The 121896-nt window shown below is 42.9% G+C and overlaps 4 protein-coding genes and 1 long non-coding RNA gene across 9 annotated transcripts; 4 read left to right on the plus strand and 1 right to left on the minus strand.

Annotated features, from left to right (window-relative positions):
• Nucleotides 1–23925: 23925 nt before the first annotated feature.
• Nucleotides 23926–35513, plus strand: ehf (ets homologous factor). Of its 2 annotated transcripts, XM_052060126.1 has the most exons (9): nucleotides 23926–24069; nucleotides 25992–26074; nucleotides 26177–26437; nucleotides 28358–28399; nucleotides 28488–28532; nucleotides 28651–28716; nucleotides 29586–29630; nucleotides 32615–32810; nucleotides 35001–35513. In XM_052060126.1, exons 2-9 carry the CDS (start codon nucleotides 25996–25998, stop codon nucleotides 35098–35100), a joined length of 834 nt encoding a protein of 277 aa, XP_051916086.1. In that variant the 5' UTR covers nucleotides 23926–24069; nucleotides 25992–25995; the 3' UTR covers nucleotides 35101–35513. The 2 variants fall into 2 exon arrangements, with proteins under 2 accessions (XP_051916086.1, XP_051916087.1); XM_052060127.1 differs by lacking the exon at nucleotides 28358–28399.
• Nucleotides 35514–43558: 8045 nt separating this feature from the next.
• On the plus strand, nucleotides 43559–60858 carry pdhx (pyruvate dehydrogenase complex component X). The gene is made up of 11 exons (XM_052060096.1): nucleotides 43559–43734; nucleotides 46086–46169; nucleotides 47461–47561; nucleotides 50212–50405; nucleotides 51099–51197; nucleotides 52161–52323; nucleotides 53131–53278; nucleotides 54127–54185; nucleotides 57238–57396; nucleotides 58686–58750; nucleotides 60061–60858. The coding sequence occupies exons 1-11, from the start codon at nucleotides 43599–43601 to the stop codon at nucleotides 60314–60316; spliced, it is 1464 nt and encodes a 487-aa protein (XP_051916056.1). The 5' UTR covers nucleotides 43559–43598; the 3' UTR covers nucleotides 60317–60858.
• Nucleotides 60859–67483: 6625 nt separating this feature from the next.
• Nucleotides 67484–79739, plus strand: cd44b (CD44 molecule (Indian blood group) b). Its single transcript, XM_052060109.1, has 8 exons — nucleotides 67484–67941; nucleotides 72926–73091; nucleotides 74262–74404; nucleotides 74532–74579; nucleotides 76965–77297; nucleotides 78455–78535; nucleotides 78617–78695; nucleotides 78757–79739. The coding sequence occupies exons 1-8, from the start codon at nucleotides 67875–67877 to the stop codon at nucleotides 78956–78958; spliced, it is 1119 nt and encodes a 372-aa protein (XP_051916069.1). The 5' UTR covers nucleotides 67484–67874; the 3' UTR covers nucleotides 78959–79739.
• Nucleotides 79740–81143: 1404 nt separating this feature from the next.
• Nucleotides 81144–117258, minus strand: LOC127597199 (excitatory amino acid transporter 2-like). Of its 4 annotated transcripts, XR_007961608.1 has the most exons (12): nucleotides 102907–103178; nucleotides 97157–97296; nucleotides 91564–91716; nucleotides 90742–90992; nucleotides 90036–90183; nucleotides 89794–89920; nucleotides 89410–89643; nucleotides 89125–89319; nucleotides 87259–87393; nucleotides 85868–86111; nucleotides 83122–83927; nucleotides 81144–83067 (listed from the first exon to the last, which is right to left on the minus strand). XR_007961608.1 is itself a non-coding variant. In XM_052060086.1 (11 exons), exons 2-11 carry the CDS (start codon nucleotides 97284–97286, stop codon nucleotides 83856–83858), a joined length of 1689 nt encoding a protein of 562 aa, XP_051916046.1. In that variant the 5' UTR covers nucleotides 97287–97296; nucleotides 117039–117258; the 3' UTR covers nucleotides 81144–83855. The 4 variants fall into 4 exon arrangements, 3 of the variants coding, with proteins under 3 accessions (XP_051916046.1, XP_051916045.1, XP_051916047.1); XM_052060086.1 differs by lacking the exon at nucleotides 102907–103178 and adding an exon at nucleotides 117039–117258 and having other exon boundaries at nucleotides 81144–83927; XM_052060085.1 differs by having other exon boundaries at nucleotides 81144–83927.
• On the plus strand, nucleotides 92406–97134 carry LOC127597237 (uncharacterized). Its single transcript, XR_007961612.1, has 2 exons — nucleotides 92406–95573; nucleotides 95622–97134. It is a non-coding gene; the product is annotated as an uncharacterized LOC127597237 (long non-coding RNA).
• Nucleotides 117259–121896: the final 4638 nt, after the last annotated feature.

Raw genomic sequence — 121896 nt, forward strand, 5'->3', positions numbered from 1 at the left:
CCGAACCAAAGCCTAAATTTTGTTTTGGGTTTTTTGAGTCATTCAGAGGTAGACTTGCTGGTGTGTTTCGGATCATTGTCCTGCTGCGTGATCCAAGAGCGCTTGAGTTAGAGGGCACAAATTGATTGTCGGACAATCTCCTACAGGATTTTCGAGCAGACAGCAGAATTCATTGTCCCATCAGTCACGGCAAGTTGTCCTGGTCCTGAAGGAGCAAAGCGGCCACAGACCATCACACCGCCACCACCATGCTTCACTGTTGGCATAATGTTCTTACCCCAAACGTAACGAGCATCTTCTATAAAGTTCCATTTTCTACTCATCAGTCCACACAATCTTTTTCCCACAAACTCTTGAGGATCATCAAAATGTCTTTTGGCAAAAGTGAGATGAGCCTTGGTGTTCTTTTTGGACAGCAGTGGTTTTCTCCTGGGAGCTCTCCCATGGACGCCATTTTTGGCCAGTGCCAGGTTCAAATGAAATTATACAAGAGCTCCTTTTACACTGACATCTGGGATACAGGTAGTGCAGTCTTATTGCTATTTGTTGCTCATATTGTGGGAAGCTGTTGTTCATTGAGAGAGTGGAGCACCACTATCGATTACGAACAAACTGAAGTAATCGATCGTACATCCATACGTATCTCGATGGAACCCTGAAATTGAAATTCCACACTCATAGCCCATGTTTGGAGCCGAGTTTGATCGTAAACACACAACTGTCGTCACAGGTTGTATTCAAGGTGAGATGATCAGTTCACGCAAATGTGGTTTTTTTTTATGCATTCACGTCTCTTGTTTGCTTCTCGTCTCGACAGACTTTACAGCCTCGGTCCAAATATATTATTCTGGATGATTATTCCTGATTATTAATTCATCAAGTTTTAAACTTTGCCAATGCCTTGGAATGACAAGAGCCATCAGTCTGTCTCCAGTCACGTTGCTCCCAGCCGGTTATGACGAGTTTGAGCAACCGGCAGGGTGCCTCAGCACACCAGTAGCAGAGGGGGGGGGGGGGGGGGGGGGTAGAGGGAAAAACAATACAGGAGCAGCAATGTTTAAACATCCATCCATGATCTGATCCGCTTATTTTCACAAGGGTCGCGGTCTCATTGGAACCAATCCCAGCTGTCTTCGGGCAGGAGGTGGCGAACACCCTCAACAGGTTGCCAGCCAATCGCAGGACACACGTAGGCTAAAAACAAGTCGCGGTCACAGTGGCACCGAGGGACAATTTAGAGTGATCTCTTCAGTTACCTATCCGGCATGTTTTTGGAATCTGGGAGTGAACCAGAGTAAAACCTACTCAGCCCTGGGGAGAACTCCACACGGGAAGGCTATGGGCCGGAATCGAAACCATGACCCCTGCAGTGTGACGACAACGTGCTATAGTCGACCACCATGCCGCCCTACTGTGTGTGTGTGTGTGTGTTTGTGTGTGTGTGCGTGTGCGTGTGCGTGTGTGAGTGCGTGTGCGTGCGTGCGTGCGTGCGTGCGCGCGCCGGTAAGGGTAGATCCCGGGAGGTTAGTTGATCGAAAAGTAGATCTTCGATTCAAAAAGTTTGAGCACCCCTGATTTAGAGTGTTCCATTCACCTGCCATGTGGGAGGAAACTAGAGTACCCGAAAAAAAATCCCCGCAGGCACGGAGAGAACGTGCAAACTCCACACAGGAAGGCCGTAGCTGGAATCGAACCCTGTACTTCTGCAATGTGAGGCCGACGCGCTAATCAGTCGACCACCATGCCCCCTGGGCAATTTTATGCAGAAGAAAATCATGTTTTTGGTTATTTTATTCATCTCATAAGGTCATACCTCTAAAGTGAACATTAAAGCCATTAATATGCCGCGTGAGTCAACGTGCTGTATCCATAAGTATTCTTTACCTCATGCAATTCTAAAAGCAAAAAAAAAAAGGAACTGCTCTAAAAACAGACACACACTTGCACGTCTCCAGCCCGTGGCGCAGCGCCTCCTCCACGTTGGCGAGGGTGGCCACGTTGGCATGACCCGAGTGGCAGGCGGCAGACGCGGCGGTAAAGTTGAAGGTGTAAGCTCCTCCTTCGATAAACAGGAAGACCCCGGCGGCGCTCTGACCTTGGGAGGCTACGGACAGAACGCATAAATGTTATGTCCAGGATTGGATTCATATTTGACACATCACAAAATTGTGTGTGGACGCCAGTTTCGATTGGCCGCTTCTTTTGGGTATTTTCAGATATCCAATAAATACCGTCTTTACATTCGACTACTCAACTGAATTATTTATAGAGCACTTAAAAAAGACACACACACACACCGCTGTATACAAAGTGCTGACATGGACCCCAATTCAGTCTTATTTTCTCATTTGAAAAGGTTTGACATACACGATCATAACATAATTCGTGTGTTCCGAATGAATTGTCCAAAAGCATTCGCATTCAAAGGGTCTCTTCATATTCATGCACCCATGACAGAATCATAACCGGGCTCAAAGCGTAGCCTCCATTTATTCGGGTACCTGTGAGGAGCGTGGAGGTGAGCGTCAGCGTCAACAAGCAGGTCAACATGTTGGAAGCGGTCAAGTCCACTGCCTCCGCGATGTTCTACCAAGCCAGGAGACAAAGCCAAAATGCTCAAATGGCTTGCCATATGAGGCAGACAAACAAAAAAGCAGAGCGAACGCGACGGTTGACGGGAGGAAACAGGAAGTGGAGGTCAAATCTGCAGCGTGGCCCACTGACCAGATAACCACCAAGACCTGCAGTGCTATCTTGTTGCTGTTGTGTTGTCAAATAAAACTCTCTTTAAAGTCGTTTCCTGCTATGGGACATCATCACAATATGATAATTTCGAGGTTTTTATGCCTCTGATTATGACCGCAAATCGATTCTCGACCAAACTGAGCGGACTTGAATGCGCCACTTGACTCCTCTCGCCTTCTAACACGAGGAAGTGAGGCTTCATCGGGGAGACGAGGAAGTGACGCTTCACGTGTTGCGTTCCATTGTGAGCAGACATTTTCAATCAAGAAAAAAAGAGCATGGTTTCGGTTTTTGAACAGCCCTCTGGAACGGATTAGGGTCGAAAACCGAGGTCTGACTGTATATAAAACACTTGCCTATTATGAATTTCAGAAATATAATTCACATGAGTCCTTAAAAGAGAGAAGATGCCACTCACCAGCTGTGATCAGCACAGCGGCGCACAAAGCCACAAGCAACCACTTTATATTCTTGTTTACCACAAGTAGTCTGTCATCGACTTGTCAGTTTAGGCGTCTTCCGATAAATGATGTCCTCTCTTATATATTACTTGCTCTTATTGACTCAACATTTTTCCGGACTTTCCAGGCTTTGGCATGTTTGGTATGTGAACAAACGAAGAGTTATGGAATTGGTTGCCAACTCCTAGGATGATTAAAACACCATCAAATGAATCGTGTCATCGGCATCAAGATTTGCAGGGCAATTACCATGAGCGTGGCAAATACTGTTGCTAAAGCTATGGATGTGCTGGATTGACCAAGTGCCGAGTACATCTTTGAAAATGGGTCACGGGTCTGAGAGAAGACCCTCCACCTTCATTGACCACGTACCCAACAGAGTTAAACCAGAGAAGCCAATTTTCTTTCACAAGTACAACGGAATGAAGAACACAATCATAGACTTATCCGGATGCGCAATATTGTTTGTAGTCTCGGGCAACGGTCTTCAACCTTTTTTTTTTTTGCTCCAGGGAGCAGTTTCAAAAAAAGACTTGTTTTGACGGAGCAAGAGTTTTCTCCGCAGGGTGTCCGGGCTCTCCCTTAGAGATAAGGTGAGAAGCTCGGTCATCCGGGAGGGGCTCAGAGTAGAGCCGCTTCTCCTCCACATCGAGAGGAGCCGGATGAGTTCACATGTGGCACTTCATCAAATGTGATGAACAGGTTCTGCCTTTAAGCCACTCCTCTGCCCTCTTCGCAAATATGTACACATCATCCAACCAAATAATCATGATGGAAATGTATGCTTCAGAAGTTGAAGATGCTTCCACTTTGTGTGTTCCTGGTGGGGTTGGGTTGGTGTCTTTGCCGCATTAGACTAAACAGTGGTGACGCGACAGTTGGTTCAACTCCCCTTTCGCATTGAGTCGTTTGTGTTGACGGCATGGTTCGTGGCCCGGTTTTGATCATGAGCAAAGTCGAGGTGGCGCCGTGTGTCTGGAAACGCCTTCTCGATGTGTGTCCTAACTATGTTCTCAAAGCACTTAAACATGACAAAAACCCGAATCTCACCGAGCGACGAAGGTTTGACGAGTGCTCGAAAGTTGATTTTTCATCAGCTTGCATTTCAGGACGGAAACGGTCGCAAAGAGGTTTACTAAACATTCGCCCAAGAGTTTGAATGGTCACAACAACATTTTTATGTTTCAACTTTTTTGCGACAAGAAAAGCTGTTTGCAGCTGAAGTGTAATTTGGAATTCCCTCTCTATTCCTGTAGGTGGCCTTAGAATGTCCACCTGGCGTCAGTGACACGATTCTATTCTATATTTGCTGGTCAGGGAGAATTCAGTTTCAGCAATGTGTGCAATCCTATAATAAGGTATTGTGGCTGTTGTCATCCATCACCAACAGCACTGGTCAAGATCTCCTTTTTAGGACTGAAGTAAGCTAGTAGATTGAAAACCGCAGCTGGTGCACAAAGCCATGACATCAGCTCCTTGCCAGGTATAAAAGATACGGGCCTGACAGGGGTAGGGGGGCTTTTTTACATCCATGCCTTGGGCCACTCAACTTTTTGGAAAGACTTCACTCTGACATTGGTAGAATAAAATCTTTTCCCAATCAGCCGTGGTCCCTGAAGTGCTCATTCGTCGGGAAACAGCCACCGATCACCGAGTGTTTTTTGAAGACCAGCGAAGCAGCAAACACCATATACCACATTTTTGGCGTCACGAACAGGATTCGTGTTCTCCAGGGGACCGTCCCGTCCGCTCTCTCCGCGAGCATCCAGCGGCCAGCCGACGACCTGTTTTGAGGTGAGTTGCTTACACGCAAAGTCGCCGCAACATGCTCGCTCTTGGAAAGGGGGGGAGGGAGCGTTGTCCCCCGCACGGAGGTCAGTTAAACGGATCTGATGGGGCCACGGCGGGCTCCAGGGAAAGTTGTCTCTCCTAGTCAAAAGCCGTCATAATGCGACTTTTGAAGGGGGAGTGGCCCCAAATAGAGACAGCGAAAGAAAAGTAAAATAAAAACAGGAAAAATAAATAAAAAACAATAAATAAAAAGGGAACAGTAACAAAACGTTTTGGGAATTGTATGCATGACATGTCTGGTGAGAATGATAAACGAGAAGAAATAAACGCTCCAGGGAGGGCGAATGTGAAACAGGACAGGTTGTCGAGAACAACGCTGGTCGGCTGTCACGAGAAGAAAATAGTAAGAAGTCCCATAAAACGTGGACGTGGAAATTAGTCGTTTCAGTGGTCCCGCGGAGGATCGAAATTTTAGCTGTGTGATTGTGGCGGAAACATGGGTACGATTGAACTATGCTGCGACAAGATACGGGTGAATCCACACGGGCCAGGGGCTATAGCCGAGATGTCCGGTGGGAGCCTAGTCTCTGCCAAAGTCCAGCGCAAAAGGGAGGTTGCGTCGACCGCGTTTGGCTAATAGGAACGAGCGCAACTTTGGCATCCGTACCGTGCAGTGTGAGAGTGGATGAAGGAAATATCCGGCCAGGTCACGGACCTGTGGGCCGAAGAGAATGATGCGCGCGAAGCCACGTCGTTTGGGCACTGATCGAATTAGAGGTGTATGTGAGTTATAAGGCTTGTCAATTTAAATGCTGGTGTAAGAGGCCCCCAGGTAAAACGAAGGACTGGCGGTTTTTGAATATTGATTAAGCTGATACGATCTGCTTGCGGTTCGATTCCTCTATGGGGACGTGTCATAATAGCATACACATCTGTCAAAGTTTGATAAATTTGAGCCTGTACAGACCGCGTTTGCGAAATAGGTGCTGGACGGCATTGTGTGTGTAGAGAAAATCCCTCTGTGTGAAAAAGGGAAAACGTGGCAATGAGGCCTCTGGAGTGCAAGGATTGGTATACCTTGGGAAAAAAGTATTTTGTGTGCACACTTAAGTTAAATTCTGCAGAAAATAAAGGGGAAAATATAAAGCGCTATTAGAAACGAAACGAAACGAAAGTTAAGTAAGACGTGCGTATTTGTCAGTGCATATCTGCACTGTTAAACACCAAACTGCATAGCCGCAGTTGGAAAACAGCAAAACGTGGAATGGATTCGAATCCTGCTCTGTCTTCTTTGTGAGTGTTTGCGCGTGCAGAGACGTGTGGGATCCGTGTGTGCGTGTGTGTGTGTGTGTGTGTGTGTGTGTGTGTGTGTGTGAGTGTACCCATGGGTGTGTGCAGGTGAGCGTGCGTGTGTGCGCGTGTGCGCGATCGTGAGTAAGTGTGTGTGTGCTCTTGAGTGCGAGTGAGTGAGCGTGCTTGTAGAAGAAACGAATGGAATGGATAGGATAGTGTGCTTCTCGGTGCTCTGGGGCGCGTGCCCGCCTGCGGTGCCCGCTCGGGGAGGGGAATCTGGCTTCGGGGGCGGGACAGGGAGTGGCCAACCTGTACCTGCCCACCGTGTTTCAAGGCTAGGCACTCCCCGTGTGGGTGACGTAGGGGCGGGGCGTGGGGCCGGAGTTGTGCCCATTTTGGGGCCTACCTTGCTGGTTGCGAGAAAATGTGACAGGATGATGGGGGACGGCATGCTGAAGGAGCAAAAGAATGCATGACCAACTGTGGAGGTCCTGAGGTAACTGAAACCCAGGAGAATTAATGTGCCACAGCTGTCTAACAAGAAACAAGAAGCACGGGAATGCTACCTAACGACACTAATATAGATGTGCATGTATGCATCTCAAGAAAGAGTGTGGCCCCTCATAAATAATACGAGGGTCAGCTGGCGCCCCCTAGACCCTCTGGGAGCAATGAGAAATTGGAGTTGCAGAAAAGCCCGACTTGTTAATTTAAATTAAAGACATCCATCCATCCATCCATTTTCCGAACCGCTTAATCCTCACTAGGGTCGCGGGGGGTGCTGGAGCATGTATGCAAATTAAACAGGATAATGAAAGCATGAGTGTTTGGGATGCGACCACTTTTGTAACTAAGGAGACGGAATTGACGAGGCAAATATTGCTGGATTTGCCTAAAATTGACTATGACATACAGTTGTGGGCAATAGACTGGCTTAAGAGTAAGTATTTACCCAAAGAGATTATGGACCTATTAGAAGGAATAGCCTCTTGCAAATTGACTAGGTTGAATGATAGAAAATCAGACGCGCTGAGTTCCATTTATCCAACAACATTGGGTCCTTCACAACAATTGGCGTTTGAATTGCTATCTGAGGTACACCCAATGACTTATTTGGTTAATTGTATGGATGCTTGGGTGACTGTCACAGGACAGGACCCCCATAGTCATCCATTGAATCAGGCTTTGTTCAGGCAAGCAGTGCTGGGGGGTTGTCCGTCTGATGTGCAGAAAATGATGACTAACTCTCCCACTCTCCCCACTTCAGATGACGTGAATTGGCGAACTCATTTCCTATATTATGTGCAACAATCTCGAATGAGAGCCGAGGAAGAGACTGAGAAAACATCCAAGCTACAGAACAACTTTTTGAATTCACAAGTACAAGAGGCTAAGAGAGCCTCCAGTAATGCATGCAAAAAAGAGAAACTTGGGAGATCTAATCAAATGTCAATCAGTGTCTCTCAACAGGCTCCACCACGGCTGATCACACCCACACCGCAGCTCCAAGCCACACCTCAACATTACGGCCTGCCTTGTGGGCAGGCCGTAATGTTGAGACGCATGGCTGGGGGGAGGTCTGAGACGGGAAGGTGGGCGTGGACGAGGAAGTCACGGGAGCCAAGCTGGCTGTTTCATTTGTGGTGATGTGAATCATTGGACAAGGAAATGCCCGCACCGCCGGCACCCACCTGTTCATCAATCAGGCTATGATCAACAAGCTCTGACTCCTCCTCCGCAAAACCAACAACAATGACAGGATACGGCACCCCCACATGGACAATACCCATCTGCTCCATGGGTACCTGAATCCCCAACAATAGGGATCACTGCTGGCCTCACTGAAAGACTGTCATGAACTTGGACATGCTGGACCACACTTGCTCCCAATGCCTGCTGATACAAGGCTGACTGTTGCTAAAGTCAGCCGATGACCCACCACTGAACTCTGTCTTCCAACAGTATCGGCTTTGGTCTCCTTAGACTTCCTCCATATGACCTTACCATCCGCTGATCGGTCCTTCCCACTGCACAATGCTTTTGACAAACTAGAGATTGAAATTTATCGCATGGCCTGGTTGGGTGAAACACAAGGCAATTTGTTTAATGTTCCCTCCTCCTCAATTATTGTAGGTCCTGAAGGGTGTGGCAGCCAGAGTGGACCTGTCAGAGGATCTCATCTCATTGACTGGTATCTAGGCCTGACATGGCCGCGCCGCTCATACTTTTTTGCCGTCTACTCAAATATCCAAAAATTCTCATTCGTACACCTTTTTTGTAATCAATTTAGCTAAGGTTTTTTCCATATACCACTTTCAGAATCGTATAGGGAATTTTCTCATTCTCTCACCTTGGAGTTAAAATTTACCACACTCGGTTGCCCCACGTATTCGATTTTGTCTTCTGGAATTTTTATCCAAGTGCTTAAACAGCTACTCTACTCTTTCCGACATACGGATGGCGTTGTGCTTATTCGGTATAGTAATGCATCATCTAAGATTTGTTGTTTGGATGCCACGTGGTGGCTCCTTTGACGTTTGGCTTTTTGCGGTTTCAAACTATCGCATGTGAAAATTACAATGCGCACTGCCTTTATATTTTTGGGGAGACTGAACACATCAGAAGGTACAGCGATGCCGGTTTCTTTTGTGCAGCCTGGTCTAGCTGATTTACTTAGATGTTTCTGAAAAAGAAGGTTCTGTTTCTGTAGTTCTTTTTCAGAAAAGAGAGGGGAACGTGAATGGCAGGAACGTGAACAACAGGGAAGTAAAAGACTAATTTTGATGAATTTTGACATACGTCAGCATGCAATTGGACCCAATTGAACAAAAACATTCAGCATGCATCAGATATGCGGCAGCATGAGGCAAATGTTTACAATAAAAAATTTAAAAACTGCCACAGGAACATCGATTCAACATAGTGAAGAAAAAACAAAGAAACAAAAACTTAGAGAGTCTCTGCTAAAACCAAAAGAAGTAGTTATTAAATGCAGGACACATATTAGAAGGACTTTTCCCACGTAAAACTAGGGAATGACAAAGCAGACTAGATGACTAAAGAGACTGCAGAAGACGACTTGATCTTTGGTGATGGAAGTGGAATCAAAAATGGGAAGTTGTATGTTTTCCAAACTAACAACCTTATTTCAGACCAAGAGAGGGTATCCCGGAGGAGAAGAACTAACCGGGTGGCCAGGGATGAGACTGGTTTGTATCGGCATGAAATTGATGGACGCCCAGTCCTGTCGGCAACTAAATTGAGGACTCCAATTCGGGAGGCATGGGTTTTTTCATCTGCAATTCAAGGTAAGCTCGAGCCAACGTATCAGAGGCTTATATCAAAAACTCAGATGGTGATGACCTGAGGGAAATCGGATTGGGATGAGGCGCTACCACTTGCGCTTTCACCATGAGGTCCACCGTTAAGTCCACCACGGGTTATATCCCGACACCTAATGCCCCCATGAGAGAACTAGTGGTGGATTTTGTCGACATGATACAACCTGTCGAAGGGAAAAGATATATGTTGGTGGTCGTAGACCGGTTTTCAAGATGGCCGGAGGCCTGTCCAACTAAACGGAAAGAGTTTGTGGATAAAACGGTCAAAATCATAATGCAAAAATTGGGAATTAAACAGCGGCTCGGAGCAGTGTATCATCCACAAAGCCAAGGCATTTGTGAAAAAATGAACGGCGTCATAAAAAATCGAATTTCCAAAATTTGTCAACATACAGGCTTGAATTGGATAGCTGCCTTACCACTGGCACTGATGGTTTGCCGGTCGAGTGAACTACGCGATTTGCATTTGACCCCACATCAATTGGTAACCGGTAGACGCATGCCTTTGCCGTGTTTGCGTACCAGTGGGAAAGGCCCAAGCCTGTCAATTTTGGAGGACGAAATGAAAGCCTATGTCAAACATTTAACCAAGATACATAGGAATGTGATCCACCGTATGTTGTTGCCCGGCCCGCGACCAGTTTACCATCGTTATTGTGTCAAAGTTGCATGTGTTTTGCGTTGAGTGCCATTGTCATCACGCGATACTGGCAGGAGTTCTTATTCGTTCCAGAACCTCTGGATGCTGACCGGGGCCGTGCAAGGGACTCTATGGACAGTGACCTGGACATAAGGACTTTGTATGGACAGCAGGCCCTGGGCAGTGATACCCAGCACGTTCCATCGCTGAAGATTCGGGGAATGGACTCTGCCTCGGCACGCACTTACACATGAAGAAGGGGGGCGACCGGGGGCTTGTTTTGATAGCATGTTTTGATACCTCATTACTATATACCTCATTGTTTATTCCAATATTTTTACCTCATTTTGTTACCTGCTGGCCGGCTGATCATGTGACAGTACAATTTCACTGTTTGGTGATAGGGGGACATGTCATTCCATTTTCACACTGTTTGGTGAGCTCATACTGTTTTGTGGATTGTAATGTGCCAGGGCTCCTTACACCTGGTTGACACCAGGTGAAGGGAACCACTGGGGATGGTAGAAAGGGCCTTCCTCTTTTTCCTTGTCATTAGACTGGCGAGGTTTTTTCTTGAGGAGGGGCCGGCAGCTTTTTGGGGCTTCTAACGGGCCACACCAAATTCATTACTTCGCAATTTGTCACCGTTGTAAGGGTATTACCTAAGGGGGGTGGTATCGTCGTTTGAATTATGCGGACTTCAATTTTCTTTGCTTGTGGTTCCTGAGAGGCCTCAGATTGTTGTCAGGGAGCAATTGGCTAACTAAATAGTTTGAGTTTCCTAGTTAAAATAACCTTAAGTAGCATGCCTTGAGCGTGATTTAGGCTGAAGATTTTAGGCCAAATTGTAGTCGTGAGCATATATAAAATTTGATTGGGGAAAGATGTTTGGACCTTTACCGATGGTATCTTTTGTTAGACCGTTTCCAGGACTACTACTTTGTCCCGGAAGGGGGGAATGAAGTGTAATTTGGAATTCCCTCTCTATTCCTGTAGGTGGCCTTAGAATGTCCACCTGGCGTCAGTGACACGATTCTATTCTATATTTGTGGGTCAGGGAGAATTCAGCTTCTGCTTGTACTTAAACCAAAGAATGTAGTGTGAAGTCTGGACCCTATTTCACTTGGTTGATTAGCAGCCCCCGAGGGTTTTCCTGGCCCCACCAAGTCTGGGGCCCCCTCCACGGGACATGTTTTTGCAGTTGGTCCTCATAACCTTTGGTCCCCTCCGGCCACACCGGGTCAGATGACATGTTACTTTCTTCGTTTCTGGATTTGCATGAGAGGCGTACCTCCCCGCCTCTCATTATCATATTGTCTCTATACAATCTCATGAATGTGTTTCTTCGGGGCGGCCTGATAAAAATCGGAGACTCACAGGAGCCCGGATCGATTCCACTCTGACATCGGTAGAATAAAATCTTTTCCCAATCAGCTGTGGTCCCTGAAGTGCTCATTCGTCGGGAAACAGCCACCGATCACCGAGTGTTTTTTGAAGACCAGCGAAGCAGCAAACACCATATACCACAAAAGCCAGAAAACAAAACAAACAAGACTCCATGAGTCGCGCCAAGAGTCACGCTTATCTACACACCCACACGCAAAGACTAATCCAACACATATTCGCAGACACAACCCTACAGACAATCCAAAATATTCACCTTACTACCGCTCACAACCAAGTTAAGCACATCCAAACTTTTAATTTTGTCATCCGTGAGAAGACTTCACTCCATCCAAATATCGATACAGTATACACCATCAATTTACTGTCAAACAAGCCGCCATCCAAACTTGTTGCTCCTCAGCTGATGATATGATTTTCGCAGATCCTCCATTTCCTGGACAAATTGTACCACGTCAATTTTATGTGATTTAATGCCGTCTACGGCTTTTTTTACATCTTCTTGTGTCCATGTTCTATAAACAAGAATGACAGGCGACTCATCTTTTATGTCTGGATTTGCAACTTCAATCATGGGAAAAGCGTCTCGTACCTCACTCCCGGATGAGTCAACCGTCGTCGCAACAGGGGAAAAAACACTACTCCAATTTTTTGAAAATTCCACTCCCAAATCTCCTTTTCCCCTGGTGGCCATCGGATGGCCCCCTCTGTAAGAGGGTGGAGGGGATGGAGGAAAAGGAGGAGCTGTCCAGCGAATTTGTATTTTTCTATCCACATATCTAAATGTTTTATCTTCGAAGGACATTGGCTCTCTACGAATCTCCAGTCCTTACATGTTAACTTCTTTTTGGGATCACCTCTCTCCACGGTCTTACTATTATGAACCCCCATTTGCGAATTAGCGGGTGGAACTTTGAGAATTTGAGAATTTTTTGTTAGAGTCAGCGATTTACCTAGGGTAACTAGGCTGACTATTCCCTTGAACAGGGTGGCAATTTCTCCGACTGAGGTAATTTCCAACCTTCTACCACCAAGGTGGCGGGAAATTCTTGCATCTGCTTCCTCAGACAGTTGCCACAACAAATGTCCTGTTCAGATGAGGTAGCGAACCTCCACTCACACAGTTACACAGTCATTCATTTATGCGCATTTAATTTGGTTTTATCCTATTACCTTGACCAGAGGTAACGCACTATATAGACATTATTATTGTAAATGTCCCCATTGTGGGACGAATAAAGGATATCTTATCTTATTTATACCCGGGGTTTAACACACATTATTTACACACGGAGTTTAAGCACGTGCAGGACACCGTCGCCCTCACCAGTTTATGAGACTTGCCGGTCTGTATGCCTGATAGGGACTAGTATGGCTCAGGGCTTTGCGGCTTAAAAAGACCTCGTCTTTTTGCCGGCACGCAAACACTCAATCACCGTTGAAAGAGTTCCTTCTCAACAAACCCCTCTCAGGCTCACACAGGGTCTCGAACCAGGCGTTCGAACCAAACTACAACACCTGTCCTGAGAGTGTTTCAATTAAAAACAGGTTTAAAGACCCCGACCTGCGTCTTTACAAACCCGGCGCGCAAACACTCCTCGAGTGTCGATGCGGAGTTTAAGTACGTACAGGACACCGCCGCCCTACTTACCACCAAGAGTAGTCCTCTCTCCTCTGGGATTTGCTTCAACCCTCAGCCCCCAGACGAGGAGCCGAAACCCAGTCCCAGAAAGGGTGTCTTTGCCGTGGCCACGGTCTTCCTGGCCGTCGACTCAGCGTCTGGAGGCGTCAGGTATGTTGCGATCCCGGACGAGCCCCCAAAAATGTCAGGTCGGTCCAAATTGACACTCAAGAATAACCAAAAGGAGGAGACAGGAGACTCGATTCTGGTACCAGGAGGGAACGAGGAGAAGCGTTCGGTTTCAGTTCTCCACACGTAACCCTAACGATCTCCCCCTTCACCTCCTCATTTATTGGGAAAAGCTACTACATAGGTGTGTCCAACCTAAAGGGTGGGGGCTGTTGAACACACACTGAACTTGTTTGACTATGTGTGTGTATGTGAGTGCAATTTACGTACATGTGTGCAAATAGACATAAACATCCCGTTGCAGCTGGTGTTGATGTCTCCATTCACGGTTCAGCCTTGCTCGCTGTTTAGTCTTAACAGTTATCTCTTCCCAGCCACGTCCTCGAAAAGGTGGTTGCGACCCTAACTTCTCCCACAGTACAGCAAGCAAAAGTGAGCACATAATGAAGAATATATAATGATTATAGATGTGAGTAAATAATAAAGGATATATCTTTATTGAGAGCATAAGCGTTCTTCATTGCAGGCAAACTAATGATTGCAAGCATAAGCGTTCTTCTTTGCAAGCAAAATCAAACTATACTGACAGGCAGAAGCATTCTTCATTGCGAGCATAAAATGACGACACGAGAATCAACCGAATAATACGTGAATGTATGATTACTAAACAATAATAAATCCAACATACAGCTTACCAGGGAGGCATTCAGGAGGCATCCTACCTAATCAGATGCCCAAGCCACCTCATTTGGCTCCTCTCGATGTGTAGGAGAAGCGGCTCAACTCTGAACCCTGCCCGGATGACCTAGCTTCTCACTTTATCTCTCAGGGAGAGCCCGGACACCCTGCGGAGAAAACTCATTTCGGCTGCTTGTATGAATATAGAACTCACAAGTGTTATTCATTTCTTGCATAGTAAACAAGTCGATCATTCATCTGGGCAAACCTGTCAATAACCTGCCTGTCAGAGTCCAGAATCAATTCATTTTCAATGAACAACATTTAATTTCTGCTGCCACAGTCATGGGGCTTCCCTATTGTGTTTATTGATGTCTTGATCAACTTCAGCATTGAAAAGTTTCTCTCAGACTCAGCTGTGGTCATTGGTTTTGTGATAATTATTTTGAGCAGTGACACAGTTGTGGATAAGGCATCCCGTAGGTTGTGGAACTAAATCAACTGCAAAAGAGACAGTGTTGGCAGCATGCAACTCGGAGTGTCTGGAGAGGGACTTTAGATCAGTGTCCATCTTAAATGCATTTCCAATTGACCCGATTTTATTGGCTGCTTCAAATTCATCACAGGCAGCCTGGTAGTCCAGTGGTTAGCACGTTAACTTCACAGTGCAGAGGTACCGAGTTATTTGCTTAACACAAGCTATGCTGCTATAAGGTGATCACTCTTGCAAAATTTCTCCTCCACTTGACCCACCACGGGTGTCACAAGCTATCTTCAAAACTGCTGCAATGTTTTGTTTTGTTTTTCTCTCCGTTTCTTCAGTGCTTCCTCTCTCTCTTGAGCAATGACATCCACTTTTTTTCTCAGTCAGCTCACACTGTGTTTGAGGCTATCCATAGCATGGTTGGCACTTCATTTTTGCAGTGTGCTGTGCAAAATATCCATGTTGTGGCAAAAGCTGGCAGAAAAAACTGCAAAAACTGTGAAAATGTCTCATCCTCCAGGTACATGGCATGAACACACACTTCAAAAATCGTAATGCTGTCTCATTCAGGTACTGTAATGATATTATCCAGACACTCGTTGATATCTGCAAGGTTCTTTCAAAGAGCATTCACTATTCTCCTTTTGAAATTTGACAGTTTGGCTGCTGGCCTCAGGCTGCCCCGAGCAGATGTGTCAGAGAAAGCGGTGGTTCTTTCTTTCGTGAGAATTTTATTTTAGCAAACGTGGACACATCAGCAAAGAATATTTTTAGATTTTAGATTTCTTGTTGCACATTTCTGTTACAAAGTCAGATTTACCTGGTGTGCATAGCAAAGCAAGAATTCCGTGTTTCAGTACTTTACGTTTTGGAACACCATGGATGCGCCCACTCATGACTGTTGCAATGTTGTAAATTCGTGCAAATAATTTCTTTTGAATTCAACGGCTCGATAGCTACTTGTATTGCACGAGCAAGACCTGGTGCTGTTTTGTGCATCAATTCAATGAATCCCCAGAACTTCTCTTTCACCACGTGGTTCATGAAATTCCGTACAATTACTACCTGGAATATACATGAGACATCTGTTGTTTCATCTGCTTGTACAGCCACAAAGGGGGCATCAGACACCTACTTTACAAATTCTTCCTTATATACAGTATGTTAAAGATACACTATAGAAGTTTATTTTGAATAGTTGCTGAAGTGCGATTCATAATGTCTTTTGAGTCTGGAATTACCTTAACACATTGTCTCAGAAATGCTTTGGATAATGCCTGGATTCATTGAATCACACCCACATAAAGCAATTTTGCATTCACCACAGAGTTTTAGGCATATAATAATTCTTCCAAAGCACCGACCTGTTTTCCTCAGTTTGTCGATAGTGTCGTTCAGTGGCATGTTTATGAGTGGTCTTCAACAATGCAGCAATTTTAGTCGTGCCAAGTAAACCCAGTTTTAGGGGAATGTGAGCCACTGTTTTATCAGACGTTTTGAATGATGCTTCAAATCTTTTAATCCAACTGTCGACCATTTAATCTCTCTTCCAAACAGCAGGCAAGGAAAGCAAAGCAACGATTTTCTGATCGCATAAGCAGTTAGTCAGTTTTTTCTTTCGAACCATTCGGGGTGAAAGAGCGGTTTTATATATATACAGTATATATATATATCCATCCACCCATCCATCCATCTTCTACCGCTTATCCGGGGCCGGGTCGCGGGGGCAACAGCTTTAGCAGGGAAGCCCAGACTTCCCTCTCCCTAGCTACTTCTTCCAGCTCTCCCCGGGGGATCCCGAGGCGTTCCCAGGCCAGCTGGTCTTAACAGTTATCTCTTCCCAGCCACGTCCTCGAAAAGGTGGTTGCGACCCTAACTTCTCCCACAGTACAGCAAGCAAAAGTGAGCACATAATGAAGAATATATAATGATTATAGATGTGAGTAAATAATAAAGGATATATCTTTATTGAGAGCATAAGCGTTCTTCATTGCAGGCAAACTAATGATTGCAAGCATAAGCGTTCTTCTTTGCAAGCAAAATCAAACTATACTGACAGGCAGAAGCATTCTTCATTGCGAGCATAAAATGACGACACGAGAATCAACCGAATAATACGTGAATGTATGATTACTAAACAATAATAAATCCAACATACAGCTTACCAGGGAGGCATTCAGGAGGCATCCTACCTAATCAGATGCCCAAGCCACCTCATTTGGCTCCTCTCGATGTGTAGGAGAAGCGGCTCAACTCTGAACCCTGCCCGGATGACCTAGCTTCTCACTTTATCTCTCAGGGAGAGCCCGGACACCCTGCGGAGAAAACTCATTTCGGCTGCTTGTATGAATATAGAACTCACAAGTGTTATTCATTTCTTGCATAGTAAACAAGTCGATCATTCATCTGGGCAAACCTGTCAATAACCTGCCTGTCAGAGTCCAGAATCAATTCATTTTCAATGAACAACATTTAATTTCTGCTGCCACAGTCATGGGGCTTCCCTATTGTGTTTATTGATGTCTTGATCAACTTCAGCATTGAAAAGTTTCTCTCAGACTCAGCTGTGGTCATTGGTTTTGTGATAATTATTTTGAGCAGTGACACAGTTGTGGATAAGGCATCCCGTAGGTTGTGGAACTAAATCAACTGCAAAAGAGACAGTGTTGGCAGCATGCAACTCGGAGTGTCTGGAGAGGGACTTTAGATCAGTGTCCATCTTAAATGCATTTCCAATTGACCCGATTTTATTGGCTGCTTCAAATTCATCACAGGCAGCCTGGTAGTCCAGTGGTTAGCACGTTGACTTCACAGTGCAGAGGTACCGAGTTATTTGCTTAACACAAGCTATGCTGCTATAAGGTGATCACTCTTGCAAAATTTCTCCTCCACTTGACCCACCACGGGTGTCACAAGCTATCTTCAAAACTGCTGCAATGTTTTGTTTTGTTTTTCTCTCCGTTTCTTCAGTGCTTCCTCTCTCTCTTGAGCAATGACATCCACTTTTTTTCTCAGTCAGCTCACACTGTGTTTGAGGCTATCCATAGCATGGTTGGCACTTCATTTTTGCAGTGTGCTGTGCAAAATATCCATGTTGTGGCAAAAGCTGGCAGAAAAAACTGCAAAAACTGTGAAAATGTCTCATCCTCCAGGTACATGGCATGAACACACACTTCAAAAATCGTAATGCTGTCTCATTCAGGTACTGTAATGATATTATCCAGACACTCGTTGATATCTGCAAGGTTCTTTCAAAGAGCATTCACTATTCTCCTTTTGAAATTTGACAGTTTGGCTGCTGGCCTCAGGCTGCCCCGAGCAGATGTGTCAGAGAAAGCGGTGGTTCTTTCTTTCGTGAGAATTTTATTTTAGCAAACGTGGACACATCAGCAAAGAATATTTTTAGATTTTAGATTTCTTGTTGCACATTTCTGTTACAAAGTCAGATTTACCTGGTGTGCATAGCAAAGCAAGAATTCCGTGTTTCAGTACTTTACATTTTGGAACACCATGGATGCGCCCACTCATGACTGTTGCAATGTTGTAAATTCGTGCAAATAATTTCTTTTGAATTCAACGGCTCGATAGCTACTTGTATTGCACGAGCAAGACCTGGTGCTGTTTTGTGCATCAATTCAATGAATCCCCAGAACTTCTCTTTCACCACGTGGTTCATGAAATTCCGTACAATTACTACCTGGAATATACATGAGACATCTGTTGTTTCATCTGCTTGTACAGCCACAAAGGGGGCATCAGACACCTACTTTACAAATTCTTCCTTATATACAGTATGTTAAAGATACACTATAGAAGTTTATTTTGAATAGTTGCTGAAGTGCGATTCATAATGTCTTTTGAGTCTGGAATTACCTTAACACATTGTCTCAGAAATGCTTTGGATAATGCCTGGATTCATTGAATCACACCCACATAAAGCAATTTTGCATTCACCACAGAGTTTTAGGCATATAATAATTCTTCCAAAGCACCGACCTGTTTTCCTCAGTTTGTCGATAGTGTCGTTCAGTGGCATGTTTATGAGTGGTCTTCAACAATGCAGCAATTTTAGTCGTGCCAAGTAAACCCAGTTTTAGGGGAATGTGAGCCACTGTTTTATCAGACGTTTTGAATGATGCTTCAAATCTTTTAATCCAACTGTCGACCATTTAATCTCTCTTCCAAACAGCAGGCAAGGAAAGCAAAGCAACGATTTTCTGATCGCATAAGCAGTTAGTCAGTTTTTTCTTTCGAACCATTCGGGGTGAAAGAGCGGTTTTATATATATATATATATATCCATCCACCCATCCATCCATCTTCTACCGCTTATCCGGGGCCGGGTCGCGGGGGCAACAGCTTTAGCAGGGAAGCCCAGACTTCCCTCTCCCTAGCTACTTCTTCCAGCTCTCCCCGGGGGATCCCGAGGCGTTCCCAGGCCAGCTGGGTGACATAGTCTCTCCAGCGTGTCCTGGGTCTTCCTCGGGGTCTCCTCCCGGTGGGACATGCCCGGAACACCTCACCAGGGAGGCGTTCAGGAGGCATCCGAATCAGATGCCCAAGCCACCTCATCTGGCTCCTCTCGATGTGGAGGAGAAGCGGCTCGACTCGGAGCCCCTCCCGGATGACCGAGCTTCTCACCTTATCTCTAAGGGAGAGCCCGGACACCCTGCTGAGAAAACTCATTTCGGCCGCTTGTATCCGGGATCTCGTTCTTTCGGTCACGACCCATAGCTCGTGACCATAGATGAGGGTTGGAACGTAGATCGACCGGTAAATTGAGAGCTTCGCCCTTTGGCTCAGCTCCTTCTTCACCACGACAGACCGATACAACGTCCGCATCACAGCAGACGCTGCACCGATCCGCCTGTCGATCTCTCGCTCCCTCCTGCCCTCACTCGTGAACAAGACCCCAAGATACTTAAACTCCTCCACTTGGGGCAAGATCTCCCCCCCGACCTGGAGGGGGCACTCCACCCTTTTCCGACTGAGGACCATGGTTTCAGATTTGGAGGTGCTGATTTTCATCCCAACCGCTTCACACTCGGCTGCGAAACGCTCCAGTGAGAGTTGGAGAGCCCCGTTTGAAGGAGCCAACAGCACCACATCATCTGCAAAAAGCAGGGATGCAATACTGAGGCCACCAAAACGGACCCCCTCAACGCTTCGGCTGCGCCTAGAGATTCTGTCCATGAAGGTTATGAACAGAATCGGTGACAAAGGGCAGCCTTGGCGGAGTCCTACCCTCACTGGAAACGATTCCGACTTACTGCCGGCAATGCGGACCAAACTCTGACATCGGTGGTATAGTGACCGAACAGCCCGTATCAGGGGGTTCGGTACTCCATACCCACGAAGCACCCCCCACAGAACTCCCCGAGGGACACGGTCAAACGCCTTCTCCAAGTCCACAAAACACATGTAGACTGGTTGGGCGAATTCCCACATACCCTCGAGAACGCTGCTAAGGGTGTAGAGCTGGTCCACTGTTCCACGGCCGGGACGAAAACCACACTGCTCCTCCTCAATCTGAGGCTCGACTTCCTGACGGACCCTCCTCTCCAGCACCCCTGAATAGACCTTACCAGGCAGGCTGAGGAGTGTGATCCCTCTGTAGTTGGAACACACCCTCCGGTCCCCCTTTTTAAAAAGAGGGACTACCACCCCGGTCTGCCAATCCAGAGGCACTCTCCCCGTTGACCACGCGATGTTGCAGAGGCGTGTCAACCAGGACAGCCCCACAACATCCAGAACCTTGAGGAACTCCGGGCGGATCTCATCCACCCCTGGGGCCTTGCCACCGAGGAGCTTTTTAACCACATCGGTGACTTCAACCAGAGATAGGAGAGCCCACCTCAGAGTCCCCAGGCTCTGCTTCCTCCAAGGAAGGCATGTTGGTGGAGTTGAGGAGGTCTTCGAAGTACTCTGCCCACCGGTTCACAACGTCCCGAGTCGAAGTCAGCAGCGCCCCATCCCCACTGTACACAGTGTTCATGGTGCACTGCTTCCCCCTCCTGAGACGTCGGATGGTGGACCAGAATTTCCTCGAAGCCGTCCGGAAGTCGGCTTCCATGGCCTCACCGAACTCTTCCCATGCTCTGGTTTTTGCCTCGGCGACCACCGAAGCTGCGTTCCGCTTGGCCAGTCGGTACCCGTCAGCTGCCTCTGGGGTCCCACAGGCCATAAAGGCTCGATATGACTCCTTCTTCAGCTTGACGGCATCCCTTACTGCTGGTGTCCACCAGCGAGTACGAGGGTTGCCGCCACGACAGGCACCAACCACCTTCCGGCCACAACTCAGATTGGCCGCCTCGACAATAGAGGCACGGAACATGGTCCACTCGGACTGAATGTCCCCCGTCTCCCCCGGAACATGGGAAAAGCTCTGTCGGAGGTGGGAGTTGAAACTCCTTCTGACAGGGGATTCCGCCAGACGCTCCCAACAAACCCTCACAATACGTTTGGGTCTGCCAGGACGGACCGGCATCTTCCCCCACCATTGGAGCCTACTCACCACCAGGTGGTGATCAGTTGACAGCTCCGCCCCTCTCTTCACCCGAGTGTCCAGAACATGCGGCCGCAAATCCGATGATACAACTACAAAGTCGATCATTGAACTACGGCCTAGGGTGTCCTGGTGCCAAGTGCACATGTGGACACCCTTATGCTTGAACAAAGTGTTCGTTATGGACAGTCCGTGACGAGCACAGAAGTCCAATAAAAAAACACCACTCGAGTTCTGATCGGGGGGCCGTTCCTCCCAATCACGCCCCTCCAGGTCTCACTGTCATTGCCCACGTGAGCATTGAAGTCCCCCAGTAGAACAAGGGAGTCCCCAGCAGGAGTACTCTCCAGCACACCCTCCAAGGACTCCAAAAAGGGTGGGTATGCTGAGCTGCTGTTTGGTGCATATGCACAAACAACAGTCAGGACCCGTCCCCCCACCCGCAGGCGGAGGGACGCAACCCTCTCGTCCACCGGTGTGAACCCCAATGTACAGGCACTGAGCCGGGGGGCAATAAGTATGCCCACACCTGCTCTGCGCCTCTCACCGTGAGCAACTCCAGAGTGAAAGAGAGTCCAACCCCTCTCGAGAGGACTGGTACCAGAACCTAGGCTGTGTGTGGAGGCAAGTCCGACTATATCCAGTCGGAACTTCTCTGCCTCACACACCAGTTCGGGCTCCTTCCCTGCCAGAGAGGTGACATTCCATGTCCCAAGAGCTAGCTTCTGCAGCCGAGGATCGGACCGCCAGGGTCCCCGCCTTTGGCTGACGCCCAGCTCGCATTGCACCCGACCCCTTTGACCCCTCCCACGGGTGGTGAGACCATGAGAAGGGGGACCCACGTTGCCTCTTCGGGCTGAGCCCGGCCGGGCCCCATGGGTGTAGGCCCGGCCACCAGGCGCTCGCCAACGAGCCCCACCTCCAGGCCTGGCTCCAGAGGGGGGCCCCGGTGACCCGAGTCCGGGCAAGGGAAACTGGGTACCATCGATTTTATTTGTCATAAGGGGCTTTGTGAGCCGTGCTTTGTCTGGTCCCTCACCTAGGACCTGTTTGCCATGGGTGACCCTGCCAGGGGCATAAAGCCCCAGACAACTTAGCTCCTAGGATCATTGGGACACACAAACCCCTCCACCACGGTAAGGTGACGGCTCACGGAGGGGTATATATATATATATATATATATATATATATATATATATATATATATATGCACCTCTCGGGTATCGGCCTTTTCATCACACCTCCGTCAATTGACTCACATCTTTCCGGGCCGCCTTGATCTTAGCCTCCAACCGTCTTTTCCATGGTGGGTGCCTATGCCATATGCCTTTCCAGTACCTTTCAGTTTATATATATATATATATATATATATATATATATATATATATATATATATATATATATAAAATGATGGTGGCCCGGTGTCCAGTGGTTAGTGCTTCGAACTCACAGCGCAGAGGTGCAGTGTTCAATTCCAGTTCCGGCCTCCCTGTGTGGAGTTTGCATGTTGAATTGAATACAACTTTATTGTCAATATTTTCGTTTCTCCCCGCCTGCGTGGGTATTCTCTGGGCACTCCAGATTCCTACCACATTCCAAAAACATGCATGACAGGTTAATAGAACACTCTGAATTGTCCCTAGGTGTGAGTGCGAGAGCTTGTGATTGGCGAGTACCCGGTTCAGGGTGTCCCCCGCCTACTGCCCGCAGACAGCTGGGATAGGTTCCAGCACCCCCCGCGACCCTTGTGAGGATAAGCAGATCGGAAAAAGGATGGATAGATGGCTCGATTATATATATATATATATATATATATATATATATATATATATATATATATATAAGAGAGAGAGAGAGAGAGAGAGAGAGAGAGAGAGAGAGAGAGAGAGAGATGATGACAATATGATTATATTTGTTGAGTAAATATTATTACTGTCACGCCATAACTTTAGGAACTCTATCTTCTAGCAATTGAAATTCATCACGGCAGCATGCCTTCTGTACAGAGCCCACAACGTTTTAATGATTAATGATGAGGTTTAATGATTAGTCCTTTGATTGAATGATTTCTTCCTCTGCCAATGTTACAACCCGCAACATTACTAATACACATAAACGTGTTGCAGAAAATACTTCCTTAACGGTGTTGAGTCTGTTGTTGGCTTTAGCTTTTCTTTCACTCACACGCCTGCAGCGGTGTGTCTTCAAGTTATTTTAAGATTTGACAAGTCGGATTGAAATGTAGTGAGCTCATTCATTGCGCTGGAGAAGATTAACTTGTCATTAAGAGCTACCGCATTGTAGTAGCTTCACATTAATAATTAATTAGCAGGTTTATTGTGCAAATCCAGAGCTCTAATAACACATGAAAAAATTCCACATTCAAAGCTCACGTAATATTTTTCACCCCATTTGTTGTACAGGTGAAGTGACTTTTAAAAAGGAACTGAAAGCACCCGATTTCTAAAGATGAAAAATAAACAGTCAAGTAAAATATTTCAAGCGGTTATTTGAGCAACTGAATTTTCCCTCTGTGGAGCTGGATCCAAGTGAATGAGATTCAGCGAGTCTCTTGACGAGACTTTTCTCTTCTGTGAGCGACAGAAAAGAAAGTGGGAGCTGAGTCAAAAGGGAAAATAAAAGTAGGAAAGTGTGCCAGGTCTGTGCATGTGTGTGTCTATGCAAATATCTCCCTGTGTGGAGCAAGCAAGAACAGCCAATTGGAGTGTATAAGGAAGTTAGAGGTATTAAATATCCATTGCAGTGGGAAGCACTTACGGTTAGCAATTCAAATTCTGTGCTTATCTTTCTGTCAACTGTAAAAGTAGTTGTAAACTGTGAGATTTTAAATGATCTTTATTCAACGCAGGTGGGAGTGAGACCTCTTGCAGACCTGGTTGGATCAATCTACTGCACTGGTAGGACAGAATTATGACCCAAAATTATCCAAATCAAAACGGTCTTGTCTCATTCATGTCAAAAATGTTATATTATTTGATTGTATATGTCATTGTCTTGATGGATGGTAAATGTAAAGGACACTGAAAAAATACTGTTCGCCCTCCAGATGCCAACCAAAACGAAGTCCGATATATTCAGATTACAGCACTTTTTTTTTCTTTGTATATATATCTACTGTAGCCACTAAAATTGACCAGGCTTGTGTAGCAGCGTGTGTTAAGTTCCCATTCAGCGACACTGTGAATTTGAGTGCAAATGGTTGCACCGGCAGCTGACTGGTGACAGTGTAATCTCACTTTCGCCCAAATTTAGCTGGGATAGTTTCTCGCACCCATGGCCCAGCTCAGGAAAATCAGTACTGCAAATAGATGGATATATCTATGGGAATATATATAGTTATAGTTTATATATAGTTATAGTTTATATATATATAAAAAAGAGAGGGAGAGAGTGTGTCGTATTGTTCAGTATAGTTCTCTGTACTGACAGAAATTGTAGCTACAGACAAGACATTAGTACACTGTATTTACAAATGCAATATTCCGATCAGTGTCACATCCAGCAATTAGATCAATAAAGTAATGAAACCCCGTCTGGAACTAAATTTAGAAACCAAACAAAGTAACTTTAATGCGGATTCTGAGACATGTGTTTGTCAATGTCAATGCGAGGCCGATGTCTACTCATACAGTACATACAGGATGCTAAAAGTCCCACTGGCGGGGGAATTTTATAAACAGCTGTGGTTTCGGTGTACACTCACGCTTTTGTTTGTTTGGCTTGAAGTTCCTTTTGGTAAAACTACAATCAGTGTGATCTGTGCAGGAACCAGATTTGCCAGATCTGTCTGTTTATTTTCGTGACGCAGATTTTGAAGGGAGAAGGGAAGACAAAAGAATCCAACGCATTGTAGTTCCCATTAGATTCTGTAATTGAATTATATCGTAGTCAAGCTGCATCCATTTCAAACATTGTACTGTTGGTTAACTTTTGGAAAAACTGAAATATATGCAAGAATGGCAGTTATTAAAAATAACAGAAATGTTATTTACTACCAGCTTGTTGCATTTAAAATAATAACTGTCTCGTTAACATCGTCAGTGAAGACTTGCACATTTTGTATGTGCAATCTGTGCCCAGTCATTAAATGTGAAGCAAATTGAGATTGAATGAAACATTTCATTATTTCTCCTATATTTTGTTCTTCTACTTCTTCCTTTCAAAATTTTGATGCTGTGAATTGGGAATTTCTTCCATTGCGAGACTAATGAAGGTTTTCTTATCAGGTCATTTAACAAGAACTTTAGTGAAAAAGCAGTACAGTATAAATATAGGACTGCTACTGCAGCATTAGTTGCAAGAAAGAAAGAAAGAACATAAATCATCACTTTAAAAACGAATATGCACTGAATACAAACCAGTAGTTGTGTTGAACGATTTAAACTGTTCTTAGTTTTCATTTAAAACTACTGCAAACCCGCAACTTTTGCATATGTACTGTACATATTGTAAATCTAATTTGCAGTGGGTGTTCAAATCCTTCTGAGTGTTTTATGTTGCTTTCTTACTTTTAGAGTAATAATTTCACAGCCTAATTTGCTTTTGTTTTTAATTCTGAAAGTTGAAATAACACCATGTAGCAAACAGCCAAATGGGATACTGTGCTGTGATAAGGCAAATAGTTTGGCGCTCATTGCTGAACCAGCAATGACACTTCTCATATTATCTTGTCTCCTGTACAAGAAATATTTAAAGCATAATCAAAATTCAAGACGCTGTATTGCTGACATGCTTTGCTACCGTATACCGATTGATTTGACTTCTTCAGTTTTGAATGTCTCTTCTACTGCATTCTGGCTATGTTGAACGTGTGTTGCAGCACTATGAGCCTAATTTCAAACGCCACTCCAGACAGTCAGCTCACCAGTCACCACTGGGCTTCGACCAACTTCTATGCTGACAGTGAGTCATATGACACACGCCATCCTGAGCATGGGATGTGATGTTGTTATGAAGGAATAAGAAATAAATAATCATACATTCATATTGTGTGCCTGTTCCCAGTTCCAATGGTGATGACTGGCTATGCAAGTAGTCGCCTGTGGCCTCATGAGTCCCAGCCACAATTCTGGAGTAAATATCAAGTGTGGGAGTGGTTGCAACAGGTCATGGACATAAACCAGATTGATGCCTCCAACGTTCCCTTCCAAAACTTTGATATGGATGGTCACCAGCTCTGTAACCTGACCTACCAGGACTTTGTCCATGCGGCGGGAGACCTTGGGCCTATTCTCTTCCACCGCATAACACAGCTCAAGTGGGCCGGTGCGTGTGGGTTTGATTAAAAATCTAGCGAATTTTACATTGAGTAATACTGTAATAAATCCCCACGGGCTTTTCATTTAAGCTTTAGCAGCATACTGTATAAGCATATGCCAATGTGAAAATGATTTACGTGATGATAAATTACAGGTAGGGGCGGCCAGAGCCTATGTGACGCCCAGGGCGAGATTTTATACATCACCACCTTCCATCAACAATTTACATATGCTTACAAAAGAAGTATTTTTGTTTTTTTAACATTGCCTATCATTTATAAAATAATGCCACATCATTTCAAATATAAAATACAAAATTTTCATAACTTCATGATTGTTTCATTACTGTCAAACAAGTAATGCGAGTGACTCGTTGTTCATTGGACACACCAAACGGGGCAACAACTTGCCCTCTCTTTCTCCCATTTACATTCTTCATTTACTTGCCTCATCTATTTTTTCTCCCTTTTGATCTGGATGGTTTTGGTAATTTTGATTCTTTTACGAAGTGGTCAGTCAGTAAATTTGCCTCTCCTCCCACCGAGAACGAACAGTCTGATCATTTGTAGGAATTTCAATTGGGCATTACGTTCATTTTAATCGACGTTAGTTGTTCTGTGTTGAGGGTTGGTTGTCAAGTAATTGTAAATATGCTCACCTTACCCACCTGAGATTCATTCAACCACTGACGATTATAACTTGAATTTATTCAAATGACCTAGCATTTTTTTCTCCTGAGACTTTAAAGTTCAGTAGTTTTACAGTTGATCAAGGAATGTCATTACTTACATTCATTTGAATTGGATTTGAGATTTTGAGAAAAATCACCAAAAATAACATGAGAAAATGTTATTCTAAATAAGCGCAAGTAATCACAATATTTTAATTCATAACAGCCTTAGACACTTTTCGACCCAAAAATGGTATCACTGTTATTTGACCTTTTGTAGTTTAACTGTATATAATGAATGTACCGGTAGTTAAATGTTCTAATTGCCCTTTTATATGAAATAGTTTTCCGAAACTTTAATTATTTCAAAAGTTGCTCAATCCAGCTATATATTTTTTTAACGCCACGGAATCACTTTAGTTTCAGATATAATTTATTTAATCTGCAATCACCATGATAAACTCAGAAATATTCAACAGCTAACAGAGGCATTCAAGAAGGAGGTGACGCACAGTGCGTCAGATGCCGCTATTGCTGGACAGGAATGCTGATTTGAAAGTTCTGTAATTAACCTTGCTCCTCTACGCTCTTTTCATTGTTTATATTAACATTGACTCTTCTTTCTTTTTTACTTGAAATGAAGAGTTATTAGGACTAATGTATTTGAATATAATAATAGTGAAGGTGAATTTTCACCTGACCGCCACCATCACCGCTCTCCACAGTCACCAAAGCCCTTCGCATCTGCCTAGCTACTCTAATGAGCGAGCCGGCCCTGATTACACCTGTTATGAGAGGCATTCCGAAATGCGTGCCATGACGTAAATAGTCATACAACAGGTTTAAAGGCCATGCTGGGACATTATGCTCTGATGTTTTTCTTTTGGCAGTGAGGAAGCAGCTTAGTTTCATTTTGGACTACCGTATGACATTTTTTATAATAAAATACAGAATATTCATGTAAACAACCATAGTATACTGCAACAGTATTAAGGCTAATTATATGTCTCATATTGCTATTGAGAAGAAAAACAAATGCTGTCGTAGATGGTGGATCAATTCCAATTTTGCTTAGTCATTTCATGTTTTCATACTTGTACGATCAGTGTCATATGCATACAAATAGCTGGGATCAATGTGTAAAATATCAAATATGTTTTCTGACATAGTTAACAATGTACAAGGGGTGATTAATTAGTTTCACACTAATTAAAGCGTTTGCACAAATTTTCTTTTGACCCTCTCATTTGTATGCAGAATATCATATGGAAATCAGTCACCTGGAACAAAAGCCAGAATGTAAGAAATTAAATTTTGCCAAGTTGGAATTCATTATTTTCGTCATTTAAAGTAAAAATTTAATTGTCCTATCGTTGTTTGTTTGCAGTAGAAATTTCCTGTAACTTTTCAGAGGTCAGCTATCCGCAAACAGGTATAGTAAATGCATGAATTAGATTTTTTTATTTGATTCAATTTAAAACACATTGTTATTAATTCAAATGTTTTCCAAAGCATATTTCAATCAATTACCTTATCCTATGTTGACCTAGATGGCTATGACTCTTCGATTCAACCTCGTGTCCCCGCTGTCTCACCTCCCCCTTCCTGCAGTCATGGTTAAGATTTTAAAATATATCTGAAAATGCTGTGATGATATAGGCTTTTTGCAATACAGTGCACTCCGCTTAATAGAACACCATTGGGCCGAAGCGCTTCTGTTCTACTAAGCGGGGTTTCTATTAACCGGAGACACTTTATTAGGTACACCTTCAGACACGTCGACGACCAAGTTATGCACGCAGAAAAACCCCTGCTGACGAGTTAGAAGAGATATTTCGACTGTGGACGTCCATATCTTTAATCAAACAACAAAACAACTTTAATCAACTTCAGTCAAACATCTCAAATCACGAGAAAAATGTCGTTACTTTTGTCTGGAAACAGGAGTCCGTAACTTTGCGGTTGACTTCCCTCTCAATGCGCTGGATAAGAGGGAAGTCCTGGAAACCGCGGGCGTACCTTCTGAGAATCCGGCAATGCATCGTATCGTCTGAGTATGTCCTTCTTATCCGCAGGTGATAGCCCTCGTCTCTTGAATGAAGTTGAAGCCATTGTGACGTGCGTGTGTCTATGTGTGGAGTGAGCGTGCTACCTGTTACTGTATACGGCTAGAACTACCGCGTTTTCTCGCGATAGCGGTACAGTATCGCGATAGCTACACTTCTCGCGATAGCTACACTTCGAAAACCACTAGTTTACAATGTTCATTGCTTACGGCCTGTTCTATTAAGCGGAGATCTGTTCTACTAAGCGGAGTATCTTTATAGGAAATTGCATTAGGCAAATCGGTTCCAGAGCCTTTTGCTCTATTAAGCGGATTACTCTATTAACCGGTGTTCTATTAAGCGGAGTGCACTGTACATGTATATTCACACCTATAATAAAAGTGCATGACAGAAAAATTCACCTCATCTCTCTTTCTCAGAAATGAAAATGTCCTACCATCGCCAACATCAGGTCAAAAAACACAGTAAGAAGAATACAAACTCAAATTCATGTACAGACAAATGAATTGGGACAATTCTTAAACAGTTAATTCATCTTTGATTGGGCCCCTTAGATCACATACGGTATGTCAAACTTAAGGCACATGGACCAAGACCAGCCCGACACACTATTTTATATGGCCCACCAGTCCTTAACACACATACTGTATGTTGTCTTAAATGTCTATTTTCTAGACTTTTATTCGAATAGACCAGGGTTGTCAAACTCATTTCAGACTGTGGGCCGCATACGGCCTCGGTAGATGTAAAGTTGAATGAACATACAGAAATCTTTTACATTCATACATTCATTACATTCATATATTTTACATTCATGAAATCTTTTACAAAATATTTCATGAAGCACCTTAAATTTCCTTGGACAAATGTGCAATTTACTTTTATCATTCACATATATGCATTGGAACTGAAATAAAACATAAATGAAAGGGAGACCAATGGAACTGTGACATTACAGGGAGCAGAGGTGGCGAAGGTACAGGAATTTAAGTACCTAGGATCAACAGTGCAGAGCAGCGGAGACTGTGGAAGAGAAGTGAAGAATAGAGTGCAGGCAGGATGGAACAGCTGGAGAAAAGTGTCAGGAGGGATTTGTGATAGAAGAGTGTCAGCTAAGGTGAAGGGAAAAGTGGACAGAACAGTTGTGAGACCAGTCTAGAGCAGGGGTGCCCAAACGTTTTGGATGGAAGATCTCATTTTCGATCAACTAACTTCCCGGGATCTACCCGGACCCGCACGCCATGATGAGAAACAGCTTGAAACGGAGGCATGCGACACACTTTTGCAGCCTGTTATCTATCGTAGCTCACACGTACCGTTTTAAAGTGCTTCCCTGGGCCCTCCTAGATTCCTATTCTTTGCTCGTGCCCTCAGTGAATTGTACACGAAGCAAACTCTGAATGAGAATCATGACGATAAAAGATCACAAGCTGCAATTGCAAACTGCTGAGTGCAAACAACTTCCTGTGACATAATCACGCCACCGTAAATTTAAGATTTACCTGCTTTATTTTATGTTTTAAATATTTTTTTTGTGAAAATGAGACTGGTAAGATGATTAGGGTGCAGTGTATATTAACACAAAAAATATATTACTAACATATACAAAGACACACAGATGGTTGTTTTGTTTTTTTTTTCTCCTCGACACTCCTCGCATCTTCTTGGGACCTGTCTTAGATCTATTGGTAGATCAGGATCGACCTAATGGGCACCCCTGGTCTAGAGACACTAGCAATAGGCAAAAGACAGGAGGCAGAGTTAGAGGTGGCTGAGTTAAAGATGCTGAGATTCTCCTTCGGAGTGACAAGGATGGACAGGATCAGAAATGAGGTAATCAGAGGGACAACTCAGTCAGGAAAGTTTGGAGAAAAAGTTAGCGAGGCCAGACTGAGATGGTTTGGACATGTACAGAGGAGGGACAGTGGATACATTGGTAGGAGAATGTTAGAGATGGAGCTACCAGGTAGGAGACAGAGAGGAAGGCCAAAAAGGAGATTCATGGATGCCGTGAGGGAAGACATGCAGGTAGTTGGAGTCAGAGTATAGGATGCAGAGAACAGGGAAAGATGGAAATTAATGACTCGCTGCGGCAACCCCTGAAAAGGGACAAGCTGAAAGGAGAAGAGGAAGAAGAAATGCATTGCAACTGATCCCGTTGATTGTACAAAGGCACAAAACATTCACAATTGGTATTGAAAAATATTGTAATGCATTTTAAGATTAAACAAGATTTATGAAGAAAGGAATTTGTAAACCATTTACACATGTGCATATAAAATCTAAATTTAATCCCTGCTTACACTTTACAAACTAAAGAGAAAACAGTGGATAATGTATGGATAGCATGTTATTAAAAATATTCATTCCATGTCTTTTATGCATTTGGTCACTTTTGAATTATCCTGCGGGCCTGATCGAGCGTCCTCAGGAGCCAGTTCCGGCCCGCGGGCCGTATGTTTGACACACCTTTTGTAGATTCAATAATATGCACCACCATTTTAGTCATTGTCCAAATTGCAAACCATTTGGAGTATTTTTATTTCTATATGTAGGCTACCATTGTCTTCAAATATCTGCCTCTGTTTTACCTTCGCTTCTGATCTGACTTCAAAACCATTTACTGGTAAAGGTTGCTAAATCAATGCAGGGCTCTTTGTGTAACGACGTACATGAACACATGTATGTTTATTTCCAGGGTTTGACAGTTTATGGGTTGGGAATGAGATTCTGCCACAAATAGATGAGTTCAATAATTTTGGGGTTTGAAGTAGAAGAAAGCAGGTGATAAAAACAAGGAGATTGTTTCATTCTCTGCAGTGACTGAGACTCTATAGCTGTCTGTGGTTGTGAAGAGGGAGCTAAGATGAAAGGAGAAGCCTTCAACACACTGGATGATCTACTATTCCAACCCTCATTAAAAGTCACCAGCTGCGGGTCGTGACCAAAACAACAATATCATGGATGCTAGTGTCCAAAATGAGTTTCCTCTACAGGGTGTCCAGGTTCTCCGTGAGAGATTGAGTGAGAACCCTATGGAGCCCGACAAGGTGGCTGCAGCGACTAGTTAATATGCTCCTGAACGTCTCCCTGGTGAGGTGGGGGGAGTAGGAAGTCTTGGCTTCCTTGCTTAGGCTGACACAAACCGACCGAGAAAAAGCGGAAGAAATTTGATGGATGATTTCAGATTTACAGCCAGCCCTTTGAGAGCCACTTTAACTCTAATGTCAAATGCTTTGTGTTGAATACCCTTTGACTCTTTAATTAACCCTCATTGTTTTATTTTAAGTCTTCTTCCATTTCAGTTCATTTTCTTTGTTTTGATAGTCCACTGTCCCAATACCTTTGTCTGTTTAGTTGTTTGATTTTTTTTGTTTATTTTGACCTTTTTCAAATTTAATTCATGCAAATTCACCTGTACTATTGAATCTTGATTTTTCCAAAACAGATCCAAGAGGGTCCCATTTGTGGGAATTTATCAGAGACATTTTACTGCATCCCGAACGCAATCCAGGACTGATCAAATGGGAAGATCGGACAGAAGGGGTATTTCGTTTTCTTAAATCAGAGGAAGTGGCACAGTTGTGGGGCAAGAAGAAAAACAACAGCAGCATGACCTATGAGAAGTTGAGTCGGGCAATGAGGTACAACCACACAGCCGACACGCACTGGCCAAGAATGACTTACAGTGTATAGGTTTTCGTACGTTGTCAATACTTGGCTGACTAAATTATTTTATCTACAGTAAAATCAATTCCTGTGCCTGGCTAAACACATCTAACACTGCTCAACACTACTTTCCTTAAATCAGAAGAGAACTCCAAAAAAAAATGTTCCTATTTAATCATCAATAATTCAGTTCTTTAGTTGAGGAGTAATTTTATTTTCCCTGGTAATAGGCTTGATTTTAGCAATACAGTTATAGATTTATATTCAAATGATCTGAACTAGTGGCCTTAATGTACTAAATAACAAAGAGGTAAAAACTGCCTGTAATTCTCACATGCATTTTGTGTATGCCACATCACACCTGTCTCATGAACAAAACTAACAATACAAAAATTATTGACTTCATCATTTAAAAATTCCCTCCGATCCATTACAGAATGTTGCCTCTGTTCATGAACAACCCATTTCACAAAAAACTGTTGTGATATTGCAACGTTTAAACAGTCTCCGTATCCACGCAGGATGGTCCATATTTTCTCCTATAGATAGATATCTTTTAGTTTTCCTTGCTCCAAATTAACTTAATATTTTTTAAGTAGGAGGTTGCATTGATGATTTCCTCATCTTAGACAATTCATTGAAAGAAAGTTAACAACAATGGCGGGTACACCACAACAGCCAATCGCAGGGCATGCAGAGACAAACAATCATTCATGCTTACAATCACACCGAGGGACAATTTAGAGTGTTCCATCAACCTACCATGCATGTTTTTGAAATGCGGGAAGAAACCCACAGAAAACCCACAGAGGCACTGAGAGGACATGCAAACTCCACACATGAAGGCTGATGTCCGGAATCAAACCCTCCACCTGTGCACGGTGAGGTGGGCGTGCTAATCTGTTGACCACAAAGCCGCCCATTTTATTTATTTGCAAAAAAATAAAATACAAATAAGAGTCCCAACCTGATCAGAATATAAACAAATGACCAATATGTTTGAGTATTTAAGTAATTCTTTAAAATAAAAAAGAACAAAAATTATATATTGAAAAAAAATCCTCATCTCACCCCTTGGGTAGTGTCCGTCCCTCATTCAGCTCGGGTCCTCCACCAGAGGCCAGGAAGCTTGAGGGTTCTGCGCAGTATCCTTGCTGTTCCCAGCACTGTTCCCGGCCTCCTTCCTTTTGGCTTGCGTACAGTCTCAGGGTGCTGGATTTGGGATGGAACCCTCCATGCATGGTTAGGAGCTTTCGGGTCTTAACGTCCGTGGTCTGAATCTCTTCCTTTGGCCACCTTATTATTCCTGCAGGGTATCTGATCACTGGCAGGGCATAGCTGTTTATTGCCCGGGTCTTATTCTTGCCATTGAGCTGGCTTCTTAGGACTTGTCTCACTCGCTGGAGGTATTTGGCCGTAGCCGCTTTCCTTGTTGCCAGTTCGAGGTTGCCATTGGCTTGTGGTATACCAAGGTACTTGTAGCTGCCCTAAATGTCTGCTATTGTTCCTTCAGGGAGTGAGCTCCCTTCAGTGCGGACTACCTTTCCTCTCTTAGTCACCATCCGTCTGTTTCTCAAACTAGAGACTCTAATATGTGTGTGTGTGTGTGTGTGTGTGTGTGTATATATATATATATATTTATATATATATATATATATATATATATATATATATATATATATATATATATATATATATATATATATATATATATATATATATATATATATACATACATACATATATACCTGTATATATATTTTAGAGAAGTTCAATCTGGGTTTCGGACAAACCACAGAAGAGAGACAACGCATTGAAATATTTTGAGTCACATTAATTGACCCAGGTTTTAATTGTCCTGGAAGCAAGACAGAGAAACTGTTAGCAAAACTAAACTCTCATAATCTGAAAAAAAAACCCATGGGCGTCACTTTTGACTTGCATCTTAATTGTATTCCGCACACCAAGAATATAAATTTTGGATTTTACCAATTTGAGAACACAGACTCTGCCGCGCCTACGAATGCTATTATTTCCTGTCACTGAGGATACTGCGCTGCCCTTATCATGTTATCAGGTTACATGGTGCATGGAAGGGTTAATTCTCAAATCCTCTTGCTGAATCACTAATTTGTACATCTTTTTTTTTTTTTTTTTGGTCACAGATATTACTACAAAAGGGAAATCTTGGAACGAGTAGACGGGCGCAGACTGGTGTACAAATTTGGTAGGAACGCCAGAGGATGGAAGGAGTCTGAGAAATAATGTATTTTTTTGATAGACTTGAATGCTGCAAGATTTTGATAAATTTGCTGGGTCTTGATGAGATCAAGCCGAATTTCTGACTTTGTACTTTTGCTGAACACATGAGAAAATTGTAATATTTTGCAAATAACACATTGTGTTACATCATTGTGAACCAATCGACCCAAATGAAGACCTGTTCATTCATGTCGGATGAGTAATATTGCGAATGAGGCCACTTGTGCAAAGGATAAAGGACTACTGTGTAAAAAAACAAACAAAAAGGTAAAATATGTAGCCAAATATAAACATGCTCTAATTTAACTTCTTATCTTATTTGGCATGCTGCATTTCTTGCTGTGCGGGTGTATGCATATATTATTATGATTATTTTGTTAATGTTTGATACAAATAAAGCTGGTCATTCCTTTGTATCTTTGTGAAAGCAGTGTCTTACAATATAACTTGAAATATTGTGGATGAATCTTCACCCATGACACTCACCCTAACTGAATGACTGAACCTTTTTGAGCTCACCTAGAGGTCCGTGGTTCCATTGTGATTGCCGGATTGCAGGCCATCTCCATCACGGTGCTGCACACAGTGGCAGCCAGCAAGATAATAGTAAAATGAACAGATGCTACTTGTGCTACTATTCTCACATGCAAATGCGGTGTCCAATCTCGACTCAGATTTATCTCTGTTTTACATAACCCATCATTTGAATAGTGGGCTTTGGATTGGCACCTCATTTTATTAACTGACTGTTTCAAATCTATCCCACAGCGGTGTTGCACCTGTGATGTTCGCCACTTGGTCCTCATTGTCATCTGTGGTCATTAAAATGGTGTGGATACCCACTGGAGTCCATCTATCCATTTTGCATATCTTCATGAGGGTCGTGTCTAACACATGTGTGACTCACTAAAAATAACTAATTTATAAAAACTAAACGAATTGACGGACTAATAATTTTGTTTGTACTGAACCTTACCCCAACTGACTTGGGATTAATGGCAGGGACCTGGTCGACAGCCATTTACGGGACTGCGAAACATTTTGTTCTAAAAATGGAATAGATGTATCTCAAATATATATACCAGTATATGCAGTATATAATTTATTTTATTTTTTTAATTACGGAATGACAGTCTGTTAACATGTCTGTTTCCTGACTGGGCTGGGATGACAATTACATAATTGATTCAGTAAAAGAATCAAAAACATGCAACCATTTCTCATTTTATGCATCACTTTATGCACTCTTGTTTTGTTTTTCTACACTGACCGAACACAATGATACTTTTGGATGTCACTTGTGATAAAAGGAGTTCTACTTTTTTCAGTTTACACATGCAAAATGACAGCTGTTTTTACAAGTGAGATTAATTTAAATATATTGGTGTCACCCTTGACTCAAATTTAACTTTAAAATACATGTTATAAATGTATGTAAAACTATAAATTTCAATTTAAATAATTGTAGACAAATAAGATACCCGGTAGTTAACACACAGAGTTGAGAATGTTTTCTTCATTGTATGTTCCCCCCACATAGCCACCTTGTCACTGGCAAGCTTAGAACACTAAATCCAATAGAATTACTCTCCAAAAAACCTGTGAAGGTATTGGACTGGAAATTCCTTTCCATCCATCACTGCCCTATTTTCTAGAAGGATAATATTTAACATTTTGATCATTTTTAAAAGTTTAATTTGGCTTGCTCTATGTATAAGATTCTGCATGGACTCGCTCCACCGTCTTTTAAGTGAGTGCATGATACTAATTTCCAGCATCAGTGGGAGAGTAACCAAATTTGAGGTGACTGTGCTGTACCACAGAGAGAAACCCCCTTGAGTAGTCAGGTTTTATCGGTCAAAGGTACCGAGGTTTGGAATTAAGAGTACAACTCCACTGAGAGCCTAGACCACATTAATCACCTTTAAAATCAATCTGAAAGAATGGCTGAAAAGAAACCAGATCTGTCGGCAGTAATTTTAAATTCAAATTTCTATGTGTTCCTCTCACTATTTTTGTGACTTGTTGGTGTCTCTCTCTCTCTCTCTCTCACTCTATTTAAGAAATCCGACATTTAACATTTCCATAAATTGTCAACATGGCAGTCCTCCCAATGATAAATAACAAAAATCCTGTGGAATAGATTATCTTCAAAAACTCCCCTCCAGACACAAATCACCATTTACCACACTGCCGGCTCAAATACCCTTCAGCAAATAAGTAAAAACTGACCTAATTCATCCCATTAGAATCATTCCAAAAAATTGTGAAGGACACTAGACATGATGGCTGCACCTGAGTTTAGCTTGTCATGAAACTTGTATTCACTGTGTGATATCATATAAATAATGTATTTTATAGATATGAACTGTACTGTAACATCATATTGTACAGTTTGTACATGTTGTCCAGTTTGCTTAAGCATTTGTATTTCCTGTTATTTTGCTTTGTTTTACTCTGCATTCTGCAGTCTCATCGTTGTTACTAATGTGACTCCGTCCTCAATTACCTGACCTGGATCAATAAAGGTTGAATAAAAATAAAAATAGGACCACTGATGGTGTAGTGGTACACTCGCCGGACTTCGGAGCGGGCAGCATGGGATCAGCTCCCACTCGGTGTGACGGTGTGGATGTGATTGGTTGATTGTGCCTTGCAACCAGTTCAGGGTGTACCCCGCCGACTGCTCGAAGACAGCTGGGATGGGCTCCAGGACGATTGCGATCCGAGTGAGGACAAGTGGAATTGAAAATGGATGAATGGATGACATTTTTCACTTTACGCCATATATTTGAAACATATACTGTATCTGTATTTTCTGCTCCTTACTGCGTCAAAATAGTATGGTAACCTTTTTCAACCTTCGCCAATGACAACACAAGAAAAAATGATTTATAGAGAAAAAGTCAAGTCAACCACGGTTGAGATCTTGATTGACTGAAATCTCGAGGTCTGATCAGGCACACAGAAGACAACAAAACAGGGAGATAAAACTGAATGACGATAGCAACATATTGGGGATTAAGATATTACTCGACTATACACCAATCTGATAGAGTAGCTTGCAGTCGGTCAATATTTTGCATTTTATGCAAATATTATATCGCTGATTGACTGTAATGTCATAATTTGCACTGTCTATCAATGATGACATTGATTGGATCTGCCAAATAAGACATCACAACAAACACAACCTTGTACACACCAGAATCGTTTTGTGCTGTCATAGTGTATATGTGAATCCAAAAGCATATCGTTGACCTCATGGTTTAGAGTCTGTACAAAACGTATCTATGCTTCTATTTTGGTCCTAGGTGAGAGTATTTTTGCCACCTCACTCTCCCATCTGCAGTTCGGATTAAATAAGCAAAACATTGACTCTAAAATGATGACAGGTGTAGGCCTTTTTATGGTTAGGGATGCACTAACTGGCAGAGGAGTGCTGGAAAGATCTGTGGAGAAGATCAGGGACTGGCAGACCTGCGTCAGGCAGAAATAACCAGCAGGAAGACCGCCAAACCTGTATTTCAAGTATGGACAGTGCATCAAACCACAAAAGAGTTTTGGGTAATGACTGCAGTCATTTGAGCTCTGCTGCTCTTGTTGCCAAATCTCTGACTGAGCTCCACCGCTAAGCACTAAACTGGCAAAGCCAGATTGTAGGTTAGGATAATAACACACAAATGGTGACATGTTAATCGGTCCTGATTAGTGTACTGTATTTTCCGCACTGTCAGGCGCACCTAAAAGCATTAAACTTTCTGAAAAGCCAACGGGGCTCTTTATAATGCGGGGACCTTATATATAGTGTTACGATCTCTTTATATTCCCCAGGTAGTGTTTCGATGCCGTCGAGTGGTGATTATGAGCACGTAACATAATGTGCGTTCTTCAACACACACTCAAGCAGACAACTACTTTGTGAGCTCTGCGCAAGATCATGAAACAAAGATGATACCAAAGGCATAGTTAACTACTGACTAATTGAAGGAAGAAGGATACAAGCAAGACTTTGAAGGATATTTAGCATCAGGCGGGATACGCGCTGAATTGGTTGCCAGGCATTCACAAGGCACACATAGACGAACAACCATTCGCGCTCACACTCACACCTAGGGACAGATTACAGTGTTCCTTTGTCCTGCAGCGCATGTTTTTGGAATGGAGGAAACTGGAGTACCTGGAGAGAACACACGCAGCCACTCGTAGAACATGCAAACTCCACACAGGAAGGCCAGAGCCGGAATCGAACCCTGCACCTCTGCACTTTGAGGCCGGCGTGCTAAACATTCCTCCACCATGCCGCCCCTACAAGAATACATATTTTCCCATCCATCTATCCATCATCTACCGCTTATCCGGGGCCGGGTCGCGTGGGCAACAGCTTTAGCAGGGAAGCACAGACTTCCCTCTCCCTAGCTACTTCTTCCAGCTCTCCCCGGGGGATCCCGAGTCATTCCCAGGCAAGCTAGGTGACATAGTCTCTCCAGCATGTCCTGGGTCTTCCTCGGGGTCTCCTCCCGTGGGACATGACCGGAACACCTCACCGGGGAGGCGCTCAGGAGGCATCCGGATCAGATGCCCAAGCCACCTCATCTGGCTCCTCTCGATGTGGAGGAGAAGCGGCTCGACTCTGAGCCCCTCCCGGATGACTGAGCTTCTCACCTTATCTCTAAGGGAGAGCCTGGACACCCTATGCAGAAAACTCATTTCGGCCGCTTGTATCGCAGATCTCGTTCTTTCGGTCACGACCCATAGCTCGTGACCATAGGTGAGAGTTGGGACGTAGATCGACCTGTAAATTGAGAGCTTCGCCCTTTGGCTCAGCTCCTTCTTCACCATGACAGACCGATACAGCGTCCGCATCACAGCAGACACTGCACCGATCCGCCTGTCGATCTCCCGCTCCCTCCTACCCCCACTCGTGAACAAGACCCCAAGATACTTGAACTCTTCCACTTGGGGTAAGATCTCCTCCCCGACCCGGAGGGGGCACTCCACCCTTTTCCGACTGAGGACCATGGTTTCAGATTTGGAGGTGCTGATTTTCATCCCAACCGCTTCACACTCGGCTGCGAAATGCTCCAGTGAGAGTTGGAGAGCCCCGTTTGAAGGAGCCAACAGCACCACATCATCTGCAAAAAGCAGGGATGCAATACTGAGGCCACCAAAACGGACCCCCTCAACGCTTCGGCTGCGCCTAGAGATTCTGTCCATGAAGGTTATGAACAGAATCGGCGACAAAGGGCAGCCTTGGCGGAGTCCTACCCCCACTGGAAACAATTCCGACTTACTGCCGGCAATGCAAACCAAACTCTGACATCGGTGGTATAGTGACCGAACAGCCCGTATCAGGGGGTTCGGTACCCCATACCAACGAAGCACCCCCCACAGAACTCCCCGAGGGACACGGTCAAACGCCTTCTCCAAGTCCACAAAACACATGTAGACTGGTTGGGCGAATTCCCACATACCCTCAAGGACCCTGCTAAGGGTGTAGAGCTGGTCCACTGTTCCACGGCCGGGACGAAAACCACACTGCTCCTCCTCAATCTGAGGCTCGACTTCCTGACGGACCCTCCTCTCCAGCACCCCTGAATAGACCTTACCAGGGAGGCTGAGGAGTGTGATCCCTCTGTAGTTGGAACACACCCTCCGGTCCCCCCTTTTAAAAAGAGGGACTACCACCCCGGTCTGCCAATCCAGAGGCACTCTCCTTGTCGACCACGCGATGTTGCAGAGGCGTGTCAACCAGGACAGCCCCACAACATCCAGAGCCTTGAGGAACTCCGGGCGGATCTCATCCACCCCTGGGGCCTTGCCACCGAGGAGCTTTTTAACCACATCGGTGACTTCAACCACAGACATAGGAGAGCCCACCTCAGAGTCCCCAGGCTCTGCTTCCTCCAAGGAAGGCGTGTTGGTGGAGTTGAGGAGGTCTTCGAAGTACTCTGCCCACCGGTTCACAACGTCCCGAGTCGAAGTCAGCAGCGCCCCATCCCCACTGTATACAGTGTTAGTGGTGCACTGCTTCCCCCTCCTGAGACGTCGGATGGTGGACCAGAATTTCCTCGAAGCCGTCCGGAAGTCGGCTTCCATGGCCTCACCGAACTCTTCCCACGCTCTGGTTTTTGCCTCGGCGACCACCGAAGCCGCGGTCCGCTTGGCCAGTCGATACCCGTCAGCTGCCTCTGAGGTCCCACGGGCCATAAGGGCTCGATAGGACTCCTTCTTCAGCTTGACGGCATCCCTTACTGCTGGTGTCCACCAGCGAGTACGGGGATTGCCGCCACGACAGGCACCAACCACCCTACGGCCACAACTCAGATTGGCCGCCTCGACAATAGAGGCACGGAACATGGTCCACTCGACTCAATGTCCCCCGTCTCCCCCGGAACATGGGAAAAGCTCTGTCGGAGGTGGGAGTTGAAACTCCTTCTGACAGGGGATTCCGCCAGACGCTCCCAACAAACCCTCACTATACGTTTGGGTCTGCCAGGACGGACCGGCATCTTCCCCCACCATCGGAGCCTACTCACCACCAGGTGGTGATCAGTTGACAGCTCCGCCCCTCTCTTCACCCGAGTGTCCAGAACTTGCGGCCGCAAATCCGATGATACAACTACAAAGTCGATCATCGAACTGCGGCCTAGGGTGTCCTGGTGCCAAGTGCACATATGGACACCCTTATGTTTGAACAAGGTGTTTGTTATGGACAATCCGTGACGAGCACAGAAGTCCAATAACAAAACACCACTCGGGTTCTGATCGGGGGGGCCGTTCCTCCCAATCACGCCCCTCCAGGTATCACTGTCATTGCCCACGTGAGCATTGAAGTCCCCCAGCAGAACAATGGAGTCCCCAGCAGGAGTACTCTCCAGCACACCCTCCAAGGACTCCAAAAAGGGTGGGTATGCTGAGCTGCTGTTTGGTGCATATGCACAAACAACAGTCAGGACCCGTCCACCCACCCGAAGGCGGAGGGAGGCAACCCTCTTGTCTACCGGTGTGAACCCCAATGTACAGGCACTGAGCCGGGGGGCAATAAGTATGCCCACACCTGCTCTGCGCCTCTCACCGTGAGCAACTCCAGAGTGGAAGAGAGTCCAACCCCTCTCGAGAGAACTGGTACCAGAACCCAGGCTGTGTGTGGAGGCAAGTCCGACTATATCCAGTCGGAAATTCTCTGCCTCACACACCAGCTCGGGCTCCTTCCCTGCCAGAGAGGTGACATTCCATGTCCCAAGAGCTAGCTTCTGCAGCCGAGGATCGGACCGCCAGGGTCCCCGCCTTTGGCTGCCGCCCAGCTCACATTGCACCCGACCCCTTTGGCCCCTCTCATGGGTGGTGAGCCCATGGGAAGGGGGACCCACGTTGCCTCTTCGGGCTGTGCCCGGCCGGGCCCCATGGGTGTAAGCCCGGCCACCAGGCGCCTGCCAACGAGCCCCACCTCCAGGCCTGGCTCCAGAGGGGGGCCCCGGTGACCCGCGTCCGGGCAAGGGAAACCTAGATCCATTTATTTTTATCATCATTGGGGTCTTTTGAGCCGTGCTTTGTCTGGCCCCTCACCTAGAACCTGTTTGCCATGGGTGACCCTGCCAGGGGCATAAAGCCCCTAGACAACTTAGCTTCTAGGATCATTGGGACACACAAACCCCTCCACCACAGTAAGGTGACGACTCACGGAGGGGATGACGACTCACGGAGGGGATGTGGGGAGATAGAAAATTTTTCAAAATGCGGAGCTCCGGCGGAAGAGGCCGGCGAAGCGCTGGGGGTGGCTGGAGACACCCTCACGATGGTCGGATAATTGTCTGAGGGGACTCCGGTTACTCTCTATGGAGGTCACTTGCTCGAAACATGCTCTCCTATGCACACCTACTTTAAATATATTGAAGACGAAGAAAAACCTTGCAGTCATAAGGTTTGAGTATCATTTCATAATCTCGAGGCTGGTCTGTCTATTTTGGGTAATCAAAATATGGTCAACCAACTATACTGTACTGTATTATCAGCAGATCTAAAACTACAGATTTTGTGTTTGGTGCTGTTTCTCATAATATTTGGTATACAATATTAATGTACCGATGGGGGGCGTGAAGGCAGTAGTGATCATGGTGGGGGGCATTAAGTTATACCTGTACATTGTCCCTTTCACGCGTTCAGTTTAATTAATTGCATTAGTTTCCGGGCAGATTTGCCCCATCCAATATGGAAGGCGCGCTGACTCTCGGATAAGGACAAATCGATCATGCGTATACAGTACGTCTTTGGCCAGGGTCCTGAAATGACCTACTGTGAGCTCTCTGCCTGTCGAATTGTCTAAAAAGTAATTAATGTGAAACTCAATCACATACTACAACAATAAACCATTTGCGCCTTTAACTACTATTTCTTAGTTTTTAACTCTATGATTAGACAAGAAAAGACAATATTAGACTCTCTGAAATGTAAACATTTTGATCAGGCACCTTCACGTCTCTCCGAATGAGGACATCAACATGGCGGCCTCCTTGCGTCTGGGTCGTCAAGGAATCTTTTTCGGCCTGAAATTATCGAACATTCACAAATCTTTGAGGAGTACGCAGTCACTTCAGGAGAAAGCCAGGCACTTCTTTCACTCTCCATGGGTCTTCGGTGAGTATTGCCATGTGCAGTTTTGTCCATAACGACAGGTTGGGGACTCTTGGCATTTAGCTCGAGCGGTTTTATGCGCGGTATGGTTATTTTACAATTTTATAACATAATTTCAGTACAGTAATCATTCGGAGAAAACGTTTGATTTTTAGTCTCACTTCAGTGACCATAACCGACACTTTAACGTGTCGTCGCAGGCTAAAATATTAATAAGTAAATGTCAACAATGCATACACGTTTCGCCTCCAATGGAATTATAATTAACTTATTTTTGTTTATTGTGACAAAAACACCAAAAAACAAACAAACAAACTAAAAACATGTATTACAGGGTAATGGAACACTCTATATTGTCCCGAGGCGTGAGTGTGAGCGTGGATGGTTGTTCGTCTCTGTGTGCCCTGCGATTGGCTGGCAACCGGTTCAGGGTGTCCGCCGCCTACTGCCCGAAGACAGCTGCGATAGGCGACAGTGACCCTTGTGAGGATATCGCGGATCGGAAAATGGATGGATGGATGGAAAAACAACGCAAGGGGGAATCTTAAGACAGCCAGTGTTAGACTTGTTATTGGAAGCTGCGTGCGTGTCGGCGGACTTTCCGACTGTTGCCCCAGACATCAGACATCGAATTTTACGTCTGATATGAAGTGTTTTTTTTTTAATGCCCCAATACCAAAAGTATTCTACATATCTGATTTGACCTATGAATAAGTCATGTTGCAAGCAGAAATTAAAAAGTATACCAGTAATTACCATCCACCAGCAACCCCCCCCCTCCCCCCCTCCCCTCCGGGCTGGGCACCAAATCCTGTCAGCGCAGTATCTCATTATGTCTAGCAGATGCCAGCAGAATAACACATTAAATGTGATTCTCTGTTGGCCTCAATATAAATTGTTATGTCCAGTGGTTAGCACGTCGGCTTCACAGTGCAGAGGTACCGGGTTCGATTCCAGCTCCGGCCTCCCTGTGTGGAGTTTGCATGTTCTCCCCGGGCCTGCGTGGGTTTTCTCCGGGTGCTCCGGTTTCCTCCCACATTCCAAAAACATGCGTGGCAGGCTGATTGAACACTCTAAATTGTCCCTAGGTGTGAGTGTGAGTGCGAATGCTTGTTCGTTTCTGTGTGCCCTACGATTGGCTGGCAACCGATTCAGGGTGTCCCCCGCCTACTGCCCGTAGACAGCTGGGGTAGGCTCCAGCACCCCCCGCGACCCTAGTGAGGATCAAGCGGCTCGGAAGATGAATGAATGAATGAATGAATATAAAATGGTTGTCCCAAACAAAGTAAACTTTATTCCTTAAAAAATTGAAATAATTATAATAATTGTATTATTATTTTGTATTATTTATTCTTATTTATACTTCACATTCCAAACACAGTGATATGTGATTCAGGCATCATCTTTTACATAATATTGCATAAAATTACGAATAAAAAGTAAAATTTCCAACAATTTTAGAAGAAGGCTAAATGATAGACATGAGTTTTAGGAAGACATTTGAAAGTAGTTACCTTGCTGGCTTGCATAAGATCTCCAGTCACACAGTTCCATGGCCCATGGGCTTGGGGGGAAAAAGCTCCGCCTCCTTTGGCGGCAAGTGAGGCCCAAGTGCCTGAAGTTGAAGGGCCCATCTGATAAGGATTTTAGCGGATGATGCCAATTCCAAGATTTGGCCAAAATGTTCCACCGTGTGCTAAGTTGTAAATAGAGTGAACAAAAAAGGAAAGATAAGATGCCTGGTCCAGTGCTGTGAGCCAGTTCACCTACAGTGTAGTCCTCTTAAGTAACTCCTGCCTGTGACCGTAAAGCCTTGAATTTCATCTCAATTTCCATGTGTTCTTGGTGTCTGCTAAACTTAAAAATTTGTGGACCCGACTGACATCGGTAATACGACAATTACCAACATGTCTTAAAGTCTGCGAATCCCAACTACTAATGAGGGTGTGTTTTCTTTTTCTTTTTTTTCTATATACAGTATCCAATGGAACCCTGCTATAAATAAATTAGTGCTATATTACTGCTATAAATAATTAAAGAATTAAAAATAAAATACAATCGCTGTCACCCCCCCACCCCCCAAAAGCAACTGGACCAGGCATATTATCTTTACTTTTTTAATTCACAAAAAACAACAACAAAAATATATTTATTATTTGTTCTGAGAATCTTTGAATCTGCATTTGCTGACCCACGTGTATGTAGGGGTCCAGTGTTTAAGATGAATTGTAGTCATCATTTTTTTTTTTTTTTACATATGTGGTCTGAAGTTTCAAAGAAGTATTTCTGCATTAGCTTCAAGTGACTGTTCAAATGCTGTTCAGTAATGCTGTTATGATATTTGTGCCCGGTAGGCGTCGCCCCGCTAAACGTGCAAATGCCTGCTCTCTCACCAACCATGGAGGAGGGAAACATTGTCAAATGGCTAAAGAAAGAAGGTAAAAGGAATTTACAAATATTACCAGCATCCCAAATTTTAATATTCATTTCCAGTCAGTTATCAATGCCTACACGAGTGCCAAATCCTAAATCTATGGTCGTATTTTCTGTATGCCCATGGTTGCAATTGCCGATTAGCAGTTGCTGTATGTGCGAGTCGTCATTCTCTGTGACAACACATCACTCTGCAAGGCATGACCTCATGTGCTGCTGCATTCATAGACCTTTGGTGATTAATTGGCTTGTGGAAACCCAGATGTCACTATTCATTACTGCTTAATAACTTTGCTCATCCAGGCACTACAGCAGGACCCTAATTTATTTTAAAGAACCTATTTTTCATCCGCTTCTTTGCCCTTTTGCCATTTGCTTCTGTGAATAGAGTTGCGATGTATGTATATGCATGTGAAATTTCCACACGCAACATTACTGGCCTTTAGTATATTTTCAAAAGTAGAGTAACGGTCCTACTGAAAACGTCGGGGAATTTAAAGAAGTGTGAATGTTATTTTCACATTAAACCGCAAGAGGCCGCTCTAGACCGTTGTTGATAAAACCATGATGAGTCTGACGTCAGCGACGTAGAAGATAAAGCGTTGCGTCTTCTCCCTCCGGAGTCGGTGGAGTTGTTTTAAAGTGACACAGAGGATGAAGATTCCATTGGATTTGGTGATTTGGAGTGAGATTAATGGTTTGGTAAACTTGTTAGCATGTTCTTGATGGTATAGTCATTTGAATAACTCTTTAATATGTTACTTGAACATACCAGGCACGTTCTCAGTTCATCATTTATGCGTCATATAATGTTAGCATATTGTATACTTATTCAGCGTGTTGTTTTCTATTTTTTTTTTTTTGCCTTTCAAGATGACATGATCGCAAGCGCCTGGGACTTGGGTGTCAAAAATTGTGATCTGGACAGCTGTAATCTAAATATGTAGTCATACTGTTCATTGATGTCAAATACAGCTCAGATGGCAATTTGTAGGAAAAAGATAAATATGTATTTTTCTTACTCTCTACTTATATGTGAAATTTATCACATATAAATTCACTGTCATGAACCAATAAATTGTCACACCGTTATTTGTCACATAGATTCATTTATTTTGCTTGTAGATTTAAATAATTGTAATTGAAAAAAATGTTTAAATTCATTTTTCACACTTTTCAGAACTGACATTCTTTCTCCCTGTTATTCATCAATTTTTCCAAATTGAGATCTCACAATGTTTAGAATAAAAAGTTCCATTTATATAATATATTTATGCATGTGTTTTACCATTCCAGGTGAGGCAGTGGCAGCAGGCGATGCCCTTTGTGAAATTGAGACTGACAAAGCTGTCGTTACGATGGAATCTAATGATGACGGTATCTTGGCAAAGATCGTGGTGAGAAAAAAATGCCTAAATTAAATGTATCCTCAGGTTAACCGTAATCCTATATGCATTTTCTATTTACTGTCAGACAAGATTCTTTGTTTTTAATTGTGTCATTAAAATGGTTCTTTTGTGACATATTTATTTGGCTTTCCCTGCACAGTAACAGTTACCGGTACATAAAATGATTTTCTTTCGTGGTAGACATTTCTCCAGGTCCATTCCCAACTGTAATGTTAGGTGTTTGAATTTTTAATAGGCCTTCAAAGATGGAGCAATTAGTTGTCTTCTTGACCTCTCCACGATACCCAAATTACGTGCTGCAGTACAAATAATCGTCCTGGGATACCCTCATTCACAAAGTGAATCGAGTGATGAAGATAATTTGGATGCGGTCTTCTCTTTTTTCTTCATTGCATTTCATTGCAGAGGTATTGATTGGGACTAGGTATCAACAGATATTCAATATCAAGTGACTTGGGAAAAACTATGAGCACGACAGCCTTAAATTTAATATTTACGTGCATGGGAGAGAATAGACTATTCCCCTTCACACACTGAAGACGGACCCCTTTTCTAAGGTGCCTGAGCTTATGAGAATGTCGATAAGATAAGAAAACCTTTATTTGTCTCACAATGGAGAAATTCCCCATTTACAGCAGCAAAATGATGAAAGGGAGAAGTAGAAGAACAAGAAGTATATAAATATATATATACATTTTAAAATACAAATACTGTATAAGCATATTAAAAATGGGTGAATGACGGTGAGTCCAGGTTTTCAGGTCTGTCGATTCAATAGCCTGTTAGTTTCCATAGCAACCACTGAAGAATTGGGGGTAGGGGCTTGAGAGCTGAAGCAGGCAGAGAAACGTGGCCAGTATAAACCCCTCTGGATGAAAATGCTATGTGTTTTGGAGAAAACCACCAACTACAAGCCTTGCATGTCCAATGTGGGACCTTTTTTTATTTTTTTAATTTGATAGATTTTTTTTTGTTGAACCATAGATTGTGTTAAATATCCATCCATCCATCCATTTTCCGAACCGCTTGATCCTCACTAGGGTCGCGGGGGGTGCTGGAGCCTATCCAGCCGTCTTCGGGCAGTAGGCGGGGGACACCCTGAATCGGTTGCCAGCCAATCACAGGGCACACAGATACGAACAACCATCCACGCTCACACTCACACCTAGGGACAATTTAGAGTGTTCAATCAGCCAGCCACGCATGTTTTTGGAATGTGGGAGGAAACCGGAGCACCCGGAGAAAACCCACGCAGGCCCGGGGAGAACATGCAAACTCCACACAGGGAGGCCGGAGCCGGAATCGAACCCGGTACCCCTGCACTGTGAAGCCGTCGTGCCCACCACCGGAATACCGGGCCGCCCGTGTTAAATATTCATCTCTTTTATATATATATATATATATATATAAGAAGAAAATGTTGGACATGACTTCCCCTATATATATATATATATATATATATAGACACACTCATTAAACTTGCTTGCACGTATACAGTGTGTGTGTGTGTGTGTGTGTGTGTGTGTGTGTGTGCGTGTGTGTATGTGTATGTACCGTATTTTCCGCACTACAGGGTGCACCAAAAAGTCTTCCATTTTCTTAAAAGCTCACCGAGCGCCTTAAAATCCGGTGCGTCTTGTGTATGATCATTACGGTAATACATCGTCTCCAAGATGGCTCCTTCCTGGATACATGCTTCCAATGTATAACTTGCTGTTGGTTCAGTGTACTGTGTTGCTACTTTATTAAATAGGTTTGTGTCGCAGCTGGTAAAAAAGGAGAGCTGTGGTGTTAATTTTTGAAAACAGTCTCAACAAATACAGGTACGTCTTTGTCTATCTCCGTGCCTTCTTCCGTTCGACTCGAGAGGCGTTCAAGACCGTCTCCGAAAAACGTAAACTAACGATTACTTCAATGAAACGAAAAAAATTTACAAAATAGCCATTCATTGAAGGTGCGCCTCATAATCCAGTGTGTCTTTTAGTGCGGAAAATATGGTATATCTTTATATGAATGTGTATGTACATCTATGTCTATGTATATATAAATGTATATAAACAGTTCACATTGCTTAATGTATTAAACGTTAGCTCTGAATAGTCATCATAACAAACAACATGTTTCAGCAAACAGTATTTGACTATTTTAACGATACCCTGTATTTTACGAGTCTGCAAAAAGCTGATTTGTAAACTTTCTCCCTACTTCAACCATTTGGCACCACAGACTTTGCAAATTTCTTTTACGCTGTATTGACGGACAACAAGAGACAGTTCACAAAAGGGATACCTTTTGAAAACTGATCAAGTGCATCCAGCAGTCTATTACGCATGGCCTTTCATTTCGACTGAACCAGGATTGATTGATTAACCATGTCTAGTAGACCGTGGAGAGAGTTGTAAATGCCACAATGTATTTATATTAGCTCTTAACAGGATCTTGAATCAGTGGTGGCAGAAAGCATACTCGTTACACTACACAACAGCCAATTATATATCAGTCTTGTGTTTCAATTACAGTCAGCTACGGCATAGCATGCATTGTTATTCTTCACTTTCTTTCTTTTTGATGAACATGTTTATGTTAATGTGCTACCATTTTATTGAGAACAAAAATACTTATAACTCCCTCATTTCAGATTGAGGAGGGAAGTCGCAATGTACGCCTGGGAACTCTTATTGCTGTTATGGTGGAAGAGGGACAGGACTGGAGACAGGTTGAGATACCCTCTCCTTCTGCACCTCCACCTGCTACCCATGAAACTATTGCCACTGGTGTGCCTCCTCATGCTTCTTCACCAGCTCCTGCTCCAAAAACAGTCCCAATAGGATCGTAAGTGCCATCGAATGGTGTTGTCACAATACCAGCAATCCGACTTTGATACGATACCTACATGCATATACAGTACGCTAAATGCTGATACTGAAACAATATCACGGTAAAAACTTTAAAATAAGTAGAACACAGTGGAATAATTGCTGACAGCTCAACAGCTTAAAATTCTGCAATTTATAAGGATGCTAATTAAAATACATTTAATGAAATGAATATAATATACAGTACAATCATTGAGGGAGGTCTTTTTTTATTGTACTTGTATTACATCACCAATTATTTATTGATTAGTCTAGGTAATACCTTGTCACCCTCATAATACAGCATCTATGTTCTCAGCTGTTTTTATCGTTGAAAGGTAAACTGGATTTCAGAAAGCCTGTCTGCCCTTGTTCACACAATAGGCACTATCTGCCACTATTTGCTGAGTGTGTTATGCAAACATTTTGCAGTGAGCCACATGACACAAAGATTTGAAAGTTGGCATCAACTTTGTTGAAAATGGATTGGGGTTAAAAAAAAAAAGTATAATTTTGATTTCGAGTCACAGGAATATAATTAGCTTATTAGGTAGCAAATCTCCATCAGAGACTTGAATTACAGGAATAATTTGACGCAAAATAACGAGGGCCATGAAATAAAAGATTTTGGTCTAACAGCAACTTGTCTTCATGGCTCAATTTTCTTTAGGTTACGACTAAGCCCAGCAGCAAGACACATCCTGGACACTCATGGCGTTGATCCAAAATTGGCCACACCGACGGGACCAAGAGGACTAATCACTAAAGAGTGGGTTTGAGTAGAGACATTGTCTGTACATTCATGCCGAACGTAAAATCTTAAGCCTTAAGGGGGCACCAGGCTCTGGCGACTGGTCTGAGTTTATCCAGGGTGGAATTTCCAACTTCCCTCAGTTCTTCCACAAGCGCATACTGCTATCAGTAAGGAAACAAGTCATTTGTGTTTTACAGGAAATGTAAGAATGCAGGAATAAGGGAGGGGCAAAACCGCTATGGGGCCTCGACTACATGGTGAGGTCAGAGGCAGCTGATCCACACAAAAGGGTGGATGCATGTGGGTACAATGGACCCTGCTGGCCTGAATTTGAATTGGCCAGCAGGGTCCATGGTTTTGAACAAAAATTGTTCTGCTTCATGTTTTTAATTGTATAAATCCTGTGTACTCAGAGCAATAACATACCGGCTCTCACCATTTTGTCATGCCTGCCTCTTGTATACTTAGGAAAGAATAGTATGGTGTTGTACATATCGAGACCATCACCAGTGGTTGACTAATTAGTAACATCAAAAATCATTTATTTCAACAAAGCTTTGGTTGTTTCATGTAAATAAATATTTCTACCATGCACTTTCATATGCAGTCGTTGAGCGTGACATTAAACATAAAACTTGTTGATTGCGCTCTATATTTAAGTAAGCTTCTTGAATGTGGCAGGTCAGTATCGGCCTACTTATTAAAATAATCAGACTGACAAATGGAAATAGTTTTTTCCCCATGTATTCCCGATGAACCGGCAATGATAATAATCGCATCATGAAAGTAAGAAATGCACAAACAATGCTGCACCTCTGAGGTAGGGGCTGTGGGGTTAGTGCCATGCCCAAAGATACATTGGTGGTGCTCAGATAGCAGAGTGGCATCTCTTGAGCAGCTCATTGTCTGCAGCGCTACTCGAACCGTGATCCTGCTATTGCCGTTTCTAATCTTTTTCTTCTATTTTGGTTCCAACAGAGATGCATTAAATGTTTTGAAGTTAACCCCGAAGCCAAAAACGACACCCATTATTGCTCCACCTTCTCCGGGTCCTGCCCCAGTCACAGCAGCTATCCCACCACCACCAGGCAGCAGACCCAACATTCCTCCTCTTTCTGTCCCGGGAAATCCAGGCACACCGGTGGGTTTGAATTTACACATCCCTGTCAAAAGTACCGATTGAATTTGCGGTTGAGTGTTTCTTTGAAATACAAAAGCTGAGAAGAATGCTTGTTGTTATGGTACCACTTTGGGTATGCTCATCATTTAATTGACCGTGGCTTTATGCCTGAATGATACCCACCCTCAGTACACTGGACGTGGGCTTCCCCACGTCACTGCACTCCCAGAATACGCCCACTTTTGCTCACATGACCGGGGCTTTGCCATGCGACAGAGTGCACTCGGAATTGACACGCTTTCGAAATAGTCACACATGAATAGCAGCTGCGGCACTTTTTTTTTTTTTAAAGACACATGTAATAAACAGCAAGCGCACTAGTGAATGTTTGTTCCTAATGTGACGCTGTGGAGATAGTGCCACACGGATTTTAGGGAAAGCAGAACTTGTATGCATTACTAACATTTTAGCGAACACAGCTGTTGTTGCTAAATCTTTGCCAATGTCAGACACATTTGACTTGGTTTCAATATCCATTCTATTTTAAGACATACATCTTTTAAACATGACCTTTGTATGTAATATTATGGGTTACAATTAATCTAAATCAATGACTGTTCAGACTTACCATCAATTTACTGTAACAGGGTGTCAATTAATTTGTAATATCCTGGTCCATGTTTTGGTTGATGACCGTTGGGTTATGTCAGCATTAGACTGCACACCATTCTTGTTGTCGCCTTATTTCCCAATTGATTCCCCTAAAGTGCTATTTTCCATGCGTGCAGTAATTCACAGACTCTTGACTTCTACAATGTTATTCCTCAGGGCACTTTCACAGAGCATCCAGCCTCCAATGTCCGCCGCGTGATCGCTCAAAGGCTAACACAGTCCAAAACCACCATCCCCCACGCTTACGCCTCTGTTGACTGTGATATGGCTGCAGTAATGAAGCTTCGTAAAGACTTGGCCAATGGTAAACAAAACACGTCTGTACACTTATGCTGTCTTTTATGTCACCGCTGTATAATAACATATTTTAGCTTTAGTTGACAATATCATCATTATTAATTGTTGTCCTTGATGAGAATTTCAAGAGTCTCACATGACAGCTCATTTGACAAAGAGATCAGTCAGTAGCACTGGAGAGAAACACTGGTACATAACTACTTGGTCACGCTAGTTGGAACTCTCATTCCACGCATCGCGCAAACATGTTTTGCCAATGAAAATGAAAGATGCTTGTCAAACTGATTGAAAGGGATTTGGATGTACGTAATGGAAACCTCCAAGAGTTAAGAAAAAAAGAGAAATTGCGCTGAAAAAAGAATTGTCAAATATTGTATCTGTTTTCTGCAAGTGTATATTGTAAGTCGGTATGTCATTATGTTGGCACACCCAGTACAGTGTACTGTGAATTAATTTTTCCAGTGTCCTCAACAAAACATTGACTGCCAGTAACATCATGAAAATATAAAACAAAGTTAAAGAACTGTTTTTTGGGGGGGAACGGCTGGTGAATGAATGAAGTCCTTTCTTTCCAAGCATGTGATGACTTTCAACGAATACATTTGTCGGTTTCAGTTGCCACATCCTCTTAAGCTGTTTTCACTGTTTACCAACTAAGTTTAATTCAAGAGTTTGTTTTGTATTTGTGTCTCTCATGTGTTTTTGATAGTCGCTCCTTTTGTCACTTTCTTGGACACCAGCCAAGCAGAATGGAACCTTAGACAGCCCCCCTCACCAGCTGTCTGGCTATCATTGTGTCTCATTGATATGACTCACACATTCTGTTGTTTCTTTGTTGTTTCTTTGTTGTTTCAGACCAGATCAAAGTTTCTGTTAATGATTTCATCATCAAGGCAGCTGCTGTTACGCTTAAAGTAAGTGTTACTCATTGAACCACTCTCTCTCTCTCTCTCTCTCTCTCTCTCTCTCTCTCTCTCTCTCTCTCTCTCTCTCTCTCTCTCTCTCTCTCTCTCTCTATATATATATATATATATATATATATATATATATATAGGCGGCCCGGTAGTCCAGTGGTTAGCACGTGGGCTTCGCAGTGCGGGGGTACCGGGTTCGATTGCAGCTCCGGCCTCCCTGTGTGGAGTTTGCATGTTCTCCCCGGGCCTGCGTGGGTTTTCTCCGGGTGCTCCGGTTTCCTCCCACATTCCAAAAAACATGCATGGCAGGCTCATTGGACGCTCTAAATTTTCCCTAGGTGTGAATGTGAGTGTGGATGGTTGTTCGTCTCTGTGTGCCCTGTGATTGGCTGGCAACTAATTCAGGGTGTCCCCCGCCTACTGCCCGAAGATGGCTGGGATAGGCTCAAGCACCCCCGCGACCCTGGTGAGGATTAAGCGGTTTGGAAAATGGATGGATGGATATATATATATATATATAAAAAATCCTCATCTCACCCCTCGGGTGGGGTCCGTCCCTAATTCAGCTCGGGTCCTCTACCAGAGGCCAGGAAGCTTGAGGGTTCTGCGCAGTATCCTTGCTGTTCCCAGCACTGCACATTTCTGGACTGAGTTCTGGACTGTCCGATGTTGTTCCCGGGATCTGTTGCAACCACTCATCTAGTTTGGGGGTCACTGCCCCGAGTGCTCCGACCACCACAGGCACGACTGACACCTTTACCTTCCAGGCTCTCTCCAGCTCCTCTCTGAGCCCTTGGTATTCCTCGAGTTTCTCATGTTCCTTCTTCCTGATGTTTCCATCACTTGGGACCGCTACAGCCACTACAACGGCTTTCCTCTGTCCTTTATCTATGATCACGATATCTGGTTGGTTCGCCATTACCATCTTGTCAGTCTGGATCTGGAAGTCCCACAGCATCTTCGCTCTGTCATTCTCCACCACCTTCGGAGGTGTTTCCCATTTTGACCTTGGGGTTTCCAGTCCATACTCCGCACAGATGTTTCGGTAGACTATGCCAGCCACCTGGTTATGGCGTTCCATGTAGGCTTTCCCTGCCAGCATCTTACACCCTGCAGTTATGTATTGGATCGTCTCAGGTGCCTCTTTGCACAACATACACCTTGGGTCTTGTCTGGTGTGGTATATCTGGGCCTCGATGGCTCTTGTGCTCAAGGCCTGCTCCTGAGCAGCCAGGATGAGTTATATATATATATATATATATATATATATATATACATACACACCCCAAAAGTATATGTAACCAGGTGAACCTTACTTAGATGCTTGGAGTGAAGGCTTCCTTGTTTAACAAATGTAGCACTGTCACTTTAAGAGCCACACTAGATCAAAACACGCGGGAACATATGCAGCGTGTGAGAATCAGACCAGAAAGGGTGACATGCACGTAAAGGAGGGTAGTGGACTGTGCCCACTGCTTGTCCCAACTTGATACACCCATGATCGTTCCTCGTAACCCTGGCGATATTCAGAGCACAATATCTGGAGTGGTTTGGGTTGGAGTTTGACATCTACCACTAGTGAGTCGTGTGAACAGCTGTACAGCAGGGGAGATCATTTATGTTTGACTACGTGCTTTGTACACACCCAACACACCGGAACATATCGACAAGCCACTGCTGTTGTCTATTGTGGTGTAATTGTCTGTAATCTGTTAAATAATTTTCTTTGATCTCTTAGATCCCTGTTCGACCTCTTTTAAAATTTAGTTAAGATCTTAGTCTTTCATCTTAATGCTGAACAATTCTTCATTGTTCAGTCGGGAATAAAGCCCACCTAAAAATTATTTTGTGTCCAGTCCAGTCTTTCCAGAGACCCGGCTACATATATATCTATATATCAGTATATATCCAGTACCCAAAGTATATATATCAGCCTAATTAATTTGATTTTGCCGGCTCCTGAATAAGCAATCACAATTTAATATGCTTTTGGCATGGCATTGTTTGGATATTGGTAGGCATGTGATGTGATGGCAATAAAAACTGAGATTAAGATCAACCGAAAAGTCGTGAGGATGAGTCAAGGCAGCTGTCACTCGACCACGCGTTGTGAGGGCCAACTTCAACATAAGCCTATGTAGGCTATTGTATTGACAACCATGTGTTTTCAGCTCCCCGAGTCATGTATTTTTCCGTCCATCTTTCCAAGTGTTAAAACATAAAAAACTTCAAGTAGCTATTCTGTTCAAATACAATTCCTGTTTGTGCTTCATCTGTAAGTTGTGTTTGTGATGACAAGGAGGGGCAGGTTCATTTACTTGTGCGTTTGGTTCGTACACATTCAAAGTATTTGCAAATCCATACATATTTTTACATTTGTAAGGGCACTACTGAGCCATTAAAAACACGACTAAATTAACATTAATGATTTTGTCAGGCTTGTTGTGTGTGCAAAGTTGAATTAGTTTTACGTAGAGTAGCTCTCTTTCACAGTGTTGTTAGAGTGAAATTCCTCTACAACGAAATCATGTTTGCAGCAAGAAATTTTTCACAACAGGGTTTTTTTCTTACACAAGAGAATGTGGCCTATCTCATATCTCATACAGCTTATTTTGTCCACCAACAAAGAACCTTCAAAAGGCATATTAGGGCAAGCATGTGGTGGGTAAGCATATAGTATTTATTTTCCAAGTTTTCTGACCAACTACAGTAGAGCCCCATTATCTTTCCGCTTTCTACAAAAAGAAGGCTAATATACATTCAATGTAGGTTCTCCATAAATAATGGATGGTAAATGGCGGGGCGGGGGGAGTGAAAAGGAAACATTCAAAAGAACAATTTTGAAAGAATATAGATTCAAATTCCTAGAATATGCAAATCCGTGTGTACCAAACAGTAAGTATCCCGGGGGACTGTGTTCTGTAGAGCTTTCCATGTTTTTCAAAGGTCCTCCATTTCTAGTCCCATTTCTTTTTCGCTATTTTACTTCCAGCCAAATGAAGATGAAATGGGTCGACTGACAATTTGATTGCCATTGACTTTGTGATGATAGGAGCTACCAGATGTGAACGTGACATGGTCAGATGACGGACCTCGAGCACTTGACTCTATTCACATTTCAATTGCTGTTGCAACTGACAAAGGCCTCATTACACCCATCATCAGAGATGCTGCAAACAAAGGAGTTCATGAGATTTCTACGAACGCAAAGGTAAAAGTCTGAATCTGAATCACTGCTCGGTTCGCTTATTACCTACAGTCATTGTCGCTATCGACATTGATCTTTGTATGATTGCGTTAGGTGTCTTGACTCCCTTGTCTTGAGAGTTTCTTGCCAGTGCGGCATTCGGCCATGCACATTGGACAGTGTCATTCCAATTGTCCATTTAGATTTGTTTAGCATGATTTGTTTTTTTTTGTGTGTTTTTGCCTTTGTCTGGTCTTTTGTCCGTACAGACAAACACCAAATCATTCAGTTGTCAGTTCTTTATTTTGGTCACAGGCAATCGCATGGTCCAAGATTTTTGAAAAAACACAATACTCCGCTGTCGGGAAACGTCCATGCATCCATATTCACTACCGTGTGTCCAGTTCAGGGTCGCGGGGTGCTGGAAAGACAGATCTCACCCTGAACTGGTCACCGGTTGCAGCGCACATATAGACAAACAACTATTGGAGCTCACATTCACACCTTCACTGAGTTTCGCTGCCTCAGACGAATGTACCAATACACTATCTGTGACTTGAGTGAAGAAACATTTTGGAAGGTTTTTGTTTTTTAAGATTTCATACCAAATATAACACTTAGCCACTGGCGTTCTGGAGGCATGTCATAGAACAAAATATATATTTTTAACATCATCTTGCATGCCTTTAACTTGACAGCTGTAGTCTTGTTACTGGTACAGCAGTAATTTCAAGTCAAGGAATCTTCAAAAAAAAAGACTTAACAGTTGGTGCACATAATTCTTCCATTCGAGGCAATCCCATGGGCACACTCATTTTTATGCATTGTGATGTCTCTACAGTTACTCGACTCAGTCACGCTTTGCCATCAAACCCTGGCCACAGTCATGTGTTTGTTTTGTTTGCGAGATGCTTCATCATGTGGGTCATTGTCAGTTCCATTTCCTCATTTCAGCAAAATACAAGCTGATGGTTTCCATTTGTGTCAAAGCCTGCCATTGGACAATTTTTTATACTTGGAACACCATGTTCCTGTTTGTGGGTATATTTTTTGTGTGTTTTTGTTTTTAAGGAGATATGTGAAACAGGTTTTCTGTTATGATTCTTTAGGTAGACCTACGATTACAATTCTTGATCGTGAAGCAACATTTTAGCTATGGTTATTATTTCGTATTCACTATTATTGCCAAGAAAAAGGCTATTATTTTGTTATTGTGTGAACTTTGTGAGGCCACTTCTAGCACCACCATCGGATAAATAGTTGACCGATGTCTTATATACAGCTAAAAATGACGAATAATGTATGCTTCATAGGCATTGGCCCAAAAGGCTCGAGATGGAAAACTCTTACCCGAAGAGTACCAGGGAGGCTCATTCAGGTAAAACAAAGGCAAAGAAAACAATGTGACAATGCCAAATGTGTTTTCTGTGTATCTAATCCTGTGTTTTATGCACTCATCATGTTTTAAATTCTTGAGTTTGAGAGTTATTGCACGGCAATGCACCCAGCAGGTTTAATACAAATATCAAGTAAAGAAAAAGTAGGTCATCATATTTGATGTGATTTGTCAAATTTGAATCTATAGTGCATTTTCCAACTGCACTATCGTCATACTGTCGTATTGCACTTTATGTCAAATACGCCGACATCCCTCCACCTAACCCCACCCATCCAAATGAGCACTGGTACACGCATGCTACCGAGAAGGCACAACCATCAAGCACAGATTTTTTTTTTCCTCCTCCTCTCAAATGCCACAGCCAAAACACTGAAAATAGTCCGCAGCAGGTCCTCGAACAAAAACAACTAACACCACATGACAATACAAATGACAAGAGCAACAAAAAACAGCATCGCTATTGAAGGCGCCATCATTGTCATTCATATCTTGTTGCGTATTATTCTGTGTACTGATACACAGTACAGTGCTTGAAGGGAAAGTCAACCCAATAATGTTATTTTCAACAGTACGTTCTCTGTAGCCCCACTTGCCGAGACATTTGACTATTGAGTTTGTGGAAAATGAATAAAGCAGCAAAAATCCATCGTTTCTGTCCAACCCACGGGGCGGCCATTTTGACAGTTGCTCTCGACTGAAAATTACATTATAGTGGCTCAGGGCTCAAATAACAACTAATCAAGGCTCAACTTGCAAACGTCACATGACCAACCTCAGAAAGCAGATGGTACAATCTGTTTTCTGATTGTACCATCTGATGGTACAATCAGATGGTACCATCTGATGGTACTGATCATAAATTTCGCTATTTATTTCCCTTTTTTCTTTCTACACTAACTATATGAAGTGTCGAATAAGTGTGTGCTCATACTTATGCACTATTGGATTAAAAAAGAGTACACATACAATTGTGTGGGCGTGTACACATTCGTTTTTGTGTGTGTGTGTGTGTTTACATCTGAGATCAAATTTGCTATAGTGAAAAAACCCCTGTTGTGAAAAAGTTCTTGCTGCAGACATGATTTCGTTGTTACACACATTAAAGCCGATTCTCATTCTTTGCTTTTCAACTCGGTACGAGACCCGTGTTTTAGTGTTGTTTTTAAATTGTTTTAATGACTTTGTCTTGTGTTTAATGCATTCTCTGATATGAAATGTATAGTTTTTGTTTTTTTGTGTTTTTATATTCACTATTGCATGTATTTCTCCGTCTTCTACACTACGCTCAGTATATCCAACCTGGGGATGTTTGGCATCAGCGGCTTCAGTGCTGTGATCAACCCTCCACAGGCTTGCATCCTCGCCGTTGGGACCTCCCGGGCCGAATTAAGTCTGTGTGAGGACAACCAGACCCTGCGTACCCAACAGCTGATGACCGTCACCTTGTCAAGTGACGGGCGGCTTGTTGATGATGAACTTGCCTCGCGATTTCTTGAAAGATTTCGCACCAACCTAGAGGAACCTCAGCGCATGACTTTAGCCTAAAATATGCAGATTGCTAATTACGTGGATAAAGCAAAGGCACACACTCATGTGACAAAGCCTGCCCTCTGCCTCATTACTCTTCGAGCAACTATTAGCAGAGTAGGTGCAGGGTCTCTTTTGTGGCCGTTGGCATTCGCCGGGCTTTGTGATGGCAGCATCAAATTGAGCTTCTGTTAGTTATTGAGGAAAATTTGTAACTGCTACTTTAAGTAGTGCTTCATCACACACACTTGTGTTTGTGTATACCTCTTCGGACAGGATACTTAAAGCTGTCAGTTCTGATGTGTCTGTGCACTGTTAAAATCAATCAATGTAATATAAATAGTATTATCATTTAAATGTCCATCATTTAAATTTGTAATATTTATTGCACCCACTTGAGACGTTTCCTGTTACATTCAGAATTCAATAATTTAATGTTGAGAAAAAACTCAATCACATTATAGTTATTCAATTCTCATGTCCCCATGTGAACATATTGCAATCAGTTTGAAACGAGATGCTGTACCCTGCAAATAAAAAGGCCATTTATGGACTATTAATATATGTTCAGGACTCATTTCATTATGTGTTTACAACATGTCAGTTTAGCACACACTAACAGCCAACCATAGATGTGTTTGTGTGTTTTAATTAGAATACAGAGTATGTGTCAAGGAGAATAATTTCATAGAGGCCAATTAGTATAATTTCCTGTGGCAAACATACTGGTCAGCCTGCACCAGCAGATGTTTATATATGCCCCAAGTGCACTGAACAGCTGTCCTGTCCAGATCCTTATCAGTAGGTGGCGTGGCGCTTATTTGATTCCATCCCAAGTTGGGCATCACTGTGATACCAGGCTCGGCCGTGTTTTGGTTGCATAAAACAAAAGAGTGACTGGTTAATGATGATGATTATTACCACTGTTTTTGAGAAAATCCGTTTGAGCTCTGCCATTCTACCCCGAACGCCCAACACTTCACGCACTGCATGCATATTTGCTTTGTTTATTGTGGTCAGATCAGAATGCACAAATGAAAAATCATGTGTTGAAAAACATGGCAAACATTAAGATTTGAGTCCCAAACACGCAAGAGAGCAGAATTTTTGATGAAATCTGACTCAACTAAATTGCTTAAAGATAGCTAATCTATTGTCTGTTCAAAAGGAAAGAAATGGCTTTTTGCTTTTATTGTGTTGTTTTAAATGAAACATATTCCTTAGTGAGTGGCCTATATTGAACTCCTAATCCAGCGCTAGTGCTCCACGTGTGTATAGCTGCTAGCTAGAGATAATGACACCTCACAGATGATCCAGAGCCCAGGTCAAATGCAGAGACCAACACAAATGTGGACAAGCGTAAAATACATTTCTGTAAAAGGTGAAGAACCCACCTCAATATGGTGCTCTCGCAGGTACAATATCAGACTTGTTCACGTAATTCCCGGACTGTACACCGAAACGTTTGTCACAAGCTATCAACACTGCGGCTTACTTAAGGAAGCGGCCTATATAACGATCTATTAATGGTCACCAGTGTATCGTTGTTTTCTTTGTATATATCTCATGTTACAATGTGGGCACCTGCGGCTAAGACCTTAGTTGAAGTGTTCACCCAGTGTATTCTTCCTCTGAAGAGGCTTTGTGACGGATCACACTGACCCAGGATCGGTGGGAGTCTTTCCCTCATCCGTGTGATCCCATGCGCACTGTTTGTTCAACCATTGTTGACAGGATTTCCTCCGCTTAGACCATTTTCCCCTTGTTGTTGTTGTTTTTTTTTTTGTAATGGCAATGCATCGTTTTCATCACTCACATATTCCTCCTTGCCATGTTATCGTATTTAAATCCATGTGTTCAATGAATCAAATGATTCATTCATTTGATTCATGAATGATGGTTCAAATGATCAAGGTTTATATTGCCTGTGCTCATTCAGAGTGACCAAAAGTGGGGGCAGGGGGCTTGTGACGCAGGGCATTCCTGTTGGCTATACGGTGCTCTGTGACACTGTCCAAACAGGGTGGGTCTGCTGTCCCGGCAGCCAAAACCAAGCGAGGGCTCTAGCTTTGCTGTCATTGCTCAAAGTCTAGTCTTAGTCCTGTCATGCTCAGTCAGGCCAGGACACTGTTGCAGCAGGAAGGACACTCTTTACCCAAGCAAAGTTGTAACCATATCATGAACAACAGGAAATAAGGAGTTTTCATGGTATGCCCAATTGATCCGCGATTATGGTCGAGTACATTAGGTAGCTAATACTGAATACTGATATTTCCGCTGACCACGTTATTGTGACGACTGAAGTACGGATCAAAATTTCAGATGACTTTGTAGTTCTGTACAATGCAACAAGCTTGCACTTGATTTTCACACTTTAGGTCACTCTAGGCTACTTCTGGTTGGAAAATGCCAATTGAGGCAAAGTCGAAGTGCACACCCCCAATTTGTTTGTCACATCCGTCCATCTGTTCACATGCAGTGCCGTGAAAAACTATTCATATCCCTAGAACTTTTTCACATTTCCACACCTCATTTTTATCTATTCCACCAATCAGAAGTAGCATGTGTCACATATTCGCTGCGATTACAGCTGCAAGTCTTTTGGCGTAAGTCTCAGTGAGTTTTACACATCCTGTCATTAACATTTTGCCCATTCTTTATTGAAAGGAAAAAAAAAGATCACATTAGCTCGGCCAGATCAGCAGGAGAGCGTTGGTGAATGGCAATGTTCAAGTCTTGCAACCGATGTGCAATGGGATTGAGGTCTGGTCTGTTTGGAGCTCCATTCATCTTCCCATCAATTGTGAAGTAGCGACCTATCAAGATCTACCGGTATATAAAAAATTGCCCCACGTGGGCCTCTGCACTTGAGCAGAGCGCACTAACACACACACACACGCACGCGCACACACACGCACACACTCGCACACACAGGCCGTGATCTTGCGGGTGTGCAGCAGACGTGTTTATGATTAGTCAATTAAGGTTGTTTAGACAATTAAGGATGGAGAGACCTGCTTTTGTTCATATAAGTCTCTCTCTCTCTCTCTCTCTTTCTCTCAGCAACACACTTACACTCACCTGCCTGCCCATGCGTGCAGGCCCACACACGTGCCCCACGTGGACCTTCGCGCTTGAGCAGTGCGCACACACAAGCACGGATGGTAAACAACACTTAGACACTGATTTTTGCAGACTTTAATATATATATATTTTTTTTTCATGATTGTTTGAAAAAATCCGCGATGCACCGAAGCCGCGATAAACGAACCGTGAAATAGCGAGGGATCAATGTATCTTTCTTTTAACAGTGACTTTTTTTCTCCTTACCATTCTTTTACAGAGGCTAGATTTTAGATCTCAACTTGTAGCCGTCCAGTGGACAGATTCAGCTAGCTGAGGGGTGGATTTCTGTAGCTCCTCCGAAGTGGCCACGGGCCTCTTGGCTGCTTCTCTGACCACCGCAATAATTTAAATTACAGCCTTTAAGATATTAAGATATCCTTTTTTTTGTCCCGCAATGGGGAAATTACAATCAGAATTCAGAAAGGAAAACGCTGGGTAGAGAGAGGGAAAAAAAACTCTTGTACCTCTCTTGCTTTGTCCGCTTTTTGGTGGACAAAACTACAATACCTTCTTAGGTTTGCAGTTGTGCCATACTTTTGAATGAGTGAATGAACACTGGCCCATGAGAAGGCATTGAATCTGTTCATCGGCTCCCTAGAAGTAGCTCTCAGCTTCACCAGGGCTCGTGATGCACATTCAGCCGTTATATTACACTGATTCATATGATATTCACTCATTGTTTGAATCGTAACTGGTTCAATTTTCTCTTGCGGTTTCATAAAACCCGATCTGTTCTTGTCACTTTGTGGTGATTCAGCTGACCGGAGGGAAAAAGTCATGTTCCATAAAAGGAATGCTGTAAAGATTCCATTTGTCTGCCATCACACAGATTTCTCACCGCAGGGACGTCAGTTGAGAGTATGTGTGTGTTCTCACCGACTCGCTGTCATGGAAATATTTTCTTTGCTGTATCGGCTGAGTCAGCAGTCTGATGTTTAATTTAGGGCTCAGTCATTTTGCCTGAATACAGTCGCCGGTCACCTCAGCTACTGTTTGAAAAAAGAAAAAAAAGTGATTATGTAGCTCCAGTATTTACATTGTTGGCAGTCCTTCGTCCACACTTGCAAAATTACTTTGTCTTTCTTTGAGTCATGATCACATGAAAAGAGCACATTAGTACTACAGTTCTATGCAGTTTAATTTTTTTGGGGATTGCCTGAATAGAGTGACAGTGAATGAGCCTTCCGTGGTATAGAGTTGACAGGTATTATCTGTACGTGTCCTTTCTAGGTAGATCACTCCAATATATGGGACCTTGTGTGTGCTCAGCTTATTTTGAGTGGCTTTGTCAACTTCAGCCAGACTTAGACACGGGTTCTCCAGTCATCAACTCTTAGTTTCAATGATTTTCCACTGAGCGAAACTAGGACAGATCATTCTTCTGGCAGGGAAACCAACTTTGCCTGGATAATCGTTAACATTAAAAAATCCCTCCTTATATTTCATTGACAGAGGAAAACTGGTGTGCAGTTGTTTTACTTGAAAGAGGAAACTCCAAACCAATTTCATTCTGGTGCAAGCACGCTTGTTGGGTTGTTTGTATCTCACTATAGTAACCACCACTGCTTGGGACTGTGACTGTATGGTGGCTTTGACCGTTATGTCCCCAGTAGCGCGAAGTCACAGGAAGTCAGCAACTTCTGTATCTAACTTTTTGTTTTTGTTTTTTTTGGGTGCGGGGGGAGGGGTTCTTTTTTGTTGCTAAGTACAGCAATTTAGCCCAAAGTGGATGTTCGTAAAGGTTGGAGGAAGTCCCTTTGCAAGTATATTGTTCTCAATTAATTTTTTTTTTGCCCAGCCAGTTCACTAATGGCTGATTAGAACGTGGATAATATGCCCAATGACTGTGGTTCGTTCTGAGGGTTTTTTTTTCTGTTATTTGACTGCTACACACTTCCTTCGTTTCACTTTTCAGTGGGTTAATCATTGCTGGGCATTCTTCACATTTGGGATGTCTCAAACTTTAATTCAGAATTGTTCCTTCTGAATCATTATTTACAGGTAGATCAAAACACATCAGAATTTCTAACTAAAATATAAAATTGTAGCCCCACCCACCTCCAGTTAAACTTGAGTACATTTGAATCTATTTCACTGAAAGAGCAGGAAACAAGGCATAAAGTTATGTGAGGATCCCATAATGAGTCACTGACAAGTCATTGCTCGTGCTTAGACATTAGACATCCTTTAGTGCTGGTTGATTTGGAAGTTACAGAATTGCAAGCTGCAAGCAGTCATGCTTTGTCACCATGTGCGTTCATATGAGTGTTCCAAAATGTGTGTTGTTATAAAGACACGGTTGATTGCACCAGTTGTTGAGGACGGCGTCATGGTTACAGTAATCAATACACAACGTCCTCCATAATTGTTGGCACCCCTGGTTAAGCTTTTAATCAATTCATTTTTCCTTTCATATAATATAGGGCCAACATTTAAAAAATGGGGCACTGGAGTGACTTCCACCTTAAATTCAAATGCAATTATTCCGTGGCCCAAAAAGTCCCACAGCGTTTCTTTTTTTTTTTTTTTTTTTACATCAAATCACGTGTGCCTCAATTATTAGCGCCTCTGATGTTAATACTTTGAACAACCCCCCGCCCCCTGCAATCTTCTCCTAATTCTTCAGCTAATTCTATGATTGACAAGGTTCGGAAACAAACCGGATGGTGTGCTGATCCCACAAACAAAGATACAAAAAGGTTTATTTGCAGAAAAATGAAGGATTGGCCAAGTGTGAACAGATATTGTAGGCAATAAAGAACCAGGAAAATCAAATAAAGAGCTTAAAAGGAAAGGAAAAGGAAAATTAGACTTCAGAAAATACACAAAATCAAATGGAAAAAGTACAAACACGTGAAAGTTAAACCAGATAAGAATTGGAAATCCAAAATACTTACAAAACTAGTAACGATCGGAAAATGAGCGACTTTGAGCATGCGTGTGAGGTCTAGAAAATAACTCTTGAGTATAACAGCAAGCAAGGTCAATAATCCGACCAAAAACGTGGCAGCTGGGCAGTCCTTAAATACTAGACCAGGCTTAGTTGGAAAGCCAGACACAGGTGCGCTGCAGTAGAGGAACACCCTCTGGACTCCAGCCAAAACCATGACAATAATTCTCAAAATCATACAGCTACCCGTGTTGTCTTCCTCTGCACTCTCCTCCTTAGCTAACTCCACGGGTCTTCAAGGTGGTTGAGGTCTCAGGACCGAGATGGCCATGGAAGGAGCATGAATCTGTTTCTGGTGAAACATGCCTGCCATTTTCAGTGTGAGAGTATGCTTTTGCAAGAAAAATTGGAATTCATTTTAAGGCTTTTAACACATCTCTGTGTGTTATTTGTGATTTGTGTTCCTCATAATGTCTTGGAACGTGGTAGACTAAGATTGAGCTAGGTCAAAGATCCTCAGAATGATGTCGAAGAAAAAAGCTCCAACAGCGACCGGGACTGAACATGAACATGTTTACTCTGCTTAGGAGAATGCTAACATGATTATTTCCTCTCTTTCATTTATGGCGGCCAAAAAATTTAAGATACCGAACAGGATTTGGTGATTATTTATATATGGTATGTTTGATGGCAATTAGGGTTGGGGTCAGGGCTGTTCTGTTCTTCCACACCAAGGTCCTCCAACTATTGTGTTTATCCCCCCCTCCCACAGCTTGGGGTAATCGTGACGGAACAGATAGAGGCTGTCCCCACAAAGTTGAAGGTGTAGAATTGATTGATTAGATACATGATATGTCCCAATACTTTGTGCATGTCCTTTTGTTGTATTCCACGTTTTCCCCATTTTTGTTTCCAACCTTAGTCTTTTTAAAATGATATGCGTCTGTGAAATGGATGTGACCGGCTCCCATTGCTGCCAGCCGATCACACTGTGAGATGCACAGCCACAGTGAAAGGGAGCAGAGCCAAGAAAATCGGGTTGAATTGAAAATGAATCGCGGCGGGAACAAAAGACCAGATGGGCACACTGAAACTGTTGCTGTCTGAAAAGAGGAAGGAGGGGAGCAGGAGACAGAAAGGGCGGAGGTAGACAGGAGCCCGATGAGAGGGAGCGATCACCTTCGCCTTTCTCCATTTGGACTGTTGGAGTGTTGGAAAGGAGGAGCGGTGGAAGCAGAGAGGTGGGGCAAGTGGGTGTGTGCTCACACGAGGCGCTCGTCCTCTCCTAGTGTGTGGGTGCAGACAGCTGCTGTGGTTTGCAGACGCAGAAGAGAAAAGTTGAGCAAAGTCTGAGTGCTCTCCAGCTGCCAAAGCACACAGCAACTCCCTTTCAGCGGAAGCTTCCTTTTTGAAGCGCCTTCTTACTCATTCATCCTCTTTTCACCCACTTACACACGCACACGGCCCATTCCGGTTGAGAGAGAACAGGACTACTTGAGGCTTCATACTCACCTTTACCTTCAGCTACTCTGCCAGCCATCCAGACAAGGCTTGCCCAGGATGTGGACTCTTATCTTGGGGGTCACCTTAGGACATCTGGCCTACTGTAGGTCAGAGCAACTTCAAGGTGAGGTGACCATGCCTTCATCCATTGCTCTTTTGTTTAAAATTAGCGTTTTCTTCTTTCTTTCTGCCAGGCGTACTTGGCTTTGTTTGAACACATAACTGTTGAATGTCTGGATCTTCATGAGAATATGAGTAAAACTAAAATAGACTTTTGTTCTGTGCGGTTTGTGGAACAAAAAAAAAACAAAAAAAGATTGGATGCCGACAAGAGTGACTGTGCATGCGCCACACCACCGGAGGCAGCCCCATGTCTGGCAGTCTGAGACTCCTGTCAGACACAAAGAAAATGCTTTTTTGCTGTGTCTCTGTCTCACACACGCTAACGTGCCAGGCAGTCGAAGCCATTAATCGAATCTGAACATTAAACGCAGCCTCCGCAATTGACAGGCATGATTTATTTTTTTTCAATATTTTTCAGCAGGAATCACATATTCTAATGCATTACAGTCTGCCACAAAGGATGTTCAGCATCAGCCCTCCATGGAAATGTCATTGTTTTTTTTTCATCTCATATGTACGGTACTCCATAAAGTTAGGTTTTGATTGGATTTGTTGCCCCCAGCGATACATGGCTGGAGGTGCTGAATCAAACAGGTCCATGTGCATATAGCGTGGTCCCACGGGAGATGGTTGTCAGGTTGTTCGCACACATTCCCTGCGGCGCCACGGCGCTGAGCATTACGCTCTCTAAATGAGACCTCATTTAAAGGCAAATAGGAGTGTTCCTCCAGACATCATCTCTGGCTATGGGAGGACTGAAACATATTTGCTCCTCACAAGGCTTCTTGTGATCAGACGAGGCAGCTTTTGTGTTTGTGCCAATTCCCCCCCCCCCCCCCCCCCCAATGTCAGAGTGCTCATCATGGCCCAGGGCAAAGTCTTTGAACATTAACTCTGTGGTCGCAAGTATATCATTAGTTCGGGCAGTGGGATTCTGTTTCCAGGCTAACCCTTCATGTAATCTCAAATTAGATTCATGGAAGGATTTTACAATGACATCTGTTACCCTGTGACTTCTCACAGCAACTTTTATGTACTTAATGTCCATATTCCATGATTGTAACCCTCTTGCTGGCAACATGATGATGACGTTATGATTCATAGCGAAGAGGAAATGCAAAGCTCAAAAATGCTGTTGGAGAAGAGAGGAAGTTAGTGTCAACAACGTAGACCACACTTTTTAATGCCTTCATCTCTTTTACAAATGACTTCTGACCAACCCAACCAAAAATATCGATGTATCATGGGTCAATGTGTAGTGTGGTCAGGGCCCCTATAATCAGAATCGGAATCATCTTTATTGGCCTACTATTTAAAAATACATGGCGAATTATCTTTGGTAGTTTCAGCCAGCCACACTAGTATTACAGTCAATAATCAATGATATACATAACACATAAGTGCAGAGTCTCAACGTAATGTAGGGGTACCATTAGTGTTGCTCAGGACGTCACTAGAATGACAGATTTGATCAAGCTAAAAATAAAGTGACCAGTATTGCTGTAATTATGATACAACAACAAATGTGTGGTCATGTAGAGAGTCCTTGGCACCGAGTCCAAACCAGGAGGCCTTTTGAATCCACTGGCTTCCCCTTTGCTACTTGACCCCACGTGTTTGCCTCATTCACCAAGGTGCCATTAGAGAAGACAGCTGTACGCTTTGCCTTAGTACCTCTTTTTATCTGTTCTTTCTGTCAGCGTAGAACCTCGTTTGATATCGTGCAGCTCCTTTACATAGCTTTGAGTTTTGAAAGACAACTCTTTTCAACATGGAGTCAAATCCTACAACTGAAATTCAAGTCTGGGTAGAATGCGAGATGTGAGAGCCAGCGTGCATCAAGTTTAGCCTTTCATGGATACTGTATGCAGAGAGGAAGAACTAGCCTTGGTTCAATGTTAGCGACTAAGCTAAGATGGTTGGGGTATGTCACAGCAAAAACTACACCGGATATGCCTGTCTAATAAGAGCAAGTACACAAACTATGCCAAATAATGTGAAATCAGTGTGTGAAGTCAATGTCATTCTAGTCAATCCTGGTTGGTTAGTCAAACTCAGTTCGAAGTCCAATAATTATTCAAAAGACATTTTCAATTTGGACTATTTTAGGAAAATATGACAAATGAAATCATGTACCAACTCGTGCCTACTTCTTCATGTGTGTGGAAAATATTTCAACACCTCTCGGCATCATTTGCAGCACTCACTGCTTTTCAGCAAGACTACCCACAAATCATATTCACCAACTGCAACTTTGAGTGCTAGCCAAGCAAAGGAAGTATGTGGTTTGACGCCTTGTTGTGTTACTGCAGTGCATGCATCCTCTTTTCATTTGTGCTTCCTTGATCACTTCCAGTATTCTGAGCACATTCGAAGTGGATGGAATAGGTCGTCATTCTTGTGACTTTCCACTGTTCTCGCAAGAGTGTGTGTGTGTGTGTACACCAAACCTATTTTCAGTAAAATCTCACATTTCACCTGCCACCTATTGTTGTGGTAGGACATGACTGCTGAGCTGAGCAATTCACGAAGATGGATGATGCAAGATAGCATAGCCTTGTTGGAGTGATACTAAGAGCGCAAGTCCTGCTTCTAAAGCAGCTGACGAACTACAACGCGACAAAGAACAAGAACGTGTCTGTGTGAGCATGACATCCCTGCTGCAGCTTTCATTCTGACCTTATCAATAAAATGTGACCGTGAATGGCCAAGAGCACAGAGAGGACTCGGGGCGATAAGTGAAAACAAAATGTCTTGTTGATCTTTATGTAGAGGCACTTGGTGTGCTGGTTATATCCGTGTTTAATATTGACGACAGATCGTTGATAACGTTTCGGTATTTGACACACAAAAACTATTGTAACAGAAAAATCAGATCAGACAGGACAAGGAGAGAAAATGGAGTGTTACTTCTACATTAAGTTACGGTAGAGTTCTTTTGCTCCGGCTCGAGGCACCGTGCAGGAATGAACAGTCTCCTTGGCTTCAACTTGGTTCGGTTACAAAGGGAGCTTTGGGGTGGTCACTACCTCAGGATGGCAGGCGTTGGGGCTGCAGAAAGATTCCCATGACTGCTCCCCCTGCATACCAATGAATCCCCTATTTTGGGGCAGTTTTTGCTGTTTGTGCTCTTGCTGGCTAAGTTTGCAAGGGTGTAATGACTGATGTTTTTCAGCCACACTTTCAGGGACACTGTGCTATGTGGCAGCATGTGTTAAGGTTCTGTCAGGTGTGTGTGTGTACTGTGGGTAGGGAGAGGCCTGCAGCAACTGCCTCTTGTAGCCCAACTGCCTCTAACGGCAGAGAGCTCAACTGATGTCAATAGTTTACGACCAACCGATAGTATCTTGTCAAATGATAACGGCTTAAATGTAATTTGTATCTTATACACAAGCTGTATATTCAAAATATATTTTAAAAAAAGATATTGCGGTCGTAGGAGTAAATCACAATGCGTTTGCATGTATTTGTTTCCTTTGCCTACATGTTGTCATACAGGAGTAACATTTATGAAACAGTTATTTCCTCAACGATGTACTTCCTTTTTTTACACTCCACCAATGCAACCGTTTGTCTTTTGTGTTCTCGTTAAGCTTGTGGTACATGCGGTGGTACAATGATCTGCAATACGCATGTCATGGCGTCCAATACATTATAGGCCACTTCTCGAAATCCCAAATTGGTGGCTAACAATATTTTGAAGGTCAGATTTTCAAAAACGATTCTGTTAAAGCACTGTACTTAGAACTCATAAGTCTGCTTTATTAAATTATGAATTTTGTCCTTTTTCATTTTTGAAAACGTAACTAGCTTGAGCTGAGGAATGAGCTATCCTCTTGTTATGTACGGGTTGCCATGGTCACCGGAGGCCATAATCTCCAACCCCAATTTTTTTTACATTTACATCCCAACTAAGTATCTTTTCTCACTTTCATTGTAAATGCAAATGCTCGCCTCCTCGTGTCAGGGAATCCCCTCAACGTTTAGTGTGATTGAAGCCGCCACTAGCTGCTGCTTGTTTTTTTCTTTTTCACAGACAGACATCTTTTTTTTTCCCACCGAGACTGGTAGAAGTCATCTCATCCCATTTGTAGTTTAACAAGAGTTTCTTACATTCTAACAATCAGGCTACAAGTGCTTATGAATAATGCAAATAAATACATTATTTTATTTTGACTTTGTTGAGTCTGTGTGTCTGTGTGTGTCTTTGCCTGAGGCCCTAGACTGCAGACACATGACGCCTTTGTTTTTCGCCTCATCTTAACATTGTCTCATGTTGAACTGTATGTCCATGGAATGCGCTGTCCCCGTGTCAAATCACTTATTTGCTTATGAGCCACTGAATGGTTGTAAAAGGGATCTCGTGGCCCATGGCCTGGACACAAATAAACACACTGGAAGCCACCAACACATCAATACTAGGATTATGCTGGCATGCACATGGTGTGACAGATCTAATTTAATGATAATGGACTAAAAAACAAAATGCGATACAGAAGAGAAATGAAAGAGATGGGGGTTAGTTGTTTTCAGTCTGTGTAATGTCCACAGATTTATCGTTGATTCTTCTGTATTTTATTTATTTATTTTCTTTTTTAATGGCTGTTTTTCACTGAGAGTAATTGTAACAAGGTGATTGTCCTAATTAGGGTTGCGGGTGAGCTGCAGCCTATCCCAGATGACTTTCGGCACCTTTAGACGGACACCATTCACATCTTTGAGATACTTATTAGTCGTCAACTAACTGAATGTATGTTTTTGGAACATGGGAGGAAGTTGGAATGCCTTGTGTAACTCCTACAAGCACAGGGGAAACATGCAAGCTCCTCACAGGAGTGCCTGAGCTGCGATTCAAACATGGAGCATCTCAACTGTGAAGCAAAACACGCCAAGCTGCTCATTTGTACTCAAACTACTGTCAAATTGTTCTTGATACATTCTCTCTTTTTAATCATAAATCCTGTTCTGTTCAATTCTTCCCACAGTCAATTCCCGCAGCTGCAGCTATGCCGGAGTATTTATTGCCGAAGGTGAAGCTCGTCACTCTCTCACCTTTGAGAATGCCCAAAAAGTGTGCAAGCAGCTACAGACGACAATGGCAAGTCCAGAACAAGTTGAACGGGCCTTTGACAAAGACATGGAAACCTGCAGGTGAAACCTTTGATATGCTCGCCCCACTAAACCAATCAGCTCCTTTCTTCACCTACTCAACTCTGCCTTCTTATTAAGTTCTCTGTTTCTGTTCATTTACCGTTGGCCTTTTGTCACTTGATGTTGTCATGAAGCCTCTGCTTTTTATTTTTTTATACTGTTTTGGGGGGGGCGGGTTACATTTGTAAATGTTTTCCCTGCCTTCACTTCTAATATGTTCTGTTTCATTTGAGTCTCAGACATAACAAAATATATTTTGGCCCTATTTTGGTATACTGGACCGTGTGCTCGACGTGAACATTTTTATCCCAGTCTCTTTGGGGTCGTGTTGCACTCATGGGGCATGGCGGCACACAAAGCAGTCTTGCCCTCGACGCACCTGGTAATTTGCTGACACAATGTAGTTTGCGCTTGGCGTAAAAGCAGGAGCATTGTCATTTTCGTGCAGTCAGATACACACCAAGATACTGAGTACAAAAATGGTTAGAAGAAACATTTGTAGCGAATCACTTCCCAAAATGTGCCACACATGAGCCTTCAAGATCAGCAAAGCGAATTTACTAATCATCAAAGTATCATATGTTTTTATATGGGACCACTTTCAAACTGGGTGGCAATTCAAACGCAATCACTTTGTTCCAGTAAAACAGCTCATCAGCACTTCAACCGTGAGGATCACCGAATAGCATTTTGCACTTTGGAAGCTCATTGAAGTGTCATTTTCCCTGGATCCACATCAAAACATATTGAATCTTTTGCACACTTACTTTGAATGACGTACAGTGTGCGAAGTCATTCAAGAGACAATGCATTGTAACGAGTCATTCTCAGAAGATGTCAGCCAGCAAAGGAGCATTGGATCAGCGTGACAAGGTTGTATTGGAGAGCATTCGTCATGCACGTATTGAACAGCGAATGTTGTCGGTAAATAGGCCAAATCGGCCGTTTGAACAATGGTGTGAATTTTATGCAATTGATCAGACAAATGCTGTGATGTTGGTGAATTTATGAAGTCGGCCGCAATCACAGTCGTTCTTCAAAACTGGTTTATTTTAGACAACAATATTACTCTTCCACATGCCACCTATGTCAAATTTACATACTTTCTGTCTCTGAAAATGATAGTTTGACAATCATAGTTTGTGAAGGTCAAATTTTGTGTCTTGTCAGGAACGGTTGGATCAGCAACATGAGCTTCGCTATCCTCAGACACACACCCCACGAGAACTGTGCTGTGAACACGACCGGTTTATTCATTCATCCTCGTGACGACCTAAATGAAAGTCTTGATGTTTACTGCTATGATGAAACAGGTTGGCTTTTCGGCAAGATTTTTTTTCCCATAACTCAGAATGTTGTTCATATTCATATTCTGCGTCTCGCTGATTACCTTTTGTTTCCGTCTCAATTTTTATTTCGTCTATTTCGTCCATGTGCTAGCTGGGCCCGAGATGAACTGTGAGAAGGCATTTACAAACCATGAACAAGGTAAGAACAGCCATCCATGGATGCACCTGTTTTGAAATGATACACAAAAACATGCCTATGTCACATCATTTCAAGAATGTAAAATGATGAAAACATTTCATCAACTACCTTTCAATCTACTTGAAATTGAAAGAATAATGCAGTACAACTCATGCAAGTGAATAGTGTTAAGTGTACATTTGGTAATCGGCAAACACAATAAAAATAGGTACAGTATTGTGCTAAACGTCAATATTACTTGTAACATCCTGTTTGGAAATCATTTTCTTTACTGTGATCAATGAATGTAATAATTTCCGAAATTATAGGATGTTTTTACTTGTCAATGTTGTCGACCATGACAGAATGCCATGGCGATATAGAAACACAATTTAAATGCAGTGTACCATCCAAATGATTTTGGACTAACACCACCTTTTCCCGAGTTGAAAATCCGTGATGAGATTGCATTTCATGGGTATGTAGGATATTTGGTATCAATGTTAAAACAGTAATATCAATGTTTTGTTTTAACTTGTCTGGCCCAGTTGTGCAACTATGACCTTATCTCAGCTCATTGTATTGTCTTAATGGGGGCACCAGTAGGTGAGTCCCGAACTGACTTTGCGTTCAGTCCGTCAAGGCTGAAAATGCAAATCCAGCTGAGTCGAGACTTGAAAAAGAAACACTAGGCAAGACATCGAACCGTGCCACCCTCTGTATTGAAAGGGCTTTTAAATGTGAAGATAAAGAAAATGTTGAATCATATCAATTATAGTGGGTGTAAACTGACTAGCACAAGAGTTTCTATCTATGTGTCATCGATGGCAATATTTTTAATGGTATGGTCTATGTGGTCCAAGAGTAAAATTGCTATGCAAATTTTAAACCGATTTTTTTTTAAATGGGTAAATGGGCTTTTACTTCTACAATGCCCTTGCAGCGCTTCACACTGACTCCTCATTAGCCTCCTGATGATGCAAGAGCAACTGGGTGTTCAGTATCATGCTCAAAGAGACTTTGACATACAATACATCCTGATTCAAAGAGCGCTTTTACAACCGCCGCAGCTGTAACAAAGCGCTTAACAAAACAGTTAGCATAAAGTAAAATCATAAACACAACACATAACATAACATAAAACACGGACAGTCGTGCAATCCTAACCACTTTTTCCTCATACGCTTTGTTGTTTAAAGCAGTTTGAGATGAAAGGGGAGAGAATCAAAGTGTCCTTTCACCAGTGGATCAGAAACGTCATCCTCAAAATATGCACACGTCGGCTACAAGCTATGTTTCAAAATCAACAAGAAGCTGTAGCATCCATTGACGAAAAAAGAGATTGGTTCACTTCTCCTGTCCCATGGATATCCAGTTCAATTCCAGCGGTGACTCTCAGTTCAAATACGCATCTGTGCTCCGCGCCGACGCTCCTCTCTCCTCAAAAAAATGGTCACAAGGGCCGGGAATCGTTCTCACAATCTCTGGGGTTGCAAGACAACCACTCACCCACAGCGCTGTTTTAGTCCTGCCCAAAACATCTGGAAAACTGTTTAGCACTACCCATCCATTCATTTTCCACACGGCTGATCCTGAACAGGGTCACGGGGGGCGACTGGAATGTATCCCAGCTGACTTTGGGCGGAAGGAAAACTACACCATGAAGTGGTCGGCAATCAGTTGTAGGGCACATATAAAGAACATCCACACCTTTACCGGGTGGTAGCTGATCCCACGCTGCCCGCACACAAGTCAGGCGAGTGCACTACTACACTGTCAGTGACCCAGTTTAGAACACTACAATTCAGTTCTACATAGTTGTCAGACGTGGCACATGTTTTTGGCAGTTATCGTCAAACACGGATACTGTAATGTATTTAGAAACAATTCTCTGCATTCACTTTACAGGATTTTTTAAAAGTCAGTTGATTAAAATCTTCCATTTCTTGAATTTGTGGGATCTTTCTATAGAGCCAGAGAAAGCCTTTCCTGTTGACTTCAAAGTCCATTATGCAGCTGTTATTATGTACCGGTATTATTTCAATGAGGACTAATGAGCCTTCTCCAGAAGAATACATTTTTCAGGCTGGAAATAAAAGCGGAAATCATTGATCTCTTCACTCATATTCATCTTTGATCTCAAACAAAAATATATATTTTTGAAAGCAAACAAAAACAGAATTTGCCTTTTCAATATAACTATAATATAACTATATGTATTTATCTATAACTATATTTATTTATCGTCTTCTACTTTCTCCCTTTCATAATTTTGCTGTTGTAAATTGGGAATTTCTCCATTGTGGAACAAATCCAGGTTTTCTTCTTATCTTAAGCTTGATAGCATGGTATAGATGTGTGATTGCATAAACATTTCTTCTCCTTTGTCTGTGATTGCTTCCACAGAGCCTGGGCTGCAGGTGTCCACCCCAGCAGAGTCAGGACACTTTTTTGGGGAAACCGTTACGACACCATCCCTTGTGTCGGAGGAAGCCACAGAACAGCCAACAGTTGAAGATAGTTCATTCGGATGGGGCGACAATGAGAGTGCCCTGTTCCCATTCACTCCCGGAGGCTTCGATCAGTCCACCGGATCTGGGCTGCAGCCACCCGTGTCTGAGGAAGAGACACTGTCGACCCTCACCCCTGTAAGTGAGACCGATGTCCCACAGCCCCTCCCAGACGACAAAGAGGAGAATGTGAAATTGCAGCCTGAAAATGAGGATGCCATAGTGGAGCGTAAGTAGCACCGTAGCAAGCCGAGAAAACGATTTTATCACACACTTGACTATGCAACAATTGCATATGAATAACTGGCTGTGTACTGGAAGTAATTGTTCATAGATTTGAAAGAGAAAAGTCACTTTTGCAACAACTTTATGATTGTACTGAATACAGTATTAATAACATGTGGTGCCCTCTGGTGTTTGAGTCTTTGACGCTCATTCCTTCCTCAATGCAAACTCGACTAGACATACCGGCTGGTCATTTCTTTCCTTCAGACTTGATTTCAAATGCGTACTTTTGAGCTTTACGAAAGGTTATTGAAGCCAAACCAAGTGCACAATGGTCTGAATCCTGACAAAAGGAAATGAATTGTACAAATTCACTTTATGAAGGGTGTCTCATTTGGTTAATAGTCATTTTGAGTCTTTCTAAAGACTCAAAGAAATGTAAAAGTCATCAATTAAGTCGGAAAAGACCTGCACAGCTTTCCAATCATTTCCAAGTAGCTTGCGATCAATGTCTAGTAACCAATTTAACAGGGTACACGGCAAGACTGCAGTTTCTTCATGATGTTAAATGAGCTCTGATGATCAAACCCCGTGAATAATTTCATTCTAAATAAATTATATATGTACAGGCGGCCCGGTAGTCCAGTGGTTAGCACGTCGACTTCACAGTGCAGAGGTACCGGGTGCAATTTCAGCACCGGCCTCCCTGTGTTGAGTTTGCATGTTCTCCCCGGGCCTGGGTGGGTTTTCTCCGGGTACTCCGGTGTCCTTCCACGTCCCAAAAACATGCATGGCAGGCTGATTGAGCACTCTAAATTGTTCCTCGGTGTGAGTGTGGGCATGGATGGTTGTTTGTCTCTGTGTGCCCTGCGATTGGCTCGCAACCGATTCAGGATGCCCCCCGCCTACTGCTCCAAGACAGCTGGGATGGGCTCCAGCACCCGCCGCGACCCTTGTGAGGATAAAGCGGTTTGGAAAATGAATGAATGAATGAATATAGATGTCCAGTATTTTTAAACATATAAAAAACATACAAAAATATTTATGAGTTGAGCCATCAACACCGTTGAGTGAGTGCTTGTTAATTACTTTTTGTTGAGTGATTACTAATTACTTTAAAGTAAGAGATGAGTGAAATTGCTACTTTTTTTTTACCCGAAGCTACACAACAACCCCCACACGGCAAGAAAAGGATGAATGCAGTTGTGCCGGAGGATCAACGGGAGGGCAGCAATTCCACGAGTGAGCAGCCACAATGTGTTTTTGTCAAGTCATTTGTAGTTGAGATGAAACAGCAATTTTTCTTGGTACGTCTCCCTGCAGACTGGCTCGTCATCGTCCTGGTGCTTATAGCAGTTGCCGCAATCCTCTTTGCATGTGTGGCTGTTGCCAAAAGAAAGAGGTAAGCACCTAGAATTCCAGTCAGACAACATGGAGAAATTCACGTGGATGTGTTCTTGCAGCTGGTGCGGCAAGAAACAAACTCTGATGATCACCTCCAAAGAGAGCGAGGGGAATGGAGCAGCGGGAGCTTCCAGCTCACAGGCCCGGGAGAGGGAGCAGGAAATGGTGACCCTCATGAACAAGGAGAAGATCCAGGAGAACGGCAACACTGAGGAGTTCACCGTCATCAAGCTGGAGGAGACGCCTGATAAAGAGGCGTGAGGGAGAAGGTGCAGACGGTGGAAGCGGGATTTGGGTCGGGCGGTTGGACAGGTGGCGTTAGAAATTGCTTTGGTGGTCAGCACTGGATGGACACTGAGTGGGTGTTAGCACATAGATGTGAGTGAGTGTGTGCGTTTGCGTGTGAGACGTCAAAATGTAAAAGTGGCACTGTACTGCAGCAAGGTTGCTGGGTCTTTCCAACCCTGGTGTGCAGCATATTGTTTCTCCAGTGCGACGTATTAAGTGAGGACGGGGATGTGAAGTGGGTGTGAGCTTGTCGTGTGCTCATGTTTGTGCATGTGTTTTGTGTGTTTAGGACAAAGGGGATGGATTGGGGAGGGGGGAGAAGAGAGACAGATTGGAACGATTTGATCAATGAAGATGTTGATTCAATTTTTGTTTGTTTGTTTGTTTTACAAGCGAGCGTCAAAACGCACATCAGCCGACTCGACAAAATGCCCTATTACAATGACATTGCATTTGAAAAAAAAAAACCCTGTGTCATATAAAATATGAGCAAAACAATCTTTTACATTATTTCATTGTTTTGATCTATTTGCCCTTTTTGTTTTCCACTGAAGTCGTTCGTGACATTTCCGGCTGTCTGGAAAAAAAAACTATTTGGGATTTTGTTGGTCTGTACATAAAACTTATTTTCCTTATTTTTTTCAACAATTCAGCTTGAACTGTCCTTGCCATAATAGCTACCAGTTTTCTAGTATCACTTTTTAGCTTTGAATATAGCTTTGTATTCCTGTTCAATAAAACAGTGTGGCAATTTCCTTTTTGAATTCTTTGAATGAGGATGTTAGTTGATATCAAAAATATCTTGTTGTAAAAAACACCTCAAAATGTGAAAGAAGGGAAAAACGTGATATTCTACTCTAAAAAAGGAGGAAGCCGGGCTTCCATGGCAACAGGGACGTGGTCCCTCAACATGCTTGCACAGGAAATCAAGATTGAAACCAAGATTCATATTGTCACCGGAAAAGATCTAAAATAGTTCCATACTGCGTCAAGATGCAGGGCAACTTGTTGCGCAGACATTCATCCGTTTTCAACGGGGCTTGTCCTCATTCGGGTCGCGTGTGAGCTCAAGCCTATCCCAGCTAGCTTTGTCGTAAGAGGCAAGGTAAAACCCAAGATTGGTACATACTGTCCAAGTGCTCAGTCTGATGCATTTTAGCTATGTATTTATTTCTCTGTCATGTACTTGAATTGAATGTAATGCACAGTGCAAATGTAGTGATATTAGTCACTTGAATCACAGGATATATTTATTATTAATATACACTTGGATATATTAATCATTAAAAAAATCATTACAAATAACAACAGTCAATATTAGTTATGAATCAACATTTATTAGTTATATTTGTATATGTACACCAAAGGTACAGCACATTTAGATATGTAGAAACTGTTTTTTTTTTGAATAATGATAGCATAAGATCAAGGAAAGAATTTATATACTTTTTTTGTTCTTTTTCTCAATATCGCCCTCACGTGTACTTTCTGCCTTTACACCAAAATAAAAGCAAAAGCTTTACTAAGAAGGGAAGGCCTAGAAAAGTAACATTAGGAAGGCAACTTCTTGTCGGTGAAGTTATGTTTTTTTTTTTAGATGTTTCTTCCGCAAAAGAACAGTAGAAAATAGCGGCGATTGATTTTAGGGCCCGTCACAGGAGTACAGTTTCCTTATGAAGTTTCAGCAGGTTCCAGGAGGGTTTTGTGCATATTTTGCATTGCGTAGAAAGTGAAAAAAGGCATGCGGGTAAAGGCAGGTTCACTAATGGATTTGTTGCCGATGGCATGACGGTCTCATGAGAGGTTGCATGTGTGGCACTTCAAGAACCTGAAAGCAATCTCGAGATCCGTGATATGCTCCGATCACAGCACCGGACCAAACGTCATGCCGATACTGTGTATGAGAAAAAGGCCAGTCCTCGCCCCAGTAAACAGACACAATGATTCACCTGAGGAATGTTGCTCAATTTTGTGACGTGAAAGTGTTGAAATCGTTCACTTATCAACTGTTAGGCGCCATTCGACGCTTCACTCGAGTCTACGTACGGACATTTTACCTTCTTTTCTGCAACGTTTCTCACAGTTTCCACCAAATAAAGTCATTTTGGCCCCTTTTAACAAACGCTTCCTTCTCTGGCTTACTCTTGTTCACACCCTCTTGTGTTTTTTATTTTTATTTGTTCTCCTCATGCAAATGTTGCTTCAGGATATTCTGCATTGCCACGGGTCAGAACATTGACATATCTATTTCTGTACAATGACAATGAATGAACACTGCTTATATTGTCATAGAACAAACATTCAAAAAGGCTTACATTAGATACAAAAAAGATATTTATACTGTATATTTTTGAGTGACAGATAAGTAAAGCACCTAATTATTAGCGAATAAAAAAAATAAATGAAAAGAGCAATTTAATACACAATTTCCTGCATATACATTTTGGCTACTCTAGTTCTACTCAAGACATACATGATATATTTTCTCTAGGATTACATTTCAAATGTAACAGCGATAAAACTATATTCCTACAAACCATTTCATCATTCCCCAACAGGGAGAGAGGATGAAAACAAACAACGACAACAAAACACTGTAGACTACAATATATACACAAAAGTGCAAGGAGGCACTTCATATATCATGCTTTTAAGAAAGTGGTGCAAAAAAAAAAAATCATCATCATCTCATTTTATTCATGCTTCTAAAATAGTTTGAACATAAACGTGGTCCAACTCTCATCATGATCGTGCTCATGGCCTCCTAAATGGAGAAACTTTGTTCCTGGAGGAAACAAAACCATAAGGTCGAACTGGAAGGGTGTCAGCGCTGTGCTCTTCAGTGTTTTGTCACCTCGGTGGTTTGTATAAGCGTGTTCATATGCTAATGTGTGCCACAAATGTGCATTGTCGGGTATGGAAGCCCACTACGATGGCTTGTGAGCGAACTCAACTATACTGAGTGGTGCAATAGGTATTTTGTTAGCTTTTCTACTGTTCCGTCAACATTTAGTCGTGTGCCTTAGTGTGACGCAGACATCTTCGATGCCGGGTTGTCATTAAGCACAAATGGAGAGAAACAAGACAGGAAGGAATGACAAGAAACAGAAACAGATTTCTCACTCATACGGAATAAGACACACAATCGCGCCGATGCTTGTTTGAGGGATCGAAATTAATATTACCTGATTTGGGTGAAAAGTGAGGGAATATATGTCCACTTTTCTGTGTAGTGAAATCATGCATATGGGCACACACTGCAGCATCGAGGGTTTGCAGAAACAGTCTTGGGCTCTGGCGGCTAAAAATACGGAATCGTTTGCCTTTGTACAGCTGGCAAAATAAGAATCTTCGGAGGCTCCTCAAGGATGAGTACAAATATCTCTGGTCTGTCTCTGTTTGTGCATGTCAACAATCCCATCTGACGTCCATTAGCTGCACTTTGTCTCATCTCTGTCTGTGTTTCATCCAAACTAATGTGATCCTAAGCGCAGGTAGAGAATCCGTCAACCACCGCAATGTAACATTCAGGCGTGAAGCCTCTGCACATTGTCAGAGTTAATGTCGGGAATGCGTTGTGCGATTAAGCCATCGTTTCCTGATAGGAAGAGCTCAGGTGAGGAAGTTGGCAGGATTCCTGCAAATGTCTTCTTTCTAATTTTACAGCAGTAAACGTCAAGGCCTGACAATTTCCAGTTTTCTCTTGGAACCTACGTGCAGTATTTGCATAATTTTGAACGCGCCGCCTACCGGGACGTCAAGTCAATGGCTCGATACCTTTATTTTGTGCCATGTGCTTTGTGCTTTACATCATTTAGTGGTTGTGCCATCGTGGATTTTAGATAAGCCAATTCATCATTGGCGTTCCAATCCAAATTTCACTTTAATGTCATTGGTGTCACTCAATTATTTCAGGCAGTGATAATGCTGTCTTTTAAAGGTGGAATTTCATTGGAATTAGAGATTGTGTCAATTTAACCAGACATAAATTCTGGTCTCTGATATGACTGTGGCAGTTTGAACCCCTTTTTAGAATATTTCTTTCTGCCTTTTCGGTCCCGGAAACTCACTTCATCTTTCTTCTGAATGCTCGAACACACTCGCACACGCACACGCACGCACACACACACACACACACACACGCACACGCACACGCACACACACACGCACACGCACACGCACACGCACACGCACACGCACACACACACAAATGCCCTGTACCTAAATTAAAGTGAATAAAAAAGGAAACACATAGTGTTTTGAATTTGTCTTCATGGTACGATTTGTGCTTTACTGTTCTGTCATGAATATTGTGCTATAAGGCTCAGTAGAACTTGCCCCCAACCCTTTCATCAATTCTGGCAAATAATTGATAAATGTAGCTGGGTGCATTCTAAGACTAAGAATAAACACGATCTTGGCACATGTGCTTCTGATGGCCCGAAAACGGAAGTGAAGCGAGGAAGTGACGACTCCCACTCTCGTTACAATAATCAATCTCCCTCTGAGATGCTTCAAGTGGAAGCGGAATGTATTGCTAGCAATAGTGTGTTTCTCACGTTTTTCTCTTCCTTCCCTCCTTCGACATTGAAATGTATTGTGCAAGAGTCTGCTATTAAGGACATAACTGTGCTCTAACAGGAAGCGCGTCCCGCTGTTTCACCGTTAAGTGAATTAGTAGTAGTTATCAGTCAGAGAGAGAATTAAAAAAACAACATCTTAAAGGGACTACTAATAAAGAAAACTAGACTACATCAAAAACATTAGTAGTTTTGTTCATATGACTTTTTTTTTTCATTCACTCTTTTTTTTTCCATCACCAGAAAGGAAAGCTTGTGGAGCCCAGGAGCAGGAGATCTCTGCACTGCCATTATTCGTGTTTCCATGGTTCCTCCTCAACAAGCGTGCACTCCGCAGCAGAGTCGTTTGTGGCAGAGGTTACCTGCAAGCAGTTAGCACGCAAATCTAAACAACACGTCTGAGAAAAGGACGCAACACTCTTACATCCACGTATTTACATTTGGGAACTTAGCGCCACAGAATTTGCAGTGCCCAAACTGAGGCAGTTCGAATTACTTCAGCTTTTGGAAATGTGCCACTAGGGAACATCTAAAGTTGAAATGTCCAGAAATTCTAAAATTTGAATTTTGTGGTCTAACATTACTCTTGTGCGATCTCGCTATATTATGAAAGGGTTAAATCTGCCTGTGCGCTTATCTTTATCGTTGGCTTTCTATGACACTTGATCCAAAGAAGTACTGTCTCAAAAAGGGTTGTTATAAAAAGGAGAATATGCAGGCTCGCATTCCAATTATATAAAGTTGGATCAAAAATCAGCACCTATTCTTAACGATGTTATTTTTTACATTGTTGAACAATTTTACAATTGATAATGTGCAAAACTGAGACCCTTTGAACAAATTATTTAAAATCCAAACAGAACGCAACAAGCATCAATGAGAGGACTGTGTTCAATCTTAGATGTTCCGCTTAAACTGGAATATCATGATGACATATATACTGTACAATCAATATTCAGCTAAATCCACTGATTTCCGGTAAATATGATTGCAAAGCTAGATTTGTGGTTCACACATTCTTTTTCATTTTGGGCTCGATGATCATGTGTACTGTTCATTGTAGTATTTTGACAAAATAGCAGCAACAATATATTTAAATGCTATGAATGGAACTGGAACTCCCAGAGGGCCGCTGATGAACATGCATATAGTGGTCTTATGAATGGAGGCACCTGGGGACAGACCAAACATTTAAAATAACCCAAACTAAATATACAGTACATGAAAAAAAATTGCATGCAAAACTGTGGCACGAAAGTGACACAGACACTACAAATTGAATGCACGTCGGATAATTTGCAAACCTGCTATATCATGTCCACTTTCAGCAGGTGAGTCATGCCATGAAGAGACAACAAAATAACCAAACCAGACAAAGAAGCAAGTGGAAATAGCAAGCCTTAGGTCTGTTTGGAAGGGGATGTAGATTATCACTTTGTACAGATTGCTGGTGCCAGTGTTACCAGGCAACACCTTCCATCCTCGAATAAATGAATAGGATACATACATGTTGGTGCTCATGCATGTGATACATACAGTATGTTCCTGTATTGTTGTGAAACCTTCAACACATTCAAATAAAGGCCTGAATCTGCACTGTTTTTACACCACACCAACTTTCGCAATTAGGCCAAACCCGCTTTTGTCTAATATACTCATTCCTGTGCGGTAATGACTCAATGACTGTGTGGTAGGTGTGTCTCGGGAATATTTGAGCTGCCAATTATCGGCAACGTTTCCCATCTTTGGATTTCAAATGCCATTGCAGCCATTGGAAATCTGTTAATAATTAAAATGAGATATAATTAGATGAATGGAAGGGTCCACGTGGGACACTGCACACAGGAAAAGAAACAGTGTCTTCAGCAACTGAGACAAATCATGGGAACAATTTCACATTAAGATGGGCTTTAAAAATGGATGCAGCGGAAACTTTTGATCGAAGTGAGATCCGCTGGTCCAACACTGCTCAGTGACGGCCTTTTTGAGCGAATCTTCAACAGATTATAGGCATCAGAAAATGCACGATGCTTATCAAATGTGCTGTGACAATTTGATTTCTTAGAAGACATTTTGAATGAGTTGTTTTCTACACATTGACGAGACAAAAGCCGCTGTTCCCAAAGAAGTACAGAAGAACATGCATTGTCCTCATGCATCACTTGAGCTATCAAGTGAGTGTGTTAAAGTTAATGAAACAAAGGTGCAGTGAATTGAAAGAGCCAAGCAACAACGTAAAGTGACTGTGCAATCAGCGAGATGGTTATATACAAGTCTCTAGATCAGTAAGCATTAATTGTACCTTGCACTCATCTACTACGACAGAATTGTTAGCATTTGTGGTAGGCGTTAAAACGCACTGGTTGGAATTGTTTTCGTGGTGGTTCTTCATCTCGTCGTAATACGACTGGGTCTTTGTCATTTCAATGTCGTCTGATTTAGCCGCGTGCGCATCCAGCTCTTCAAGCTCTGCCTTGGACATGTGGTACACGATGCCTGCACCGTAGGAGTCCCCAACCACATTCACGGAGGTCCTGAACCGGTCCCTGAGGAGACAATTTGCATTATAAGAAGAAGCAGGGTTTTGAGTTGCTGTGGCTGCTCTGCAGTTCAAGACTGGATAGTGGGCAGCGCCCCACCAGATTGCATTGGATTTCATTCTCTTTAGCTCATATAGATCATTTATTTAATTATGAGATTCAGGGGTACAGTTTGCATTAAGAAACATGTCAAGTATTGCTTTAAATTAAGCATGTGTCTGTCTTCCTGTCCTTATTGACAGTCTCTCCTGCAGCTGAGTGAGGGTGACTGGCATATGTCATTTTTAAGCAAGCGATCAAAGTTACAAAATGTTGTCAATGGTGTTGAGTAAAATCTTTTTTTTTGTCTTTTTACTGACGGCAATCGAGATCTCAGACACAGAGAACACAAGTGGTAAAACGCTGGACCGTCCATCCATCCATTCATCCATCTTCTACCGCTTATCCGGGGCCGGGTCGCAGGGGCAAAAGCTTTAGCTGGGTGACCGTGACGGAGTGAAATCACACAGTGCTTGCAAAGTCCGCCTGTTCAAGAAGGCACATGTACAGGACTGCATTTTCTTTGCCAAGAAACAACTAAATTGCTCAGAGCAGGCTTGGCAGTTTGTGGTGTGTTCAGATGAAACAAAAGTTGAGCTAATTGGCATCAACTCGACCCACCGTGTTTTTAGATTGGAAAAATTACCCCAAAACACCACAACCACAGACAACCCTAGAAGTGGAAATATTGTTTCGGTTCTGTTTTTCTGCTAGGGTACAGACCAACTTCAGCACATTTAAGGATGAATAAAACTAACTTTTTCTCAGAACACTATAGATGGCCGGGTCTTCCAGCATGACAGTGACTCAAAAACATCTTAACAGTGCTGCAATGGACTGGTTGCATAAAATTCATTTCGTTGCGTGGCCTAGTCTATCCCCAGACTTCAACCCAATCAAAAACTTATGGGGAGATGGAAGTCTGGGCTTCCGTGCTGAAGCTGTTGACCCCGCGACCCGACCCCGGATAAGCGTTACAAAATGGATGGATGGATGGATGGATATAATAGATCTAGAACATATATATTTTGGACTGCTCGTTTCTTTGCCAGTAATCAAACTTAACGGTTTCAACGAAAGCCATTACTACACAATGAAACAAACAGAGACTCACAGAAGCCAGTCTACAGCAACTAGCAGACTGATGTCCTGGGTTGGCAGCCCCACAGCAGTCAGAATCAAGAGCATGGTCACCAGTCCAGCACTGGGAATACTAGCAGCTCCAACACTGGCCAGAGTGGCTGTGAGACTGGATGAAGACAAATACATAGTCAATAATCATTCTTACACAAGCATTATATTGAAAAGCCTAATACAGAAAATGACTCCAAATGGTGCTACTATGAATAGCAGCAACTAGAAGGCTTTCACGTGGGTGATTCATGTTCAGAAGTGCACAAATGAAAGATGAAGGGTTTCAATTACAAGTGGGTCGAGTGATGTTATAATGAATTCTCAAGTTGAAGGTCACTCAGTATAAACTCTCACAATCGAGCCAATGCCAATTACTTTGAAAAAATTATATTTGGAGACACCAGTAGTTTTCGTACTGTGTATTTGTTCTATTTCTGTCGTTAAAATAGTCTTTTTCAACTCCTTTTATTTTTTATTTTTTTGGTATACAAAGCTTTTCTGTGTGTGTGTGTATGTTTGTGTTGTACCGCTTGTCTTGGTCAATAGTCCTAATCTGCTAACTCAACCCCGCGTGTTGACCTACACCTTCTTCCCTTGCTTTGTAGTTTGCTTACCGTCCTTCATGTTGCAAATACATTAGTTACCCGTATTTGTGTTTCGGCCTTGGTCTCGCTTGGTCCTCTCGTTCAGCATTGCCTCTTTTATTGCTTGAACTTCTGCTCTCAGAATTTTGCTCTGCTACTTTTTTTATGTTTCGGATTTGTATTATTTTTTATATATATAAATATATTTTACTGCGCAAACTCTTTGTATCTGATTATGCGTCCACCTTCCAGAATTATTCTGTCTTCCCTTACCAGAAGGCAACTACAGTTTGCCTTTTTATAAAACCGAGTAATTGCAGCCTCATAGTTGTACAGCAATTTGTATACCTCAGCAATTTGAGCTAATTTGATTCAAACCGACCTTTTCTTGCACCAGTCTAGCGGTTCTTTTGCAAAATAACAATCAGCAGCAATCGAGCAACATGTTTGGTGCAACTTTAGACTTTTGACGAATTTGAAATTCCCTTCTGGATGAGTGGGTGATGTTGACCCCTACATTTCAAAATGCTTGGTCAAAACCATTGCTGGCTGATCTGTGACAGTTTGTGTGGGGAAAAAAAATTAGCTCTCCAACAAGAGTCTCTGTCCAGTCATTCTTGCATCGGTGAGAAAACGAGTGAGTCTGAGATTCCTTGACTTCAGGGCTAGTAGCAGACCAAATTTTGTCAACAGCCTCAAGCAGCAACCACCAATAAAACATTTTTGACTGTGTAGAATTTATCCAGATGGAAATCTGCAAGTTATTAGTTGTCAGTTTCCAGAGGCTGTGAGACAATCCTTCTGGGACCAATGTTAGGATGTGATGCATTGTGCCAAATTTCCTCTCTTTTGATAACACCTTTCTAGTTTGGCTTCCTTAACTCCTCTCATAAACCATCAAGATCATTGTCCAGGATTATGACATTGGTATGTGTTGGGGACACACCCACTCAAGACTTAAAGAGAGGAACTCTGCACCTAAAATGCAGCATATTTGAGTGGAATGTTGGTGTGTGTTTCTGTGATGTTTTTTTTCCCCACATGTCTTACAGCAGTTTTGCAATGCTAATCATAATTCACGATGAGAAAGTGTTCATATCGAGTCCCTACAGGACAAGATTGTATTGATTTACCTATTTTAGACTGTTGTGATGATGAGCAGCTCGGAGAATGGATGGATGGATGGACTGTTTGTTTTTTTTTCAACAGATTTATTGAATAGAAATGTTAGGCACAGTTTATCACTATGTATGGTTTCTGACCTAACGGTCACAATCTGACCGGGGTCCAGGTGGACACCGTTCATCTGGGCAATGAAGATAGCAGCTACAGCCTCATACAGAGCAGTTCCATCCATGTTGATGGTGGCACCAACTGGGAGCACGAAACGAGTGACTCTTTTGTCGATTCCCAAATTCTCCTCCAGACAGCGGAAAGTAACAGGCAGTGTCCCGGCGCTTGGAATAAAAAAATTATACGCTGAGTTTCCTAGTTTGCTTATTAAAAAACATGTTAGGATACAGACATCTATGATCTTCAATCCTGACCTTGATGCAGTGCCCAGGGCGGTGATCCAGGCCTGGAAGATCCCCAAGAAGAATTTGAAGGGGTTTTTCCTGACGATTACAAAATAGATACTCGGGAGGAAGATGGCTCCGTGAATGATGAGGCCAACAATCACAGTGACCATATACATTCCCAGTTGCCTGCCCACCACTTCCAAGTCCTTTATGGAAATGATCTTACCGCAGATCAGGCAGGCAATACCAAAGGGAGAATACCTGGCAAAAGTAAAAAAGGCTTATATCTGCAGACATAGTACAACCTGAGTTTATATTTCTAACACATGTCAAGACAATGGAAGATCAGCCCAATAGTCGTTTAAATGTTGTAGTTGTTGTGTGTCCCCCCCCCCCCCCCCAACTACTAACCACATGATCAAGATGACAAGTTTCATCACAATCTCGTTGAGAATGTTGAAAAATTCAATCATCAATCTGGCCCGCTCTCCCATCTTGCCCATGCAGATGCCAAATGCAATAAAGAAACCAATCAGACCTGTGAGGAAAAGTCACACAACTGTGAGAGTTTGACAATGAAAGTGGACAGGAGAGGGAATTGAAATCAGACTTAACCGTTTTATTAGTGTTAGGCTTCGTAATGTGATACAGACCCAAGACATTCATTCCACTCTTGAACTGCAGGGACTTTTTAATGGTAAACTGAGGTTCCTTGGTAATATTTGCCAAAAGGCCCTCCACAGCAGTGGCATTGACATCTTCCTCAACAACCACCTCCACCTTCTTAGTCACCGTCTGGATCTAAAACGGGAATCCAATGTTCATTGATAATCTGGGTGATTATTCCAGTATGAAAACTCTACATACAGTCGTCCTACATACATATTCCCTGTCCCTCATTTCTCCCTCTCATTTTCTCCCCAGTGCCTTTGCATTAGCACATGACGCTGGTTTGATTTTTGTTCAAAACCTATATCATGTTGAACACATATTGGTTTAACCTTAAAGTCAATTTGTAATGTGAAATTTGAGGAATAGTATATCTGAGAGTAAGAGAGAGTTCTGTCATCTTCCCATTTTGTAACCTATGTCATGTTTTTTCCTACGACTGTTTTCAGAGGATGCTCCATTTATTTCTCAGTCACTTCCAAATGGGTGTTCCAATTTAGCTCTTTGAAGTCCCCCCCAAGGCCCCTTTGAAGGGACGAATAGTAAGCAAAGCCAAAATGAGGACTAATGATTGCGTTTCTCCTCTGCCTCTCACCCAAAGTCAGCTGGGATACGCTCCAGTTCATCCATAAGCCTGGACACCATTTGGAGGAAAAACTGGATGGATGGATGTTTGTGTTTCTCACTTACCTGTTGGAAACAAGCCTGCACCAGGTTCTCTGGGAACAGGTTCCTGATCAGATCAAAGAAGGCATCCAAGCTGGACACATCATCATTCTTCTCTCCCTCGCCGAGATTCTCTTTGAGTTTGGGGTTTCCAGGATGGATAACCAATACGAGGATGACTCCCAGGATGGCAGCGATGATAGTGGTGGACATGTAGTAGACCATTGCTCTGGTACCCAGACGACCACTAGATTTGGCATCCAAACCAGCCAGTCCTGCAGCCAGGCAAAGACAGAGTGTGCACTCAACGATTCATACCTAAAAAGACATTTTAGGCACATAATGATGCGATATTTTCCTCATTTTTGTTCCATCTAATACCATCAGCATAGGCACAACGGCACATGCATGTGTATTTTCTAATTTGATCCTTAACTTGAAAAGTATCACATATTCTTACCTTTGATTATAACACACGTTTAGGTTTACCGTGTTTTAGCTGCATGCACGGTGGAAAAAAAAACATTTGAAAGACCTCTCCTAGAAAATGTAGAGCATCGGTCGACTGTAACCACAAGGTTATAAATAGCACATCAGACAAAACACAAGTCAAAACTGAGCATTACTATTTTTGTAATAAGTCGAATTTGCAGTACATCATGACTGGGCCTCGTCAGGTTGTCCGAATTGGTGCAGTGAGTCTACATCTACTGAACTACTGTGGTGAAGTGTGGGGCAACTAATTACACTGATAAATCAAACAGGCAACTGGTTCTGAAGTAGATAATGTACAATGTGTAATCAAATGTCAACAGTGCACTATAATGTGTACTGCACTTGGCAGACCTGTGATTAAACTGGAGATGATAAGAGGCAGGATCAACATCTTCAGCATTCTCATGAGGATATCTCCAGGAAAGGCAATGACCATGATGATGTCCGGGTGAATTGGGGAGGCTACACGAAGCAACATCCCTGCCACTGCACCTAAGATCACACCTGAAGTAGACAGACAAGGAGGGATGTCGCAGTAAAGTCTACACAGGCAAAATTACAGAAGAGTCACCGAAATATTGTGCAGAACAATACATATTGAAGTTATCGTTCATTGAAGACATCTGAGACTATGAGTAAAACATGAGCAATAATTTCCTCAATAAAGAACCGTTTGTACAAGTGATTGTCAAGCTGCATTCACACAGGATGTGACAAGGACTGATGAGTAGCACAATGGCGGTGAAAGAAATCCACTGACAGGCCAGAGTTAAACTAATGACGTTGGTGGCAGTTCTATTGAATGGAGAACGATGTTGACTGACTGGCGAGCATAAAGGGACATGCGCAACACTGTTACCCCGGTAACCATAGCCTGGGTTGTCAAGTGGCAGAGCAATAAAAAACATGTGATTTTTTATGTGCTTAAGTAAAGTGGTTGGTTGAGAAGATAAAACTGAAGACAATTGTTTGTGGGATGAAATATATCATTGTTTGTGGAGCAGCCGTTTAAAAAATCTTTTCATTCCCTTCTCAGTGTTTGTTTCCTATTTAATCAACGGCATTACTTTATGACCTGCTTGTGGGATTTGTACATGCCCATTGGCAGCTCTGTGGTTTGGCCTTTGGATCTTCCTATCTCACCAAGACACAAGCTACCCTCTGTCAGTCCCCCCCCCCCCCCGCCCCCACCCTCCCTCCCCCGCCAACACACATAGCCCAGTGCCACGCTTCCTACTCTTCAACCTCTCCTGCCAAATTCGCACTGCCCAAGTGGAAGTTTTATAACACACTGGAAAGAGAAGCCTCCCATCTTTTGTTAGCTCCTCAATCCATCTTCCAGTGTAGCGGCATCCTGTGGACTCCTGACGTGCAAGTGTTTTTGGATGCCACTCGATTTCCTGTAGCTTCTCTTTGGCCCATTTGCAAGGAACACCCCATCCTGACCCTCACTCCCATTTCAGGCTCTTACGCGCCTCGTGACAGATTATCAATGGTACTGAGATATCTCTCCTTCCGTGTAAGTACTGCCAAGCAGAGGTGAGGGACTCAAGTCACGTGACTTGAGTGGAATTAAAAATATTGGAATGAATCAACTTGACTTACACTTTGAGACACAAACAGACAAGAACTGAGCTCGTGCCATAGTCTTGCCTGTTTATAAAAAAACATAATTGACAACATTATAATTATAATTCTCTTTTCAGAGAAACATATATATTTTTGTCCACACCAAAAACCACAACACAGAACTTTGCTGTCTGCGAGAACCACCTGCCCTGTCCCAGCCTTCTCTCCACTTGCACTCGCTGCTCTGGCCTTCTCATCCAAACATAGTTTGGTGCTCAGTCTTTCACATTCACAGCTACACCGCCTATTAGCACATACTAACTGTAGGGTTGTCGCAATACAAAAGCTACAGTATTAAAAATGCATTCCTAATGCAACGTGGGACATTGTTATAAACACTAATGCAATTCAGCTAATTAACTTACATTTTGTTTGGTAATGTATGTTTGGTCATGTAATAACCCTTTAAATTACTCTGGAGGACAAGTATAATTTACAGAGCATGTGTTCACTATGAGCCACCCGAGTGAGTGATTCAATGAAAGAGAAAAAGGTGAAATCTCTCCCCCTCTCTCTCTCTCACTGTGTGTGTGTATATATATTCATTCATTCATTCATCTTCCGTACCGCTTGATCCTCACTAGGGTCGCGGGGGGTGCTGGAGCCCATCCCAGACGTCTCCGGGCAGTAGGCGGGGGACACCCTGAATCGGTTGCCAGCCAATCGCAGGGCACACATAGACGAACAACCATTCACGCTCACACTCACACCTAGGGACAATTTAGAGTGTTCAATCAGCCTGCCATGCATATTTTGGAATGTGGGAGTAAACCGGAGCACCCGGAGAAAACCCACGCAGGCCCGGGGAGAACATGCAAAGTCCACACAGGGAGGCCGGAGCTAGAATTGAACCCGGTACCTCTGCACTGTGAAGCCGACGTGCTAACCACTGGACTACCGGGCCGCCCTGTGTATGTACTGTATATGTATATAATGTATATATAAAGTATTGGCCCGAATATAAGACGGCCCTGATTATAAGACGAACCCCTCTTTTTCAAAACTCAAGTTTGAAAAAAGACTTTTTGAACATCAAATAAATTTTTATACAAAAAATAATTACACTACATCTGAAACCAATGATTATAACAATATACAGTATTTGAGAGAAAGAGCATGTTATTTTGCCTCATTCAAATCTAAAGTGCAATCACATTCGTAAATGAATGGCTTCTGGTTTTTGAAATGTAAATTACATCATAACTTCTCCTCAGCTGCCGGTTAACCTGGCTGATCTTCGACCCACTTTTCTCCAGATTGTCACTATGTTTCTCCATTTTCTGTTATCTCTTCTATTATTTTCTTCTTTTTTCCTTCTTGCCACTATTTTTTATTTTTCCTCTTCGTGCTACCGCTGTTTTTATTTTTATTTTTCGTGGCAGGGGTTCACTTTGGCCTGGGAGTTAAGTTCAGCGTTTGCTTCAATGCTATCTGGCGCCATCTAGCGTCGTGAATGGTTATAATTTCGAGACCCCGAATATAAGACGACCCCCACTTTTTCAGTCTTATTTCAATGCAAAAAACACCGTCTTATATTCGGGCCAATACAGTATATATGTGTGTGTGCACATATGTGTACAATTACAATTTAGAGCATCCAATTCTACCATGCATGTTTTCGGAATGTGGGAGGAAACCGGAGTACCCGGAGAAAAACCATTTAGGCATGGATACCCGGAATCAAACCCATAATGTCTGCACAGTCTGGCAGATGTGGTAACCAGTTAATCACCGTGCTGCTGTGTATAATAAACAAGATCATTCTACGCTCAAATGTACCAGTGCCCTTTTTATTTTTTTCAGGTTTTTCTATTAGACTTTTTTTTTTTTAAACGATAACTCTCTTCGTTTATGATTGTGGAGCACGCAGAGAAGTGCCTTGCTGCCAGACCATGCAGATCAGGGGTCTCAAAATCCGGTCCTGGAGGGCCTGCATGTTTTCCAAGTCTCCCTGTTGCAACACACCTGATTCAAATGATCAGATCATCAGCAAGCTCTGCGGAAGCCTGATATTGAACCTGTTCATTTGAATCAGGTGTGTTGCAACAGGGAGACTTGGAAAACATGCAGGACAGCGGCCCTCCAGGACCTGAGTTTGAGACCCCTGATGTAGACCAAATTATATTTTTGAAAATGCAAGTCTTTAGCAAAATTGTTTATTGTTAGCTTCAGTAGTGAACATAGCTGGTTAATTTGCTGCGGAAATACACGTTTAATACTTGTGAATATTTTTTTGTTCCACAAAACTTTAAAAAAAAAATATTGTTCACATATGTGAAGCACTATCTTAAGGATTTGTTTACATTGACGTGGTAGGGCAAAAAAGAATACACTTTTTCTGGTCATAAGTTAGTCAATAAAACGAGAACTAGCTTGTTCTGTTTTACTTTGTTTATGCTCAAATATTAGAATAACTATCTTGTTCATTTTTTTTACATTTTGGAATCAGTAAAACTCAGTTGGTTTTAAAGTAAAAGTTTATGAAACAGCATTCTATCATGTTGATTTTGAGTTACCTTTAATTTTTTATTTTTTTTTTTCACGACAGCGGTGATATCGCTTTGTGTCGAATCATTCGGCCTTATATTGATACGTTTTGATAATTTGTGATCAATCTCAAATTGAAATAATGATGAAGTAATAATGATGGGTGGGTGGCCCGGCTGCTGGCGACTGATGAATGACTGACCGTCAAAATTAACTGACATGCCCATATATGTGTGTGTGTGTGTGTGTGTGTGTGTGTGTGCGTGTGTGTGGGTGTGTTTGTGTGTGGATAGAGATGTACAACTAGTGTGGTATTTAAATTTGGCTTCGCAAAGTGTGCAAATTATTTAGGATTTCTTCAATGAGTGAGCCATCAAGGAACTTAATGTAAAAGTCTGTATTAACACTTGTGACCCCCTCTAAGTTTGGACGCAAAGTGAACAGAACTTAGCCTTAAAGCGAGTAAAATTTTTTAAACATGGTTTTAAAAATGTGGATTAATCTCCAAAGTTAACGTTCATATACATATATATATCACATATATTGCCTGTTTGCCATGAGTGACCCTGCCAGTGGCTTAAAGCCCCAGAACACTTAGCTCCTCAGATCATTGTGACACACAAACCCCTCCACCACAGTAAGGTGACGGCTCACGGAGGGAGAGGGAAGTCTGGGTTTCCCTACTAAAGCTGCTGCCCACCGCGATCCGACCCCGGATAAGCAGCGGTAAATGGATGGATGGATGTGTGTGTGTGTGTATATATATATATATATATATTTATAGATAAAGCTATACCTTGTTTGACTTTTTTCTACAGTATCATGTTCTGTCTTGATTGTGTTCCAGGTCCAGCTGGAGTGAAGGGTGTTTCCCTCCAGCAGGTGCACCTGTACCTCGTTTCCCCATCAAGCCCAGCCTTGTATTTAAGGGCTCTTACTTCTGCCAAGTCTTGTTGGATTACTGACCTTGATTGCTGTTATGTTATGTTCAAGTGTGATTTTTGTAGACCTCTCAATGGCAGTGATAGTCACTCTTGTTTTTGTTCATAGATACGTGTTTGTCAATATGTTTGTTAATCTAGTATTGCGCTTTGTTTTTGTGAAATTGAACTTTTGGATATTTCATTTGTGTGTTCAATTGAACCTTGCCTTTGCAAGCGCTTTTGCTTTCAAGCATTGTTTGTCCTGGCGCCTTGTGACCAGCGATTTCAGTTAACACGTTAGTGGTGCGATTTTCTTTCATAAATGTTTTTTGTAATAACACTTTCTCTGAGTCTCTTTTTGGAATCGTAAAACATTATTTGCTTCAGTCAGAAACGAACATACATTAAATTCAGACTTATGAATTCCACATCTGCATCCAATTGGGATGGGATGTACACATGTTTGCACAATTAAGCACGCTATGCACCCACGCATTTCCAACCTACGATATGTTTTGCATACTGGATGTGTAGAGGTGGCGTGAGAAAGGCAACATCGTCGTCAAACATTGTAATACAAATGCCATGTGTGGCTGCAGGCCATACATTCTTGCATCGGTGCCCTTTCCTAGTGTCAAGACAAATCCCAGTTCCAGTGAACCTGTTGTAATCACAATAGTTTTTATGCACCACCGGAGACTGTTTTGGTGACTGGGTGGATGCTGCCGAGCGCTTATAATTGCAACAGGTGGCAAGGATGGAAGAAAGGTCACGACAGATTGTCATCTCACTGTCTGGTACAGTACATCTAAACAGTCAGTACAGATGGCTGCTCCCATTTCATGTGCGTCTTGAAACAGAAGACATCACAAAATGCTCAACAAAAAGACGTCCTCAATACTGACCGAGGACAGTGAGTGTGAGCAGAAGGTTCTTGAACATGTTGGAGCAGAGTCTGGCACATTTGGATTGAGGCCGGGACTCTATTGGCTCCAGGTGACTCTCGTGCATCCTCACCTCCACTTGTTTAGGCATACTGTTGGCACTGTGAAACAGAGAAGACAATTAGTTCAGCAATGCACCATCATGGAACAAAAATATCTCACCTGACAGTTTTCAGCACTCATTATTTGCAGGTATGTCAGATAGGCATCTGTTGTTGTTCACTTTGTGAAGTGTCGCTGAAATCCAATCGTGTGCTCATTTTGAATAGCTCTAAAAATCTCAATATATTTCAGGAGAAAATAGCAACTGTTAAACCATCTGAGTGTGATGCCGAGCTGTCATTCTCATATAACCCTTCGCGGTTGCTATGGCAGTCAACAGATGGAAGTTGACAACAAGCTGCCGCCTTTAAATTTGCAGCTCCTTATTAAAAGCAGTTTCTTAATGCTCTCCAATGTGGCTTTTTGTAATCGACGGGACACTTTATTAATGTGATCCATCGCGGCAGTGTGGCCATCAATTGTCCCAAGACATTGACGATTTTGTCGTTTAAACTGTATTCACTGGAGATCTGGTTTGGGGGGAAAAATACTTTAATGCAGTGTCCTTTTTGTTTAAATTTAATGGACATCATGCATTTACGGTGTTCAGCCAATTACCGATGAGTTAGCGACGCAATTTGGGATGTCACATGAATTTAGTGACGGGGGAAGAGACTCAAAGCACTCTTTTCCGCTCAATTTCCATGACCGTACAATTTCAATCATCCTGCTAAAAACTCAAATACAATTGTTCAATGAGGGAAATTAGTCACACAGGCTTATTAATTAACTGAGCAACTATTTGCGCAGAAAGCACAAAATATGTTTCTGCACTTTCCTTGTGTGAATGCGATACGACAGCAGGTGCACAGCTACTTTTTTTTTTTCAAAGAAAGAAAACGACTAGAAACTAGCACTGAAAATACTGTTCATCTATGTCTGACCGGAGAAGGAAATGTCTTTGGGCCCTATTTTTGTGTTTGCCGCAAAGTGCATTCTAACTGTTGACATGGGTGAAAGCGGCTCCCTTCATTCATTCCCTTTAAAATAATTGCAGGACAAGCGCGCTGTAAACACGGTTGAAGAAAAACAAACTCATTGGAGGTGTTACACTGATGTCATGTTTATGAAGGAACTATGATAACATCCATCACACATATCAGTAGAGCACAGAATCTGTCTGCCCGCAGTTAGATCAAATCCACCAAATTGTGTTAGATCACCTGTGACACAACATCTGGTTTGCCCTGGTCTCAAGTTGAGTCTACTTTCTCTACCTAAGGTGTGCCGAGGGAATAGAAAACACCCTCGACCCGCACAATGCCCTGTAAGGCATGGTTGCCAAATTCCCAAACACAGTTGACTAGACTTGCCAGGTTTTACGCAGAGCGAATGCATGCCAGTCTACAAGCTAGGACCCCAAGTCTTTCCATTCACCTGCAATAATCCCATTGCAATGGCAGCAGGGACAAATTGTCGAGAGGAAATTATGTGACTCTGACATTTGACCTCACCGCTGGAATTCAGGCCCGGAATAAAAGTCTCAGCGAAGAACATTATTATTTTGTTGCCCTTGTACCCACCCCCAGCGGCTGGCTATGCAGTGAAAGAAGTCATATCTCGATTTTGAGAAATGAAGCACTCATAAATTGCGTTCCTGTCAACTGCTCCTTTTAATGGTGATGAAAGTCCGTGTAGGGTGTTGTCACATTGTGACAACCTTCTTCGCAATAAAAATGATTTTTTACAGTATTACTGTTAATGCCCAAGTGCAGTGGACGTCCAGATCGAGCATATTGCAAATTATTTTCCAAATTATGTTTTTCTTTGTTTTTTTTTTTTTTTATCTATGCAAACAACGCATTGCATAATTTTCCAGACATCAAGTGTTTTACCTGTAATATCATTTGAATATTGAAACAAACATTTCCTTAAAATGCTCTGTTCCAAATGACGATGCACAGCAGTGGTTCAAGATATTGTATAGGTTGTAAAAGAACAGAAAGTAGTCATTTGTTGAATTTGCAGGGTTAGGAGGGTGCAGCAATCAAACGCTATTTCAGTCAAAAACATCCTAACATATCAAGTTCAATTGTAACATAGGAACTCTTATTAGATAGCAGCTTCGACATTCTTGCATCCATTGAACTTGTGAGTTTTTGGACGGCCTTTGCTTGAATTCTTTTCCTCTCAGAGCTCCTGTTAGGATGTGAACTGCCTCACACCCTCACCAAGCATTTGTTTAAAGATACTTCCAAGGTTCTCGGTAGGGTTGATCACCGGGGTAGGATGAGGACCACACACAAGTTTTCCCTCCTTTTATGCCCATAGCGGCCCATCGTGAAGAGGAATTTCTTGTGACATAGGATGGCGCATTGTCAAAGATCCAAAGATGATTTTGTTGTGTCCTTAATTTTGTTGCATGGAAGAAAGTAGCCAGTCGCAAACTGTGCATACTTTTATTTTCCAACCTTCAGGTACCTGATAGGTGCCAACCAACTCTCTCAAGACTGGAAAAGCTGCTTTCAAATATGAGGATCTATATTCCAATGTAACTTTACCTGTTAGGACATTTTTCACTCCAGTAGCTTTACATTTCAGCAAATACAACCTTCAAAAGCTGTAAATTCATCAAATGACTCCATTCAGTTCTTTACGACGATACAATATGTTCAAACGCTGCTACGCTTAATCATTTGAAACAGTGCATTTCAACAAAAACTATGTTTTTATTTATTTTATATTTTAAATACTTTTTATCAGGTCGACTGTTTAGCACGTTGCAGTCACAGTGCAGAGGTGCAGGGTTTGATTCCGTTTGAGTTTGCATGTTCTTCCAGTGCCTGTGTTGTTGTTCTCCAGGTACTCCAGTTTTCTCCCATGTTCTAAAAACAAGCTTGGCAGGTTAATGGAATACTCAATATTTGAAGGAAATACTTTTATCATTGGAAGGTTTGTTTGAAAACAGGAATATGGTGTCTTTTCTGTTCAGCCTGTGCAAATTTGCCGATTCTCTGATTTCTTTCTTGTCTATGATGTCATGCGGTGGAAGTAGTGCAGTAGTCTTATTGGTCTGCGATGGGATGTAAACGTCCAATGAGCCAAACACTGAACTCCCTTTGGTCAATTAAACCATGATCGCTTCACTATTTGATGAGCAGAATGTTTCCATCCCCTGAATGTTTACACATCATTAGCTTAGCAAGTAGCCAGCCTGTCTTTCTGCAAGTATTGGTTACGTAATCTGTTCTGACGTAGTCCGCTTGGGTCAGCGCTTTCAAAGCATGCCGCATATTCCTCAAAAGTATTGGAGCTGCATGGGACAGGCTAACACGGATACACCAAACTGTCACTAGTAACTGGCTGGAAGTGAGACTTTCCAATGTCGAAAAGACAAAAATGCATTTAATTGTTGTATTTAATTTTTGAATGTGGTGGGCAATACTGTTCTGATTTTATATTGAAGACCTGACTTTACCGGCAACATGATGTTTTGGACCGATGTTGCCAGAGTGGTGGCGAACTGACCCAAAGGCCCACGTGGCTTTGAATTGCGCATTAAAGCTTGTATTGTGGAGTACACTTGGTCGTCTCATTGAAGCCCTTCATGCACACTATGCAGTAAAAGTACAGAATTTTAGATTAAAGCAATAGCATCAGAGAAAACGAAAGGCTCGTATGGGGAACCTGTCGCAAACACGTTCGCCATGCAGGGCGCCATTACAATGATACAAGGCTGTGCTTCAGGGAAAGCTGTTTGCTGTACTGTATTTTTCAGGGTTAAAAGGTGTTTGGATGTGTTTGCAGGCATTTGATTATAAATATGTTTCAAGTGTTTATGGGATCACAATTCGTGATAGTACTTATTCTGATAATCATGAAATTCTTTATTCGCGGTTGGGCATAGTCCTTCTCCATGAATAGTGGAGGCTACCGTACTGTAGTTGCTAATTATTTCATAAACACACACACACACACACACACACACACACACACAAGCAAGCTCACAACAACATCTTAAGCTTTGCGCATTACTGTGACTATAGGAAGACCACCTGGGCAGCTTGCAGGCACACAGATGGAGTGTTCCGATCTCCTCTTATTAACTTCAAAGTGAAGTGTGAAATACAGAATGAACATGCAAACAGACGGCGAAGCATTGCCATTATACTCCACCTCGGCTTGTGTCTCATACATCAGGCGAAGAAAGCTGAATTAGTCAAAGCACAAAAACAAAATTCAAAAAAAGATGTTGAAAAATGAACAGTACTGCAGAATCCTGGTCCATAGGAGTGATGAGGAGTTAATTAAACTCTTTCGCAGTTCCCTCCCGGTCACATTATTTTTAGCAGTGAGGAGAGAGGAAGCACATGTTAAATGTCATAGAGGTCGGATATTATTCCATCATGAGACTCATTAGAACCCTTCTCACGAAGATACATGATGGCAGGAACATGAACTTGCACAAAATTATGCACAATGAAGACATTTTTCATCAGTATGCAACAATTTGAGTTGGTTGTGTTTTAAAGATGTATTTAATGAATTTCTTATCCCTTAAATGTGTGGGGTTCAAATGGAAAATATCACATTAGTCTTACAAGATGAATATAATTCATACGATGGATCTGACAGTTTCGTACATTTCAATCCTTTGCACCATTCTGAAGGATTCTGGCATGTTCTAAGGCAGGGTTGTCAAATTGATCTTTGTTGCGAACCACATGGTAGTTACAGTTTCCCTCATATTATTACTTATACACCACAGATTGACCGATAACTAGTTTTGAAATCAGAAGTCAGGAATTATAGCTTGTTCAACTATTGTTCAAGTTACTGTTAAAAGGGGCTTGGTAAAATGAAAATGCTTGCAATACCTCAACGTGGTTATTCATGAAACGTAACAATTTGAAATTTTGATGCAGAGTTTGGTAACATTCATGGACCCTTACACACTTGATTTGCTGTCGCGAGACAAATAAAATGATGTGGCAGGCCGGATCTGGGCCCTAGGCCATGAGTTTTGACCCCTGTTTTACCCCTTCTAATTAAATCTGAATTTAGTATTGAAATGAAATGGCTTGCGGGTACATAATCACTTCAAAATAGTAATATAATTATCATCATCATCATCATATAAAAGATTTTGGACTGTTACAAATCTTATTGGACAATGCATATACCGTACATTATATATTAGGCAATATATTTCTGCAAGAGGCTGGCAAAGGGAACTGAAAAAGTCTGGAAAACCGAAATAAATTGTAAATTGTGGTAGGTGTGTCTATTTGATTATGGGGACACCATTTTAAATTTACATAGGCTATAGCAGTACAGTCCTGAGATAATTACGTAACCTGATGTGATAAATAAAACTGCCGTGGCTTTTATTAGGCATTCACAGAACCTCATAAATCAGTTATCATATTATGCACAGGTGTGCGTGTGTCTGTATGCACAGACGCACACACACACAGGGGAGGTCTCAGATAGATAAATCAATTAATCTTGGCTGAGATTAAATGTACATGGCAATGAAGCCAAAAGTGAATTAATTCACGGTCTGAATAAATCGGCTGCACGTGTTTGAGGGCTCCACGACATTAAAGCTCAAAATGGCACCACCCACTGCTGACCTTTCTGGATGTGTGAGTGCCAAATGGACTTACCGCAACTCTACCTGAAATGAAGTAACGGCTATATGCATTGACCGAGGTCACTTCACCAGCTTTGGTATTCAATCAGTCTCTGTAAAAATCACACCTGCTCCATGCAACGAAAAGAAGTAGAGCAGCAGAAGATAGGGTCCCAAGTATGGCTGTTGGCTGCGGCCAGCAGAGATGTGCTGGTAGCTCTCAGCTGTCCACCGGCTCCTCCTGAGCATCCACAGAACACGAGTCCTTTCCACTCGGATCAGACCACAGAACAAGTCACTGCAAGAGACCACCTGAATTGGCCCGTCCTGACATTTGCAGACACCCACCCACGCGAAGCTAAGCCCCCACCTCCTGACTCCACTACCAAGACCCAATGCCATCCCCCCCACCCCCTCACACACACACACACACACACGCACACACATACACGCACACATATATAACATAAATGCATTATTTAACAAATCAGATGCGAAGGAGGACAATTTATATCAGTGCTTATGAGCACAATCCCTGGGACCCTCCATTCCCTGGACACTGTAATCCCCACTCCCAGACTGATCCACCTCTGGAATATGGCAATAATGATGCCCACTAATGGCTCAATATGCAGAGCTTTATAAGTAGACATCAGCAATGTTTGCCGTCCTGATGGGCAGCAGATGGGAGTTCATGCTTACAGTTCTTAGTGATTATGCAACATTGTGTGGTCATGAAACCAAAATGCAGATATCACTTTGCAGGTGAGAGCGACGGATATTACACTTGAAGGTAAACCATCAATTTTATGTCTGTAAAACCCACCAAAAAAAAAAAAAGCTGCAATTGAGCCCCAGAGCACAAATGACAGCCGTGATTGATGTGAGGATGGAGTCAAACTGATTTTTCTCCCATCTCTCAGCAGCATGGGGCTCGCATAGCATTCAGCAGTATCACATTATTCTAATTAGGGAAATGTGTTGGAAAGCTATTTCCTTTTACAACAAATGGCCGGCTGCACAACAGAAGACGGTGGAATGTCATCCTTGTCGGCAAAGATTGTGTCATGAGAAGTCGGCCATCCTTCATCTCTTGACATGTCATACCTATTCAAAAGGCTCTCTCGGCGAAAATGTGGCATTTTTATATGAGAGTTGGGGGTGCCGAGAGGAAGGGGTTACAGGGAGACACTCTGGAGGAGAGGGGTTGCTGCGATCCCACCATCTCCTCTTAGCCAAAAGAGGCGCCTGAGAGGGGCAGGCGGAGGCGGCCATCCCTGCTCTTGGCTGGTACCATGTGAAGCGCTCTGTTTCCTCTCTTCCTTTTGAGGGGCTTTGTTTCACAAGCAAACAGTGGATGTGCCCCCAAGTTGCCCGGCCAAGCTCTGCATCCAAACTGGCAGGGGTGAGAAAAAAACAGAGGGAGGGGGGCGGAGCTCAAATTGGAATATAAGAATATAGCGAGCGGGGAGGGCACGCTGGTTCTTTCAGTCCACTGATGTCATGCCTGTGCCCACCGTGGGAGACCAAGACGCCCCTTTCTCTTTCTCTTCCTCCACAATCTTTTTTTTCCCCCCAAGATGAATGAATCTTTCAGAAGCCGCGGCTCATTGTGAGCCGTAATCGACGGCGATTATCCCGATTTTATGCTGCCTTCCAAGTGCGTGGAGGTTCCCTGAGTGCTGGCTTTGAGGTGCTGCTGTGATGCAGCCAGGACCACAAGGGGTTGTCCTGGCAACACTTTGCAGCTTAGAGAGAAGGGGATGAAGGGAAAGGAGCATACTCCCAGCCACACAAATACACACAGCACACAAACATAAGCAGACACAGCCAGTGCTCGACACTCAGGATGGGGTACAACATAATTCCATGCCAAATACATAATTGTGAAAATATCAAAGGATAGCAAATGTGTCTGTGATATCTGCTTAATTGCAAAATCTACTTCAGAATCGAGACTGCGCATATTTGATTACATAACTAAATACTGTAACTAATGAGTTTGCATGAAAGTTAAGTTGTGTGGGTGTCTTAGTTTCTTGTCAGTTGTACTTCTGAAAAGCAAGCACAGCGAGGAAGATCTAAATGAGAATATGCATTTCCCACCAGTATCTGTGGGGCCCAATGCCCGTTCTCATGACTGGAGCATCACAATATAATGTGAGGTAAAGACAACTGGAGTTGGGCCAGGCCCCGGATATATCTGGCCCCACTGGGCCTCACAGCTACTTTGTTATGGAGTGGGAAGAAATGGGCTCACGCATTCTGGCTGCCTAGGAGCTGTGAAAAGAAAAATGAAGCCCTCAGCAAACACTCTGGTGTTGTGCGGCACATGTTAGTGGGGGGAGATCAATTCCAACAAATCTCAAGAAAGGGAGCCTTTGTCATTCTGTCTTTTAATTACACTTTTGACTCGAACTTAGTCACATGAGGCAAAGTAGTTATAGTTATGAAGTCCAGTCAATTCCATCTGCAACTGTGGGCCCTTTCAGTTAGTACATATTACATGGCTGGAACCAATAAGAAGAAGCAATTGGGCCGGTAAAAATATGGAAGTAATCCTGAGGGAGATCATCATAGCGATATTCATTTGAGAAAATTCTTATTCGATCCATCCATTCATTATTTGAACCGCGTCATCGTCACAAGGGCATGCTGCAGCCTATCCCAGCCGACTTTGAGCAGTAGGCAGGGTACACCCTGAACTGGTTGCCGGCCAAACATAGGGTACACATAGACAAACAACCATTCACGATAACATCCACACCTAGGGACAAGAGTAATTAATTATCCTACTGTGACGGGGACCCGTATCACGGGGCTACACGGGTCGGATCGGTGCGTACCATTGCACTGTCATGACAAACTACCTGTGACTTTGCTTCTGAGATTGTCAGCAAGGCCAGTATTCAGTACCATGGTCAGTGACCACCTCGTGCTGAAGCAGCTGGCCATCTTTCTTGAGGAACACAAACAAATTGAAAGATGTCGAGCACATACAAATCCAAATGTCTATACAAATCCACACGGACTGCAGACGCAGAGTATTCCTGTTCTACCCACAATCCCAGCTGTGTGACTGAACGTCAACTACACCAACTTTCAATTAATCACTGCTGAACCACTGCAACCACATTTTGGTATTTTCATCACTTTCATTCCATTTTTACAGTTTAATCCACGAACTGGCTGCCTCTCATCTTAGCCACATATGACAGATCAGTATTTCTCTGCCTGTCAGCATCCTCTCAGTTTTCTTTGTTTCCCTTTGTGTTCATAATGAGGCAGTCATTAGAGACAGAGCCTCTGGGAATCCTGAAGCTCGTGTTGTAGTCTGTGTAAGTCTCTCACATGTGACCAGTTCAGCTCTAATTACGTGCTAACGGCCTATTATGCTGGAGAGGGCTTGGGATAGACTGAATTGGATAATTTCCATGAAGGACCAGAGATACTAGAGTTGTAAATGTAAATCAACCACGGCCCTCTTCACTGCTGCATCTACAGTTAAGTGATTTCCAATTACTGTCTGCACATCACTTGACTGCACCTTACATTTGTTATTCCCTCTCTTTTATTGTGGCTGTTGTTGAATACGGATCCCTCTGGGAGTCTTGATGTTGAGGCTCTTTTTTTTCCCGGATGTTCTTCGAAAACGGTCTTTTTTTCCAAACTGCCATCAATCTCTGACTGCGGCACAGATGAAAGGCCAATGGAGAAAAGAAGATCATCCATATTCATGGTTACTTTCTCTCAGCACTGTGGAGGGCTTCCACACCTACCACTGGCGTCCTCATCTCTCATCTCTTTCTTTATAGCTGTGCGGCCGATCATGAGATAACAAAGCAGTTCTGCCATCAGTAGTAAAAGGCACTTCTGTGAAAAAGATCTGGGTATACCGAGTAGCATCACATAGCTATAGTGATGGCTTCAGCTGATTCCCCAAAGGAGCTCATTAAATCTACTAGTAAGGCAGGACCACCCCACCCCCTACTACAGCACCGATATTATCCACCGCATAACTGAGGGAGGAAGGACAGAGGATGATGGAGAGGTGTATAAAAGACAGACTGGTCCCTCTCTCTGGAATGACCTCCCACTGAACATTCGGCAAGCCTCCTCGCTGCCCATCTTCAAAGCCCTCCTCAAAACTCACTTGTATTCTTTGGCATTCGACTCAGCATGACTTAGATTTGTTCTTGATTTTACTGCTTGGTGCTTTCTACCGGCTTTATTACCGATTCGTCTTACTGTTTATTGTGTATGTTAAATCGCTCCATGTACAGCATTTTGTATGCAGCGATGGCTGTTTGAAAGTGCTCTACGAATGCTCTTGACTTGACTTGACAGACGGAACGGTACAAGGGGGCAGGCAGAAATGCCACATAAAGATAGATGTGCAACCATGCATGGAGGAAAGGGACAAATAAAGGGGGCAGGGTGTAGGGTGTAGTGTGGCTTCTGGTAAATGAAGGGATGGAGAGTTAAGAATATCAGTGACGTTCGAGCTCAGATGAAAGCAATCATTAGAAGTGCCGCACATGCACAGTTCATTGAGGGAGTCTTTGTTATTCGGTAATCTGTTGGCTACGTAAAGAGCTGACAGCTGTGTTGGTGAGGACCGTCTGTGAAATGGCATCACCACGCAAATCACATTTCATACATCAATAGTCTCACCTGCCACTAGCAAAAATAGACACGCAGAAACATCACATGCCTTTACACGGACCGTCTCCCACATTTCCTGCACATTAACATGTAATTACAGGCAGAAGAATATAGAACAATATATTACATTGCATAGGCGTACCTTGTCAAAATTCTCGGTCCGAGTTCCGATGCAAGGGCACATGGTCTCAGCTTCATTCGGGATTTGTCAATAAGAGGACTAAGGACGATGGATGTTCTCTCACTAATTAAACACCAGAGTCCATTGAGACGGAGCACCGCCAGCAGCAGTAGCAATGCCAGGCTTTCCTTACACCACCCCACGGTATTGACAGAAAGAGCATGCCTACACACGCATGCACAACTCAACAATTAAACACACACACACACACACACACTGATGATTACTGTGTGACCCCGAAGTACCTCACACACAGCTTGCTTGAACATGACAAACCCTCACTTAAAACACGAGCATATTTACTGTAGTATGCAACACCACCTTGGAAATAATATTCAATCTGTGTCTGCTCAATCTGCTGTTTCTGTTTCCTCTGAGACTTCATGTCAAAGGTGCATAATAGCCCACAGCCGAGGCGGTATTGTTTACTGAGCACATGCAGTAATTGGATTTATTATTTATGATTTTTCATCATGATTCTTGAACTCCCATTGGAAAATATGCATTTGTTGTTATACATTAAAATTCATCAATCAAACAAAATCTTTTTTTCTTTTTCCTGAAAGGGATATTTTATTTATTGAGTAATTTTCAGTATTAAAAAAAGTCCATATTTTTTCCATAATGAATGTAATAACTTCAATATTTGTCATGTTCAATTAATACCTTTAAAAACACATTTGGCCACTTGCTGTGACAAAATCACACATCACATGTACTCATGGGTCCAGAAACAACCAATCCGCTTGTGAACATCACATGAGCCATAGTTTGTTTCCTGTGAAGTCATCAAATTCATTATTTACTGCTGAAAATGGCAAAATTAGTCATGCATCCGTTTAACCTTTTGTCACTAATCCTTCTTTTGTGGGGTTCTCTTACAAAATATTGATATACGCTTTCAGCGAAGGCAAAGGTAAACCTCTGCAAACACAAAAGAACATATTTTTGACAACACAAGATTGGACAAACTTTCTCAATTGAACAATTTTTAAAGATCACTATTAATTCCATGTTTGCTTTTTTTTTCCCCACTACCACCACTATTTATCATGAAAATGTGATCCAGAGATACAGTATCCTTTTCCTTGGAAATGAAAACCATCCGCACTAACAGTCGTGGCTCTACATTTTTGCCCAGTGCCAGTCTGGGGCATAGTGTAAGTATGTGCGTGTGGGTTTTACCGAGGGCTCTATTTTTGTGCCAGGCTGGACTTTCCACAGGTAGAATTGGACATAATGGTGCGTTTCCAATGTTGTGCACAATAGTGGGATGGACCAAGCCTTCTCTCTGTCAATTTTGGTGGCATACCTTATTTGCATTAAAATCAGGTTGGAGTGCAGGATGCCCAAGTACGCCATGCTTGACATTGCACAAACAGAAATAGACTCTGGAGTCGATGCATGACACGTCAGTGTGTGACCTCCTCCCAATAGTAATGGGTGCTCTAAAAATATGATAAAGATGATTGTGATTATAATTTATTCAATGAATTGATTCCTACAATAATTGAAAGGGTTGGTGCCATATTTATCAACGAAAACTGGTGACATCCACCACACTCGTCTGCTAAGCACTGAATTTATCGCCTGCGCCTTGATCAAATACACCAAAATTGTGTTGCACCGCCTGCACTGCTCCACAGACTTTGGGTTAGCTTGTTTGAAATGTTCTTACTTTTCGTCTCCAAATTGCGAGATGCGCTGCGGGGAGCGGAATTAACTGAGGATGCGCCCGTTTTTATACCAAGGACAGATTGTCTTCTGTTATCACATATTCAGATGAGTAGGGGCAAGTAAAGTCCGTGCACCGGAATGCCCAGAGGCACAGCAAGGCCCCAAAAACGCAACTTGGCTTGCGCTGGCACAAAAGTGAAGTTACACCCATTTTTACAGAGCGCATGGGTGCCGCTCGATGAAAATAGGGCCTGAAGTGTGGGTATTTTCAAAGTGGCACAGAGCTCGTTGCAGTTAAAAACTCTGGGTTCTGAAGCACTGTAAGTGTCAACACAATTGACTGGCTTCGCCACCAACCAAATCAGTTTTCTCCATTCCCTTCAGAATACACGAGATGGGCAAAATCCTTGACATGATGGAAGCATAACCTACTTTGCAGGAGTCCATGGAGGAGGTCAAAGTGCACAGAATAATTTTATAAGGAAAGCAGACTTTCATGGGCGGATAGTGTTATCATCCGTGGAGTGTGCACTTGGAGACTGCGATAGTACATGTCCATGCGCGGGTCCCACTGCCCCACAACAGCTTTGCAGCAGCCTGCGGTGTTATTTATATTATGACAACAGCAGCAACATAATTATGTATTCAACCAACTGATTTCTAAAAAAAATTCATAGGCTTCATCGCACACTATTGTTGTCTTTCTGAATGAAATACGATGAGATCACCACATGCATGCGCGTCATGCACATCAGTCACATTCACTAGGGTCTAATCCCCTGGAACTCGCTGGCCTTAACTTACTCAGGCGACGCCAAAGCCCCTTCAGTGGAGGAGTAAGCTCACAAGACAAATTCCACAAAATTCTGCCTGACAATTTTTCTACTACTAAGTGTTTAACAGGATTTTGGGTGATTTCACAGTGGATTCATCTGTCACAGTGCAAAAGCTATTTTGTAAATTATTGAAAAGTAATTATCTTTTCTCTGTAACTGTCCAACATCATCAGAATGACGAAAAGCAAGGATTAGGGTATACAGTAGGTTATATATTTGCCGTATGGATGAATGCCGAGTTTGAGTAAGAAAGGGAGAGAGAGGATAGATAGGTAGATAGATAGATAGATAGATGCTAGTCCTAATTAAGCAGTGTAGAACGCAGTGAGCCAAAAGCTACAAACAAAAACCCCTCTGTGTTAATCAGCCATTGAGGCAGAGCACTCTTGGAACACGCCATCCCTACCAGAATAATGGGCCACTTTACAGGCCTCCAAGTTAGTTCACAGAATATCGAGCTGGGAAACCGCGAAGCACGGGGTTCATGGGGAGGAGGGGTGATTTTAATTGTTTCCTTCATTTTTGTTTTTCAGTCCCCTCCACTCTCTTCGCCTTTCACCCCTTTTGGTTCTGAAAGGGGGTTCTGACAAACAGGCAATGAAGGGGATTGTTGTGTGTTCCGTTGCCCAAGTGGGTGAGGTAAACAAACTAGACAGTGCGCTCCATCAGCTGGATTGTGGGGATGGTGATAGGCTGAGCACGGGGTGGGGGGGGGGGGGGCACAAGGCGAAGGGTGATTGGTTAAGCATCGCAGGGTAAAAGGGGTGCAGGGTGATGGGGGAGAGAAGGGGAAGATTAGTGGGGTATAAAGGGTGACGGTAAAGGCTCCTAGGGAGAGCGTAAAAAGGTGGTTATCCCGGAAGAAGTTGGTGTGTGTGGGGGGGGGCATACATGGACGCAGGGGTCTCTCCTCCAAGTGTGGTCATTGTGTTCATTGCCGCGGTTCTCATGCATGGAACCCCTTTGGCTTCCGCAAACGTCCACAAGTGATGAAGCACTCCCGTATCCGAGCAGACAAGTGGCAGCTCGGCTCTTTGCTCCCACAGCTCAAGGCCGTTAACATGCTCAAGAGCAACATTAATGCCTGCCGATGAACAAAGAAGCACACAAACCCTGTTCGCAGGCCCATTGCACACTTAATTGAGGATTTGGGAAGAAGGAGGGGTGGGTGAGGCAAGCGGGGCTAAAAAAAAAACTACCTGTATTTTTTTTATTTATTTTTTTGATGGTCAAAAGCATTCCTTAGCATTGAAGGTTCATAATTATGAACCTACATTGCTAAGGAATGGCTTCTTCAAATTTCAAATCTACAATGGTCAAAAGGCTACTTACAACAAACATGAGGAGTACAGTTTTCTCCTCAGGGCGCAGTTTATTTGTCAAAAGAACATGTCATAATACCTCTTGGTGAAAAAAACAAAAACACTCATCTCCTTAGATTCGAGGATGTCCATAGCGTAAGTATTCTGAATTGTGATGTTGATTTGAGTGACTGCTGTATGAACAGTGACTATATATAATGGACTGTGCTTTGCAATATCTCGACTATTCTTCAGATGAAGTCTTCTATTACCGGGTAGTTTTTTTTCATTCATTCAAGTGTCATTTCACTCTGCACTCAAGATAAACATGTGGACAACGTCTACTGTTCATGAAGTCTTATCTTTGTTTTGGAAAAAAAATAAATGACTGATCTTCAATTATTATTCTTGGTTTTAACACAAAGGGTAGATTGTTCTCAGCAACTTGGTCTTTGGTGTCAGAAGAAAAAAAACAAAACAAAATGAGACCACCGCCGCCTCCATTTACCCTCAACCCCTTTTACCATTCATTCTCCGAGCAATTCCGTGACTCAAACTGCTGACCTGAATTCTGATGGAGCAGGTGCCAAAGGGATGTAGCTGGTGGACAACTATTAAAGGTTGCGTCTAGTGTATTGAGGTAAACACATGTTCAATAAAAAATTCTGAGTTACTCACTGATGTTGACCGTTTGGAAGTTTGCCACATTTCCCGTAAAAGTGAATTTTGTGTTTGAATTGGTATAATCCGGCTTGAAATGCAACATGAAAGGGGTAAGACTTGTGCTTCAGGAAACACTCAGGTAAAAATCTCCTAGCTATTTTCAAATAGTGGACTTTCCTTTCAATTCTTGAAACTACACACATATATATAATATATATATATATACATGTAGGATGTATGATATATGATTTTAACTGACTTGCCAGGTTTGTCGACCTTTCTAATGTATGTAAATCTCCGTTCAAGTCCTTTTTCTCAACCCATGACCACTTGAACGCGCCTAACACTCGCGTCTATTGCACGTATGTCAGCTTGCCTGTGTACCTGTTTGATTATTGCGCTTTTGCCGTACCTGGCCGATCACGCATAAATTAGTTTACCGGTACACAAAACGCTATTCAAATACTTGACATCCAATGATTAATCTGTCGTTTGTGTGCACACGTGCACCCTTTGTCGCTTCCGTTCTAGCCGAAATTTTGAAATCTCCAAGATATGGCGAGGCCATGAGAATGTGAGGGGAGGGGTGTTACGGTTCCTCTTGTTGTTGACAACATGCGTTTAGAGTGCACTTAATATCCGGATTTATTTGAGGCAATTTTCCGGAGGAATTTTCATGAAAATTTGAAAATCCGGAATTCTGGAAAAATCCGGAGGACTTTCATCACTGCATTATTAGCCATGTCTGAGGCTACTCACTCGTTCTCAGTACGGTACGGGGATATCAAACGTTTGAATGCACAGTTTATTACCATGTTTTGGATTCAAAGTTCTATGAAGATTTTGTTGACTCAAAATTATCTGTGATACACATTTTCAAAATAGTGACTTATATAAATATTTCTAGGACAATTTAATTTCCTTGCCAATTTCATGTTTTTTTTCCCCAGCCAGAAATAATACAGTATACAAGACATACAGTATATGTCTTGAGGGGCAACATGGCTCAGTACTATTGTGGCTATTTCCCAACCCGTAGGTTGGTGGTTCGATCTGCGGCCACTGCAACCACGCTGAAGTGTCCTTGAGCAAGATACTGAACCTCCAGTTGCATGTCTCCGAATGTGAAATATCTCCGTGCAACCCTGCAATCGAGGCTATGATATTATTGTTCATTCTGTATTCCTTTGGATGAGGTACTGGCCACTGAGCGTTTATTTTTTTATTTTATTTTTTTAAAATAATTAGTAATCTAATATGTCTTTGGCTTTTCCTCTGGGCTTTTGACAGTGTAAGTGTTTGTGCGGCTGCCAAGGGTCAACGTCCACTTTATGACCCGTTCACCAAGGCCCTGTGATGGACTGGCAACCTGTCCAGGGTTTAATCTGCCTTTCATCCTGTATCACTTAAAAGATTTTCCACACTGCATTCTGACCTTGCCCAGATATAGAAGTCTAGAAAGAGATGAATATATTCATTGGCATTCTGAAATAAGATTTTCACATATTATCTGGTCAGTTAGACAGCAGAGTCTCATGGCAAAACTCTAAAGTAAAGCCTTAACCATGGCCATCAAGAGGGCTATCAGCCTCTGTGGTGAATGCTTGTGTTGTCCTGTTCCTGTGCAGTCAAACAGAAGTGAAGGGAGCCAGGCTCTTTGTTTGGTCAAGCCATGGGAAAGACCCCACTCCGTGCAGACATCTGAGAACTAAAACACAGATTCTATAGGCGGGGACTGCATTGGCAAAATCAAAAAACAAAAACGAAGAAGGCACAGCATGGATTGGAAGATCCACACGAGGATTCCGGTGAACATAAATTCAAAGAATTTAGGCCCACGCAAATGAATACAGTTAGAAATGGGGTGATATGAATGCAATATCCAAACAACCGAGAAATAAAATGAATGAGAAAACCAACTGAGAGATGTCATTAGTACAGGCATGAGAAAATGAGAAGCAGGACAGACAAACATGAGGATGTTGGAGAATGAAACAAGTACGGGTAGTTGGATGCTACTTTGCCATCTTCCATGTGTTCCCAGGAGGATTACACAAGCAGCGCAAGCCACACAATGACAGTAGGAATTCCATGAATAGAAAGATGGGGCATCGATGTGGATGGTGAAATCTTGAGACTAACTTCACATGCTGTATCTTTTTTTTTTCAATCGAGCTTTAATTTCTTTTTCCCAAATTGTTGCAAAATAAAAGTGCTGTTTGCCCCAAGGTGGGGAACATATGTTGCACCTTCATGCTTCTTGTGGTATCCTTTTACCTCACCGTGGACATTGATAAGAAGCCTCTCTGACATACATAATAAATCCACATGTGATCATTTACACAGAAAATTTCTTCCGATTTGAATGTCTGCACTTTTTTTTTGTCTCTCCCACTTTGTCACCCACTCTTTGTCACACGCCTGCCAGTGTTACATTTCAGTTTTTCAGGCTGAAACACGTTATTTTCCTCAAGTTTGATTATTATTTAAAGGAAAGCTTGAGGGAAACAGCCCGAGTAAAGGCAGAAGAAACGGAAGAATAAACACGTTCTTCCTCAAATGATTGTCATTAATGCGTGTTTGAAGTAGACTCATTAATAATGCATGCAATGTATCACTTAAAATATTACCCACAAATTTATTGAGCTTCATTTGCAAAATGACATTTCAATTTTGTATATTCCTTTTTTTTTTACTCCTATTTCTTCCTTGGTATTATTTGCTATTAGATGACTTGTGTGTGTTTCACTCATCGCCCCCCCGCCCCATGTACATTCAACTATATATAGCCTTCACTCACACGCAGCCACACGCGCGCGTGCAAACACACACACACACACACACACATGCACACACATAAAAGTTACCCTGAGCAATGTCTACCCTAATTAAAGCATTGTTTACCCAGATGGCTGGTATTAATATGTGGATGCTCCGTAGGGTTGACATGTTCATACTTATTGAGTTTATAAGCTTTGTTTATTATGGTTGATGTGACCAGCATTTGTGCATGTATAATGTATATGCGCTCACACACACACACACACGCACGGATGCACGCACGCACGCGCGGGCACGCGCACTCTAATGCTGCATTTTTTTTCTTATATATTTAGAATTCTTGAGCTACTAAAAGTCTTTATACTATATTTGCTGGTATCCACATCCACTTGAAATCTTCACCTTTATATGACATGATCAAAGATTAACATTATAAAGTGAACAAATGCAAATTGTATATGAAATTGATTGAGAAGCAACGCATTTTTTTCACAGTATTGTCTTTCTCCTCAACAAAGACCTGTGTTATATTTACAAAATGATCCTCAACTCCCATTGATACGATTCTGATCAGTCACTGTGACACACAGACTGTGACACGCGCACCCACACGCACACTCAGCGATAGGACATTTGCACATCAAAATGACTCATCCCGCCTTTCAGCATGTGCCTTGGATGTCTGTGCTCATTCATGTAAGGCAGAAAATGCCACAGTACAGTCGTTTAGAGAAGTGCCTCTGGGAAAAGGACAAAACGCATTAGTTGCATGGACACTTTTCAATACAGATTCTCCCGGCAATTACACTGAACGCCAGCTCCCTTCAGACTCCACCCCTGTGACAAAATGGCCATGGTCCAGCCAGTATGTCTCACCGGGCAGAAGGTTTTGTTAATAATCCAGCATGCACACTGATGTCCTACATGGACGCATCCGTCAATGTGCTGTTGTCAGAAGCGGCCGCTCACACACCCCGCGCACGTTTTCTAAATTGATGAGCGGGAGGTGATCAAGTCATGGTGCCATGAATGCTGGTTTCCATGGTGACCCCGTTGCTGCTGTTGGGAAACTGTAATGTGCATGTGTGCGCATGCCTATTGTACTGCATGTGCTTTAAAATAAAAAAGGGAGGGAATCACTGGCTCCTTAAGGCGGGCAGTTTTACGTTAGAAAGGTTGTGATTCTTCAGTTGTCTTTGCAGGAGCGGTTCCTTCTTCTCTAATAAAAATGCTTGTTCAATGGAATTGTTTTGCACACACACAGAAGGCTAAAAACACTGCATGTTTCCAGTCAACGTATTTACATTTCGCGCTGATTAATTTCCTTGGCCAAGACTTAATCTTTTACCACAAAACCACATTGACCCAACTTGTTGATTATCAGAATGCTCTTCTGCAAAGACAGTGAAATAAGTTGTAAGAAGATGTGCCTTGCTGAAAAGCCAAATTCCATATCGTCCCTTTGCCTTCATAACAAACAAGACCACTCGTGGACGAGGGCCGGAAGAAATCAATTTACTAACGTGCTTTACTCTTCAAATCTAACTTGGATTTAGGTGTGATGTCTAAAATGGTGTGTTGGATTTACTCAATTTGATTTTGTCAAGTGGTTGCACACAATAGAATCATCTGGATTTCCATATATTTTTCAGTAGATATCAAGTCGAACATAAAGTGATACAAGAACAAAGTGGCAAACAGTGCACTCACATTTCAACCATGCGGTGTTATTTATTCTCTGTGACAGGACATACAAAGCGCATCAATCATCTGCAACAAATTGCTTGGAATTCTACACGCATGTCTGATCATTTTAAATTAATGAACCCAGATGGATGAAAGAGTTAACCGCGCCTCTGATGGAATTCAATGTGTCGCGCGCACCTCTACATCATAATGTGTGCACTGCAATGAGAGATAACCAAGCAAGAAAATTACTTGCAATAAACGCACGCCCGAATTGGATTAAATGATTCGATTATCCGATTTGTCGCGAGTGTTCTCCTGCTGTTTGTTGCGCATCGCACCGTGTGTCTTTAAGAGATCAAAAGCAGCATCTTACCTTGATTGCAAACCTCAACGAAGGAAGTTTTGGGTGCACCCGCTTTGCAGGGTCTTGTTGCATCCGCGTCACGGAGGATGAGGCAGCTAAGGCGAGCCACTGCGGTTCCACCACAGGAGCTCTTGACGGAGAGATCGCGGTGAGGGTTTTGGTCTCAGTAGAATCCGAGGAGCTGTGCTAAACGAGTCCGCGGAAAGAGCTATGCCTCACCTCACCCCTCGGCGCTTGACTCCCCTTTCCCGCCCCCTCCTTTTTGTGTCCTTTCAGTGGTGTTTCCATCTCCAGTTGGTGAAAGATGCACCTTATCTCCTCCCTCCCTTTACCTTTCTCTCTCGTGCTCTCGTTTGCATATTCCATTTACGAGTTGATATACAAACGCAAACCCAAACCGAAATACTGTAAATGGCGACTCGCTCGCGCCAGGTCGGGGGCCCTCCAATAAAAGTTGCAGGCGTCCATTGTAGGATCTGCTGTCAAGGTAAAGTCCTGAACACGCGCACTGTACTACACTGCAAATCGGAGGTGTTAATTCAACGCCTGAGGTATAGTGGTTCTCAAATAGCAATAAGTGTAACCCCGGGGGGTACGTGGATGCACTTGATGGCATATAAGTGTGTTTAAAAATAAGCATCCAATCAAAAAAAAAAAAAGTGACAAGAATGACAAAGATCCTCAGTGAAGCACAAGACCAAGTGTTTCACTAACATACCCCAAAGCAAAATCTCTCGGTTAAATGGAACAATGCAATATTCAATGTTAACAGTTGGTAATTCTGTGGTTCATTTTAAAGTTATTCATAGATTTTTAATCGATATGTTTTCCTAGTTCTGCTTTTATTGAGAATGAAGTTCATGATTTCTTTTTGAGAACAGATCTGGACTATGATCCCAAAGGAGGACACTTTATGTTGATAATTAATTTTACCTGCACAAATCTTAACCTTTCATTAAATAAGTTATCCCTTTTTTTTTGGTTTGTTGTATATTTTTATTTCCAAATAGTTTTACAGACACCACGACAAATAGAGTTCCAAAATGTAATAAATCAGACACTCAGTTCTAGTCTTTTTTTTTTTCTTCCTAAAATGATTTGCACTGGTTTGAGAAACTTGGCTGGAAAAATATTTCACAGAAAAACAAAAAAAGGTTTCGGGACGAAACATGCGGTACTACTACGCCTATTATCTGCAAAGAGAGAGAGAGAGAGAGAGAGAAAATCCAAGAAATGCCACCCTCGGAAATGCTCGTTCATCGGACGCACACAATCATTTCACCAAAACAGCTACTAAAATTTTTAAGAAAATGACTGCAATGAGATGGATACTCAAAGAAATTACAGGCTATTACTTAGCTATAAATCGTTTCACCTAACATAAAACAAACCATGGCTACCTGCCAATTATTTTAGATCCCGTAAATATTGCGCAGAAGACATTTTACAATGCACACAGGTACCACAGATGATGCTACTCTGCGTAGACCTACCTTCTGTAAGACTTTCTCAAGCTATCCTTTCAGGTACCACGAAGATGGGTTATTGAAATTGTTGATAGTTTCCATTGCAAAAGTACACAGTCATCATTCCATTGCATTCCATTCAAGTTTTATCCTGCCAGTTTCGTGGTTACAATTCACCGCACCACTCAGGGTTCTGGAATATGAATCAGGGTTCAGGATTGTGTTGCCTTTGTGTGGCGCTAACCGGTAAAAACAGAGCAAACAGACGTCTAATTCAAAAATCACGGACAGATGGTGGAATGCGTCACAAACTACGATGCCAAGCAAAATGTGTCTGTGTACGCCATTTGTATTTGCGCATCTCCATTTGGTTCAAAATGCTGCTGCTGCTGCCGCTCGCCTCCTAACTGGAGCTTGTAAGAGGGAGCACATAACCCCAATTCTGTCTTCTCTTCACTGGCACCCACGACATTTTAGAATTAATTTTGAAATACTTCTATTTGTTTTCAAATCTTTACATTAACCCAAACTTGTATCTCTGTTGTTTGAAGACACATCTTTATCCCTTGGCTTTCGACCCAATGTTTTCTGGTGTGTAGTGTATATGAGTATGATTATCATTTCTTTGTGCTTTTAATTAACTTTTCACTTTCTTTTGTTGCTTTATTATTGTTATTCAATGTTATTTGTAAAGAGTGTAGTTTCAGCTGCAGCTGTTATGAATTCTGCTACATAAATAAAGTTGTATTGTCTTGTATACGTAAATGAGGTCATATATTTGCCGGAGAGATTGACCACCTCTATGCACAGGAGCCTCATTGATCAACATCTAATGCACTAAAGCCAGCGCGAATAGCCACACAACAGACACAAATAACGCCTATCTAAAGCTACAGTATTGAAAAATGGCACTCTTCTGTGAAAGCCTCACGTGCAGACGTTGCAGTGGTCATGGAAGCATTGACTGTAGCATGGAGAAGGCATCTCCATGCAAGGTGTGCTTGTTAGCGAATACAAAGAAGGAAATATCACTTTTTTAATTTATTGAGGTTGAAATTATTTGTAGCTACAGGTTGCCATGTCAAGTAATTGTTGATATACTTAATGATATAAAGGATAAGACCGAGCCTGCCACAGAAACGATCTCATGCATTTCCATGTGTTATGAAACTGCTCTCAACGCTCCAAGTTCTTTCCAGGCACTCATTGCTGGTGCACCTGGCTCAGCGGCAGGGTTGCCATTAGGAATTTCAGGAAAATATATTAATTTTATAAGATATGAGACAAGTCAGTTGAGTAAAGTATCATTGGTGTATCACTAATGAATTGATCATGTTGTACTTCAGAATCAGAATCAGAATCATCTTTATTGGCCAAGTATGTAGAACACACAAGGAATTTGTCTCCGGTATAACACGCTGCACTAGTATCATCGTAAACAACAAAATCATTGAACCATTTTAGAGTAACCACTAGTTTTGAAGTACCATTTTGTGGTGCAAGAAGAGTGACTGTCAGTGACTGTTTAAGGAGTTAATGGCTAGAGGGAAGAAGCTGTTTAAGTGTCTACTGGATTTTGTGCGCATGGATCTGTAGCGTCTGCCTGAGGGGAGTGGCTGAAAAAGGTGGTGGGCAGGGTGCGGGGGATCCAGGAGGATTTTCCGTGCCCTTGTCTTGATTCTTGCAGTGTACAAGTCCTCAAGAGTGGGTAGGGCGGTGCCAACGATTTTTTCTGCCGTCCTAACTGTCCGTTGAAGTCGGATTTTGTCCTTTTTTGTGGCGGCCCCAAACCAAACCGTGATGGAAGAACACAGGATTGATTCGATGACTGCAGTGTAGAACTGTCGTAGCACCTCCTGTGGCAGGCCATGCTTCCTCAGCAGCCTCAGGAAGTACATCCGCTGCCGGGCCCTTTTCAGGATGGAGATGGTGTTGACTTCCCACTTCATGTCCTGGGAGACTGTGATTCCCAGGAACTTGAAGGTCTCGACGGTTGACACAGGGCAGTTGGATAGTGTGAGGGGCAACTGAGGAGAAGAATGTTTCCTGAAGTCCACGATCATCTCTACAGTTTTGAGCGTGTTCAGCCCGAGGTTGTGTCGGCCGCACCAAAGCTCCAGCTGCTCCACTTGTTGGCGGTACGCAGACTCGTCGCCGTCTTTGATGAGACCGATGACCGTGGTGTCGTCTGCGAACTTTATGAGTTTGACAGCTGGATCTGTTGAGGTGCAATCGTTTGTGTAGAGAGAGAAGAGCAGAGGCGAGAGGACACATCCCTGTGGGGCACCAGTGCTGGTAGTGCGTATTGATGATGTTGTTGCTCCCAGTCTCACCTGTTGTGTCCGTCCCGTCAGGAAGCTGAGGATCCACTGGCAGATCGTAGGGGACACACCGAGGTGGAGTAGTTTGGGGGTGAGGAGTTCCGGGATGATGGTGTTGAACGCAGAGCTGAAATCCACAAACAGAATCCTTGCGTAGGTCCCTGTGCTGTCGAGGTGCTCGAGGATGTAGTGCAGACCTATGTTGACTGCGTCTTCCACAGACCTGTTTGCCCGGTAGGCAAACTGGAGAGGGTCCAGCTGGGGTCCAGTGACGTTCTTTAGGTGATTCAGCACAAGGCGTTCAAAGGACTTCATGACCACAGACGTCAGGGCGACAGGCCTGTAGTCGTTCAGTTCCGATGTTGCCGATTTCTTGGGAACTGGGATGATGGTAGACTGTTTGAAGCAGGATGGGACCTCACACAGCTCCAGGGATCTGTTGAAGATTTGTGTGAAGACCGGAGCCAGCTGGTCAGCGCAGACTTTCAGGCAGGAGGGGGACACTTTGTCGGGCCCCGGAGCTTTCTTGATCTTTTGCTGCTTGAAGAGCCGTCTCACGTCCTGTTCGTGGATCTGTAGTGGAGAAAAAGAGGGTGGGGGGCTAGGTAGAGTGGTTTCTGGTAGAGGTGGGTGTGTGTGGGAAATGGGGGTGTCCTTTTCAAATCGGCAGAAAAACATGTTTAGTTCATTAGCAAGACCCTTATTGTTCACTGTTTGGGGGGATGGCATTCTATAGTTAGTGATTGCTTTCAGGCCATTCCATACAGATGCAGAGTCGTTAGCAGAGAACTGGTTTTTCAGCCTCTCTGCATAGCTTCTCTTTGCGATGTTAATTTCCTTTGTCAATTGGTTTCGGGCATGTTTGTACAGTGCCCGATCTCCACTTCTAAATGCGGCCTCTTTCTCTTTCCTGAGTTGCCTGAGTTTGGGAGTAAACCATGGCTTGTTATTGTTAAACGAGCGGAAGGACTTCGTTGGTACACACATGTCCTCACAGAAACTGATGTATGATGTTACAGTGTCTGTGTATTCATCCAGTGTGCCCGTTGAAGTTTCAAAGACGCCCCAATCAGTGCAATC

Source organism: Hippocampus zosterae, chromosome 3 (genome assembly GCF_025434085.1).
Source record: "Hippocampus zosterae strain Florida chromosome 3, ASM2543408v3, whole genome shotgun sequence".
NCBI lineage: Eukaryota > Metazoa > Chordata > Actinopteri > Syngnathiformes > Syngnathidae > Hippocampus > Hippocampus zosterae.

Coding starts and splice junctions, on each gene's coding strand:
- LOC127597199 (XM_052060085.1), bottom strand. CDS start 102,944: ATGCATATAGCCGTTACTTCATTTCAGGTAGAGTTGCG. Junction 89,320..89,409: donor GCCCTGGGCACTGCATCAAG/GTCAGGATTGAA, acceptor TTTTATTCCAAG/CGCCGGGACACTGCCTGTTA. Junction 83,928..85,867: donor TCGTAGTAGATGAGTGCAAG/GTACAATTAATG, acceptor AACTGCTTGCAG/GTAACCTCTGCCACAAACGA.
- pdhx (XM_052060096.1), top strand. CDS start 43,599: ATGGCGGCCTCCTTGCGTCTGGGTCGTCAAGGAATCTTTTTCGGCCTG. Junction 46,170..47,460: donor CAAATGGCTAAAGAAAGAAG/GTAAAAGGAATT, acceptor TTACCATTCCAG/GTGAGGCAGTGGCAGCAGGC. Junction 47,562..50,211: donor GTATCTTGGCAAAGATCGTG/GTGAGAAAAAAA, acceptor CCCTCATTTCAG/ATTGAGGAGGGAAGTCGCAA.
- ehf (XM_052060126.1), top strand. CDS start 25,996: ATGAGCCTAATTTCAAACGCCACTCCAGACAGTCAGCTCACCAGTCAC. Junction 28,533..28,650: donor GGTCAGCTATCCGCAAACAG/GTATAGTAAATG, acceptor ATGTTGACCTAG/ATGGCTATGACTCTTCGATT. Junction 28,717..29,585: donor TCCCCCTTCCTGCAGTCATG/GTTAAGATTTTA, acceptor TCTCTTTCTCAG/AAATGAAAATGTCCTACCAT.
- cd44b (XM_052060109.1), top strand. CDS start 67,875: ATGTGGACTCTTATCTTGGGGGTCACCTTAGGACATCTGGCCTACTGT. Junction 73,092..74,261: donor AAAGACATGGAAACCTGCAG/GTGAAACCTTTG, acceptor GTGTCTTGTCAG/GAACGGTTGGATCAGCAACA. Junction 74,580..76,964: donor ATTTACAAACCATGAACAAG/GTAAGAACAGCC, acceptor TTGCTTCCACAG/AGCCTGGGCTGCAGGTGTCC.